The sequence below is a fragment of the Magnolia sinica genome, chromosome 7 (assembly GCF_029962835.1).
Source record: "Magnolia sinica isolate HGM2019 chromosome 7, MsV1, whole genome shotgun sequence".
In the NCBI taxonomy this organism is placed as follows: domain Eukaryota; kingdom Viridiplantae; phylum Streptophyta; class Magnoliopsida; order Magnoliales; family Magnoliaceae; genus Magnolia; species Magnolia sinica.
Genome location: NC_080579.1, coordinates 4,704,058 through 4,824,892, shown reverse-complemented (window position 1 = coordinate 4,824,892; position 120,835 = coordinate 4,704,058). Strand labels below are relative to the sequence as shown.

The 120,835-nt window shown below is 39.2% G+C and overlaps 1 protein-coding gene and 2 long non-coding RNA genes across 4 annotated transcripts; all 3 read right to left on the bottom strand.

The window, feature by feature from the left end:
- Nucleotides 1-3,563: 3,563 nt before the first annotated feature.
- Nucleotides 3,564-110,948, bottom strand: LOC131250906 (2-alkenal reductase (NADP(+)-dependent)-like). 2 transcript variants are annotated; one of them, XM_058251303.1, is made up of 6 exons: nucleotides 110,701-110,948; nucleotides 103,772-103,949; nucleotides 102,408-102,574; nucleotides 101,953-102,035; nucleotides 101,121-101,475; nucleotides 3,564-3,884 (listed from the first exon to the last, which is right to left on the bottom strand). In XM_058251303.1, the coding sequence occupies exons 1-6, from the start codon at nucleotides 110,926-110,928 to the stop codon at nucleotides 3,852-3,854; spliced, it is 1,044 nt and encodes a 347-aa protein (XP_058107286.1). In that variant the 5' UTR covers nucleotides 110,929-110,948; the 3' UTR covers nucleotides 3,564-3,851. The 2 variants fall into 2 exon arrangements, with proteins under 2 accessions (XP_058107286.1, XP_058107287.1); XM_058251304.1 differs by lacking the exon at nucleotides 3,564-3,884 and adding an exon at nucleotides 100,708-101,007 and having other exon boundaries at nucleotides 101,080-101,475; nucleotides 110,701-110,946.
- On the bottom strand, nucleotides 28,518-29,676 carry LOC131250916 (uncharacterized). The gene is made up of 3 exons (XR_009173495.1): nucleotides 29,591-29,676; nucleotides 28,890-29,120; nucleotides 28,518-28,606 (listed from the first exon to the last, which is right to left on the bottom strand). It is a non-coding gene; the product is annotated as an uncharacterized LOC131250916 (long non-coding RNA).
- On the bottom strand, nucleotides 38,148-38,576 carry LOC131250915 (uncharacterized). Its single transcript, XR_009173494.1, has 3 exons — nucleotides 38,494-38,576; nucleotides 38,286-38,390; nucleotides 38,148-38,188 (listed from the first exon to the last, which is right to left on the bottom strand). It is a non-coding gene; the product is annotated as an uncharacterized LOC131250915 (long non-coding RNA).
- Nucleotides 110,949-120,835: the final 9,887 nt, after the last annotated feature.

The following is a 120,835-nucleotide window of genomic DNA, read 5'->3' as shown; positions in this document are numbered from 1 at the left end:
TTACTATAGTCAAAGTATTGTATTGACTTGGGTGAAAACGTTTATTTGATTCGGAGTTGACACTAGCCAAATAAAGCTGAAAATTTATGTCCAACTAAAAACTGTGGAATCGCTTCAATTGACTCCTACAATTGGTCTAGTACCATAGATTCTCAGTAAAGGCCTTGATAACGGAAAAAGAAGAGATTAAGCACCATTTTTCTGCCCGCACAACATGCGGTCTCTACTTCACAAGATTTTACAATTTTTAACCCATAAGAGTCGAGTAAACGAAAATAAGAAAAAAGACTATCTAGCCTTATATCACAAAGCCAAGTGGCCCCAGTTTGGCAAATGAAGTACAAACGTAGTGAATAAAATAAATGTCAATCAGCCTTGCTTCGCAGGATTTAAGATCGTGGACAGACAAATAAAGTGAAAAATGAAATACGGAGAATAATGCAGAATGAGATATAAAGAAATATAGATATAGTTAATGCAATTGGAATGTGTTGAGTGGAATGCGAATTAAATAAATATGGATAAATTGTTAGAAAGAATGGAGAGATACCTTTCTATCTAGAAGTTGAATCTCTTATCTTTGGGAGGAAGGTTGAATATGATAAAAGCCTCCCTATCTAACTTACCTACGTACCTCTACTCCTTATTTCAATGTCTAAAGTTGGTTTTTCAAAAAAATTTACAAAATTCGGAGACAGTTCGTGTGGAATTCAGGGGAGGTTGGTGGTAAGTTTCTCCTTCTTAAATGGAGTGAGGTCTGTAATCCGTATTCTGAATGGGGTGCTAAAATCAGGAACATTGAGACAATGAATGTTGTTCTCCTTGGGTAATGAGTCTGCATAGTTTTAAAGTTGAGAAAGGATAGCCTCTGGAGGCAAATTGTTGCAGCCAAATATAGTATTTCTCCTCTAGTTTGCTGGACAAAGCAGTCCTCAATGTACCGTGCTCCCTATAGAAAGGAATAGCTAGGGCTGTCCCCATCATGTTTGATAGATGTCAGTTTTCTCTGGGTAATGGTATGAATAGAAGGTTCTAGTTGGATTAGTGGGACGGGAATTCCACGTTAAATGAATCTTTTCCTGCACTCTTTGCAGTGACCAATAACCAGAATATCTTGGTCAATGAGTGCTTTGTCAAACTCGAGGGAGTTCGGACATGAATTTCCCCTACCAAAAGAAACTTTTTCTGAAGTTCAACTGCAGGATTTAACCCAACTTATTTCTCAGTTATAGCTTCTTGCTCTCTCTCCAACAGCTGAAGATGGATTAAGATGGGCTCTTGCTGGATCAGGGCGTTTCTCGACCGAAGTCATTCTATACATCCCTTTTTTCACTTGAAGTCCCAGCTTCTTCTTCTCATATGGGCCCGACTTCTTCACCTGAAGACGCGCCATTCGGTTACTTCTATACATCCCCTTCTTCACCTAAAGTCACAGCCTCATTCACTGTCCTAGGAACTTAGATTCTTAGCAGTTTTCCATAACACACAGTCCATAAAACCAATATTATTTGAATAATTAATATTGTCCCATAAGCCCCTTGATTTGATTTATATCTGTGGTTTCAATTTTTTAGACTTCCAATCAGTGTTCAAATTATCTCTGATATTATCGAAATATCTCCGATATTATCTTTATCTCTAGCTCAGTGATACCGATAACACTGGTAGCAATTCCAATAATGCTGGTAGTACAAGAAATTTCAGGTATTAGCAATGTATCTCTAAGTATCGCCAATGTATCAATATTGCTAATGTAATCGCTAATATTTCCAACTATGTAAATTTTAGGTGTCACTTGTATTGCCAATGCATCAATATCGCCAATGTATCATCAATATTTTCAACTATGTAAATTCTAGGTAATGCTTGTATCATAAGTGTAACAATGATATTTCAATAATATCGTCCACGTATTGATATCATCAAAATTTTGTTTATTAGAAAAAAATTATTTCAAAATTTTTTCATGGGTACATGATTGTATGTACTGTTCAATTTGTCATTGATAATATTGATAATATCTCGATATTATTGATAACGCAATATGCATGATTTTGAGACCACAATCTTTCGTTTTCTTTACAATTGTTGATGATTTCTTGGTGAAATATCATGTGTTGTTAATATTTTGCAATATCAATGAATGTTTGGATGGAATGTTGGATGGTTAAATAGGCCGGATGGAATGGTTAGACTGATTTCTTGCAACAACACATGCTTTTGAGGCCCCATTAAATGGAAACTTGTTATGTATGCATTCTTTTTGTAATTTTTTTTTTAATTTCTAAATATGCAAATACGTACATCTTAACATCTCCTAAAGTTTCGCTGAAAATTCCACCGTTTTTCTCATGTTTCCCTGCATTTCTAGTTATCGGCGATATCGATATTGTTTCCGTATCCCTGGCCAGCGAAACTTGTAGCGATACGGATACGTTGAACACTGCAAACGCCATCCGAGATGAATGCAAATAACAAACATTAGCTTGATCCATAACTCCCGAAACTTTGGTCTGCCACAAGAAGGTTTTGATGATGGCATTCCCATCTGTGGCCCACTTGAGTTTTGGATTACCACCATATTTTGGATCTGGCACCAACTGATGGATGGAGTGGACATCACATAGACATCATAGTGATGAGCCTCTTAGAGCTTTTCATTGTATGGGATTATTCAAATCCAAACCCGGTGATAGCCCAAAATTCTTGTAGTTGCATCGAATTTGGATTTGATAATAATGCCCAAAACAGGACGTGCTAGAAACCACCCAACTGATTCCCCAGTATAAATGGGCCACCTAAAGTTTTCATGGTACTGATGTCTTGCACAAGTGGTATATGCCAGCAAAATTATCAACATGACACTGCAAGTTGTGGTCCATTGCCTGTAGGTGATCAGCTCTTGATGAGAAAGTCTGGATTACTGCACCGTGGGACTTGTACAAACATAAATACTGTCTATTGCCTTGATTCTATGATCCTTGCCTTGCAATAATATATAGAGCAATAATATATAGCAGCCTCTCATCTTGAAGGCCTACTTGTGGTAGTAATGAGAGGCCTGAGCTGCATGACGGAAATGTGAATGTGAGACAGATCAATGTAGGAACCCAACTCTGAGGCAAGTTCTCTTGAAGATGGGGATGTTGATGCACCTAAGGCCATAGTACATGCTTACAATAAAAGAGGTTCGGAAGTGGATCTTGTTGTTGTTGTCTTAAAATTTGAAAATCAATAGGTTTGTCAATCACAACACAATGCCATCGAGCTGACTTCGATGCCATCGGAAAATTCTGAAAATTCATGTTTTATTGTTGGAACATTTTGGTGTTTAGTTCAATGACATCGACAGTCTGTCGATGCCATCGAAGTGCCATCAAAAGTGCCATCGAACAATCACGCAGAGTTTTGCAAAGTTGCGTGAGGGATTTATTTCTGTTTATTTTATTTTTTTGTCCTTTTAGTTTATAGAAGAAAGTAAGATCTATGGCATAGACCTAGCCCGATGTTTATCCGGTGCAGGTTGACTCGAAGACTCAACCCAAACATTTAAGAATTCTAAATTTTAAAAAATTCAAGATAGGAGTAGATATTAGGTAATACCTATGATATTTTCCATGATATTTTCGTATTCCAGAGATGTGATACATAGTGACAATCTGATACATAAAACATTGTTCGAAATAGGACAACTTAAAAGTACCATGCACATGTGTAAAATCTAATCATGGATTATTTTATGACTAATTTAAGTTCATTTTTATGTCCTTTCTACTTCAATGTGCCTCAGAATCACTCATGGGAAACTACAACTACCTGTTTCCCGACATTGCGTCCAGTGAAGAGTCCTATTAAGGCTGCAGGAGCACTCTCGAGACCTTCGACTGTGTCTTCCACAGAAACAATCTTCCCTTCTTTGATATGTTGTCGAGTTACCTCGAGAAATTTAGGATATGATGATAAGTGGTCAAACACCTTGAACCCTTTCATCTGGATGCGCTTTGTGATGAGGTAGATTAAGTTGTGCACGCCTTCAGGTTTCTCAAGGTTGTACTGAGAGATCATACCACACACCACAATGCGACCATGGAGCCTCATGTTCGCTAGTACTGCATCAAGCATCGAGCCGCCTACGTTCTCAAAATAGATGTCGATGCCCTTGGGATAATACCTGACAATAGATTCCAAACATTTTTACAAACTAGGAAACAGAACATGTGGGGTCTTTAAGCATGACCCAGATGCCATTTTTCTTTGTTTTGAAAAACGAAATTGCCACCCAAACAGTGTAGAGCTTTGCTAAGCCCACGTTCACATGCAGCTGCCTCTTGAGGGGCAACTGGGCTATGTATCTGTTTGAGTAGATGATCTATCTGAATAATCAGGTTATCCAATCAACAGGCGGACATCACACAAGTAGAATGTTGGATTTTGGCTGGTTTTTCTAAAGCATCTTCAACCAGTGTTGCCTGCCTGTCAGGTGGGCCAACCTGATTAATGGGCCATGTCATTTACATTGCATGACCAAGCCAATGTGGTTGGTGTGTGGTTGTTTAGCCATGTGTAGGGGATTGTGGATGAACAAACAATGATGTTTTTTGAAGGAAACCAAATCGATGGTATTTGAGATTCTTATATGCTAACACTAACAGAGATACTTACCTTTTTAAAGCCACGTTCAAGTCAGGTTCTTCCTTATAGTTGAAAGCATTGTCAAACCCAAACTTACTCTTCAATAGATCAACCTGAGCCCACAAATTGATATTAGAAAATAATTTCTAGGTACAAGTGATAACAGAAACTCTTCACTTTCTAGAAGTTTGCACCTTAGGACTGCATGCCAACTGATGTAGAGCGGGTCACGGATACTTTCATGGCCAAGATGGACCAGAGAAGGCCCGATCAGAGGCAAAAGTGATCAGGACTGTCAGAACCTTAAAATAGTTGTATATCGCAAATTGAATGAGTTTTTTGATGTATAATATATGATTTTGGGGTAGGAGAAGCTACTTTAGCCAACCAACCCTGCTATGCCAGGTTGTCCACACCAGATTTGCAAGATTCCATCAGATCGATGGTTACAATAAATAGTAAGTTTTAATTCAATCATAACTCTTGATCCTTTTGAGTTGTATGAGTTGTGCCCAACATGAAAAGGGCTTAGAAAAACTAGGAGAATAGTGTGGTTAGGCCATATTGGACACTTAACTATTTTTGGCTGGAAACTATGCAGTCTAGTAGGAATTATTGATGGGAAGCGTAGAAGGTGAGCCCTCAAGATCTGACGGTCTACACGATGTTTGGAACCTTTACAAAGCAGAAGAACGGTGCTCCAACAGCCCACCTATCTACTACTGGAGCAGATGGAACTATTCACACCTCTGATCCTACGGTATATAGTGGTCCCGGATTGCGATCTATGGATCAGATCGTCCCAAGGACAAGCTAAGATGGACAGACTCTCGTGCATAATGTTTCTCTCTCCGTATACTCTCAGTATTTTGTATATCTTATATTTATACGAGAGAGAGCGCGTGATGATACTTGATCACGGACGTAATGATCACGGACGTAATGATACTTGATCTCAATGTGCTTAGATTTCTGGTGGTGTTTAGGGTCCTTTGCCAAGTCAATGGCAGAAGTATTGTCTATCTTCAGCGATATAGGCTGACGAACATTCGGTACAACACCCAGACTCAATAGAAATCTGCGAACCCATACACACTCCTGAACTACAGCACAACATGCAATGTACTCGGCCTCCATAGATGAAAGAGCTGTGGATGTCTGTTTCTTACTCGACCATGAGATAGCTCCTCCTTCGAGTAAGAATACATATCCTGAAGTAGACTTTCCCTCGTCGGCGTCATTACCCCAAGCAGCATCTGAATATCCTTTAAGCTCAAGGCTAGTGCCTTCATAACACAACAGTAGGTCTTTTGTTCCTCTGAGATAGCGGAATATACGTTTGACGGCTTGCCAATGAGATTGTCCCGGGTTACTCTGATAACGGCTGACTATGCCAACTGCATAGCTAATATCCGGTCTGGTGCAAAGCATAGCATACATTAAGCTCCCTACTGCATTTGCATAAGGTACTGAGGACATTGCCAATTTCTCGGCTTCAATTTGGGGACACAAATTCCTGTCTAGCTTGGTAGCTTTATCCATAGGGGTTTCAACAGCTTTTGAATTTTCCATCCTGAACCGCTCTAAGATCTTTTGTATATAGGTTGCTTGAGACAAGCCTAAAAATTTCTTAGGGCGATTCCTGATGATTTTTACCCCAAGAATAAAGTTGGCTTCACCGAGGTCTTTCATCTCAAAGTTTGAGAATAACCAATCTTTAGTCAATATTAACAATTGCATGTCATTACCAGCTAACAGGATATCGTCTACATATAGAGATAGTATCAGAAAAGATCTTCCAGACCGTTTTATATATACACAATGATCTTCTTCACTCATCGTGAATCCAAAAGTGGTGATGGCCAAGTGGAACCTCATGTACCACTGTCTTGAAGATTGCTTCAGCCCATAGATAGATTTTAGCAACTTGCAGACTTTCTTCGGATGCTTTTTGTCCACATAACCCATGGGTTGTTGCATGTATATCTCTTCTTCCAAGTCACCATTTAAGAATGCGGTCTTTACATCCATCTGATATAACTCTAAGTCTAAACTTGCGACAATGGACAAGATCATGCGGATTGAGGAGAACTTTGCAACAGGTGAAAAGGTCTCCTCGTAATCAATGCCTTCTTGCTGTGTAAAACCTTTAGCAACTAATCGTGCTTTATACTTGTCCACTGTACCATCTGCCTTTCTTTTGATCTTAAGTACCCATTTGTTACCTATCGCTTTGCGATTGGAAGGCAGATCAATAAGTTCCCAGACTTTATTCTTCTCCATGGAGGCGATCTCTTCGTCCATAGCATTTACCCAATCGGCCGAGTTAGAAGATAATAATGCATCCTGATATGAATCAGGTTCATCATCATCAACTGCAACGCAAGAGAATGTTTGCCCCTCAATATCGAAGTATCTTAGGGGAATCAATCCTCTTTCGCTTCGACGTCTTTCGCTTCGACGTAACTCAGGAGCCTGCTAAGATGTCCTCCCACTGTCCTGGTGAACTATAGGAGCATCTTCATCGTGAGAAGCAGAATTCCCACTCTCCTGAGATACAGCGGGTATTTCAAAAAGTGCTATTGGAACCTTTTGCTTTATTCGGCTTGGGTATCTATCTTCAACGAAGGTCACATCTCGGGATTCTATCTCAATCCATCGTCCATGGTCCTCATAAACTAGAATGTATCCCTTTGAATGCATAGGGTACCTAATGAACACGCATTCAATGGTTTTACTATCAAGTTTACCTCTATGTTGAGTAGGTAGTAAAACATATGCTAATGATCCCCAAGGGCATAGGTGGGCTAAAGAAGGAGTCCTCCCAGACCACATCTCATATGGAGTCTTAGGAATGGTTTTGGATGGGACTCTATTAAGGACGTAGACGGCTGTTAACAGTGCGTCTCTCCAAAATGTGGTAGAGAGATTAGCTTGTGCCATCATCGATCTTTCCATGTCCAATAGTGTCCTATTCCTTCTTTCTGCAACACCGTTTTGTTGTGGAGTGTATGCCATTGTGTATTGCCGAACAATTCCAACATTTTCACAATATGATTTAAACGTTTCAGATGTATACTCGCCACCTCTATCTGATCGAAGGGTTTTAATCTTTTTCTCAAGCTGATTTTTCACCTCAGCTTTATATATAAGAAAACAATCAAAAGCCTCAGATTTGTGTGAGATGAGATACACATATCCATAGTGCGAGTAATCGTCAATGAAAGTGACAAAGTATTGACATCCGTTTCTGGCATGTACATTAAATGGTCCACAGATATCTGAATGGATTATCTCAAGTGTGCCCTTAGACCTAGCCGCTTTGGGAAATGGTTTCTTCGATGTCTTCCCGGACACACAATGTTCACAAAATGGCAAATCAACTTTGGATAAGGAGTCTAACAGACCAGAACGTACTAGTCTTGTCATATGATCCTTTCCAATGTGACCTAACCTCGCGTGCCATTTTTGAGATTCAAATTCTACATTTTTATTCGACATAGCAGATAAAGCAATATGGGCATTATCACAATCTACGTCTAGAATAAATAAATCTGAAATTAAATTTTCCCATGCAAAGATGAGGTTATTTTGTCTCATAGAAACTCTAGTCCCAGAAAATCGAATATCGAAACCATCAAATAATAACCTAGAAACAGAAATTAAATTCCGACGCATCCCCGGTGCAAAAAGAGTATCACGAAGGATTATTGTTTGCCCTATGCGCGTACGGAGATGGAGAACGCCAATCCCTAGTACGTCTTCAACAACGTTATTGCCCATGTATAGCTTATAACTTCCTTTGGCTACAGGCTGAAATTCCTCGAGTCCTCGACGACTCTGTGTCACGTGCTTTGTTGCGCCTGAATCTAAAATCCACTCGTTAGATATAGTATCAACGGAAAGGATTTCAGAACAAACGCCTACATACAAAGTATCTTGTAACTGAGAAATTACCGTCTTTTTGTGGGCACACTGCCGAGCATAATGGTCGAAATTTCCACAGACAAAGCAGATTACATTTATCTTTTTCTGCTTCTTCTTTTCATTCCCCTTCTTGAGATTTGGAGCAGGTGTTGTGGTCTTCTGTTTTTTATTATTCTTCTTCGCCTTCTTGCGAGCTTTGGACCGTTTATTGTTAGCTTTTCGCTTATGGGTCTCTGTTATAAAGGCCTTGGCCGAACCTGGCTGAATTGCATTTATTTCAACCTCACGTACCAAGTGGCCACAAAAGTCTCTGAACGTAGTGATTGAATCAGTATGATTCAGAATTCTTTTGATTTGGGCCCAAGATTCAGGCAAGGAACGGTGCATGGCTATAATCTTCTGATTTTCAGTCAATTTGCACCCAACATTCCTAAGGGCACATATCATTTGCTCCATCTTACGAATATGATCTTTGATGGGACAGCCGACAGGCATCCTATACTCCTGGAATTCCAATTCCATTGCCCTAACTCTCGCATCTGACTTCTGCGCATAGGCATCTGTCAGTGCTTTCCAGATTCCCTTAGCGGTTTCATGCACTTCATACGTAGATATGAGTTCTTTGTGCATAGTGCTAAGAAGGACATTACGAGCTGAACGATTTTATTTTCGCCACTTATTATAGCGAGTCATCGCAACCCTATGTTCTTGTAAATTTCCGTTTTCAGCCAGGATGGGTTCCTCTTGAACTACATCGAGTGTGTGAGATATGTCGTCCTCGTCTAGAAGGCATCGCACTGCGTGGGACCAGTCTTCGTAGTTGTTGCCGTCGAAATGTTGTCCTTTTAGTTGTTCAACGATTAACGCTTTGGAGGCCATCTCTACATTGCATGAGTATCACTACTTAGCTATGATCTAAGGTATTGACACTAATCATCAGCATTTCTACGTGTTATATAAAATTTCAAAGTATAAAAGCAGTTAACACATCTTAATGAGATCTGAAAGTCCACATACCCGAATGGGCGGTGTAGAACAATCAAGTTCTCTAATTAAGATGAGATTTAATGCTTTTATAAGAATAAATTTATATAACGTGCAACCTTCCATTACATGGTTGCATGCATCATTTGGTATAGGAGAATAAACTCCCACTCAGGTTATGCACAACCTTTATTTGAGTATAGGGAGTATTTAAGTACTAAGTTTTTCTATATTTTCCAATGAAAAATAAGGGGGCTTAGATCTAAACACATCAAGCCGAATATTTTCATGTATATTAACATCATCATCAGAAAGAAAAAATTAAGTGCTTAGATACAAAGAGAGAACAATCTTCACCTGTGATCATGACTATTAGTGATGGATCCGATCATTACCGATAATGATCATTGTTGATGATGGATCCTTTCATCAACATTGATCATCATGGTTGATGATCGTTTCGTTCACTAATGAGCAATAGATCAACAGTGAAGAAGATATTATAAAGGAAACTATATTTTTGATATGAGTCTATCATGCTTCAACAGATCTACTCATGAAGAATTAGAAAAAATAAAAAAAATAAAAATAAAAATTGCTACGGATTGGCTGATATGTGTATACATGCTAACGTGTGTACAAAAGCCATGTGTACATAAGACAACACGTGTACACATGTGTATAGCAGATTCTATTAGACAAGTATGCAGTAGCTAACTTGTATGTGTATACTGTATACATTAGCTAATGCAGATTACAACACATGTACAGTAGGTAACACATGTATGGTAGGCAACACGTGTACACATGTACAGCAGCTAATGCACGTATAGCAGCTAACACATGCACAGTGGCTGACACAAGCATGGTAGCCAACACGTGTACACATGTATGTACATATGTAATCTACATTAGCTTACAATACGTGTACAACATGTATGTAATCTAACACATACAACGTGTACAACATGAATGTAATCTAGCCAAGACGCGTACACATGTATGTACGTATGTAATCTACATTAGCTTACAACACGTGTACAACATGTACAGCAGCTTATGCACGTACAGCAGCTTACACATGTACAGTGGCTAACACATGTATTGTACCAACACGTGTACACATGTACAGCATGTATAACACGTGTACAACTTGTACAGCACGTGTGAACTTGTATGTGTACAACACGTGTACAACATGTACAACACGTGTACAGGAGATAATTAACGTATACAACACATGTATGGTAGCTAAATAACACGTGTACAACATTAGCTAATGCAGATAAGCTATTGCAGATTAGCTTTTGCAGATTTGCTTCACACGGTACTTGCAGATTAGCTATTGCAGATCTGCTTCACACATATGTCAACACGTGTACAGATTAGCAATTGCATGTTTTATTGCATGTACAGCCAACATGCGTACCGTCTGTACAAAACAACACGTATATAGAATAACATGTGTATCTTTTGACCGTTTTGATACAACTTATACCATTTTATCCATTGGTCATGATGGACGGTTTGGATACAACTTATGTCATTGTCCATCACTGCAATACAAATGGATACTGCCAACACATGTATACAGCAGTGGTGTAGTTCAATACAAATGGATAAGCACAACAGCAGTGGTGTAGTTCAATGCAACATGGATAAACATAACAACAGTTGTGCAGTTCAATGCAACAGCAGTGTTGTAGTTCAATAAAACATGGATAAGCATATCAGCCTACGCGACAGTCATATATGACACATGGGCCTACTTGTACATCAGCCATATATAACACGTGTATAGCCATATATGTGTGCATGTACAATTCGTGTGCATGTACAGCTGCCAACACCAACACATGTATACAGCTGCCAACTCATGTGCATATATCCAGCAGCCAATTCATGTGCATGTACAGCTGCCAACACATGTATACATCATCCAACAATATCCAATTCGTGTAATCATGGGACTGATGTGTGAACACGTGTACACATGGGTCTGATGTGTACACGTGCACATCACTCAAGTATTTATGTTTACACGTATTTAAGTGGAGATATGTCACAAGCAATTCATGTATGCCATGTTATTTGTTTATGGAATGGTCCACATGTAGTACTCCATACGTGTATACAAGGTGTATGGAATCTTAAAGGTCTACATGATCACCTTGGTCCATCATTGTCGGGTTCACTTGAACATGGCATACGTGTATACAAAATTCAAATCTAATCCACCATACACATGGATTCCAATCCAAAAAAAAAGGATGGGGTACTTACCTTTTTAGATGAATTTAATCGGAGATCCGCCGTTAAATATGCTCTGATACCACTGATGGGAAGCGCAGAAGGTGAGCCCTCAAGATCTGACGGTCTACACGATGTTTGGAACCTTTACAAAGCAGAAGAACGGTGCTCCAACGGCCCGCCTATCTACTACTGGAGCAGATGGAACTATTCACACCTCTGATCCTACGGTATATAGTGGTCCCGGATTGCGATCTATGGATCAGATCGTCCTAAGGACAAGCTAAGATGGACAGACTCTCGTGCACAATGTTTCTCTCTCCGTATACTCTCAGTATTTTGTATATCTTATATTTATACGAGAGAGAGCGCGTGCCTTTTATAGGAAAGGAGGGGAGATTGGATGAGACCATATCATCCGGTCTTATCCCTATCTCCTATCATAAATCAAATTCAATTTTAAATTTGAAATATAACCGAAAAGGAGAAAGGCCGGAAGATGCCTAAACATGTGGGACCCACCCACTAGTGATTGCTCACCAGTGGGCCCCACCGGCCTACGTCCAACAATTATGACCATCTATAAATAATAAGTTTACTATTTATAATAAGTCGTGTTTTTAGGGATTTTAAGTTGGGAGTTTGGGTCTAAAACTTCTTCCTAGGTTTGAGTTCACTATTTAAAGGATTGTAAATTCGTTATTTATTTATTTTTATATCATCAATCAATTTATTTCGAATTATTAGAAATTATTCCTATTTTTATCCTTCGTAGATTCGAGGAATCTTTGTGAGGAGTCCAGAGAAGCTCCGTGGATTTGGAGTAGTTATTCCTGAGGAAGACGGTGATCGACCTCATCACATCCTTCCCTGCGTCACCAACATATCTATATTACTAGGAACTACTAGATATCCATCCTGACCGTTGGAATGATGGGCCCCAATGTGGATGAACCATGCATGATCTGAGAACCTCCTCAATAAAACAACCCAACCATTCAAATTTTGGCCTCAACATAATGTTTGAGAAGAGGAATACAGCAACAGTCCATATGCAACTGAAAAAAGACTAGGATTGGTGCTGGGATCTTCCAATCTGGGAGATATTTGACACATGGTCCATCTATGGATTGTTGCAACCATAGTTCAAATGCCCAAAACTAGACTCGAAGACTCAGAGAGGTCTTAAATCGACTCGACTGAATATTATAATATGTAGTTCAAGAATTGAAGTAATGTGAATAAAACTTTAAAATCATAATGTATAAAATTATCTAAAAAAATAAAACTTTGCTTGGGGAATGCTGGTAACTTGCTACACTTGCAAAGCACTGATGCAGGTTTGGTTCTCACTGGCTATCTTTCTTAATCACCAAAAGCCCCTGACTGGATTGTTGACTTTGTTTGAGTCACATCGAGTCATTTCAAGTCGGACGAGTTATCGAGCTGATCCTACAGGTCTTGTTGAGTTCAAAGTAAGTCAAGCTAGTGAAAAGTTTCTTACAGACCCAGTCGAAACTTCGTTGAATCGAGTTGATTCAGCGAAGTTTTGAGTTGAGTTGGCGAGTTACAAAACTATGCTTGCAACAGATCAATTGTCTGGATCACTGAACCAAGGTCCTACTCTTAGAAACTGAAAACCTAGCAAGTTGTGCAAAGCCTCTAGTTCAGGATCATATAATACTTGTTTTTACTAGATCTTATGCTTCTATGAACTAATATGTTGTGTGGTGATGTATCTTTCACTTAACAATGTGAAAATGTCACTTGTCATTGCTAACTAGTGACTAACCTTTTCACTAGAACCAGCACTTCCAACAACGTAGCAGCCCAACAACTTTGCGAATTGTCCTACTAGCTGACCCACGGCACCGGAAGCTGCTGACACAAAGACGTATTCGCCTTTCTTAGGAGTGCAGACCTCATAAAATCCAACATAAGCTGTAAGACCAGTCATACCTGCAGATCAAGCAATGCAGTTAGATGAGGTGTCAGACTTCATGGAAATGAGAATGCTAATCCATTATCTGAAATGAATGTGGTTGTCACACAAATTTCTAAAGTGGATTGATTGAACTCCATCTGATGGTTAAAATGAGACACTTCATAATTTTACTTGTTGGGCCTTTGGATTTAGTGCCTTACACAAATGGTTCAGGTAGCTGAAAGCAGCATATTAATTGGAATATAGCTCAGTGACCCATTTTACCAATCCATCATATGAAGGGGCATAAAAATTTTATTTTAAAAGAAAAATGGATGCATGTTGCCTTACAATTTAGGGCATTTATCTCCTTTCACTTCTTTATTGGCACCGCCTCATGCTTCCTTGTGTGTCACCCACATAGACATGTAGTGTTCAGGGAGCCTATGTAACAAAGGCTATGTGGGGCCCATCATGATGACAGTGGCATCCACTCTGTACATTTATTGTGTTGCTCATGTTAAGACGTGGGCCTAAAACTTAGGCAAATCTGAAAGTTGAGTGGGCAACCACACTACAAAGTGGAGATGAGCCTCCCAACATCCTCTCTCTCTCTCTCTCTCTCTCTCTCTCTCTCTCTCTCTCTCTCTCTCTCTCTCTCGCTCTCTCTCGCTCTCTCCCTCCCTCCCTCCCTCCCTCGCTCTCTCTCTCTCCCTCCCTCGCTCTCTCTCTCTCTACATATCTTACCCCTTTCATGAAATTATTGGTAAGATCCTTGGGCTTTACTACATATGTCAACATGCTTCATTCCGTTCATAGGGCAGGCGGGTCCATCGTGTTACGGCCATAGCCCAAACTTGCTTTAACTGGACGCATCCTAAATAAAATAATAGTTCCTAAATGGGTAGCTAGAAAAATATAACAATGGCCTCACTTCTAACAAGTGAAATGTCCTTTTATCAAACTGGTAGTATGGCTCGAGTGGGACTGATTTTCATGCCAAATGGCCAATTGACAATAGAGCCTGGATGAACAATAAGAAATTGTAAAATGACATATGAGTAGAACGTGTTAACAAATGCAGAGGTAGGTTGTACACACCTTTGCTCTTGTATGTATATTCTCTTCTTGGTCTTTCTCTTCTATCTTGTGCCGAATTATTTTAAAGAAACCTAGGGTTTCTTTGAGCTATTGCTTTTTATTTTTTGTAAAAAAAAAAAACAAAAAAAAAAACTAATTAGGAAAAACAACTTACCGAGAATACCAATATAATAAGAAAGAGGTACATCAGTATATTTAATCTTAAACAAGGTCTCAGGCTCTGATATAAGAGTGAACTCTTCCCATCCAGTTATCCCCCAAATCAAGTCGCCTTCCTTGAAGTTTGGATGTCCTGAGTTTAAAACTTTAGCCATTCCAAAGCCAGTAATGGGCTGCACAATAATGAGAAATTAACAAATGCAAGTTCAAGACTTAAAAATAGGAAGAAAAAGGTTTAAAAACTCAAATTTTAATTAGGTTTGTCCAATTAGCATGAAATAGTGTCAGTAGTCAATGAGTTCTTTTAGCTTCAAAAAAGTTCATGCTATAGTAACATAGAAAAGAAAGAAAAATGACTTCCCAACTTCATTTCTCATACTCGACCTTATTTTTCAACATTAATATAATAAGCTTGAGAGTTTTGTGCTTTTTAAGGGTTAATAGATCTGTCATCTTTGCAAGAAAGCGATTAACACATACAATTCTTTCTATATAAAGAAAAGCAAAGCACCCGATTTTATTTTTTTTTCACGAGGATAGAGATTAGTTTTTCCATAAAATAATGGATTTCTTTTTTTTTTTTTTTTAAACACACGCACACACCACCACACACTCACGCTATAGTGGGATTTCACCACCTATGGATACTCGAACCCTTGATCGGGTGTTGAACTTTATCCATCTTTCATGTGGCACATTGAGGCACCTGAAGATTGGTAGTGGCACATGTGATTGCTTAAACACGGATAGTTATGCATATAGAATATATAGCACATGCAATGCATATGCATAAAACATTATATTCCAGCAAGCATCAAATGAGACTTTTAGCATGTGTAAGTCTATCTAACCATTTTAGCAGAGTATAAATTATCATTGAGTAATGGTTTTATTGGCTGTACACGTCCATATTTTCTTCTTTCTTGTGCAAAAGGGTGCCAAATTGTGCTTATGCTATCCACGCACCATAGCATGTGATACATGGCTCTACTGCACCTAAACAGTCCTAAGGATCATTTCAATTATAGTTCTTGGGTCACAAAGTTCGAACGTATAAATAAGAATTAGGGTGCGTGACAGATTCCACAAGCAAGTGAACGGCCAATAAGTAATTGATGTATGGCTCAAATGAAGGGTGTGAGTTGCATCTGTAAGGAGACAGCGTTAGACGCAGGGGACAGAATTATACCAGGGTTGACCTTGGGATATGCATATACCAGGGGACAGAATTATACCAGTCGTTAAATAATGAGCTCAATAATGCTGGAGAGCAACGACGGAGTAAAAGTGGTAACGGTCCTATGATACTCAATTTTTCCAAGAAAGAAAATGGACTAATCTAAAAGTGTAAAAAATGTAATGTTCGGCCGTTTATAAGGGTGCTCTTATATTATCTGTGAGGTCCATTATCACATATGTATGGAATTCACTTCATCCAATGACTTCAAATTTTCATGAAATGTTATAGTTGGAGGCATGATCAACATCCACTAGTTACATTGACCACGTTACAAGAAAATGGTTCGTATCAAATAAATACCATTATAAGTTATCAGGTTCTGTGGGCCATATAAAGATTGTGTTAGTAAGAAGGTAGTATCTTCCCATGTAAATAAATGACTACAAAGAAAATAAATAAAGTTTGTTCGAGAAAACTTTTAAAACCATATCAGTTATGGGAGGCAGATTGGCCAGTGTACCACACCACCGATCTAACTGGTGTGTTGACATCACCAACTTTTGTAGGTCCCATCATGAGATATGTGTTATATCCAAACCATCCAACAATTTTGAAACCAAGTCATAAGGCTTGAACTGAAAAGTAAGATAGATTCAGAGATCAAGTGTACCACAATGTAAAAAACTAGTAGTTGAAACCATTTTAAGGGTCAGAGAAGTTTTGGATCAATATGATATTTGTTTTTTTCTCTTCATACATGTCTGTGTGACTTACGAACAGATTGGATGGAAAATAAATGTTATCGTGGGCCCTACGAATGTTTTAAAGGTGAGAATCATTGTCCCACTTATATTTCTAGTGTGGTCCACTTGAGACTTGGATATGACTCTTTTTTGGTCTCATGCTCTAAAATAATCTCAGAAAATGGATGAACGGTGTAGATATAGTAAATACATCATTGTGGGGCCATGTTACTTTATCTCCTTTGGACTGTTCGTACAACTCGGTACGGTCAAAATCGCAATCCTTTTGGCTGTGACACCTGTGTTTGAAATCTAAGCTGTTCATCATGCGGCCCCGTGCCACAAAAAGATCGATCCACAGTCCGCACCAACCCGTTCCATGAGCACATCCACCAAATTTTAGGCGACGGCCACGATCATGATGGGACCTGTTAATGGACGGTCTGATCTCACATGTATGCCAAACACCATTAGATAAGAGGAAACGGATTGGCTGATCTGCCACGCACCAGCTATATAGCTGGTGTATTGACGACAACAAGTTATGTGGATCCCATCATGAGGTATGTATTAATCCAAACCGTCCATCCATTTGGAGAGCTTGTCTCAAGGCTTGAGACTAAAAATAAGATAGATATAACGACCAAATGTACCACACTGCAAAAAGCAATAGGGGATTTAACTTCTACCACTGAAACCCTTTTGTGGGTGACAGAAGTTTTGGATCAATATGAATTTTGATTTTCCACTTCATTTGGGTCTTTTTGACCTTATGAACAGATTGGATGAAAAATAAATATTATGGTGGGCCCTATGAATGTTTTAACGTTTAAAATCATTCTCCCCGCTGCTATTTGTGGTGTGGTCCAGTTGAGCTTTGGAGATGACTTTTTTTTTTTTTTTATCATGCTCTAAAATGATATCGAAAAATTGATGAACGATATGGATATAATAAATACATCCTTTTGAGGCATGTAACTTTGATCTCCTTTGAACCGTTCGTACAACTCAGGAGCCCGAGGATCGTCAGCGCTCGTCTTCGCTCGACACGTACCTACACCAGCTATATAGCTGGTGTGTGGTACATCAGCTAATCCGCTTCCTAGATAAGATGAGATCCCTCGAATCGTACACGGATTTCCTGCGAAAAAGTTTCCTGCGCTATAAATCTAGGTGGGGCCCACTGTGATGTTATTTCAACCGTGTATGTTCAGCCCGTCCATTCCTTTTTTGAGCTCATTTTAGCTATGAGACCAAAAGTGAGCATATCCAAGACTCAAGTTGGCTGTAGGTGGTTAGGGTAATTCCTACCGTTGAAACTTTCACGGAATGGACAGTGATGTTTACATGGCATCCATACGGTTAATAACGTCATTCCTCCTTAGGATGAACTGAAAACAAACATATTAGCATGATTCAAAACCTCTATGACCCACAAATATTTCAACCGTGTATGTTCAATTCTCACGTTTTTGGCCGACTTGAGTATTGTATCCGGCTAATTTTTGTCGCCATCTCCTAAAATGAACTCACAAAACGGATGGACGGATTGGATTTCTCAAAAAATCACAGCCGACCCCACCTACGTTCCCAGTGCATAACTTCATGCCAAAGGCTTTTGCAGTAAATCCCGCGCACCCTCGAATCTAACAGAAAGAAACCAATACTAATAATAGTATAACGATGATAGAAAGAAATTACCGATCCTTTAATGAAAGGAGAAAATTCATCAGGACCGCCATTGGCCATCCGTAGACGCATGTAGGGATCGCAAGAAAGGTAGAGATTCTTGACGAGGATGGCCTTCGATCCTTCTGGCACCTTCAACCGTATCGCGCCCGTACTCAATACCATATCGCATTCTTTCGGAAATCCCGTTACGAAATCTCGGAAAAGGACTTGCTTGTTACTAACCTCTTCTGCCATTTTCCTTCTCTGTTCCAGAAAATTGGAAGCGTGCAAAATACAGAAGAGTTTACTTCATATATATATATATATATATATATATATATATATATATATATATATATATATATAGGGAAAAGGTATTATATGCATGACCGTATGTTACCTTCCACATGGTACGGTCCGATGTTAAAAATTCTAATCCAACGGTGAGATTTTAGACGATAAGTGAAGAAACAAAACCGATGAAACCGGTTATTAAAATATGGCTCAGAGTATTTCCTGCAAAAGCCTTTAGTATGAAGTAGTGCACTAGAATCCTAAGTGGGGCATACTGTGGGATTTTTTGAGAAATCCACCCTGGCCATCCGTTTTTCCATATCATCTAAGGGGTTGAGCCTAAAATTGAACCAAATCCAAGTCTCAAGTTGATCTTATCACAGGAAACAGTGAGAATAATGGTTTCAACCATTGAAATAATGTTAGGCCCCACATTGATGTTTATTTGTCATCCAATCTATTCATAAGATCATACAGGCATGGATGAAGAGAAAAAAACACATATAAGCTTGATCCAAACCTTTTGTGGGCCCCAAGAATTTTTTTAACAGTAGATGTTCAATTCTACTGTTTCATGTGGTGTGGTACATTTGAATATTTTATATGATTAATTTTTTGGCTCGAGCCCTAAAATTATATGGTAAAATGGATGGATGGAGTGGATCAGATACATAAATCATGGTAGACCTCGTAGTGTCTACTCAGTATGCTAAGGGTAGTGAGTTACTCCGCAATCTGCTTCCGTCGAACAGGAGCGCGGATTAGATAATGACATGCTGAGTAGTGAGACTCACTACTGAAGTGACATCACCAAGTTTCGTGGGCCCCATTATAATGTGTGTTTTGTATCCACTCCTTCCATCCACTTGGAGAGATCATTTTAGGGCAATATCCAAAGAACGAGTTAAATCCCAAACTCCAGTGGACCCCAGCATAGAAAACAGTGGGACAGTGACGCCCACCATTAAAAACTTCTAAATGCCAGAAAAGTTTTAGATCAAGCTGATATTTGTATTTTCCCTTCTTTCATGTCTTTTTTAACTTTTGAACAGGTTGGATTTCAAATAAACATTATGGTGGGCCTTAGGATAGTTTCAATTGTGGGAATCACTCTCCCCACTGTTTTCTGTGGTGAGGTCCACTATAGATTTTTATCTACCTCATTCTTAATTTGGCTCATGCCCTAAAATAATTTCTTAAAATGGATGGACGGTGCGGATATAACACATACATCATAGTGGGGCCTACAAAACTTAGTGACGTCACTTTAGTAGAGGAACCGCTGCTCAACCTTTCAGTATCTAACCCGCGTTCGTCAAACAGGCCCATTCCGGAAACGGATTGGCTACTCCCTGCCACTAGAAGCGGATTGCGGGGTGAGTGCGGATTGCGTGCTTGGCGTACTGAGTAAACTCTATGGGGTCCACTGTGATTTACTTATTATATCCACTCTGTCCATTCATTTTACAAAATAATTTCAGGGGTATAGCCTAAAAATGAAATATATAAAATGTTTAAATGGACCACACACCAGGAAATAGTTGAATTGAACATCTACAGTTGAAATTTCTTGGGGGCCATAGAAGTTTTGGATCAAGCTTATATTTATTTTTCCCATTCAGATATGTCTGTATGATCTTATGAACAAGTTATATCTTATAATCTTATGAACAAGTTAGCTAGCTATTCAGGAAAAGTGTTTTTATGGTTCGGTAACAATTTCCACTCAAAAATGTTCCTCCGCCACTCTATCCGTGCTGTATTTTTGTATGCTCAATTTCTGCAACTATGAACATTTTGATGTTTTCAGTTTAAGAGGAACTTTATTGCCATTTCTGTGGTTTTCTTGTTATCATGTGGATCTCAAGGGCCCGTTTGGATACCACCCAATGAGTAACTTTTTAACTTATATTAAGTTAATAATTTTTATTTATTATTTTTTTTAATTTTTTTAATTTTTAATTTTTTTTTTTCACTTATGAATAGGTTGGATGAAAATTAATCATCACTGTGGGGCCTAGCAAGGTTTCAACGGTGGAAATCATTATCTCCGCTGCTTCCTATGATATGGTCCACTTGATCTTTGGATATGCTTTAATTTTGGTCTCAACCCCTTAAATTAGATGGAAAAACGAATGGATGGTGTGGATAGATCACATACATTCAAGGTGGCCCAAGTAACTCAGTACACAATCCAATTTCAATGGTGGGTGGTTAGTGCTCTATGGGCCCCACAATGATGTATGTGTTTCATTCATGCCGTCCATCTATTTTTCTAGATCATTTTCGGGTATGAGACCAAAAATAAGGTATATCCCAATCTCAAGTGGACCACATATAGGAAACAGTGTTGATTGAACGTCGACCATTAAAAACTTTTTGGGATCCAAAATAGTTTTGGATCAAGATGATATTGGTTTTTTCACTTCATCTATGTCTGTATGACCTAATCAACAGATTAGATGTCAAATAAACAGTACAGTGGGCCTTAGGAGGATTTTAATGGTGGACATACAATCACTATTGTTTTCCTATGGTGTGGTCCACCTGAGATTTATATCCCTTTCATTTTTGAGATAAAGTCATAACATGATATGTAAAAATGAATAAACGACATGGATGAAACACATACATCATGGTGGGGCCCATAGAGTACCAACCATCACCACCTGGCTAGTGGCAGGGGAATAGCCAATTCGTTTCCGGCCGTTCTGCACTAACGCAAAAGAAAGAGGATAGGGATTGCGTCCAACCCGGTAATCTGTTCGGCAGGGCTCTGTGGGGTCAAACGTGATGTAATTGTTTTATCCACGTCATTCATTACTTTTCTCATATTATTTTAAGTTATGATCCTAAAAATGAAGTAGGTCCACAACTCTAATGGACCACACCAAATGAAGCTACAGTGATAATGACACCCACCATTGAAACCTTTTTAAGGGCCACCGTGATGTTTTTTTTTTACCATCCAACCTATTCAAAAGGTCATGTAGACTTGGATGAAGTGAAAACACAAATATCAGATTGATCTGAAAATTCTTCATCTCCTAAGAAGTTTTTAATGGTGGATGTTAAACCCCCAACTTGTGGTCCACTTGATCCGTGGACCTCACTTATTTTTTGGATCATAGCTTAAAATGATTCAAGAAAAACGGATGGGCGGAGTGGATTTCTCAAAAAACCCTACAGTAAGCCCTATCTAGGTTTCTAGGGCAGGACCTTCACGCGAAGGCTTCTCATAAGAAATATACGTGAGATAGAGAGCCAGTTTCACCGGTTTTGTTTCTCCACTCACCTATAAAATCTCACCTTTCTCCTTATAAAATTTCACCGTTCCTTTGAAACTTTCACCATCCGACTGCTAACTTAGTGCTAGCTCTCGACCATATGGAAGGTAACATACAGTCGAGTGTATAGTACCTTTTCCCAGATATATATATATATATATATATATATATATATATATATATTGGAATGGAAGTTGACTCGCCTCTGGTACGCCTGGCGAAAGCATTAATAATTTCGAATTGACACGTGTCACATTACGTACCACCTATTCTCTCAAACTTTCTCAAAGCTTACTGGATTTCGGATATATAATACAGTGGACCATTTAAAAATTAAAGGTTGGAGAAAATTCAAATATATGATACGTTGGGCCATTTAAAAATTAAAGGTTGGAGACATTTCACATATATGATACGGTGGGCCATTTATAAAATAAAGGTGTGAGACTTCCGTCATTAGTTGGATAATAAATTATTGGACCGCAAATGATTTACTGTCCATCCAAAAGATACATTCCAACCCTTCATATGAGTGCAACATTCAGCTGATCCAATATGGTTGGGTTTACCACTGTTATATTTTCTTGAAAAAATCAGTCACATTCATTTATTCACTGGAGGTCATTTGTATTTTGTTACTTATTAATGAAGAAAACTGTTCTCTATATAGTCTGGCCAACTCGATGATTAAATGAGGCTGATTTTTCATAGGTGATCCTTACGGTTGGGCTAACCTATTGGAAGGAATGTTAATTCGATCAATAGGTTGGAAGTCATCCATTGGGTGGACCATAGCTCACCATCCCAGGACTTAACACAATCTCTCTCCTTTTCTTTTCTTTTTTTCTTTTTCTCTTTTTAAAAGTTCCTAAGCCCCCATCCTTGCTTTTTTATGGCACCCACTAACACGTGTAGGTGAGATCCACTTTGACAATTAGATGTATAATCACGTGTTAATTCTAAGGATAAAAGAATTAAGTTGAGATGTGTTCAAGTGGGCCACACTGAAGGAAATATTTAGAAGAGAGATGTCCACCCTTTATTTTGACAGGAATTATGATGTAAGAGCACATATACATTCCTAGCATGGACGGACAAAGAAAAGGTCTAAACGGAAGCATAAGGAATCCATTAGATTTGGTCCAGTCCTATATAGGACATGACATAATTAGTCCCTAAGCACGTCTTATTCGAATAAATTCATTGAGGATAGGGAAAAATTATTATTCAAAGTGGGAATACCAAATCAATCATAACTTTTGATTAGCCTATCGTTAAAGTACATACAATCTATCAATCTTCAACATAATGGGCTATTGGAGTTAATCGAGCCACTTAGTGGATCGTGTCTAGATATTTCGTAAGAAAACGCATGCTTTCAGTTTATAATTGATATTTTAAGAAAATTTACTGTTTTTAGTCATTTCAATTTTTGGTGTGTCTCTTTATTTTTAGTGTTTTAGGATTTTTCTCTTTTTAAATCTGACTTGTAATTATACTTATTGGACTCGTCCAATAAAGCTTATTTGGACTTTGTATTTTTAAAAATTAGGCTTTAGAAGAATTTTACTGAACTTAGGGCTTTTATTAGAATTAAAATTTTATTATTTTGGATACTTCAAATTACCATTTTATTTTACTTACATGATAATTTGGAGGGAAAGATGGGCTTCATTTTAAGTTAGCGTGCAGCAGGATGTAGATGCTCAGTTCTTTTAGATTATAGAGCCAAAATTTAAGCTCGCATCTCCATTACTGAATGTGAATCACCAGCTTTTTTGTTGAATTGTCATCTCAAAGCTATTGATCAGACATGTAGGACCATCTAATCCATGTATATCAACGAGCGACTGGTCGTCCACATCTGCGGCAACATGATGTTGCAAAAATATTGATTTTAATAAAAATATTTTAATAATAAAATATAATATAATATAAAAAGTTGTTTTGAAAAACACTTTTCTACGGGTTTTTTGGGAATAGTCCCACATGGAAAAGAGAAGAGAAAAATCTGTGGTTTATATGAAGGATGTGGAGTATTATAATATTTACCTACCTAGTCCATGGACTATGGACCTTGCGCACTGGAACACCCGCGCTCGCGCTTGGGCTCGGGCTCGGGCACGGGCACGGGCTCAGTCTCGGACTCGGGCTCGGGCTCGGGCAAGGGCTCGGTGCGAGCGCGTGGGCATGTGAGGCAGTGTGGCTGTAGAGGCGCTAGTGGCGCACTTTGCACTTTGCACGTCCGCATCGTGTCACAGAGAGTCCAACAGCCAAAAATGGCTTAATGGAATTTAAGTCTCTGGACCATAACCCCCTAGCCACCATAGCCTATAAAAGGAGGACCTGGATGGGTTTCCAAACCATCTCAACTCACTCCAGCAAATCCATACGAACTGAGACAGCCAGCCCCTCTCCACTCATATATTCTAGTGTTTCCAGCAACATAGCAAGGCTTAAACCTTAGCTTGAAGAATAGACCAGCGGTGTGGTCTAGAACGGTTCAACTAAACTAGTAGTTGAAGATTTGAACTGGCCTGTGCAGAAGTTTTTCTCTTCTTTTCTTCTTCTTTTGGGATTTTTTCTTTTATATTGTAATACTGCCAGAAAGCGTATAATTGAGTTCCAATTGGTGGGCCTTCATGTTTGCTGAACGCAGACCCACACCAGGCTCGTCGTATCCTAGAAGTTATTTGCCTATAACCTACCAGCATACTCAATTCACTTGAGTATGGGCAAATAACGCTTTAAGGACAACGTTTCAGACGTGCTTCAGCCTGTCCTGATTTCTGATTATTTTACACTTTTCGGTTTCCACATTATACAGAAATACATTAATATGTATAATTTCCAATAATTTTAAATCGTTTTTTTTACTGATGGAAGTCGACAGTGTTTCATCCATCAAGTTGATGAATCAGGACTTGATACGTCTTGATCGGATCGATGGAACCAATTTTACAAGATGGCAAGACAAGCTGAAATTTCTCCGACGGCGCTGAGGATCTATTACATATTAGATCCAAATTTGCAAGCACTACCTGAAGCATCTGACAACGACACACCTGAACAAGTAGCTGCAGTAACAAAAGAGCCGAAGGTGAACTCTTGTGTCGAGGACACATTCTGAACGCTCTCTCCGACCGCCTGTACGATCTGTACCAACAGACGTCATCAGCAAAGGAGATCTGGGCCTCTTTGGAATTCAAATACAAGGCTGAAGAAGAAGGTACTAACAAGTTTCTCATCGCCAGGTATTTTGACTTCAGCATGGTAGATAATAAACCGCTGCTGCCTCAAATCCAAGAATTGTAGCTAATAGTAAACAAAATCAAAGCGATAAAAATGGATTTTCCTGAATCATTCCAAGTCGGGGCTATAATCGCCAAATTGCCACCAATGTAGAAAGACTATAGAAAGAAGTTGCTGCATAAAACTGAGGACTACACACTGGAACAAATCCAGAAACACCTCAGGATTGAGGAAGAATCCCATAACCGCGATAGAAAAAATGATAACGGGAATACCTCGTCCAAGATACATGCTGTATAAAACACTAATAACAAACATCCCGAGAAGGACGATTTTCTGAAACCTAATAAAGAAAAATTCAAGAAGAACACCCAAAAGAAGAACGGAAAGTTCAAGGGCCCATGCCATGTCCGTAGAAAAATCGGGCACTATGCTCGAGTATGCCTCTATCGCAAATCCAAAAAAGAGGCAAGTGCAGTAGAAGAAGGCGATATTGTGACTATGATCACTAAGGTGAATACTATCCAAGGCAAAGTTCCAGGTTGGTGGTATGATACTGTCGCTATTGTACATGTGTGCTACGACAAATCAGCCTTCAAAACCTATGAGGAATTGACCGATGGTCAAGAAGTCCAAATGGGTAATGAAGTCCGATCGAAGGTCGTCGGCAAAGGAACTGTCGAACTAATATTCACTTCTAGAAAGAAAGTGATTCTAACTAATGTACTGCACGTCCCAGACATGAGGCGAAACTTAGTTTCTGGGGATCTTCTGAGAAAACCAGGCATACGAGTGGTGTATGAGTCAGGTAAACTTATTCTGTCCAAAAATAAAAATTTTGTCAGAAAGGGATATGCTTGTAACGGAATGGTTAAGTTTTCTTTTAATGAAAGTAGCACTTCTGCGTATATGGTTGAATCCGCTGGACTGTGGCATGATAGACTAGCCCATATAGGGTATAGTACGTTGAAGTTCATGGCTAAAAATGGTTTAATCTCATACACAGATAATGAAACCGAAAAATGTGAAGTGTGCATAAGATCCAAAATGACAAAGAAACCTTTTCCAAGTGTTGAAAGATCGTCTCAAATATTGGATCTTGTGCACAGTGATATCTGTGAGTTAAACGGCATTCTTACTCGTGGAGGTAAACGGTACTTCATAACCTTTATAGATGATTGCTCTAGGTATGTGTATGTGTACCTATTAAAGAGCAAAGATGAAGCATTAAGCATGTTTAAAATATATAAAGCAGAAGTGGAGAATCAACTGAATAAGAAAATAAAAATTCTCCGTAGCGATAGAGGAGGAGAATACTTCTCCAATGAATTCGATAACTTCTGTGAAGAACATGGACTGATACATCAATGTACAGCGCCATATACACCTCAACAAAACGGAATAACTGAAAGGAAGAATAGAACATTAGTAGAAATGGTCAACTCAATGCTGATAAGAGCAAAGTTGCCACTAAGTCTATGGGGAGAGGCACTGCTTGCAGCATGCCATATAATAAACAGAATTCCATCTAAAAAAATATAAAATATCTCCATATGAAACATGGAGAGGTAGAAAACCTAACCTAGGATATCTAAAAGTGTGGGGGTGTCTTGCATATTGCAGAACCCCTGATCTAAAAAGAACTAAGTTAGGACCAAGAGCTATTAAGTGTGCCTTCGTAGGGTATGCAAAAAATAGTAAAGCTTATAGACTTCTAGACATAGAGTCTAATACAATAATAGAATCAAGAGATGTTGAGTTCTTTGAAAACTCACTATCCTTGGAGTCAAAGGATGATGAAATCCAAACTCCTAATAAAGAACCAGATAGCACAGCTCCACAGATGGTGGAAGCTCTTATTGAGCCTCGTAGGAGTCAAAGAACAAGAATAGAGAAGAGTCTTGGAGATGACTATATAGACTCACAACGTGTCATTTTTCATCTGGTAGAAGGAGATAGAGAAAATGTTATAAGAAAAATACCTATAGTAATGACTATAGAAGATGATCCTAAAACATATAAAGAGGTCATATCCTTTAGAGACTCAGCTTTCTGGAAAGAAGCTATAAATGATGAAATGGAATCCATACTATCAAATCAAACATGGGAACTAGTTAACTTACCTCCAGGTTCTAGACCCATAGGTTGTAAGTGTGTATTTAGAAAGAAATATCACACTGATGGGATTATCCAAACCTTTAAAGCTCGACTAGTAGCTAAGGGTTTTAGACAAAAAGAAGGGATAGATTACTTTGACACATACTTTCCTGTAGCTAGGATAACATCCATTGGGATATTATTTGCGCTAACTTCAATACATCATCTTCACATCCACCAAATGGATGTAAAGACTGCATTCCTGAATGGTGACCTCAACGAGGAGGTATACATGGAACAACCTGAAGGATTCGTTTTACCAAGAAATGAAAACAAAGTATGTAGATTCACTACCAGAAAACAGGGAAAAGGCTACGGATAAAAACCGTAGCTAAAAGCCTATAGCTATGGCTAAAATCCGTAGCACGACCGTAGCCATTGGTGCCATAGCCATAGGTCTAAAAGCTATGGCTACGGCTAAAATCCGTAGCTATATAGATAATAGATACGGATTACAGCCGTAGCTGTTGCTTTTGTAGCGGTCAAGGATTTACGGCTATGGATTATATCTGTAGCCAAAAGTTAGGCAAGAACTGTAGCAATAGGCTGAAATTAGCAACAACTTCGGTTAGTAGCCGTACCTAATGAAAGTATAGGTACGGAATAAAGCCGTAGCAATATTGTCTGTAGTTTAAAATTACATACAGCTACAAATTTTATCTGTAGCTAAAAGTAGAATGAGAACCGTAGCGAAAAGCTAATTTTAGCAAAAGCTATGGTTTCAACAAAGGGCTACGGTGAATAGCCGTAGCTAATGCTTGTTGTTAATAGAAAATTTAATTAGTAATGGCAGCTGTTACCATTGTAGTACACCCTGATAAATCATTCATTCATTCAATCAAACACAATCATTCATTTCCATTCACAAAAGTACAATGCCAACATAATAATAGTTATATGTCTATTTAAAGTTCTCATTAACAACAAGATCCAATCGGCATCGAAAGAAAAAAGAAAAAGATTCCTCCTTTTCACGCTTCTCCTGTTCAGCTGCTACCCTTTCTGCCTCTGCAGCAGCCAGTCGGGCTTCGAGATCTCGGCACATCTAGTATAAAATGCAAGATAAGGTTAGAGAAGAGGTGAGGTCTGAAAATCTTAATATCTTTCTATCAAAACAGTGGGTGGCATTTGAAACAATTGATACTATCAAACATAATAATTGCTGAAATTAAATATATTATTTAAAACATAATATCTTTATATCAAAACAGTGGGTGGCATTTGAAACACCAAGTGCATTCGCACTTTTGCCAATCCACATATGCTAGTTCTAGTAGAAAAATTATAACAGTTTAAAAAAATGGAAAAAAAAAAATGATAAAACTCACCTTGAAGCTATTGTTGTTTCTTCTTCCCAATCAGTTAGGATTGTCATATCAGTGAGATTTTTTGGAAATTCCCAATTCCAAAATGGGCCATCAGATCAACAGTCTAGATCACTACACCACGGGCCTACCCCACGTATAAAAACATATTCTCAGGTCTGAGGGCCATAGACACTTCTGTCTAACCTGAAAGCATTTGGCTGAAAACCGATCCAACAAATGTCCTTGGTTTTGCTGCAAATATATATAAGCCATCATTAGTGACAAGTTCTCAATTAGGTAGCTACACATTCCATAGAATTTCAAGTTTATAGGCTATGACAGATTCGTTTACAAACACTAATGCAAAGATTGGTGCCATGTCCTTTTCTTTTCTTTTCTTTTTTGTTTTTTGCCATTTTTGGTTTCATGAAAAACGGAACCCAGATTCAGATAGCAATGAACTGAACACAACATTATTCATGCAGTGCTCATACCAGGATCATGATATGATGATACCAATGCCAATCACTGTTCAAATTCACTGTTCAAACTAGATTAATGTTCAAATTCACTGTGCAAAACCTCATAATTTTATGGCGTGTTTGCATGGTCCGTGTCAAAGAATTCGATGACAGGCATGCATCCATTTTAAACCAATGCTTTGGAAATAAATAACCTACAATAGGTGGTTGTTTGATTAATTCAAACTAGGAGGAATTTACCAAGGCCTCTAATTGAATGCACAAATAACCTTCCTGACTGCTGCTGCTGGTGCCACCATCAAAGTCCCAAACAAGAACAGCTTGCATATCAGTGAGCTTCACTTCAAGTCATCATAATTTGAAAAAATTGAAACTGTTTAAATCAAATTCATTCATGGTTGAAAAGAGACGTCTACTTCTCACAAACTTTCCTAGGAGCCTTCTGTATGTATATCACGAACCTGACCTTTGGAGAGCATGTGGAGGCATGGATAGCTTACAGAGCACCATCACTTTTTGCCCTCTCTTGGTGGCTTATCTTCATCTTTCTTTTGCTCTGTTTGACCTTGGAGAGATGCCAGCAAATCCTTAACTGAAGGATCATTAGGGTTAACTCCAGGAAGCGAAGCAAGAATAGATGACACGAAAGATTGGTCTCCAAGCACCTTGCTCATGTCATTCTGGCTCTGACATATCTGTATCTCCCACAGACACATCACCAGATTGACTAGATCTAGGATCATCCATTGACATTGCTAGGACTTGCCCAAGCAAGGCAGTCTCATCCTCCGTGAGATCGGCTCTTTGAACACCCTGCCAATACAATTCATATAAGAATTCAATTAGATTTCTATGTTAAGAAAACAAAAACAAAATCTCTACTACCACCTGGAGCATGCAAAAAGAAAAAAGAAAAAGAAGATGAATATGCTAATTGGGTAGTAGTCGAAATCGCCATTTCGTTTCATTTAGGTGGGAAGCAGGCCCTTAATTTCAATCAAATTCAAAAAAGCATTCACATTGACAAAAAACGAGTAGCAACACGCTGCTAGAGGGGAAAAGGTCGAAACTGCAAATTCAGATGATTTTGAGTCTGAATTAAAATACATGATATGCATTGCCAACCTCATTCAAATTAGAATAATGATACCTGATTCAAGATTGTTTTTTTCCATTTTTCTTTGTTTCCTTTAGTTCAATTCAACTGAGCATGCCTTGCATCCAAACACGCCTTACATTTAATATAACAACCTCGCCAAAATTTGTGGCCCATAAGACATCTGCATTGAGATCCATAAATTGAGTTTGGCAGCTTGAATTTGAATCCTGTCAGATCCATAAATTGAGTTTGGCAAACTACATTATGACATTAGAATTATTCAAAAGAGCTTTTCTTTTCCAAACAAACACAAACCCATGTAACTTAAGTACATAATCAAGTCTAATCAACCATGTTTAGAAAACCAATAACTAGGCACTGAACATGCCCCACAAGTGTTATATGATTTTTAAATTTGTAGGGAAATGATAGTTGGGTCATTTGGTAAGATTTCACTGTTCTCACCTTTTGCACTCCATCCCTAGTCTCAATGTTGAAATAGAGTCTGTATCTGCTTCATTTGAATAGTTAAGGGTGTAAACTGGCCTTCCTCTAAAAGCTGGGCTGAGCAAATTAAAATTTCGAATAGTAATGGCCTAACAAGCCAGCCCCAAATAGTTCAAAATCCAGTCCCAAATCCTACATTTGGTGCTTCTGAGGATAAACAAATGAAGTGATCAATAAAGCATTAGATTGAAGCCTGAAGGCAAGAAGAATGAAGCATGTATCGATCTATAAATACTGTTAATTACATATATTGAAAATGTACAAGTAAAACATACCATTCAGAAGAAAAACATCATTGCAAGTGCTGCTAAAATGGATATTGTTGCACCTGATAATGATGCCTCTGTCAAATCTAGGAATTTTCATGTCAATGCGTGTGTACACACACACACACACACACAAGGACACACCATGTAGTAAAGAACTCCCCTGCCAAACTTTAAGTTTATATATGTTTGTAAAAATAAAATAAAATTTAGAGATCTAATGTCTGTAACTTGCAGTATGTCTGTAACAAGTTTATATTTCTTACTAATTGTGACAAGAAGGATGATACAAGTTAGAAATGCTAAAAACGTTTTTCTAATCGGCATTGCAAAACAGTCAAAGTAGCAGAACATAAATCTAATTGACTTTATTACTTCTAACAATAAACCGTTGCTGCTTTAAGAAGTGATGGTTTTTCAACATTCAGTTTCTAAAATTTCTGCACATGGATATTTTACCCTCTCCTGCTCCTACATCCAAGTAATGAGTTACATGCGTACACACACACAGAGCAAGATTTGGATTCAGATTCCCAAGGAAATTTAATAAACACCAAGAACAAGAGTAGAAACCACTGCAAGGCATGGAATGAATAAGTTCCTGAATTGAAGTAGGGGAAAAAAGGTCACAGCTGCGAAAGGAAAAAATAGGAATTTGGGGATTGTAGGGTGGATTTGTCAATGCATATGGCTAGGATCATATAATTCCTGTTTACATTAGATATGTTGGAGTCCTTGAGGAATTCTATTATGGTGAGTGAATGATTGAAGCAATATGCAGTTCCCTCATCACTGTACACATGAAAAACATGTATGGTAATTGGGACTGTCTGGCGGGAGTGGGTTAGAATTGACCTAAGATAAGTTTTGTTGTTTTTCTTGCTGTTTTTTGTATGTGGCTAATTTATTTTTATTTTTATTTTTTAAGTCTTAACTACTCTCTCCTGCGTGGCCCACTTGAGTTTTGGATCTACCTCATTTTTCATCCCATGTTTTAAAATGACCTCAAAAAACATATGGATATAAACTATGTGGGGCCCACTATGGATGTATGTCTTATCTACACTGTCCATCCATTTTTCCAGCTCATTTCAGGGCATGAGCGAAAAATTGAAGCATATCAAAGGCTTAACTAGACCACACCACAGGAAACAGCGAGGACAATTGCATCCAACTGTTCATATGGTCACATGGACATGGATGAAGGGAAAACGCAAATATCGGCTCGATCCAAGACTTCTTTAGACACTTACCAATTTTCAGCCATAGGCGTTACATTCATACAGTTTCCTTTGGTGTAGTCCAATTGCATCTTCATCTTGGATATGCTTCAATTTTCGGTTCAAGCCCTAAAAGGAGCTTCACGTATCGTATACCCCAACAAAAAAGATTTAAAAAAAAAAAAAAAAAACAATGCTACATGATAAACAGCTTGCATTGACTCAGAGACACATCCCCAAAGCAATACTGACAATTAACTTCCTTCTCAGCTGAGCATTGTGTCTGCTTCCCGAGAGTACACCCATCACAATCCAAAAATCGACTCTGAGCTTCCAAACAGAGCATGAAGACTGATCCTTGAACTAACTTGCTAACCAGAAAAGCAAGGCAATTCAAATTCTTTGCATAACAAAGATTCCCCATGCAACCCAACTTTTGTTAACATTTTCAGGTACACTTCCAAACAACTGATATGTTGCTGAGTTGCAGTTGCAAATTTCTTTTGGGTTGCGGGGCTAAGAAAAATGAGAATGGAGAGGTGGCATTCTCTTAGTGTGCTATTATTACTCTTAATGCAGGCATGAGAAAAATGAGAATGGAGAGCCATCCATTAATTTATGAGCTCATTTTAGACATGAAACAGAAAATGAGGCAATTCCAAAGCTCAAGTAGACAACACCACAGGAAGTAGTAGGGATAATGACACCCACCTTGAAACATTCGCAGGGCTACTATGATGGCTAATTGCCATCCAACTTGTTCATAAGGTCACAAAATTTGCTTACAGTCAAGCAGTCCAAAGTGGATCAGGGTCACTACCGATCCAGTTTTAAATGGATCATGGTTCTTTTTTCTTTAAGCCTGGTTTTCTTTTTACCCATTTAAAATTCAAGTTAGTCATAGGTCCACAATGTTAGACCTGATTTTGTTTTTTTTGTTTTTTTTTTTTTCAAGTTACTCATAGGTCCACAAAATTTGCGATTACTCTTCTACCTTTGTATAAGCTAACTACCTCACGTAGAGACACCCCAACAACAACTAGGATCTGAGAGATATCAATAGACAGACATTTGATACTCCAACACATTAAAAACCAGGCTTCTCAGGAGCATTCATCTCTTATCAAAGTAATCATAAAAACTCTTTAAGTTGCTCGGTCAGAAAATATGCAGGTTGAGTTGAATGGGGCCCAAGTACTAAAAAATTATGGAAAACAAACTATAACATATTCTTGTCACTAAGATCGTACCTGCAATAAGTTCAAAACCCAGTATGCTATCGAACAGGTTGCCGTGTAATGCTGCATCAAACAGGTCAAGCTACTGATCGGTTTGCTCATGTTCTAACAAACACAATACAGGAAAATCTACCGCACTTGAACATGAAAATGAGGCATAGTAGAGCTCTCACTTTGGCAATCTGTAGTGCAAGGAATGCAATCCAGACAGAGACAAAAAGGATGAGGTCATTCCAGTAAACATTCTTAAGAACTGGGACTTGGGATGGTTATAAGAAATTACTCTAACAGCTTAGATAGATGGGAATACAACTAACAACATAAACTCACCTCTGCATCTCCAGATGCCCTAGTCTCTTTTTTAGTACCATTTCTTAGACCACCAGGGAGAGGCTTGTACTCCACCTCTTCATTGCCAGTGCCTGTTTCAAAAGGGAAAAGGAATTGTAAGTCTCAAAGAAAAAAAAAATCCTATTTTCCATAGAATAAAATTCCAAACTCTGCTTACAGCTGGAAATACAGAGTTCTAAAGAGCTCTTTTTGCCTGAATCTCCTATAGTTAGGTTGGAAAAAACAAAGATTTTTAGCTACAAAACTTCAAAATAGAGAAATTCAAGAAAGTAATCTGATCTATGACTTCTCATTTCCCATTGCTGCATACAACCAAAAGAGTAAGACCAATATTAAAATCAATATAAAGAAGGCTAAGAAGCTGTCCTCATTGGTAGGCAGATTTGCGGCAATTAAAAAGCTCATAAGAAATGTAAGCTTGAGAAGTGTTCTGCATGCTTACTTTGAATAAATGCAACCTGTTCTGGAAGCCATGTGTCAAGTGTAGCAGATCGTACCTACAGCACATAGCCAATACTTTCATTTTTAGACCTAGCAGGGATACAAAGCTAACCAGTAAATAGCTGTGTACAAAAGGGATGTGTACACAACTTACCTTCATAGGCTTTCAATTTTGGAACAGTGATTTGTTTGGGGCTGCAAATTCCTGTAACCATATCAAATTTCAGGATCTTCGACAAACAGCGTAACTAGCAAAAAATAAAATCTCACGGGCCTGCCACACGTATAAAAACATATTCTTAGGTCTGAGGGCCATAGACACTTCTGTCTAACCTGAAAGCCATCATTAGTGACAGATTCGTTTTGCTGCAAATATATATAAGCCATCATTAGTGACAAGTTCTCAATCAGGTAGCTACACATTCCATAGAATTTCAAGTTTATAGGCTATGACAGATTCGTTTACAAACACTGATGCAGAGATTGGTGCCATGTCTTTTTCTTTTCTTTTCTTTTTTATTTTTTGCCATTTTTGGTTTCATGAAAACCGGAACCTAGATTCAGATAGCAATGAACTGAACACAACATTATTCATGCAGTGCTCATACCAGGATCATGATATGATGATACCAATGCCTTGAGAATATTACTAATATCCATGGCAATAATTACATAAAAGAAAAAAGAAAAAGGAAAAACACTCATTCCATGTATATGTATATGTGTGTCATCATCATAGCTGTCTCAGCTATTTCGGGTCAGCTTCTTAAGAATGCTGAGCTGCCCATTTGACACCAACCGTCCAAATTTACCTAGGCTTGGGACCTGTTAGTGTGTGTCACAAAGAACACACACATAAACACCCACACACAGAGGAAGGGAGGGAGTGAAGGGGAGAGAGAGAGAGAGAGAGAGAGAGAGAGAGAGAGAGAGAGAGAGAGAGAGAGAGAGATGACTCTTACGGGAGTTCAAATCTAGCATTTGCATGATCATGAATGTGATATTTACACCAGCCACAGCAAATGGATACTCCCAAGTAGCCCGCTTTCTACTGTGATTGTTCAATAGCCTCTGAAAAGATATCTAAGACAGTACAAAAGAAACAAGCATTTGTTCAGAAAGATAACTAAGACAGTACAAAAGAAACAAGCATTTGTTCAAACAGAAAGATAAATATTTTTTAAACTTAACAACATTTTTTAAGATTGGCAATGGAATGATTAAGTTGATTACCCCATCAGATTTAGAAATGATAGAATGCAGATTTGGTGTGGAGTCTTCACTTTCTATTTTAACAGTTACATGTATATCTGCACCACAGCCCGCAGACACTATATCTGCACCATAGTTACATGTATATTTCTTATTGTCATCTCTCAAAATTCTCCATCCACTAAAACAAAATCCTCAAACATTCCATGAAAATTGAAGATAGAAAGGGAAAATGAAAACACTAAACCTTAAGCGCCAACTCCTTGAGATCACAGGACGTTGCCTGGTTAACCATGATTTCCCTCATTTTTCTGCGAATCTGTCTGATTTGGCTTGACTGGGCATAACAGGTTTGCTTAACCTGGTTAGGGCGCCTCTTGGTGATTCCAATCCAAAACATTCTCAGGGTGTAGTTGTCTGTCGTCTTCACATGTACATGCGCCTCGATCAAGGTTTGCCACTTACGGACTAGCGATCTTAATTTGTCGGTTGTAAAATCCTGTAGGACTGATCCTCATCAGCCTGAAGGTCAGCCAAGGAACGCTCAAACACTCGGTGTTTGAGACCTTCATTCTGCAAGTTACAGACATTAAAATAAATGTGAGGCTTGTGACTTTAAACAGACATTAAAAATACTGTAATAATGTCTTCATACTGCACTTCTAATAGCAAATATTCAGCATACAATTTGCTCCTTAGATTTCCACCATTGGAAACTCATTTTCTAACTTTAAATAGTATCATTTTCAATACGGCCAAGCGTGTCAACACATTTAATAAGCTGTCCTTCATATTCCAGTAATTCGTAAATAATATGAAATTACTGTGCTCCATACTCAGAAAATGCTCCAGCTCCCTTAGATCACTATAAGTTACTGTGCTCCTAGTATAACCAAAGAAAAAGATCCAAATACAACTTCACCTTGAACTGCAGGGTACTGTTGATAGCATCACTTATCAGCTCCCAGTTTGGACCCATATCATGCATGAGGACAACAAGTGCCTGAAATAAGAAAATTTTAGTTAGGGAGTTCTTAATTGTCCTTGCAATTAGATTTCATATTTATTCTATTTACACGGGTTTCAATTTCTCAAAATCATTAAAATGACCAAACAGAATTTTCAAAAACAGAGTGTCTCCATAAACATCATAATCCACTGAATGTAAAATCATAAGATACAACATGAATGAACTTATAGGCCAATGATCCTGTTAAGTTCCATGCGTACCTCTAAGAATTGTAAGGCCATATGCCAACATATGCGAGCAAATCTGCCAGCCTGCAAGCAAAAATAAACTCAAAAATTATAACAGCTTCAAAAAATGAAAAAAAAATAATGATAAAACTCACCTTGAAGCCCTTCCCCCTCCTCCTTTACCCGGGCTTGGGACCGGCAATGCAAGGAGTTGCATTGGCGGAGTTAAAAAAGGGCTTAAGCTCCATTTGGTTTGAGATAAATTTACATTCATAAACACCAATGTGATGACCAAATGGAGCCTAAGACTATAAATATATTCAAATATATAGTGCAAAATTCAAGCAGACTATAAATATCGATGAACTATAGAGTACAAAAAAAAAAAAAACAAGCCAAACATCATGTAGAGTAACTACTTAGGCCAAACATCATATAGAGTAACAACTTAAGCCAAAAAACAGCATCATGTAAGCCCCAATCAAAACCCACTTAAGCCAAATTACTATATGTTCAATTATATAGTACTATATTTGTTCAAATTATAGGAATCTCATTGATTGCTTCCCCCATTGCACAAGTGATCCCGGACCGGCCTCTCCAAGTGTAGATGCGAATCCATCTTCTTTCCACAAAGGAGCATCAATGTGTATAATCTCAGTTAGGATAACAACAAAAGCTCCCTCTGCTAATGGCTCACAATGGACAACTGCATTTGGACTAACTTCGTGTACTTGACCACGAGCAACAACACTACGTAAGCCCCAACCAAGCAACTCGCATTTCTTACCAATATATATCGTATCCGACTACATGTACACATATAAAATGGCGTTAGTATTATTAGCATTTATAATATAATTGTAAGCTTATTACATTAGTGAAATTATAATTGCATACCGATGATCCCTGAGTAGATTTAGTCACTGGTGGTGATGGGAGGTTTTGACCAGACTGTGCCTCTTGATGCATACCCACCCAGGACTTTATATCAATCAATGATTTCTTTATCTCTAATATCTCCTGCGCTAGGCCTTCTCTTTCTTTTGCCATATTATGTAGCTTTGAACGGGCAGGGGTTGACTTCTTCAGTCCTGTTTTGCTTATCGAGCAACCCAGACCACGCATTTGTCCTCTACTATCAGAACCAACCAACTGTAAAATATTACAAATCAAGTTATTAGGAAATTCATAATTATCGTAAAACTTAAGTAATTTTAAAACTTTATTAGTACCTATGTAAGGGCATCGTCAACGCCGATCATCTTAGAAGCAGGATTGCTACTATAAAGCTCATCTAGTTTTTGCTGTGACAAAATTAATACAAATAAACGTAAAATAATTTAAAGTTATATAATGACATTTCATAATGGTACTAGTTAGTGGTAAGAGGGGTGCACTTACAACAAGGTCAGGATACTGGACGACTTTGTCCTTGCTCGTATGGGCTCTTAAGTAGACATCACCTCTACCTATCTCGGCATCAGAGGTAAGATTCCTCTCCATCGCCTTTGGCACATAACATATCGTTCAAATACACATCATTAATAGAGTTAATTAGATCAAAATTAAATTTAATTTTAAACTATAATACCTATCTTTATATACATACCATCTGATGGCGAGTAACAGCCATGCTACGCCTCCCAAGACATGCAGGTCCTTTTAGCTTTGCCTGATTGACTTTATTCCTTGCACTTACTCTCTTTAATTGCTCGGTGTTGTGTTGATCCACAAAGGTCCTCCAATCCTCCATAGGGACACCTGGGGGGGCAGGACTATCTCTAACAACTATAGGATCGTTGTTTTTTATATATTGTTTAGTCAACCTTTTCTTATAATTTCTCCATGTTTCATTGATGTGTTGTGTTATATACCAAACACCTGCATCCCAACTTTGACCCTCAAACTCATAAAACAGTGACAATGTTTCTATAACCTTTTGAATGTGTGCACAAGGCACCTGGCAAAAGTCCTCGTATATGATCGGGATATGAGCACGGGCTAGGACACCGATATGCGATGCAAAGTCTCTGTGATTGGGACTGTCCTCATTCGGTTGCCCGAATTCATTTGTCTTAAGGACTTTTTTCCTATTAGGTTGCACATGTAAAGAAGCACCCTTAGTAGGGCCTCTCTTTCTAGATGAAGAAGAAGCTGGCACATCTACATAAAAAAGAATAATAATTATATATAAACATCGTTGATTACCGCCAATATATAAGAAAAATGAAATCTACATATCTAATTAATGAGAACTATCTTGTTACCTTTGGTGTTGCTTGCATTTGCAACCAATGCCTCTGGCTGTGAGTCCATGTGCTTATTTATATGCTAATAGAAAAAAAAAAACCTAATGGTTAAGAAACAATTTAGATAACAGATAAAGCACAAACAATTCACTATATTATCCATACCTTCATTATATTTCCTTCGATATATATCATTTTGTTACATGGATTAAAAATACAAAGAATTCAATAGATTCTCCTTGATCGCTTTCTTTTCTTTGTTTTCTTAACTACAACGCTGACTTCTTCAGGTTCATTGAATATCAACTCATCGGCATTTGCTAAGGTGGTGAGATCAGGTCCTACATCAGCATTAGTTACAGCCTTCAATCGTTCTGATAGAAGGCATGTCTCCTCTTTGACAAAAATCTTTTTTGGAACCTCCAAGACCACGTGCCATTCAGGATTTTTATGATCTTTGGAGTAGAAAACTTGTACGGCATGCTCCGCGAGGATGAACGGCTCGTCACCCACTTTGTCTGAACTATAAAGACTAGATAAATTTACTAATCTCAGATTCGCTTCAACATCAACAGCAACACCATGATGTGTCACCTTCACCCAATCACACTTAAATAGGATGGGCTTATATCCTGTACGGTACTCTAATTGGATAATTCTATGAAGGACTCCATAGTAAGGTTGATTTTCATCCACTGTATTTATATCCTTAGCACTAGATCGGAAAGTGGTCATACCCTCTGTCATAACCCCACTATTTTGGTTCGTTTTATTCTCCTCATATTCCTTAGTGACAAAAAGGAAACCATTAATACAATACTTATTGTATTGCGTAGCAAAAGCTAGAGGTCCTCTCACTATATCTTTGAATTCTTCTTCGTTAGATTCGTTGAACTCTGTTTGTCTCTTCAACCAAGGTATGAATTCATCCTCGCTAGGCACCTTGTTAGTCCTCCTGTAGCATCGTTGCAAGAAATCTTTGTACTTCCTGTGGGTTATTCGATACCAATGTTATATTGAAATTGCATAAAGTAAAGAAGATATATATGAGCTAAAAGTACATACCCTTCCCACGCATCATAGCTGGGATGACTCTTCATGACCCAAGTACGAGCTTGTTCATATTCGATACCCATTAGGATAACACTTTGACTCGAACCTACTGGACCAACATTGTCATCATTAGAATCATCATCAATAATTTCTTGTAACTTTTGTGGTTTTGGAATGACTCCATCAAAACGTTTTTCCAGCTTTTCCAAGAGGCTTGTTTTATGTTTTCCTCTGTATTGGTTGCAGTATATAACCGTCTCCTCTTGGATGTATTGTTCTGCAATGCAACCCTCAGGTTGCGTCTTGTTATGGACATAAGCCTTGAATATCTTCATGAACCTGACAAAAATAATGATACATTACATATACATGCATCTTTAGACATTTCACCTATTTACTCTTACTAAGTTCATAGCGTACCTTTCGAATGGATACATCCATCGATAGTATACAGGACCACATATGCGAGCCTCGTAGGCCAAGTGGATGGTAAGATGCATCATCATGACAAATATCGATGGAGGGCATATAATCTCAAGCTGACATAACGTCCTAGCCATGCCCCTCTCGAGAGTAATGAGCGTTTGAAGGTCTATGGTTGACGAGCACAAGGCATTAAAGAAGGTGCAAAAGCTTATAATTATAGGACGAATGACCTTCCTATCCTTGAATGCATACTGGATAAGAACCGGGAGTAGATGTTGCATCAACACATGATAAGAATGAGACTTCATTCCCTTTAAATCCATGCAATCTTCTGTTACAATGGTCTTCCAGTTCACACTAAAACCAATAGGAACACGCAGATTATGTAAAGTTTGAATGAAAAGCTTTTTCTCTTCTTTTCTTAGACAGAAAGGACCTTGTTTCTGAATCGTCTTGCCATTACTCTTTTTCAGCCATAGACGCTTCTTAATTCTCAACCATTTCAGGTCCCTGCGCGCATTAACATCATCCTTGGTTTTGCCGGGCGTGTTCAACATCAAAGCGACAAGGATTTCACATATATTTTTCTCGACATGTATAACATCAAGGTTGTTGTAACGCCCCGATTTTTAGGACCCGAGTATATGACCCGTGTCCCAAAAACCCGAGTGTTAGCTTTAAAGGATGGTCAAATTCGAGTGTACTTTTTTTTTTCCTTTATCAGAGTAAGCAAATGAGCGTAGTGTGGACAAATCGACATAAAGGAAAATTTCATTATCATTCAAATTTACAAGAAGCTGCCCATAATGACTTATACAAACCATGAATTTAACAAGTACAAAATTTACAAGCATTTAATACATGAAGAATAGCGGTAAGCATATAAGCCGCAAGATCACGCAGCTCCTCCAGGTAAATACAGCCATGCATCCCTGGCAATCGTACTCTGCTCCTCATCAAGTCTGAACATACATATCACTAAAGCCACCTGTACTACCTGTACGGTTGTATATTTGATGGATGAGTGGCCAACTCAGTGTGAATTTTCCTCAAGATTACACACCGCCGCATTAGGTAAGAAATAGTATAAAACATCTAGACAACCAAAACAGAGTAAATGCAGTCTTATTAGGTGCATGGATGCATGAATGCAATCATCGACCCGGGTAAATCATCCGGACGGTCGGAGCCCCAGGAAAAACATCCAGACAGGCAATGGGGTCGTCACCCAAAGATGTGAGTGGTCATCAGCGCAACACGCAGCGTAATCGTATGGGCATGAGTGATCCAAGTCATCATCATAAATCGATCGGCTGGTCATTAGCGCAACTCGCAGCGTAATCGTATGGGCATAATGATCCAAGCCGTCGTAGTATGCTATGCATGCATGATTAGCCAAGTCATTATTAGTCCATTTACAACCAGCCAATTTAGATAAGCTCAAAGGTCACTACGGGGAGCACATGGCCCAGCGTAGGCCGACAGCTCGGGCATAGTGTCCCATTACCACCATCCCCGGCTCATGAGGCTACCATCTTAGGATGTTTAATGGAAGCCCGTCGACTAGCGGCCAATCATATTACAGTACATGGGGCTTACCATCGCATGGTTACACAGTATAAAACATCGAACCCATATCGGGAAAATAATAGAACAAAGCCACATAGGGCGATATCAAACGAGCCACATAGGGCAATTATCAAAATAGGCCTCATAGGGCGAGTGTCAAAACCATGCGATAAAAGACCATTCTTGAAAACCATTTGGACACAATAACCCTGGATGGTAGGCCCACATCAATGATCCATTTAGACCACTACTCAATAACCACTAAGTCGCAGGTCCATTTTAATCACAACCAGTCGGGTTACATCCCAAGTATGGGTGTACATGTATAGGTGGAGGTTTTCCACTAATGTACCAGTTTAAAGTCCATAAGCAATACACAAATAATTCACAAGCATGAACAAATATATAGGATGAACATTAAGCAGGCAATATAGCAATTCAATTTCCACCAGCTAATACATGTGATTATAAGAGAGAGATGTCAATTATAATTTTTAATAAAAAACTATAACTTAAGCTAATGAGAAGATGGAAAGCCCAAGGGGAAGAATCATCACCTCATGCATTGAATCGCCAATTGGCGTTGCTACGAAGCGCGTGCACCCTCAGGATTGAATCCTACCATGGATTGTGAAGTTGTATGTGAGATCAGGTTTCTACAAAGTACTTAAGGTCAAGGTTAATATGACCTAGGGTTTAGGTTACTTATGTTTAGAGTTTTATTCTAGAGTCTAGTCCCATACTTAGATTTTAGGATTTTAATGTAAAGTTTAGGGCTTCATCTTAGGATTTAGTTCTAAGTTTAGATTATGGAATTTAAACTCTATTTCGTGTGGCCATTAATGGTATTGTTAATGGGAGTAATGAATGGGTAAAATTAATAAATAAATTATTGTAAATTTTAAGAATATTACAACGGCTAATATTATATTAAATTACCTAACAACACACGAGTGGTGATACTAATAGTGACTCATGATAGTAATAACAACGGTAAAAGGGACATATAATGATATCTTAGAGAACAACTTATTAATTTGTACGATTAGGATCATAACTTATGGTTTAGGTTACTTAGACTCAGGATTTCATCCACTAACCTAACTTTAGGCTTTGGCTTAGAGTTTAGAAATCAAATTCATATAATTAATTCATATTAATTTTAGAATGAAGTAAAAGTAGATAATAATTTCCTATTAATGCTATCAATGTTAATCTTATTGTTAATAACCTACATTGATAAAAGGTATAGCATGATAAATGTTGTAACTAACACTAGCAGAATTAACAAATAGTTAGCCATATTTAATAATCGCAATAATTATAGCCACATTAATGATGGTAATAAATACTAAGATTTGATAATTACAGCCTTTGATTATAATAGCTAGTTATAGCATAAATAACTTACCAATGTTCTAATTAAAATTCCAATACGAGGTTTTTAGGGAAAACGCACCTGTAATTCATTTGACTTGAATCAACACAACTTGGCATTTGAGTTGACTCAGCTCAACTCTCTCAATCTCACCTTCTCCCTCTTCTTTCTTTTCTTTCTTTTCTCTTTCATTCCTCCATTCCTCTATCCCTTGCTAGGATGTCCAGCAATGGGTCTGGACAGACCAACCCAGCTCGACTCGCTCAGACTCGATGAGTTGACTCAGTTTGGGCCGGACAGCCCATCTTCTTCTCATTCATTTTCTCTCTTCTCTCTCTCTCTAGAATCTCTCTTTTCTATTTCTTTCTTCTTCTTTTCCTCTCTTGCTTTAGCTGGAAAACTCCAGCAAGGAGGCTGGCGAGACCCAACACAGGTGAGTCAAGTCAACTCGCTTGCCATGCAACCCACCAACCGATCTTGCTTTCTCTCTTTCTATTACATGCCCCTATACTCTCCCTGGTTTTTCACAGGGTCTGGGACAGACCAAACTCGCAGCTAGCTCGAGCTAACCCCAACTCCAATCGCCTAGCTCAACCCAGCGAGTCGAGCAGTCGCACCAGCGACTCGGTTGGGTTGAGCCAATGCCGCACACAAGCACACACACTCCACATTTCAATTGATGGAAGGGATGCTTGGCAGGCCTGAATCCTACCAGATATGCAACTCAGCTGGGTCAGCTCGACTCAATGAAGGCAGAAGATGCCGGCGAGTCGGGTCCCCTTGACTCGGCAGTGAGTGCAACAGTTGCACTTGCCCTCTCCCTCGCTCTCTCCCACTGTTTCTCTCTTTTTCTTCTCCCTGCTGGGACGTCCAGCAGTGAGACTAGATGAACCAAACCCAGCCCAACTCAGTCCAACCTCGGCTCGGTTTGAGTCAGCAACGTGGTGCAGGTGCAGCTGCACCACGTCAACCCTCTCTCTACTCTCTTTCCTTCTATTTCTTCCTCCATTTCTTTTCTTTCCGTTTCTTTCTTCTCTTTCCTCCTTACCTATTCATTCCCTTCACCCCAGCTGCATCAGAACACGGCCCGCAGCAAAACAGGAACCGTGGCTCGCCGAGGAAGAAGACCGGCCATTAATGGCAGATCTCGATGCGGGGCATTTTTCTCAGATCCGAATGCATTGGATGGTCTGATTTGGTGGGATAAAGCTAGGGGATGCTTCAAGTTGAAGCTCCAATGGAGTTTCATAGATGGGTTGGAAGGAAGAAGCTTTCGGATGGGTTTTCTCTCAGGCGGCTGCAAGAATGGGGAATGAGCTCCTGTTGCTTGATCCACGCCCTTTTTTTCCTTTACACTAACGTGTTAGAACCGTAGGATTGACAACAAACGGTCCAGATCGTCCTGGCTGAAACCGTCTCCAAATACGGTGGGCGAATCCAAAACTGCTTGTGGTTTTGTTTGCTAAGGGAGCCCTAAACCGCTCAGCTAAAATGGACGGCTGAGATTGCTTTGGATGGACGTCCGAGATCGTGCTAGACGCCCCTCACGCGGATCGCTGATGTGGAGTGGAAACAGTTTCCACTTTTGGAAACGTTGTGTTTCCGGGTCCTTGTTCCACCAGCTCACGAGTGCATGTGGGTGCACCTAGCAGGTGGAGGTTTCAGGGTTTTGGTCAGGGCTGAGGTTCGCACACGATGGACGGTTTGGATCTTTCGTCTGGGTAGTGTGGGTGGACCACGGATCAACCAAAACGGATGCTCGTCCGTCGGCTGCGCAACGAGAGGGAGAGAGAAAAACTCTCCATTTTTGGAGAAGCACGGGTCAGCCCGTGCTGACCGGTCTAACCAGCCTGGTGCACAGCGGGTGCATCCCCTGTGGTGCACATGCGACGCAGGTGTGGGGTCCACCGTGATGTTTTTGAGAAATCCACACCGTCTAAATGATTCTAGAGGTCATATTAGGTCACCTAACTAAAGATGAGGTGGATCCAAAGCCTAGGTGGGGCCCACAACTTGATTTGGGTCGTATTGGTGGATTCCTGCAATTCCAACGGTCGGATCATATCAAATTTGAATGACAACGGTTAAAAGGGCTAAGGGATCTATTCAGGCAACCGGGACCACCTACGCTATGAATTTAGAATATTAAATGCTATTATTAGAATAAGTTTTAATGTTTATTATTATTATTATTATTATTATTTTCCTTTATATATTTTGTTATATATAATTTATATTAATACAAATTGTTAATATATAAATTATATGAATATCAGTATGCAGAGATTAATAAATATGTATTATTATTTGTATGGTCATATATGTGTTAGGTTTTTAAATTTTATATAAGTCATTAGATTTTCTAGTATATTTTATTTTTATGTATTACAGATTCTATAGTTCGTAATTTATATTAATGAGGTTGTAAGTATATGCACATAACATGGATTATAGTTACATATCAATTTAACATGAAATTTTCCATCTTTACAAAGTACACACACTTCATAGTTTATATATTTAGGTTGCATTATTTATACATTTATATTAAATTAATTTATATGGTAACACTCGAGTATTGCAAAGTACGGGGTGTTACAGTTGTGGCACACGGGAATATCTTTCCAATACTCTAGATCAAATAATATAGACCGTTTGAAGAACCACGGTGATTCAACGTCATCGATTAGCTCTTGTCGGCCTCCATCAATACCTCTTCTATTCTTCTTCCCAGACTTCCCCCACCGCATATTGAGGTTCGCAGTTTGTCTTTCGACCTCAATCCCATCCAGACGGATCGGTTGTCATCGTATCTCCACTTTCTTATTGTAAGTGCCAGTACTTGTGTCCTTTCTAGCCTGGTCCAACATTGGCAACCACCGTCTATGGCCCATATAAACATGTTTCTTTCCATACTTGAGTCGCAAGGAATCTGTGTTGGGACCACATACAAGACAACCATATTTACCCTTCGTTCTACAACCGGAAACGTTGCCATATGCTGGAAAGTCATTGATTGTCCAGAGTAGAACTGCACGCATATTGAAATTGCTTTCATGGTATGCGTCGAACGTCATGACCCCTTTCTGCCATAAGTCTTGAAGTTCATCAATCAATGGTTGTAAGTAAACGTCAATATCCTTTCCCGGTTGTCACGGTCCCTCAATGAGTAAAGTCAATATAGTAAATTGAGGTTTCATACAAAGCTTAGGTGGAAGGTTGTACGTCACACACATAACGGGCCATGAACTATATGAAGCGCTATAAGTGCCGTATGGGTTAAACCCATCAGTAGCCAAACCCATTCGAACATTACGAGACTCAGCTGAAAAATCCGTATACTTGTCATCGAGATTCCTCCATGCAATAGAATCAGCTGGATGCTCCATCTTTTCATGTTGCAATTTCCTGGTTGAGTGCCAGGACATTTCTTTCGCCAACCATGGCACACTGAACATTCTTTGTAGCCTTGGTGTTAATGGAAAATACCTTAACACCTTGGCAGGTACTTGAAATTGTTTTCTGTCATCATCCATTTCTGTCTTGAGCCTAGAAGCGTTACAAGTTGGACAACTAGTTTTCATCTCATGCTCTCTCCAGTACAAGATGCAATCATTTGGACAAGCATGGATCTTCACATAATCAAGACCCAACTTTGTAATAATCTTCTTTGCTTGGTAGGTATTAGTTGGGGCCTTATTACCAGAAGGCAACACCTTCTTTAGTAGTTGAAGGAGCTCTGTAAAGATTTTTTCACTCCATCCATAGTTCACCTTTAATTTAAAAAGCTGTACAATGAAAGTCAGCACGGTGAAATCTTCTGCCCCAGGGTATAGCTCAGTCATTGCTTCTTGTAGATTTGCTTCAAAATTGTTACGTTCATTTTCCCTAAATTCGCCTTCGACTACAGGGGTCACGTTCGGCTCATCCTGGACAACTTTATCGAGGTTATTACCACCGAGTTCTTGAACGATCGTGTTGTGAACATCATTTAAGTTTGGGACACTATGGCATTGTTGGGAACTTGATGCACGTTCAGTGCACTCAGGTGATACATGCTCACCATGCATGTTCCAAACCCTATATTTTGGATCGAATCCATTTTTCATTAGATGTATTTCCAAATCATCATAAGAAATCGGTAAACGTGCACATCTGCAAGTGGTGCATGGACAAAAAATGGTTTCTCTACCAGGAAGGTGATCTCGCGCAAACTTTAAAAAACTTCTCATTCCAGAAATAAAACATGGGTCCGGAAAACTTAGTGTTATCCACTCCCTATCCATTACAGGTAAAACCCAATTAACCAAATGGTCCTTTTTGAACCTACACCTTACCAAAAAAATAATTAATAAGTATTTTTCACTCATTCACGAATATAATTCTAAACACATGCATCTATGATCTTGATTTGAAATCAACTAAAACACCAAAGAGTTTTGAAGTACTTAGCTAAAATGCTAGTCAGAAATGGTTCATTGTTGTTATCAATGCACAATGAAAAAAGATCATCTATTAGCATCCATACAAGCACAACAACTTACCCAAGGCAAAAGTTCCTTCGTTGCCATGAAAAGAGATCTTTGAAGACTTAAAACCCAGTGCGGCCACCACCATTGTTGTATTATTAGTTGAGGCTCCAAGTAAAATGATGGAAATGGTTAGACTGGAAGGTTCTATAAGGGATTTCAAGGAAAGGTTCTGAATATCCCTTTTAAGTATTTTCTATCAAGAATTCAACGGTGCATCAAACAATTCATTGATAAGAATGTTGTTTGTCAGATTGGCCAGATGAACGTCAACCAAATAGACCTTAATCTATTGGTAGGTCGTGCTTATCAAGAAATCTCTCAAGGCCAATGGATGGTACAACTTAAAGACCTACAGCACAATTAATTGGTTATGGCCGAAACAATTCTAGCAAGAAAGAATGCAGAAAAGATTCCAAAGATGTTCGACTCAAAATAAACTCAAAATGCTGCACTGTTGTGTTTTTCCTGAGTTGTAGGATCCTTCTCTCTCTCTCTCTCTCTCTCTCTCTCTCTCTCTCGCTTTAGACACAGTCACACAGCGTGCTGCTCCTGCTTCTTAGCTGTTTATACTTGACAACATTTTGAAACAGATGGTTCCCCGCTCCCACACCTACTTTGCTTATTTGGTTCCTTGTTTCTATTTTAAAGAAACTTAAAATCGTAGTTCCCTTTTCGTAGTTCCCTGTTCAAGCTATCTATTCTAATTGTGTAACTACTATATTGACGTAGCAAAGTTCTTTGAGTTGAATATATGTGATTTAATTACCAGAAATGAAAGAAAGCAGGAATTGCAACAAGAGGTAGTGGGACCATAAGTGGTTGAAGTGGGCTAGCACCTTAAAAGTAGGGATTCATGCGGCTACTATAAATTTATGCCATTCCTTTTGAGTTGAAAGAAAGCAATCAATTGCAGGTTATTGGATTAACCAGGGGAGTCGCTATTAACGCCTGTTCCAATTGATTTAGCTGCACCCTATTTTCAATTTTGGGTCTTGAAATATTACCACGAATGTACTCTTTAGAATGCCCAAAATGGAAAATGGAGGGTAAGCAAATCAATCAGGTTGGGTGTTGACATCAATACCCTTTACTAATATTTCAGCATCATCAAACAAAATAGTAGTCTGTTGTGAGTATCAAACAACAATATACCCTGAAAGTATATTCCATCAACGGATGGAGAGAGAATACAATCAAACTGAAAATATACTACTCCATAAAATCACATCTCATTGACATTTTAACAACCAACTCCCCTGCATGTTTTAACAACCAACTCCACAAAAATTTCATATTCATTGAAATCAAGTGATTGAAAACATTGATCTAGTAATTGAAATAAAGATAAATGCTATATAGAACACTTTATATGAGTTCTAGTAATTGAAATCATTGATCTGGTGTGCCACCCCATGAGTGTATATAGGCAAACAAATTCGGAAAACCCATCTGTGCAATTAAGATTCAGAAATAAAGGCTCCACAGGCAACAGGTAATCATACAAAGAACTTTCTATCCTTGCATGGCATTTGCTATGATTGAGGTTTGATTTTTTAACCCATCCCACTTTGAAATCCCACCATTGGATTTCTGATCATCCCATGACCACTCCCTAGGCTCTGTCTTCTACAGCCCGTCAACCAATGCTTCTTGTTTGAGTGAACAGTTCCTTTCTCATGCCATTGGTTGGATGACTACTACAGTCCAATAACTTATTGCAGCATTTCTCATCATCATCCAAGCCTCATCATCCAATAAATTGGGATGAGGCTTGATTTGCAATGAATCAAGGTGACGGAGATCAAGAGAGACAGAGAAAAGGGGCCGGAGATCGAGAGAGAGAGAAGAACGCATACCAAAATCCTCTCTGACGATGCAATCTAAGGAATGCCGATGATGATTTTTCTGTTTCAAACAATGGTGCGGGAGAGAGAGAGAGAGAGAGAGAGAGAGAGAGAGAGAGAGAGAGAGAGAAAGGGACAGGAACAATGGTGCCGGAGATCGAGAGAGACAGAGAAAAGAGAAGTGGGAGATTGAGAGTGAGAGAGAAAGGGACGGACGTGAGAGGGAGTGAGAAAGGGACGGACGTGAGAGCGAAATAAAAAAAATTTGAGAGAGGGGGGAAAGAAAAAGGAGCGCGGTTTTCCACATTTTGTACCTGCTACGGATTTACTACGGTCTAAAGCCGTAGCTAAAAATCCATAAAGCCGTAGCTATTATTCCGTCCGTAACCAGCCCTCGGCGTTCACACGTTTGATGGGATCTGGACGGACGAATTTTTTTTTCTATTTGGGGGGTCCATCTTGATGCATTTGACAAATCCACTCCATTCATTAATTTTGAAATTTTTTTATAGGAAATAAGCCCAACAAATCTACAAAATATTTTGTCCAATTGAACCACACCAACTTTCAATGATAGGTATTAATCTCCATTGTTTCCTAACGTGTGGTCCACCTGATCATTCGATCTACTTCATTTTTTGGATCCTACCCTAACATTATTTTTCAAAACGGATAGACGTATTAGATGGAGCATACGAATTTTAATGGGCCTCGTAGAGTCCCTCGAGGGGCTTGGACGGACGTGGGAAGGTGGTCACTTTTAGCTACGGTTTTGGACTTTTAGCTACGGATCTGAGCCGTAGCATATGAGCTACGGTTTATATCCGTAGCCAAAAACTAACATAGTCCGTAGCCGTTGATCATTTTTTTGGTAGTGATTAGTCAAATCATTGTATGGATTAAAACAAGCACCAAAACAGTGACATGAGAAGTTTGATTCCAAAATACTTTCTCATGGTTTCATGCATAATGTAGCTGACAAATGCATATATTCTAAAGTAGATGGTAGTTACATCGTTATTATTTGTCTGTATGTTGATGACATGTTAATAATAAGTAATAAAATGGAAGGTGTAACTGAAACAAAAAGATTTCTATCTTCCGTATTTAAAATGAAGGATCTTGGACAAGTTGATACCATTCTTGGTATCAAAATTAAAATACATTGTGGGGGTTATGCTTTGTGTCAATCTCATTATATTGAGAAGATACTAAACAAGTTTAACCATCTAAATATAAAAGAAGCAAAGACCTCATTTGATCCAAGTATCAAGCTAAAAGAAAATACTGGAAGAATCATTGCACAATTAGAATATGCGAGTGCTATAGGGAGTCTTATGTATGCTATGCAATGCACTAGACCTGATATCGCATATGCTGTGAGTAAACTTAGTAGGTTTACTAGTAACCCCAGTACTGAACACTGGAATGCAATAAGTAGAGTCCTTGGTTACTTAAAAGCAACCAAAGACTTAGGACTATTCTATTCAGAGTTTCCTGCCGTATTGGAAGGATATACCGATGCGAGTTGGATATCGAGTGTAGGGGACAACAAGTCTACTACAGGGTGAGTTTTCACCCTAGGAGGTGCAGCTGTATCTTGGGGATCCAAGAAACAGACTTGCAAAACGCATTCGACTATGGAGTCTGAATTTATAGCCCTGGCTGCAATAGACAAAGAGGCTGAGTGGCTAAGGAATCTTCTATTAGAAATTTCTTTCTGTGTAAAGCCTATATTGGCTGTGTCACTATATTGTGATAGTGAAGCCACATTAGCTAGAGCCTATAGCGGAACTTATAATGGTAAGTCTAGACATATTAGTCTTCGACATGATTATGTCAGACAATTAATTCGAGATGAAATCATTGATATTTCTTATGTGAAATCAAGCAATAACCTGGCAGATCCTTTCACTAAACCTCTACCGAGAGAGGTAGTAAAGGCTACATCTAGAGGGATGGGGTTGAAACTCTTCAACCAAAGTTCCACCAGTGATGGAAACTCAACCTAAAGTCAGAAAATCTCTAATTTTGGGTTTAATGGGTAAGAACAAGTCACTGATATGTGGAAAGTTTTTCAGCACTAAAATTATAAAACCTCATCCATAATAGATAAGTACTGAGCGTTACGATAGAAGGTTGAGTCTTAGAACTCTTAATGAAATCCAGTCTATAAGGACAAGTATCTTATAGTAACGGAGATACTGGAAGGATTTCACCTATATGAACGTAGAGATAGTGCCGTCTCTCATGAGAGTTAGGAGTTTTTCTCTCGGAATCGTTCATGAATTAGGATAAGCACATGGCCATTAATTATGCTGAGCAAGATTGTGGGAACTCTAATAAACACTTAACGAATATGTGTGTGGTATTTCCAATTCTGTTATCTAAGAATAACTGGTTCAAAGCTGCGGTTACTAGTCATTTCGACAGAGTTTTGAAATACTTACACTAAGGAAAGATTAAAATCGAAAGATATCTTTCTTTATGCATATAAGCAAATCATTCTGGCAATATTGTTTAACCGAGAAAATATTTTTATAAAAATCAAGTGGGGGATTGTTGTAAAAATATTGATTTTAATAAAATTATTTTAATAATAAAATATAATATAATATAAAAAGTTGTTTTGAAAAACACTTTTCTACGAGTTTTTTGGGAATAGTCCCACATGGAAAAGAGAAGAGAAAAATCTGTGGTTTATATGAAGGATGTGGAGTATTATAATATTTACCCACCTAGTCCGTGGACTATGGACCTTGCGTGTTCCAGTGCGTAGCACTGGAACACCCGCGGGCACGCTCGCGCTTGGGCTCATTGCGAGGGCGTGGGCATGTGAGGCAGTGTGGCTGTAGAGGTGTTAGTGGCACACTTTGCACTTCGCGGGCCGGTTAGTAGAGAGACTAAAGGACTAAGAGAGAAATCTCTCAGTATAAATAGAGGGACTGAAAAGAGCTGTTGCAGCAGAAACTATAACTACTACATGGCTAGCCCAACAGCTAGAAAACGGCTAACTGTTGTCTCACAACAGTCAGCATGCAGCAGCTTGATGGTCCATGCACAACAGTCAGAAAATGGCCATAAAACGGATAGTTTTCCAATAGCCAGAAATGGCTTAATGGAATTTAAGTCTCTAGACCATAACCCCCTAGCCACCATAGCCTATAAATGGAGGACCTGGATGGGTTTCCAAACCATCTTAACTCACTCCAGCAAACTCATACGAACTGAGACAGCCAGCCCCTCTCCACGCATATATTCTAGTGTTTCCAGTAACATAGCAAGGCTTAAACCTTAGCTTGAAGAACAGACCAGCGGTGTGGTCTAGAACGGTTCAACTGAACCAGTAGCTGAAGATTTGAACTGGCCTGTGCAGAAGTTTTTTTCTTCTTTTCTTCTTCTTTTGGAATTTTTTATTTTATATTGTAATATTACTAGAAAGCGTGTAATTGAGTTCCATTTGGTGGGCCTTCGTGTTTGTTGAACGTAGACCCACACCAGGCTCGTCTTATCCTAGAAGCTATTTGCCTGTAACCTACCAGCATACTCAATTCACTTGAGTAAGGGCAAATAACGCTTTAAGGACAGCGTTTCAGACGTGCTTCAGCCTGTCCTGATTTCTGATTATTTTACCCTTTTCGATTTCCACATTATACAGAAATACATTAATCTGTATAATTTCCAACACATGATGGACATTAGTGTGATATTGAAGAGCTGAATCTCGGCATGTGTATGCGAGATCTGAGCTGTGGCATAGGTGAGATCAAACCATGCACAAGGTGAGACTATGAGAACGTGCCTTGTATATATACTCATCTGGTGGGCCACACATCTACCTTAGCGGTTGGAGATTTTCTTTCTAACCATTCATATGAGTGTTACCCAGCCGGCGAATGAACTAGCCTGATTTATGGGCCAGCGCAGTAATTAATTGGTTGGCCCTAACAAGTGATTGCACTAGATCTGGGAAATGTCCCACATTGGCATGTGTGACGTGATTCACCCCTTCAATCACACCACATGTACTTTCTCCATTGCATTCATCAGTTTCTGAAATGGATATATGTGGTGGCACTCCTGCTCATAGCTCAGTGTCTATCGCACATGTTAGCATGACATGCACGTGAGAAATCTGCTACGTTGACCATGACCATCTGCCCATCATGGCTATGGCCACGTTTGCATGTTTACTGTGAATTTTTTTTCATCAAAATTTTCAACCAGATATTGAATGTTACTTGGGTGGTTGGCCCTCCCGAATGTGTATGTGTTGGTTTGCCGGGCCTCAGGGTGCTTTTTGTTAGCCTGAGTGCCCCCTTTCTCTGTATAGTCAGCTCTCAGCCATGAAAAGTTCTCTTTTTTGAAAAAAAAAAAATGTGTACTGTCCATTTAGGGGTTTATGGGATTAAGGAAATGAGAATGGGAATTTGGAAAAATCCATGAAGTTGTCAAATTCATGGACTTGCGTTGGATTTGAATTTGGCAATTCCAACGTCCAATCAAACTACATATCCATGAACTCGGGTAGCATTTATTATATATTTTTTTAAATGACTCATTTGAGGATTCGATACGTTGTTATTTTTTTAGGATTTGAATTTGTCTCAGCTTCCTGAATTAATGGAGATGTGGATCCCATAAATCCACAAATTTAGCAAATCCCTAATAAAAAGAGAGGAAGAGAGAGAGAGAGAGAGAGAGAGAGAGAGAGAGATTTGAATCCATTGATTTCATATATCATTGGTCACGGAGATAGAGAGAGAGAGAGATTTGAATCCATTGATTTCATATATCATTGGTCACGCCCGAAAATTCAGGTATGTAAATGGAGTATCCAATACCTAAATTCTAGACCTGTGATCTATGAAAAAGGTAAAGTATCATAAGGAAATATTTATTTCATTTCCTCCCACCATATTTGACGCAGGGATGAGCGTGATGAGGTCGAGCACCGTCTTCCTCAAGAGGATAACTATTCCGAATCCAGGGAATTTCTTTGGACTCCTCACAAAGGCTTCTCGAATCCACAAGAAGAAAGCAAGCAAAATAGAAAATAAATTCTATAAAATTCGAAATTGATTAATTAATGAAATAAACGAGTTCACAACGCTTTAAATAGGGGTACCAAGCAATGACAGAGAAATCAGAAGCAAACTACAACTAAAACTTCTAGAATTCGCAACTTACTATAAATAGTAAGCTTACTATTTATAGACGGTCATAATGTCTACAAGTGCACAAGTTTTTCGACCAAAAATAGTAAGTGTCCTATTTGGCTTCACCAAACTGTTCTCCTAATTATTTGACGCAGAGGAGGACGTGAGGTCGAGCACCGTCTTCCTCAAGAGGATAACTATTCCGAATCCACGGAACTTCTCTGGACTCCTCATAGAGACTTCTCGAATCCACGAGGAAAGAAAGCAGAAAATAGAAATAAATTCTAATAAATTCGAAATTGATTAATGAATGAGTAAAAACGAGTTCACAACCCTTTAAATAGGGGTACCAAGCAATGGGAAAGAAATCAGAATCAAACTACAACTAAAACTCCTAGAATTCGCGACTTACTATAAATAGTAAACTTACTATTTATAGACGGTCGTGATGTTTACTAGTGCGCAAGGTTTTTGGCCAAAAATAGTAAGTGTCCTATTTGGCTTCACCAAACCATTCTGCTAATTATTTTAATCTCTTTTCATGTTTTGCGCAACTCCTAAAGCCTGATGGATGAAGAGCTACAACTAAAACTCCTAGAATTCGCGACTTACTATAAATAGTAAACTTACTATTTATAGACGGTCGTGATGTCTATTAGTGTGCAAGGTTTTTGGCCAAAAATAGTAAGTGTCCCATTTGGCTTCACCAAACCATTCTCCTAATTATTCTAAGCTCTTTTCACGTTGGGCGCAACTCCTAAAGCCCGATGGATGAAGAGTTATAATCAAACTAAAACTTACTATTTAGAGTAAAAACGAAATTAAAACAGGGAAACGACTGTCGATCCAGGGGTTTTTCACAATTTCGGGCTGCGTAACCCGGCATAGCTGGGTTGGTTGGCTAAAGTAGCTCGTTCTACCCCAAAATCATATATTTTACATCAGATAACTCGTTCCGGATTGCGAGATACGCCCGATCTAAGGTCCGATGGTCTGGATCACTTCTGTCGTCGACCGGGCCTTTTCTGATCCATCTTGGCCATGAAACTGTCTGTGATCTGCTCTACATCAGTCCCCTCCACTTCAAAAGAACTCATCCTCAAGTTCTCATCCTGCGCTGGTTCATCATACTCGGTCAGGTCCGCAACGTTGAAAGTTCGAGAGATTGCCATGTCATCTGGAAGGTCAACAACATAAGCGTTGTCATTGATCTTTCGGATGATTGGTACCGGTCCAATCTTTTTATTCTTCAACTTGTTATACGTTCCGGATGGAAATCGTTCTTTGCGCAGATGGACCATTACTTGATCGCTCACCTCGAACACTTTTTGTCGTCGATGCTTGTCCACTTGCTCCTTGTACTTTTCGTTCAAGGCATGTAGCTTGGTTTGTACCTTCGCATGAATGCCCATGATCTTGTTAGCCATACGTTCCGCTGTAATGCTTATGCTTGGGAGCTTGGGTAGAGGGACCAAGTCTAGTGTGTGGCGAGGTATTCGTCCATAGATAACCTAGAACGGGGATTTTCCTATCGAGCAGTTCACCATGTTGTTGAATGCAAACTTCACTTGAGACAAGGTCAAATCCTACTGCTTCAGTTTTTCTCCTGAAATATATCGAAGGAGGTTTTTCAAAGTGCGATTCACAACCTCAGTTTGACCGTCAATCTATGGGTGGTAGGCGCTGCTGAACTGAAGTCGTGTATCGAATCGAGTCCACAAATTCCGCCAAAAGTGACTTATGAACTTCTTGTCATGGTCAGAAGTAATAGTCTTGGGAATCTCGTGTAGCCGTACAATTTATCTAATGAATAGATTCGCCACGTGTGTTGTATCGAGAGTCTTCTTACATGGAATAAAGTGCGCCATCTTGGACAAACGATCTACTACCACGAACACCGAATCCATGCCGCGTTGTGTTCGTGGGAGACCAAGCACGAAGTCCATAGATAAATCCTTCCAAGAACCGTCAAGCACAGGTAACGGAGTGTAGAGGCCCGTATTATGAGATAGCCCCTTAGAGGTCTGATAAATATAACAACGCTGGACTGCCTTTCCCACATCACGTACCAATTGCGGCCAGTAATACAGTTCTTCCACAAGAGCTCGCATCTTGTCTCACCCAAGGTGTCCACTAAGGCCACCTCCATGTAGCTCTTGGATTATCTGTTCCCTTAGCGAACTGTTTGGGATGCACAGTCGATTTTTCTTGAAAAGGAAACTGTCTTGCATATATAAGTCGTCGGGGTGACCTTCTTGGCATCTAACATATGCGTCCTTGAAGTCGTCGTCATCGGCATATATGTCTTTGAGGCGCTCGAACCTGACAACGTCATTGCTCATAGTGACTAACAAAGTTGCACGATGACTCAGTGCATCAGCTACTTTGTTCTGTTGCCTTGACTTATATTTTAGTACGAACATGAATTCCTGCAAAAACAAGATCCATTTAGCATGCACACGGTTAATGTTAGCTTAACTATTAATGAATTTGAGAGCTTGATGGTCCGTGTAAATATGAATTCCCTTTGAATCAAATAATTTCGCCAGTGCCGCAGTACCTGGACCACCGCGTATAACTCAATCTCATATGTAGACCACTTCTTGCGTGCATTACTAAGTTTCTCGCTATAAAAGGCTACCAGCGTACCTTCTTGAGACAAAACTCTCCCAATTCCGACATATAAGGCATCACATTCACTTCAAACAGTTTGTCGAAGTTGGGAAGTACAAGAACTGGGGTCGTGGATAATCTGCACTTGATTTCGGCAAAGCTCCTGTCGGCTTCGCCAGTCCACTGAAACTGTCATTTCTTCATGCAATCTGTGATTGGTGACACAATGGTATTGAATTTTTCACGAACCGACTATAGAATGTTACCAATCCATGAAAACTTCGCACTTCGTGAATATTTGTAGGAACCAACCATTCTCTGATTGCCTGCACCTTTTCCTCATCCACTCGAATGCCCGTGGATGTTACGACAAAACCCAGGAACAATAGGCTATCAGTCATGAAGCTGCACTTTTTTAAATTGAGGTACAATTTATTTTTAATGAGCACTTGAAGGACCTTCTTGAGGTGTTCCATATGGGTGGTTTCATCTTGACTGTATATCAAAATATCATCGAAGTAAACCACAACGAACCACCCAATGAAAGGTTTCAGAACTTGGTTCATCAATCTCATAAATGTGCTAGACGGATTCGAAAGATCGAAGGGTATGACGATCCATTCGTATAATCCTTCCTTGGTCTTAAAGGTCATTTTCCACTCATCACCCGACCTTATTCGAATTTGATGGTAGCCGCTCCTTAGGTCCAATTTAGAGAATATTTTTACACCATCTAGCATGTCCAGCATATCGTCCAACCGTGGTATAGGAAACCTGTATTTTATGGTGATTTTATTGATGGCTTGGCTGTCGACACACATGCGCCAACTCCCATCTTTCTTTGGTGTTAATAGAGCTGGTACAACACATGGACTCATGCTCTCTTGAATAAGACCCTTATGGATCAACTCCTCTACTTGTCCCTGCAGAATCTCGCACTCATTCGAACTCATTCGATAATGGAGACGATTAGGTAAACTGGACCAAGGGACAAAGTCGATATGGTGTTGGATATTCCGCATGGGGGGTAACCCATCGGGAAGGTCATCGGGCCAGATTTCTTTGAATTCATATAGCAGGGGCCTTAGTCTTTCGGGGATGTTGGTAGGCTCGAGTTCTTCTCTCTTTACAATTAATGCATAAGTTTGTCCTGTTTCCTTGGATTCTTCCACGAAGTCTCATATAGTTAAGAGAAAATGGCCATCCACTTTAGAAGTTTCAGGTGGTCCCTTTGGATCCATAGGGGCTAATATGGTATTCTGCCTGTCCTTGACGAAGATATATATACTATCTCGCCCTTTATGAGTGGCGTCACGGTCAGATTGTCAGGGCCGACCGAGTAGTATGTGACATGCTTCCATGTCAACTACATCGCATACTACTTCATCTTTATAATGTTTGCCAATTGAAAAGGATATGATGCACCGTTCAGTTATCTTTTTTTGCTGACCTTCTTAATCCAACCGATTGTATATGTTCTCATTGCTCCCACTGTCAATGATCACGTCACAAACTCTTCGATTCACCGTACACCTAGTGCGGAAGATGTTATGCCACTGTGGATGCACTTCTTTTCTTGGTGTATATAATAGTTGTCTCACGACGAGCGACTCGCCGTGATCTTGCTGAACCCAACCTAAATCATCTGCCTCGTCCTCGGTGGTATGCTCCTGTTCTTTAATATCTGGATCTTCATAAGCGTTATCAGCACTACCATCATTAATGGCGGGGTTTGCCACTTTTCACTAGAGACAAGTATTTGATAGGTGGCCCGATTGGCCACAACGATAGCAGTTATCGGGCCTTGACCGAGTATAGGGGTTCGGGATTCTACTTGGACCAGCAGTAGTTGATACGCTCCTTTGGGGTCTAGCTTGCCCACTTCCCTAATCTCGATTCTCAAACGTAAGAGGTTAAGTGTGTGCTTCTACGGGCTCCTTCCCCTTAGGCTGTGCAGTTCCCTGGGAAAGACCTGCCATAGGGATCCTTGCAGTAGGATAGGTCCCTGTGTTAGGACGTTCAAATTGCGCCTCTGCCCAAGTAGCCAATTTGATCACATCATTCATCGTCTAGACGGACTGCATCTGGACTCGATCCTAGATAGTCATACGTAATCCACCGTTGAATCGGGCGACTTGCGGCGATTCAGTTTCGACCAAATCGTTACGCGCCGCCAGGCGGTAAAATTCTTCTACGTATTCTCTCACCGACTGACTACCCTGTCGACAATTTTGGTATTGTTGGAATAATACCTGATCGTAATCGCTAGGGAGGAATCGAGCACGTAGTAGCTGCTTCATCCGCTGCCAGGAGCGGATTGGTGCTTTTGTCTGCCTAGTTCGCGTGAGTTGCAGTTGTTCCACCAAGCTGAAGCTCCTCCTTTCAACTTGTAGGCCACAAGCTTGACCTTTTTTGCTTCAGGGATGTCCATATAGTCAAAAAATCGCTCAACTTCAGAAAGTCAATCGAGAAAATCCTCAATGTGTAGTTGGCCATTGAAGCTAAGAATATCAACCCTCATCTTGAATTCTCGATCCATTCGATCTACTCGATCGCCGCCATGTCTGGAGTGTTAGAAGATTATACCGTTGATTTCCCCCTCACTGGAACCCTCTTCCTCAGGAATGACCCTTGGATGCATTGCCGGTACTATCTTGCGATCAGGGCGATTAATTGGGGGTGGAGGATTGCCACCAGGAACACGGAGTTGCCTTAGGTTTTTCGCCAAGAGATCCGCTATGCGGTCGATGGAAGTTTGGAACCCTTGCATGGCTTGTTGATTCTCTCGTTGCGCTACTTCAAAAGTTGTCGCCGTAAAAGGTAAATTTCCTGGAACACCGCCCATGGGATTGTTGCCCGACCCGTCGTTAGAAGTCATCAATCCGAGGAGAAACCTCGCTTTGATACCAAACTGAGCAGGGGAGGACGTGAGGTCGAGCACCGTCTTCCTCAAGAGGATAACTATTCCGAATCCACGGAACTTCTCTGGACTCCTCACAGAGACTTCTTAAATCCACGAGGAAAGAAAGCAGAAAATAGAAATAAATTCTAATAAATTCAAAATTGAGTAATGAATGAGTAAAAACGAGTTCACAACCCTTTAAATATGGGTACCAAGCAATGAGAAAGAAATAAGAATCAAACTACAACTAAAACTCCTAGAATTCGCAACTTACTATAAATAGTAAACTTACTATTTATAGACGGTCGTGATGTCTACTAGTGCGCAAGGTTTTTGGCCAAAAATAGTAAGTGTCTTATTTGGCTTCACCAAACCGTTCTCCTAATTATTCTAAGCTCTTTTCATGTTGGGCGCAACTCCTAAAGCCCGACGGATGAAGAGTTATAATCAAACTAAAACTTACTATTTATAGTAAAAACGAAATTAAAATAGGGAAACGACCGTCGATCCAGGGGTTTTTCGCAATTCCGGGCTGCATAACCTGGCATAGCCAGGTTGGTTGGCTAAAGTAGCTCGTTCTACCCCAAAATCATATATTTTATGTCAGATAACTCATTCTGGATTGCGATATACGCCCGATCTAAGGTCCGATGGTTCGGATCACTTCTGTCATCAACTGGGCCTTTTCTGATCCATCTTGGCCATGAAACTATCTACGACCCACTCTACATTATTATTCTAAGATCTTTTCACGTTGGGCGCAACTCTTAAAGCCTGACGGATGAAGAGTTATAATCAAAATAAAACTTACCATTTATAGTAAAAATGAAATTAAAATAAGGAAACGACTGTCGATCGAGGGGTATTTCACAAATCCTGCTTGCATAACCCGGCATAGTAGGTTTGGCTAGCTAAAGTAGCTCGTTCTACCCCAAAATCATATATTTTACGCTTGATAACTCATTCTAGATTGTGAGATACACCCGATCTAAGGTCCGACGGTCTGGATCACTTTTGTCATTGACCGAGCCTTTTTTGATCCATCTTGGCCATGAAACGGTCTATGACCCGCTCTACATCAGTCCCCTCCACTTCAAAAGAACTCGTCCTTATCTGTTTCATGATACTCGGTCAGGTCTGCGACGTTGAAAGTTCGTGAGATCATTATGTCATCTGAAAGATAAAAAAATATATGTGTTGTCATTGATCTTTTAGATGATTGATGCGAGTCCAATCTTCTTATTATTTAGTTTATTGTACGTCCCGATTGGAAATCTCTCTTTGTGCAGATGGACTATAACGCGGTCGCCCACCTCAAACACTTTTTGTCGCCGATGCTTGTCTGCTTGTTCTTTGTATTTCTCGTTCGAGGCATGTAGCTTGGTCTGCACCTCTGCATGGATGCCCATAATCCTGTTTTCCATATGTTCTACTATAATGCTCGTGCATGGGAGCTTGGGTAGAGGGACCAAGTCAAGTATGTGGCAAGTCACTCGTCCGTAGATAATCTGGAACGATGATTTTCCTATCGAGCGGTTCACCATGTTGTTGAATACGAACTCTGCTTGAGACAAGGTTAAATCCCACTGCTTCAATTTTTCTCCTGAAATACAACGAATGAGATTTCCCATGTGCGATTCACAACCTTGGTCTGCCCATCAATTTGTAGACGGTAGGCGTTACTGAATTGAAATCGTATATCGAATCGAGTCTACAAAGTCCACCAAAAATGGCTAATGAACTTCATGTCATGATCAAAAGTAATAGTCTTTGGGACTCCGTGTAATTGTACGACCTCCCTGAAGAATAGATTCGTCACGTGTGTTGCATCGAGAGTCTTCTTGCATGAGATAAAGTGCACCATCTTGGACAAATGATCTACTACCACGAACACCGAATCCATGCCGCATTATGTTCGTGGGAGACCAAGCACGAAGTCCATAGATAAATTGTCCAAAGGATCGTCATGCATAGGTAACGGGGTGTATAAGCCCATATTCTAATATTGCCCCTTAGAGGTCTAACAAATATGATAACGTTGTACAGCTTTTCCCACATTACGTACCAATTGCGGCCAGTAATACCGCTCTTCCACAAGAGCTCGCGTCTTGTCTCGTCCAAGATGTCTACCGAGGCCACTTCCATGTAACTCCTGAATAATCTGCTCTCTCAGAAAACTTTAGGGGATGCACAATCGATTCCCTTTGAAGAGTAAACTGTCTTGTATATGAAGGTCACTGGGGTGACCTTCTTGGCACTTCATCCAAAAATCTTTGAAGTCCTCATCCTCGGCATACAGCTCCTTAAGATAGTCAAAGCCAACCACCTCGTTGCTCATCGTAACAAGTAGTGATGTACGATAGCTAAGTGCATCAACCACCTCGTTCTGCTGCCCTGACTTGTGCTTCAGAACAAACCTGAATTCCTGTAAAAATGCATCTCATCTACTATGCACACAATTAACGTTAGTCTGGCTATTAATAAACTTTAATGCTTGATGGTCAGTGTACAAAACAAACTTTCTTTGAATCAGATAATGTCGCCAATGTCGCATCGCCTGAACAACTGCGTATAACTCAAGCTCATAAGTCGACCACTTCTTTTGGGCTTTGCTGAGCTTCTCGATGTAGAAAGCTACTGACCTGCCTTCCTATAATAATACTCATCCAATTCCGACGTATGAAGCGTCACACTCAATCTCAAACAGTTTGTCAAAATTAGGAAGCACCAAGACTGGTGTTGTGGACAAATAATGCTTGATCTCACGAAAGCTCTTGTCAGCTTCATCGGTCCACTGGAACAGTCTTTTTTTCATGTAATCTGTTATAAGCACGACCGTTGTTCTAAAATTTCGCATGAATCGACGATAGAAAGTTGTCAACCGGTAAAAACTACTCACCTTATGAATGTTTGTCGGGATCGGCTATTCCCTAATGGCTCGCACCTTTTCATCATCCACACGGATGCTTGTGGACACTACAACAAATCCTAAAAACAGCAGGCTGTCCGTTAAAAAACATCACTTCTTCAAGTTGAGGTACTACTTGTTAATTTGTAAGACCTGCAATACCTACCTGAAATGTTTCCTGTGCTCCATCTCATCCTGACTATATATCAATATGTCATCAAAATATACTATTACAAATCGACCAGCAAACAGTTTTAGAACTTGGTTCATAAAACGCATAAAAGTATTTGGTGCACTCGATAGGCCGAAGGGCATGACCAGTCACTCATACAACCCTTTTATAATCTTAAATGCCGTTTTTCACTCATCACTGGGTCGGATACGAATCTGATGATACTCGCTCTTTAAGTCTAATTTAGAGAATACCTTGGCCCCTTCTAACATATCGAGCATGTCGTCCAACCGTAGTATTGAGAACTGATATTTGATGGTAATTTTGTTGATTACCCGGCTGTCAACACACATGCGCCAGCTTTCATCTTTTTTGACGTTAATAATGCTGGTATGACACACGGGCTCATGCTCTCTCTCAAGATACTCTTACGGATCAATTCCTCCACTTGCCCCTGAAGTATCTCACACTCCTTCGGACTCATCCGATAATGAGGGCAATTGTGTAGGCTAACCCCAGAGACGAGGTCTATGTGATGTTAGATGTCCCTCATGGGGGGCAATCCATTAGGCAAATCTTCAAGGCATACTTCTTTAAATTCGTTTAACAATAGTCTTAAACTTGGAGGAATGTTCGAGGGTTCTCCTTCCTCACCCTTCACCAGTACGACGTATACTTCGCCAGTTTTCTTGGATTCCTCCATAAAATCCCGAGTGGTCAAGAGAGAACTCCCCTACTTTAGAGGCTTCAGGATGATTCTCTGGTGTCATAGGGGCAATGATTATTTTTCGACTATCATTGACGAATATATAAACATTATCTCATCCTCGATGGGTTGCATCACGGTCCGACTGCCAGGGTCGACCGAGTAACATATGGCATGCTTTCATGTTGATCACGTCACAAAGTATTTGATCCTTATAATTTTTACCAATTGAAAACGAGATAGTGCATTGTTTAGTTACATTAGTCTCATTCACCTTTTTTATCCAGCTAATTGAGTACGGGGAAGGATGTTTTGTCGTTTGTAGCTGTAACTTGTCCACCATCACTCTTGATACGATGTTCTCGCTACTACCATTGTCTATGATCACATCACAGACCTTTCCGTTGACAGTGCACCACGTACGGAATATATTATGTCGCTGTGGATGTAATTCCTTTCGTGGGGTATATAGTAATCGCCTCACAACTAGAGATTCGCCACGATCTTCACCGGTCAATTCTTCACCATCTACTACTTTTTCAGTGTCTTGCTCATGTTCATCAAAGCCAGGGTCTTCTTTTGTGGCCTCACATTCAATGCCCTCTTCATTTATAGTCAAGTGTACGGAGGGACGTTGAGGACAAGTGTTTGATAAGTGGCCCGATTAGCCACAGCGGTAACAATTATTAGACCTTGCCCGAGTATAAGGATTTAGAATCCTACTCAGGTCTGTCATTTTAGGTGTTGCACGTTGAACCCTGGATGAGCTGCCCCTTGTATCACGGCTTGCGGTTGTAGGAGGTTGAGGACGTTCTCATACTGGTTTTTTTCCTCGTGCCAGCACTGGATCCTGTGTGGGACCCGTCATAGGGAGTCAAGTTGAAGGATAGGGACAAGCAGGAACCCTCGTAAGTTGTGTTTCTACCCTACCTGCCAATTGAATTGCTTCATCCACGATCTTGACTGGGTACATCTATCGATCTTGAATTGTCAGTCGCAACCCACCTATAAATTGTACCACCTTCTGTGACTCAGATTCTGACAGATCATTTCATGTTGCCAACCGTTGGATTCTTCATTGTAATCCGTGACAGTTCGATTTCCTTGTCAACAATTCTGGTATTGTTGAAATAACATCTGCTCATAATCACTGGAGAGAAATCTTGATCGAAGTAGACGTCTCATCCGTGGTCATGATGAGATGGGCGTCTTGTTCTGGCGGGCTCGTGAGAGTTGTAATTGCTCCCACCATGCAGAAGCACCAAATTTTAATTTAAATGCTACCAATTTTACCTTCTTATGATCTGACACATCCATATAATTAAAATATCTCTCTACTTCGGCTAGCCAATCGAGGAAATCTTATATGTGTAATAAACCATTAAAACTAGGAAGTTCAGCCTTACCTCAATAGTTTCTTTCAGCACGATCTAGATGATCACCTCCATGGATTGGTTGTCAGGTAAAACCTTCATTATTATCCTCGTCGCTATAAATTGAATCATCTGGTATAGCCCTATGGTTTCCCACTGGTAGTGCTTTACGAAAATCGGGATTGTGTCGTGCAACAACCACAGGCAGTGGATCAACCATAGGTCGTGGAGCACCACCTAGGGCTCAGGGCGGAAGTAGCTCATCCACAAGACAGTCGAGGGTTGCCTGCAGCCCTTGCACAGTCAACTAACTCTCCTGGTGGAAAGCTTTCATTTTTTTTCGCAAAATCATGAATCCCTGTATCATCGTCCACAAGATTTTGTTCCATACCTTCATTGTTTGCTATCGGCTCAAGGGAAATCCTCGCTTTGAAACCAATTGACATAGGGATGAATGTGATGAGCTCGAGCACTGTCTGCCTCAAGAGGATAACTATTCCGAATCCGCAGAATTTCTCTAGACTCCTCACAGAGGCTTCTCGAATCCACGAGAAAGAAAGCAAGCAAAATAGAAAATAAATTTTATAAAATTTGAAATTGATTAATGAATGAAATAAATGAGTTCACAACCCATTAAATAGGGGTACCAAGCAATGGTAAAGAAATTAAAAGCAAACTACAACTGAAACTCCTAGAATTTACAACTTACTATAAATAGTAAACTTACTATTTATAGACGGTCGCGATGTCTACTAGTGCGCAAGGTTTTTGGCCAAAAATAGTAAGTGTCCTATTTGGCTTCACCAAACCGTTCTCCTAATTATTCTAAGCTCTTTTCACGTTGGGCGCAACTCCTAAAGCCCGACGGATGAAGAGTTATAATCAAACTAAAACTTACTATTTATAGTAAAAACGAAATTAAAATAGGGTTACGACTGTCGATCCAGGGGTATTTCACAAATCCAGCTTGCGCAACCTGGCATAGCGGGGTTGGTTGGCTAAAGTAGCTTGTTCTACCCCAAAATCATATATTTTACGCCTGATAACTCATTCTGGATTGTGAGATACGCCCGATCTAAGGTCCGACGGTCCGGATCACTTTTGTCGTTGACTGGGCCTTTTCTGATCCATCTTGGCCATGAAACTGTCCGCGACCCACTCTACATCAATATTCCACAAAATTAAAAATCCAAACCACATATTAAGATAAATAATTCTATAGTCAGTCACTACATTAATCCATAATTATTTAACTTAACTCAAGTAAAAGAATTATAAGTCAAGTTTTAGGCTTTATTACATTCATAATTCTAAAAGAAAATTAAACTAATTATATGCATAATGACATATCACATGCATCCAATCACATCCAATGCTCTCGGTACTAATAACAACATGTTGCATCTTTGAAATATTTATAACCTGAAATGGTTAAAACATAATGAGTTGATGACAACTAGATATGATCACGTCAATCCCGAGTTGAAAGCTTCACAAATGTTACCAAATATGAGTCCAACACATCAATCAAAATAAGGCAAGTTTGGATTTAAAATCACAGATCATTCATTATTCATGAATATAAAGGAATAAATTATTCTAACACAACTTTTTCTAAAATATTAAAAATAAGAGTGGACGAAATATCCGTCTGTGATGATCCTTTTAGGGGATGACCCACGTCAGAGCACCGGTGTTGATCCTTTCGGAGTATGACCCTTGGCAAAGCACCAATGTTGATCCTTTCCGGGTATGACCCTCAACAGAGCAACGGTACAAACTTTTAGTGATAAAAACCGAGTGCAAAGCACCCATGTGTACATATCTTTTAGGGAAACACCCCGGGTAGAGCAACTGTACCAATCCCTTTCGAGAATGATCGTGGGCAGAGCCCCCATATCATGTCGAATATTTTGGGAATGACCCTGGACAGGGCACTCGTGTCAATATATTGAACCATTTTTTTTTCATTTTCTCAATATTCACAACAACTTACTAACAAACAATGAAAGATATTTGCATGAATAATATGATTTTTAACAATTTAACCAAACCAATTCACACTATTACACTTGAAAGATTAACAACAAAATTCAAAAGTATATAATTCAAACGGTAGAGTTTATAGGATTGAATTTATATATTAAAGGTATAAAAATATACACCAATGACATACAATCTCAACAACCTCCCTCACTATTTTAGAATTCTATATCTATGATTCTCTAAACACCCATAACAACGATTTAAATTAGGAATTGGCAATGCAAATAAAAATTCAAAGTTAACATTTACACATGTACAATTACCAATGGAAATAATATATTCAACATTCACGCTCACAGTAATATGATCTAAATTCAAGACTACAAGTTCATGACATAGAATGAAAAGATAACACCTTGTGTAAATTACTATTTTGAATTTAGTTAAGAACATTTTAGCATCTGGACTTATAAAAGATAGAATTTGTAAAATTCTCAACTAGGGATGATCACCTACCTAGTTTGACATGCGAAGGCTTGATCACGTGAAGATGGTCTAACTCGGATCAAGTTAAACGTAATTCGTTGTACTTGTACTTAAGGCGATTCAATACTCTTTTCGATGCAATGGGAGAATTTCTACATAAAATCATATGTATAAATTATATATATCAAAATCTAGAGGTTCCGATATTATGAAGCTAACATAAAATAAAGCAACAAAGTTGACTCGATGAGTCAACTCAATATACTACATTGATTAAACTATCGTCACTAATCGATGAAACTTGAACCTTGTGTGCGGCTATCCTATAAACCGTTCGACTCTTTCTTTCTTTTTTTCAACTGAATTTCCATTAATGAGAAAATAGTTACAGATCCTACTTTCGGGATCCCCAGGAAAAAAAGACCTGGGGAACCTATCATATCAGGAAAAAACTCGGAGAACAACGCTGAGTGGACTACCAAACGAATGGAGATCGATTCCCCAAACCGTGCGAATCATCTCTGATTGCCCCCAGCCCCAGCTTGTCCAAGAAAAGAAACCCATGAAGGCGTTGAGGAAGCTTGGAATAGCTGCTAAATGAGAAAGATCTCTGAGCCTCACTCCCTAGGCGAGCCAGAGCATCCGCTGGAGCATTTCCTTCCCTGAAAACATGGGCAAACTCGACGGGACCGCTGCTCGCCAATCTCTTAATTCGGTCCAGCCAGTAGATCCACTTTCAACTCGGGAGGCTTAGCCCATTAAGCAGTTTTACAACCTACAAAGAATCTGAATCAACAATGATTTAATTGAAACCTTTCACAAGGCACATGAGCAGCCCATCAAAGACAGTGTGCAACTCCGCATAAGAATTTGATCCAGAGCCGTAACCTGAGGAGAAAGCACAAATGAAACGCCCTGAAGCATCCCTGCAAACTCCTCTGCCTCCCGCTAAACCCGGGTTACCTCTTGAGGATCCGTCAACATTGACTTTGACCCAACTATAGCAAGGCCTGATCCATCTGATGACTTTGACTGATCTTGTGCGCTTGGTCTGTCCTTTGAAGGGGAGGCCCGAGATGGCGAAATCCATAGCCGCAAAACTCTACTACAACAAACGAGCGGCAAATCTCCTGGCTTGTAGACACTATCCTGGGAGGCCTTGATGACAGACGCTCACCAGAACACACGTCTCATGATCACGTTCGCGAGATCTTCTTCCATTCAAATTGGGCAGCATTTCTGGCCTTCCATATCTCCCATAAAAGGCAACCCGGGATGAGCTTACACACCAGCGACGAGTGATGAAAGGATTTCATGGCTCCCCACCATTGCGACAATCTGGACTCAACAGAGGAGGCGGTGTGGATGCTGATCTGGAAGGCAGTCCCCAGATGGTTTCAGACCAGATTTGCCAAAACATTGTCTAGAAATAGGTGTTGGATTGATTCAACTATGTCGCCTGCTACTGATAGCTGCCCACAACACTCGTATCGAGATGCAAGATGGACGCCTCGTTTCTGAATAGAGACGTCCACCGGGATGGCTCTGTTTAGGATTTTCCACAAGAAAACTGCTATCTTGGGTGGCATTTTAGAGTGCCACACCCAGTTTGCCCACTCTTTCTTATCGCTGGATATTCTGCCAACTAACCAAGCTGAAGAGACAAAGAAAAAACTTGACGGGGAGAAAGGCCAGAACGGACTTAGGGTCCTCTGCGATGCAAAATCCCTGTTGAAAAATGTGGTCAATGGCATCCTATGGCAAGAACTGGAACATTACATGTCACGCCCCAAACTCGAAAACCGGTCTCACAAAATTCCTGATCACCGAATCCGGCGTCGACAGCCTCTATAGAACCCCATTCTCGGCTCCCAGTGCCCATTCGCTAGGTTTCGATCCTGGGATGCTACGAGGAAGATTTTTTCAACATCAGTTTAATTCGTAATAAGCATAACCAAAGGCATAACCCACAAACAACAACCAAAAACTCCATCACATTTCCACTATGATCAAAAACTTTATGAGTATAATGAGCATAAAGGGAAATACAATGATGATGAACAAAACTCCAAAATAATTTGCCACGTACTCAAGCCTCAGCGCTGCTGTGATCCAACGTCACCTGCACGCAACGGTCGTGCATAAGTTTATAGAAAGCTTAGAGGGTGGTGAAAGTGTGTGCTCAAGGTGGTAATGCAGTTATGCAGTATCAGAGTAATGCAGAACATGCTGATGAAAGCCAAGAATGTCATTAGCCGTACCAAGGCCATGCGGTGTAAAGCATGAATGATGTCGGCCATACCAAGACCATATAATGCGAAATGCAACTCAAGCATACAAATCCTCATTTAAGTCCACATATCAATACAGCTCAAAATCTGAAATATTACCGGGGTCTAGTACACTCTAAGCCAGATTGCCGCCCCATCGCGCGCAATAAGGTGAGTGGAAAAGACCTCACTATCCACCTGCCAATATCAGTCTCGGCTCGTCAATAGCAGACTCATTCCTCGAGCTGGTCAGACTCAGCCTAGCATTGCCCCCTACTCTTGGGCGGGTAAGGCCGCACCCCCTTCCAACCGACTACGACACAGTGGAAAGCGCAACCGCCTGGTAATCGGCACTCGGCGTTCATGCACCCACTCGGTCTAGACGTTGGAGCAACCTCTTGGTACCATAAGGGTTTAGGGACTTTCACCCAGGGATATTTATAGCACCCCATGTAGAACAAGATTTTCGGTATCTAATCCTGCCAACCATTATACGCCTATGGAGGCTACGGCCCTGAAGTCGCTAGGGCGTATGGTAACCGTGTCACATAATGCGAATGCATGAATCACACTATCCAGTCATGCAGCAATCCTGCGCATATCGTGCGCTCATGTAGGGCAACACCGCCTATCTGAGAGCCCCTAAACAATCTGCCCGAAGGCATATGCTATGACCAATCACTTCTCATATTAAGCATACATATGATGTGTATGATCATGAATCATGGAACTATACTAATCATGTTATGAAGTAATGCATTATCCTTACAATGCAGATGGCCTAGACGGCCTACACACAACGAGTACAGGCCAATTAATGGGCCCTAGGGAGAGTCATAATGTGGACGTTTAACCGACATTTAAACTTGCAATGTGGACATCAAACCAGCATTGTTCCCAAGGCACGACTGTCATAAACATCATTACATAAACCATGTTGGGATCACACATTGCAATGGACCTTAGGTACATCCCACTGGGCCTTAAATACATCAAATGGGCCAAATCACATGGGCCTTATATTCATCAAGTGGGCCACATCAATGGGCGCACCAATGGGCCTTATGTACGTTGCAATGGGCCATAACCCGTGGGCCTTAGAATGCATCAAATGGGCCTAATCTCATGGGTCTTATGTGCATCAAATGGGCCTCACCAATTGGGCCCCATATGTACATCAAATGGGCCTCAACCCATAGGCCCCCAATACATCTTAATGGGCCTTAACCCATGGGCCCATAATACATCAAATAGGCCTCAACCCATGGGCCTTAGATATATATCAAAGTGGGCCTCAACCATGGGCCACAAATACATCTAATGGCCTCATAACCTGCCAAGGTGGGGTCCACTTGGACTATGGGTCTGGCTCATTCTCTAAGCCCATGCCATAAAATGGGCTTTTAAGGTGGTTGGACGAATTGGGTGCAACCCATGCATCATGGTGGGTCCCACAGACCCTGCTGATGTCAACAGCAGTGGGACCCCCTGTCCCCGTGGAATGGGTGGACGGCCTGTCCAAAACACATGCCCCATAGTGGGTTCCACCGTCCCTGGGCGGTGGGAATAAAACACATCAATCAGGGGCGGTGGGAATAAAACACATCAATCATTGTGGGTCCCAAGTGGGGCCCACCACAATGTTTGTATGCCATCCAATCTGTCCATACGGTCACAGAGACTTGGACGAAGAGTAAAGACAAATTTCATATTTAAAAAAATCCTATGGCCCAGAAAAGGATTTTAAGGGTAGACATTTAATCACCGCTGCTTCTTGTGATGTGGGCCACTTAAGCGTTGGATGCGGCCGAAATTTGGAGGGGGCCCACTGCTGGGAGTGGCCCACCTCGTGAATGGGTTGGATGACAAATAAACATCAAGGTGGGGCCCATGGCTAGAGCCGTGGGTGCTATTCGCCCACCTATCCCTGTGCGCAGGCAGCGCCTGTTGCCTTCTGACACAGCAGCAGCGCTTACTGCTGCTGATGTTTATTTATTTATTATTTTTAAAAAAAAAAATGCATTTTGTTGCGGTTTTTCGGGTGTGCGGCCTGCATCATGTAAATCCACTCCAGCCATTGGTCTTTACTGCTCAAGACAGACCCAACGAGTCCAATATTCAATATATTTTTGGCACATCAAAACTTCAGGGTAGATTTTAATGGTAGATACACTGTTTGCTATGCTATGGTCCGCCAGCACCTCGGATTGGCTCCATTTTTTGGCTCAACGCCTAAAATGGTCTGGGGAAAAGGTTGGACGACTTAGATTAATGACATTCATCAAGGTGGGACCTACATGAGTGCGCCACCCCTAAGCTTGGAAATAAGATGATATTTTGCATTTTTCCCTTGTTTGTCCAGCGTTCAGGGACGCTGGACTGCTTGCATTACACATGCATTGAGGTGGGCCCTGCTTAAGTGGGCCACCAAATGATGGATGGTATGGGTACTACACATATAAGGTGGGCTCCACTTGAAGATGGTTTAGATAAAATACATGTTTCAGGGTGGGGTCCATCTAAGTGGGCCACACAACCCTGTTATGATCACATAAAAAAATGAAATAGAGAGGGAGAGAGAGAGAGAGATAGAGAGTGGGACACGCATGATGGAAGGACCCCGGCACTATGGGCCCTCCCTTGCAACCAAACATACATCAAGTGGGTTCCATTACACATGAGCCCATTAAATCAAAATCTAACGGTGGAGATCCCTTCTCCACTAAAATAGAAGGTCTAGATGACCCTAGGTATGCAAGGAAAATAAACATCATGATGGGGTCCATGGAGAATGGCCTCATCATGGAATGATCATGATGATTCAAGTGAGCCATCGGCCACATCTCAGGGTCCAAAGTGAGATCCAAACCATTGATCGGTTGGCCTCACTTGGCCCATCTTAAAACATTAAAACTACCCTATCAAAGCACCCACCGCTTGATCTTCTTGCTCCCTTGGCTTCCTTAGCTCCTTAGCTTCGATTCCAACGGAGGAGATGAGGTTTGGATGGTTGAGATGGGAGATGAAGGGGTAGGAAAGTGGGCCACCTTTGTTGCTTGGGAAAGTTTGGAGAGGCTCATACATATGGATTTTCTCTTGCTTGGGAAAGTTTGAAAATGAAAGAGAGACTTGTAAAGGGAGAGAGAGAGAGTGATGGGTGATAGAGTGATGGATGTGGTGAGTGATGGGTGTAAGAGACTTTTTGACTTTTGTAGCTAATGGTGTAAGAAAGGTATGGGCTTTGTAAGAACTTTTTGACTTTTGTGGTTGCTTGGGAATGGGTGAAAGGTGATGTGTACTTGACCCTTAATGGGATTGATTGATAGATTGAGGTAACGTGTTGTAGAGATTCTCTCAAATTTTGCAGCGCACGGCATTTTTCTTGCACTGAACGCTGGCCCACATCTCCTGACCAGGGTATCGCCTAGGCGCGCGAGTCACGGCATTGGAACTGCGGCGACGGCGCGGTCACTATGGTAAAGGTCTTGGGTTGAGTCGACTCGGGTTGATGGCGTGTGAATCAGGGTCGCGCACAAATACCGGTTAAGGGTTGAAGGTTGCCAGAATTCAACCGAGAAGACCGCGGAAGTCTATAGAATGGTACGGTCTAGGATACGGGGCTTACACTACAGAAGACAGGAGGGGGCCGTTAGTGCCCAAAAGCTGATGGAGTTGAAGAGACAACAAAGTGGGGGGGGGGGGGATAGTGCTTGGACTAAATTTTTGAGGGGCCCCAGCCCCGACCAATTGACATCCCAAACATTACAGTTTCCTGCTCCTATCTTCCACTGAGTAACAGACTCTAAAAAGGAGAAGAGGTTTCGAATTTTCTTCCACATTGGAGAGGCGACTGCGGGGTGCCTCGGCGCAGGTGCACCAAGTCCGAAGAATATTTTGAAGCCATAAAATTTCCCCACAGACTTGTACCGTGATGGAGAAAGATGGTCCATGCCATCTTCATGCGAAATGCTTTCATGGATTCTGACAGCGAACAGATACCCAAGCCGCCTTCTTTTTTGGGGCGGGCTATAGATTTCCAGCTACGCCAATGTAATTTATTTTTCCCATTAGCCTAGCCCTAAAGGAAGTCTGTAAAGTGCTTCTCGAGGGAGGAGATAACTTGGGTAGGGAGATGTGTGGCTGCCAACATGTGGATGAGAATACTTGCGAGAACGTGATTCAACAATATCAGCATGCCCGCCTGAGAAAGGCATCTGGACTGTCAGCCACAGATGCGGTTGCTAATCTTGTCAAGAAGAGTCTGGAAGAGGCCGATTCTCACCCTGCCCGATGCCATAGGAACCCCAAGGTAAGTGACATGGGAATGCGCTCTCGGAATCCCCAACACAAACTTCATAGTGTTGATTCTAGATTACGACATCTTACCTGAGACGAAGAAAGAACTCTTTTGCAAGCTTATGAGTTGGCCCGAGATAGCCTGATATTGAGGGTCAAATATTACATATCAGACCCCAATTATTACCGATTTTATGAACTTGATACTGTTTAACGCTCCATTTTAATCGTGTTTGTGCTGCAAGGTGAATTTAGGAGCTTGGACTGAAAAAGGGTGCTAAACGCGTGGATTTGACGCTCTAGAATTACCAAGGCAAGGGACGGACTCCAGGGGACCAAGATCGACAGATTTACATGCCAGAGATCCGAGAAAATCGAGAAACTGAAGCTCAAGTGGCCTGAAAGTCAGCCAGAATGCAAGATCACAGGGTTCCCACCATATGATCGGCTCCAAACTTCATACATGGCCTGAGGACCATAAATTAACTGTACAAGTAGAATTTCAGCCATTAGATCCCTCTAGAAGTATCCTAATGGACAGATCAGGTCATAAAACATTGATTTGGGCTCGCCTGATACCTGGATATGCTTCAAATTTAGTTGCAACGCGTTAAATGGGCTGAAAATACGAATGGATGGAGCAGATTTCTCCCAAACATCACCATGGGACCCACACATACAGTGCGCGTGCAAGGTGCACAAGTGCACCAGACGAATACCAAAAATCAAGAAGTCGGTTAGCGTGCGCTGACTGACTCTCCTTCTCAAAAATTCAAGAACGCCCAGCATTCTTGCGACGGATTGACGGTTCGTGATCGTGGGCCCCACACATCATCCCTTTGGCAGATCTAAACCATCCATTGCATCCAGAATGGGGGTTTAACCCACGCCTAGGTTTCCTTTTGGCATCATGCAAGTTTCTTCACGTTCCCAGTCGTTAAACACAGGATGGACGGCGGAGCAGAAAGATCGGTGGACCACACCTAATCCAAGCCAAACAAACCCTCTCCAAACAGTTTTTCGAGGGCATTTCAATGGACGGTGTGGATTTTCTTCCTGATGTCAGTCAGTGGGACACCTGCCATCACAGCGTCGACGTGCATCAACTCTGTTTAGCAACAGAGGTTGCATCCGTTCCTGTGGGCTACCATCATGGTCCATATGATGAATCTGGACCGCCCATTAGAATCCCACGGCCCATGTTACCATCGTCTAGGTGACGAAATTTCAAGAGGCAGCAGAGATATGTTTTTAACCGTTTAAATGCAAGATGGGCGGCGGAATGAAGATCTCATGGGCCACCACGGTTTGGATCTAAAACCGAGCAAGTCTGGATGGTTCTTCATCTTGAAGCCAATGGACGGTGTGGATTCTCTTCTTGCAATCAGCCAGTGGGCCACCGTATATTCAGAGTTGACGTGCATTGGCTCTGCTTCGCAATAGAGGCTGCGTGTGATCACTGTGGGCCCACTCATCATCCGTATAGTTAATCAGATCCTTCCATTCGAATTATAAGAGGATTTAGACCAAGATCTAATTGATCTTGGTTTGAAACATGATGGACCGAAGGTGAAAAATGGATGGACGATAGAACTATATTACATGATCAGCCAAGTGGGCCGCATCAAAGGAAGTCCAAAACCATCCATCTCCAACTGGTTTTGTGAGGAAAAACTAATGGACAGAGTAGATCTCTTCTTCGGCGTCAAGAATGGGTCTTACCAAGAATCAGTGTAAGTTGATTTACGCAGGACTGTGCGTATTCTGAAGTCTGGTTCTGCTGCGGACGAGCTGCGAGAGAACACTTTCTTCCATTGGCCTAACACTTTCTTCCATTGGCCTTCCTATTATTATAAAAGGCAAGGAGCTTAAGAACATAGGGGATCGAATCTTGGCTAAGAGTATCAGATCTGCTTGGAGCGTGGGAAGAAAGAGAGAGAGAGAGATAGGTGGTTTCTTTATTTTCTTTATGTTTAATTGAGATTAGCCTCATTATGTTTATGTGTGGCTAAACCTCTTAGCTAGGGCTAAGAGTTGAAGCTTGTAGCAAGATGGGAGACTCTATTTTATGCTTTTAATTTAATTTAAATTTATGAACTGAATTTGATTTTAGTTTGATTATTAAGGGAATGTTTTTTTTAATCTTTAATGGTCTGTTGTGACTGAAATTACAATGGGTCTGCAATGGCTTTGAGCGTGTTCCTTTCCCTTTTTATGTTTCTGACGTCAGGAAGCCCTATTGTTCACCATCGTCTCCTGGGCATGGTTGGATGACGGTACCCTTCTTAACCTTCATATCATGTTGATTGGTTGTTAATTAGTTTAATTCTATTATTTAATTTGTCTCCTAGGCATGGTTTGATGATGGAATCCATTCTAATTCATATACCTTTCATCTCTTGAAAACTATATCAAAGGAAGTTCAGCCTTGATTTCCATAGTTACACCCTTCAACTGGATGAAGATGGGACTCTAAGTCCAGTTGACTTCTTGAAATAAGCATAAGATCTCTCTAATCTCTACAAGTGGATCCTCTGAATCCCTAGTGTCCTTTCCCTGAATTCTTTAAGTTTTAAATAATTATTTCATCATTATTCCTCAATTTACACTCGATTTAGATTTCATCTTAGTCTAAGTTCTAGTTCTATTTAGTTTCAGATAACGTACAGGTATCAGTCCCTTGGGATTCGACCTCGGTCTCACCGAGTTTATTACTACATCACAACCCTATACTTGAGGAGTGAACAAGTTTTTGGTACCGTTGCCAGGGAATGACGGTTACGTTTTCTGAAATTAACTAGTTTTAGGATTAGTTTAAGATTAGAATTTTTCTAAGTTTAAGTATAGTTTTTTTCTGATATCTAGAAACTAACTTGTTTTCCTGTTTTGTAGGATTTTAAGATAGGTTTCTAAAGGAAAGTGGTCCTTCCTCGTGACGGTCTTCTTTTGGAGGCTGTTAAAATAGCATTGAAGTTCCCGCAGACCGCCCATGGGCCCTGCATGGAGTGAGAGGAGACTGCCAGGTCTTCCCACAGCTCTCTCCGAATGCTTCTTGAACAGATGGCGTAAACAATGGACAAATGAATGGATGTTTGAGTATTCTAAGCTCGAATTGCAAGAGTGATGAGTTGTTTAGTTGCTTTCACCATTGAATAATCAATCTGATCTTGGAAGAAGACCCAAATCTTACCGCCTATATTAAGATTAGAGCACGAATTATGGAATCCCAAGGACAGGCCAAACCTACTCTTCTCTCATCTGTAAGCATCGGCTCTAGAACTGCCAAAACCCACGGATTGTGCTCCCAAAGAATTCTCTTACATGTCCTGATAGTCCTCTGATTGCCTATTCCACGGACATTTCACACCAGAGCTTTATCCATCTGTAACATAACCCGAGTTGACAGCCCGTCTCTTAAGTCTGCGCAGTCTTGATTCCCAATCACCTTTAGAATATACTAATCTGGGTCTCCTTAGCTTTGAGGTTTCGATTTTTTCCTGCCAGATAAACATTGGAAGTTGTCTATCTAATTCTTCTGTTGGTGACTGTCTTGAAACCAATACTTCAACTCCTTGGAGAGACTATCTGAATGGGGCGTGGGCCTCTAGGTCAGCACTTCGGAATGTCTCTTCATGTCGCATCACAATTGGAGTAGTAGGGAGATCTCTAACTGAATCGTCTGCTTGCGAGCGTCTTGCAGCTAACACATCTTTTGCAGGAGTTAACTTTGATTGGGGAGCCAGAGCTAACGGATTTGCACCACCTGATTTGGGACGATCTCCATTTTGAACCATTGGAATGGCCAATTGGCATATAGCTGGGTTCGTGGGAATTTCCTCAACATTGCTTGTGGCAAGGAAATAAGGAGAGAGGTCGACTACCAGTCTAGTTCTCTGTAGCGGAGAGAACTGCTGAGTATGGACTACTTGTTCCATTTCATATACATCGAAGTTCATTTCCTCAACCAGGGAAAGTTGAGAAGGGAGCAACTCCAGGGCTCTGACGGGTTCTGGCTCTTGAGCCTGTCCTTCCACCTCTGCTGTGAATGCTGCAACCAGCTCTCTATTCCAAGGCTGTATTTATCTGTTATCTGACATTGAGATGGACTTTGAGTTGAGGTGAAGGTGTGGACTCTACTGACAGTGGGAGATTTCAGACCTTCCTGGACATCGCCATGTGGACCTGTGTCCGGAGGTTCCGGTTGAATATTCACGACATCGCCTTGTGGACCTATGTGTGGAGTTCTTGGTTGAATATTCATGACATCTTGTCTGCTAGGCATTGGGTGATTTGCCCCGTAATTTTCCTGGACCTTTTTACAAACATTTGATTGGCAATTTTCTTCTTGATTTTCCTGGGCAGTACTGCAGACTCAGGTTTGGGCATATTTACAAACACCTGTGTGGCATTGTGGAGAATGTGGGCTGGTCGGGATCTCTTTCCCAAATTTATGGAGAACCCATTCCTTTGTACCCTCCTGATGCACTTTCGCCACATGTCTGAGGGGTTCAACTTGCTGCTCTTGCTTGGTCTCGATCTCTTCCAACTTAACGTGAATGGGATAAGACTTATCTAGCACCTGTAGCTTTAAAATTTTTTGGAGATTAGTCCCTGGATGCAGATCGATTTTAACATGGGCGAAGACTTGAAAAAGCCGTAGCTACTGATGGGATCAATCTGTCAAATGCTGCCAAAGAAACTTGCCAGATCCAGAATCACCGATTCCATCCAGGCATGAGCTGGGATCCCGTAGATTTGAATCCAACGTCCATCCTCCCCTATCCACTACGTGAAAAATGAAAAAAAATGACGGATTTAGAGACGGTTCTGGACCGTCTCTAAAATTGCTTGGTTTAAAGACGCTTTAGAGACGGCCGTAAACTGTCTCTAAATTTTTAGACGGCCCTTGACCATCCTTATTATTGTCTTAAAAATTTGAACGTTGACAAATCATTTAAGACGGTCAAAAACCGTCGTTAACTGCAAATAAAAGATGGCCATTGACCGTCGGGAATAAGAGACGGTTTCTGACCGTCTTATATGGGAGAATTAGAGACGGTCAAAGACCATCCCTATTAGAGACGGTCATTGGCCGTCTCTTACTGGTAATTTGAGATTGTCAAGGACCGTCTCAATTAGAGACGGTCGTTGGCCATCTTTTCCTGTAATTTGGGACTGTCAAAGATAGTATATCTTAGGGACGGTTCTTAGCTGTCTCTGTTTAAGACTGTCAAGGACCGTCTCTATTAGAGACGATCATTGACCGTCTCATATTGGTAATCTGAGACTGTCATTGACCGTCTCAATTATAGACGGTCATCGGCCGTCTTTTACTAGTTTTGGAAGACAGTCAAAAATAGCCTGTATTAGGGACAGTCCTTAGCAGTCTCTATTTAAGACTGTCAATGATCGTCTCTATTAGAGACGGTCCTTAGCCGTCTTATTGTGGTTATTTAAGACTGTCAAGGACCGTCTGCATTAGAGACGGTCCTAAGCCGTCTCTAATGCTCAAGTATTAAGAATAAAAGAAATTATGAATTTCGAAAAAGAAAAGTTAAAAAAGTTAGAAAAATAACTAACAATGTTTAAGAAAAAAATTTAGATTTTGGAAAAAAAAAATGTAATTTTATAAAAATCTAGATTTTGAAATAAAAATTAAAAACTTTTAATAATGTTGATAATTTTGAAAAAAAAAAAATTCGATAAGTAAACGATATTTTGAAAAAGAAAATTTTAAAAATTAAACAAAATTGTAAAAAAATTGTCAAATTGTAAAAAAAATATATTTTTTAAAAAAGAAAACTAGATTTTGTATTTTGAAAAGAAAAATTAAAAAGTTGTATAACAAAAGTGATATTTAAAAAATGATATTTTGAAAAAGAAAATTAAAAAAATTTGTAAAAAAATTGTCAAATTTCAAAAAAAAATATATATTTTAAAAAAGAAAACTAGATTTTGTATTTTGAAAATAAAAATTAAAAAGTTGTATAACAAAAGTGATATTTAAAAAATGATATTTTGAAAAAGAAATTTTAAAAAATTAAGCAAAAATGTGAAAAAATTGAAAAATTGTAAAAAATATATATATTTTAAAAAAGAAAACTAGATTTTGTATTTTGAAAAGAAAAATTAAAAAGTTATATAACAAAAATGATATTTAAAAAATGATATTTTGAAAAAGAAAATTTAAAAAATTAAACAAAATTGTGAAAAAATTGACAAATTGTAAAAAAAATATATATTTTAAAAAAGAAAACTAGATTTTGTATTTTGACAAGAAAAATTAAAAAGTTATATAACAAAAGTGATATTTAAAAAAATGATATTTTGAAAAATAAAAATTAAAAAATTAAACAAAATTGTGAAAAAATTGACAATTGTAAATTATATATATATATATATATATATATATATATATATATATATATATAAAGAAAACTAGATTTTGTATTTTGACAAGAAAAATTGGAAAAAAAAAAAGGATCTATACCAAATTGAATAGATGTGGCCTACAATACACAAGGTAGAATTAAAAACATGTGAACGTGAAAAGAAAAAAGAAAAAGAAAATGAAGAAGAAGAGTGTTAACTCGATGTTAAAAAAAAATATACACGTTTAAGAAAGAGGAGTGCAAATCAAAGTTTCTCAATACCTTGGTAAAAAAGAAAATGGTCTAAATTCAACGGTAATATCAGATGGTTGAGATTATCCAATCATTGTGATATTAAAATAAGTGTCCTACCCAACAGAATAGATGTGCCCTTCAACACAAGTGCAGACCAAAGGAGATTGAAGCATATAGATGTTTAAAAAGAATAGTACAAGTCAATGTTCCTTAGGATAGTCAAAAAGAAAATGGTCCAAATTAATCCAACGGCAATTTTAGACAGTTAAGATCATCCAATCAGTGATAATTTTGAAAAAAAAAATCGATAAGAAAATGATATTTTGAAAAAGAAAATTTAAAAAATTAAACAAAATTGTAAAAAAATTGTCAAATTGCAAAAAAATATATATTTTAAAAAAGAAAACTAGATTTTGTATTTTGAAAAGAAAAATTAAAAAGTTGTATAACAAAAGTGATATTTAAAAAAATGATATTTTGAAAAAGAAAATTTAAAAAATTAAACAAAATTGTGAAAAAATTGACAAATTGTAAAAAATATATATTTTAAAAAAAAGAAAACTAGATTTTGTATTTTGAAAAGAAAAATTAAAAAGTTATATAACAAAAGTGATATTTTAAAAATGATATTTTGAAAAAGAAAATTTAAAAAATTAAACAAAATTGTGAAAAAATTGACAAATTGTAAAAAAATATATATTTTAAAGAAGAAAACTAAATTTTGTAAAAAAAAAAATGTTAAATTTATTTATAATAAAAATGATATTTAGTTAAAAGAGTAAAAACAAATATACATTTTGAAAAAAAAATGTTAAATTTATTTGTGAAAAATAAAATAACTAAATTATTAGGCACATCCACTAATTGAACCTTTAATCGTTACTGGACAATCTAATTAGTTCAAATTGAATAGTAAATAACTTCAGATGTTTAAATCAAATTTCACTGAATTGTTGATCAATATTGTATGCCCAATATCTTTCTCATATGTAGACATGTAAAATGAGCCAAATATTCTGGTTAAAATTGAGGCGAGTAACTAGTCAAATTGAGAGTATTGATAGTAAAATAGAGTGAATGGACTAGACATGTAAAATGGGCCAAATATTCTGGTTAAAATTGTGACCCAACTTACTAACCTCGTGAGAACCTAAGAATTGATGTTAGTAAGTTTTGTGGGCCCCATCATGATGTTTGTCAAACATCAACACTGTGGATTTGATGTGTCCCCTTTATGTTATGAGATATCTAAAAAATCATCGGTAAACGAAACTCAAGTGGGCCATACCATTTAAAACTATGTGAAGACATCCTAAAAAATATAAAAGCACTTGGTGGGGCTCACATGAGTTTTGGATGCAGTTGAAACTTAGTCTAACCCCTCATCCAAGTGGGATACACATAATGAGTGGGTTGGATATATGAATCACATTTAGGCAGGCCCAATATATGATTATGAATGTTTAAGGAAACCTTTCTCCACTACATTTAAGTGAGTTACTCGTTACCTTTACCAGAGTAAACTCTGTGGGGTTCACCATTATTTATTTATTTTATCCACTCCATTCATCCATGTTAGTAGATAATTTGAGGTCTAAAAAACAAAAAGGAAGCATATCCAAACTCAAGTGGACCACACCACAGGAAATAGTGTGATTGAAACTCTACCATTTAAAATTTCTTAGAGGCCATAGAAGTTTTGGATCAAGCCGATGTTTGTGTTTTCTATTAATTTATATATTTTTAATATTATGAACAACCTTTAACTGTTTTTAAACAATTTGATCAGTCCGGACTTGAAAAGTAAATAACTTCAGATGTTTAAATCAAAATTCACTTAAATTGTTGATCAATCTTGTTTGCCCAATATCTTTCTCATATGTAGTATGATCGAGGCGAGTAACTAGTCAAATTGAGGGTAATGATTAGTAAAATAGAGTGAATGGACGGTGTCGATATACATAAAATATATCAAGGTGGGCCCTACACGGTTAGAGTAACACCCATGAAGGAGTTACCTAAATAGTGAAATGGTACCATAAGGTCACCTCATAAGAACTTCCCATGAGGTTAATCTGCGTGCGCCCCACCATGATGCGTGTAGAACATCAACACTATGCATTTGATGTGTCCCCTTTAAGTCCAAAAATCAGTCATATATGAAACTCAGGTGGGCCATAGCATCTAAAACTATGCGAAGTCATCCCTAAAATATATAAAAGCAATTGGTGGGGCCCACATGAGTTTTGGATGTGTATGAAACTTGGTCTGACTCCTCATCCAAGTGGGACACACATTATGAATGGGCTGGATCTATGAACCACATCTAGGTGGGCCCAATAAATGATTATGAATGTTTTAATGGGAGAGTAACCCTCTCAACTATAGTATGTGTTGTGGCCCACCCAAGTCATTGATTGACTTTATTTTTAAGCTCGTGGCCCACCATGGAATGGTGCATCTGACTGACGGGGCAGATCCAAAGTTCAAGTGGATCCACCATAGAAAAGAGTGGGATAGTGAATAAATGAATAAATCATGGTGGGCCCCACAAGATTTACTCAGTGCACTTAGGGTATCGAGTTACTCTATACGCAATCTGCTTCCATCCAGAAACATACGTGGTTTGGCTAGTTACACTGCCACTAGCCAGGTTGCTAGTAGTCGATGCAATGTGGACCCCACCACAATGTATGTGTTTTATTCACGCTGTCCATCCATTTTAAAAGAGAATTTTATGACTTAATCCTGAAAATGAGATAGATATAAATCTCAGGTGGACCACACCATGGAATTTTTTTGATTGAATGTCCACTGTTAAAAACCTCCTAAGGCCCACTGTAATGGTTATTTGGCATCTTACCTATTGATATATTAGGTGTAAAAAATTGGATGAAGTGAAAAAATATATATCAGCTTGATCCAAAACTTTTGTGAGCACTACTATGATGTATATGTTTAATCCATGTCGTCTATCTATTTTTAAAGATCATCTTACGGTATGAAACCAAAAGTGAGATATATCCAAATCTTAAGTGGACCACATTCCGGGAAACAATGTTGAATGAGTGTCAACCATTAAAAACCATTTTGGGGCCATAAAAGTTTTGGATCAAACTGATTTTTGTTTTTCCCCTTCATCTGGCCTTGTATGACCTAATCAACATATTAGATGTTAAATAAACAGTATAGTGGGTCTTAGGAGGATTTTTATGTGGTTCACAAATCTAGCCCATCCATTATGTGTCATACTGGGATCAAATTGATTATTTCTATTTCATTTCAACATGCATTATTTGCATTTGATGTATTTTATTTATTAGATTGTTGAAATTTGTTGGGGTATTTTGTGAATCTGTTTAGATTATCTATATACATTAGCGTTTTTTTTTTTTGTGTATTTGTTGTTACATCTGGGTTTGCTTTGCATGTTATTGTTGCTGTTTACAATTACTGAGTGTTGGAGAATTTTCACTAACTGAATGCTGACAGTGGTTTCTAGATGGTTAGAGAAAAGATGATGGATGTTTCATATTCAGCGTGAACGTGTGGCCCACCTGATGAATGTATCAAACTGATTTTGGGGTATGATAGACATTATATGGTGATCTACATGAGTGGCCCAGAACTCACATGTGCCATCCTTGAATATCCTTATGTATGTGTTGAGTATAGACCATTGGGTCTCTTTTCTCCAAAATTATATGTTATAATGGATGGATGGAGTGGATAAAATGAATAAATCATGGTCGGTCCCACAGGATGTATAAAAATAGATGGGCGACATGAATAAATCATGGGAACGGATTGGCTACTCCCCTTGACACCAGCCATTGGCTGGTGGTTGGTGCTCTGTGGGGCCCACCATGATGTATGTGTATCATCCATGCCGTTCATCTATTTTTATATATCATTTTATTATATGACAAAAAAAATGATTATATCTCAATCTCAAGTGGACCACATTATAGGAAATAGTGTTGAATGAATTTTGACCATTAAAAACGTTTTGGGGGCCATGAAAGTTTTGGATCAAGTTGATATTTATTTTTTCCCTTCATCTGGGTCTTTATGACTAAATCAATAGATTGGATGTCAAATAAACAGTACAGTGGGCCTTAGGAGGATTTTAATTGTGAATATCCATTCATTATTTTTGTCCTGTGGTGTGGCCCACCTAGGATTTATATCGCTATCAATTTTTGTATCAAGCACTAAAATGATCTTTAAAAATGTATGAACGGAATGGATGAAACATGTACATCATGGTGGGGCCCACAATGCACCCAATCTCCCTCCCCCAAAATTGGGTGCGCGCTCAAAAGAAGCCGCGCCCAATCTCCCTCTCCCAAAAATCTGCCCTACCTCTGCCCTCTCTCTATCTCTCCCTCTGCCCTCGCCGTCATCCCTCTGCCCTCTCTCTATCTCTCCCTCTACCCTTGCCGCCATCCCTCTGCCCTCTCTCTATCTCTCCCTCTACCCTCGCCGCCATCCCTCTGCCCTCTCTCTCTCCATCTCTCTCTCTCTCGTCCCGGTCCCAGACACCCGCGTGACTCTGAGCTTCTTCCTACCCCTGACTCTCTCTCTCTCTCTCTCTCTCTCTCTCTCTCTCTCTCTTTCTCTCTCTTCCTGACTGGTGCGGCCAGCAGTCCCTCCCTCTCTCTCAACCTCTCTGCCACTCTCCGGAGGATTTCTTCCCCAAATCTGACGACGCATCTTTCCGGCGAGCATAAGCTTTCCAGCGAGCATCCCCTAAGTCAACCTCTCGACGTTGTTGGTATCTCTCTCTCAAACATTGAATGTTCAAGCCATAATATAAAGATTTTCATTTTTTTGTTATTTATTTATTTCCTCATCTGTAGATCTAGATATTATTATTTTTTCATATATTTTGGATTTTTATTTTTTTATCTGTTTGGGATTGGTTTATAGGTGGATGCCCTAAATCTCTTGGTGAATGGTATGATATGCCAAATCCATTTTTAATCCTTGGTTTTTATTGCTATATCTGTTTGAATTATTTTTGTTTGATTAGGAAGGCAATGGAAAATGCATTGTGGACATGCACACCCCCTGTTTGATGGTTGGTGTATGAGAGAGAAACGTGGGGACCAAGAAGGAGAGAGGGAAATCACCCATCTAAGCGGGTCTATCTAAGCAGTCCATGCTGAAGCAACTGATTGTATCTTTGGTGAATGCACTGAACTCTAATCCAACCTCAATTATTGAAAAAAAGATTGTTGGATTGGTAAGCATTTTATAACCTGAGGGAATAGAGAATCCTCATGTCAATTCTCTGAAAGGGCATTTTTCTCATCATTTATGCTTCTTTAGAATTGATTCTTAGTTACCATTGTATGTATTTCGTTTTTAATCGCACAATTAATGTCCACCAATTCAATGGTCAGATAATCAAAATAATCTTATTCTTTTTTCTGGTTAATGATACATCTGGACTGGAATATATTATTTGGATAGTTTAATTTGAATTTCTTGTATGGCAGGTATTCAATTTTAACATAAACTAAATCCACTAAATTCTTGTGAGGTTCTTTCTGTTTTTTGTGTGTTGTTGGGTTATGTTAACAGGGTTGCTTTTGCTTTCGTTTGCAAGTTATAACCAACTTGCTGCTTATCATTTGATTCATTTCTGCCTTCAAATATCCTCCTTAATCCTGGCCCCTTGAACCTAGCAGCAACCCTAGAGAAGAAGAAAAGGAACACATGAGTTTCTATGAACACCATGAATCTAATATCCAGAACTCCCGAGAAGCACCAGATGCCACCGTTTAATAAAAAGAGAAAGGACCTTCAACGTATGGTGGACTATACCATGAGAAACGTTGGATTTAATATTGCTCAAGTCATTAGGGTATAACCCATGTATAGAGGATTTCATGTTTCTATGCTTGGGCCACCAATCAAAAACAGAGTTCTCAACCTGTGGCTGGCCATGATGTGAGTTTTTTGTGTTATTTGGATGGCAAAGAACCATCAATTGAACAAAACAATTGTTAACATATGACCCAAACTGGTCTGCACATCTGGATTGGGTATTTCTCTCCATTTGTGTGGTTTAGGTTTTGTTTTTGCAGTGACATATGACCCAAACTGGTCCGCACATCTGGATTGGGCATATTGCCAGTTGGACTATTGCTTCAATTCTACTGTTTATTAGTAAAATTCAAAATGGGTTGTGGTGTTCGAGTACCATTTTATTTCATAGAGCAAAGACTACCAACTGTGCTATAGGCAAGTAGTTGCAGTCAGTTCCTATCATTTTATATGTTTAAACATGTCATGGTTGGACTGGAACAGACCATTGTTTGGATTTGGACCAAACTGCTGACAGAAAGGTTTGGTCTAGCAGCCCCTCAACATCTACAGTCCCCTTTTTCTGCAGGACAGGAAGCTAAATAGGACAAGATTTTAAAGCTCAGGCTGAAACAGGTGAAATCAAGGACATTACTTGAATGCTACTGCAGGTACATGCAAAGAAATGATCCAAAGGGCCATATTTGGCAAGGAATTGGGAGTTCCAACATGGCAGGAATCTGAAATTTAAGGCTATATCTGTTTCCTTTTGTTTGCAGCTTGATTTTGAGTTTTATGATCGATTTTCATAAAATGTGTATGAATTTCAATGTTAAGTGTATGTTTTTGAAATCTTTAACTGCACACGTAGTCCTAAAATTTGAATGATCCAAATGACTTTTAAGATGGATTTCCATGAAAATATATATGAATCTCGATGAAATGTATGCTTATAAAACAATGTTGAAATCCTAGGCTCTACTTGTTAGTATATATGTGCAACCTAATGGTCTTTAATAGAAATAATGTCACCTAATTCAGATTCAGAGACCAGATCATTCTAGAAGCTGTGCACCCTATGGTAAAAATCAGAGTTCCTAGATAACTTTTCTGGTTAAAGACGTATATTGCTGATTGTAACAAGAGAAAAATTTACAAAGAAAATCACATGACTTGGGAGTTATTTTTTAGAGATGTTCTTTTCAAATAAAAACAAATTCAAAACCATTAGCATCGAACATTTAGGCATTTTTCGGAAACTGAGTTATTTATTTTCTTCTTTTTGCAAGTTACAGTCTTTGTCTAGCATCAATGCAAATCAATAAAAAGGAAAGAAAGGGGAAAAAATCAATATTCCAATTAATCACATGACTAATATTCTTTCCCATCCTAGGATACTTGATGTTTCTTTGAATAAGAATCAAGAGAAAGCTTCTAGACCAAACCCTTCTATTGCTTATGCAAGCAGAGAAGCTAACAAGATTGCCAACACCCTAACTAAAGTTGTAACTTGTAAGATTCTCTTGGTGGAAGATTTTGACGGCTTTTGCATAAGAAATATTAGCTTTCTACATTTTAATCTAGTATTATGGGACAACATTTGATATATCGGCAGACTCTTTCTTAACAAAACTGCCCCCATTAGTCATTTTTAAAATCTGCATGCAAACTGTGTTCCTTATGTTGGTCAGTGGCATTTTTGTTCCAGTAAATGCATGCCTAAACCTAAACCTAAGACCCAAATGTAAACTCAATCTTGAACCTGAACCCGATTTCCTAAACTTAAACCTTAACGTATTCTCAAATCCCTAAACCTAAACCTACACCTAATCCTAATCTCAACTCCCTAACCTAAAACCTAAACTCAATTCCCTAAACCTTAACCTATAACCTAACCTAAACCTAAACATATAACTTAAACCTATAACTTTAACCTAAACATAAAACCTAAACCTAAACCTAAACCTATAACCTACACCTATAACCTAAACCTAAACTTATAACTTAAACTTATAACCTTAACCTAAACATAAAACCTAAACCTAAACCTATTCTTATAACCTAAACCTATTCTCAAATCCCAAAACCTAAAACCTAAACCTTAACCCGAACCCGAACCTGATTTCCTAAACCTAAACCTACACCTATTCTCAATTCCCTAAACCTCAACCTATAACCTAACCTAAACCTAAACCTATAACCTACACTTATAACCTAAACCTATAATCTTAACATAAACTTAAAACCTAACCTAAACCTTAACCTATAATCTATAACCTAAACCTAAACCTAAACCTTAACCTATAACCTAAACTTATAACCTTTACCCAAACTTGTAACCTTAACCTAAACCTATTCTCAAATCCCAACCAAAAACGATTTGAGACGACATTCAGTGATACTTTGTTAAATATAAAATTTATGACCTTTGGTAACTTAGTTAATTAAAAAGAACTACGTAGTGGCTTGATTCCAATTTGACTTTTTGGATACGTAGGCAGCCGTTCGTAATATACTAGAATATCGGTACAGCCACAAATCTTTTTTCTCCTTTAAATTATAATAGACTGTATCAGTTACATTTTTCTCTGTCATACAGGTTGTGGCTATCAAAGATATAATATCACCTCCTTATAGGGAAACATTTAATGATGTGTATAGGTAAATTCATTTTTTCTTATTCCTTATATTATTTTCCAGTTCTATTTGTGTTGGTTTCAGAGTACAGGTAGCAATAGAAAGTGTTGGTCGATTGTCGCTTATGGACAAAAGGATGAGTAACCAACAATATGAATATGGGAGGCCTTCCCCAGGTATCCAAATGCTTTTAGATATAATTATGTTGTTTTTAAATGTATTAGATCGAAATTGATGAAGCATACCCAGATGTGCGTCGGAGCTATCCGGATGTTGAGCGGGGGTCCCTGGAAGGTGGGAACCACTGTTATGACCATGATGAAGCTGTCCATTTCCTATGGACAGTATTGGAGTGGCCTGACCATTTGGACAGGCCATGTTTATGTATTAACTCGAAATTGATGGAGCAGACCCGGATGTGCGTCGGAGCTATCCGGATGTTAAGCGGTGGTCCCTGGAAGGTGGGAACCGCTGTTATGACCATGATGAAGCTGTCCATTTCCTATGGATAGCATTGGAGGGGCTGACCATTTGGACATGCCGTGTTTATGTATTTGATCGAAATTAATGGAGCAGACCTGGATGTGCGTCGGAGCTATTCGGAAGACCGGGGTTCCTTGGAAAGAGGGAACCGCTATTATGACCATGATGAAGCTGTCCATTTTTTATGGACAGCATTGGAAGGGCCTGGCCATTTGCGCTGGATGGCCGTGTTTATATCTGTATTTGCAGGGACCATACCCTTAAAACCTATGACCTAAAACCTTAACCTATAACCTAAACCTCAACCTTAACCTAAACCTAAACCTTAACCTAAATCCTAAAACCTAAACATAAACCTAAAACCTAAATGTATTCTCAAATCCCTAAACCTAAACCTACACTTAATCCTAATCTTAACTCCCTAACCTAAACCTATACCTAAACTTGAAAACCCAAACATAAACCCGAACCCGAACCTAAACCTTAACCTTAACCTATTCTCAATTCCCTAAACCTATATCTTATAACCTAAACCTAAACCTAAACCTAAACCTTAACCTATACCTATAACCTTAACCTAAACCTAAACCTTAACCTTAACCTAAACCTATAACCTTAACCTAAAACCTAAACTTATAACCTAAACCTAAATCAAAACATATAACTAAAACCAAAACCAAAACCAAAACCTATATCCTAAACCCGAACGCATTCTCAAATCCTATAACCCATAACCTAAACCTAAACCTATAACCTATAACCTATAACCTAAACCAAAACCAAAACCTATAGCCTAAACCCGAACTCATTCTCAAATCCAAAAACCTATAACATAAACCGTTAACTTATAACCTATAACCTAAACCAAACCTAAACCTAAAACTAAAACCTAAAACCAAAACTTATAATCTATAACCTAAATCAAAATATATAATCAAAACCAAATCCCAAAACCCAAACCTAAACCTAAACCTAAACCTAAAACCTAAACCTAAACCTATTACCTAAACTCAAATCCCTAAACCTAAACCTAAAACTAATCTTATAACCTAAACTCAAATTCCTAAATATTAACTTATAACCTAACCTAAACCTATACTTATAACTTAAAACTATTCTCAAATCCTAAAACCTATAACCTAAACCTAACCTTTCCCTAAACCTATAACCTAAACTCAATTCCTTAAACCTAAACCTAGACCTAAGCCTAAACCTATAGCCTAAACTCATATCCCTAAACCTTAACCTATAACCTAACCTAAACCTATACTTATAACCTAAAACTATTCTCAAATCCCAAAACCTATAACCTAAACCTAAGCTTTCCCTAAACCTATAATCTAAACTCAATTCCCTAAAGCTAAACCTACACCTAATCCTAATCTCAACTCCCTAACCTAAACCTAAACATAAACTTGAAAACTCAAACTTAAACCTAATCCTGAACCTGAACCCGATTTCCTAAACCTAAACCATAACCCATTCTCAAATTCAAAAACCTATAACCTAAACCTAAACCTAAACCAAAACCTATAACCTAAAACCGAACCCATTCTCAAATCCCAAAACCTATAACCTAAACCCGAACCCATTCTCAAATCTCAAAGCCTATAACCTAAACATAAACCTTAACCTAAACTTATAACCTATAACCAAAACCTATAACCTAAACTCGAACCCATTCTCAAATCCCAAAACCTATAACCTAAACCTATAACCTATAACCTATAACATAAATTAAAACTTAAACCTAAACCTAAAACCTAAACTTATAACCTAAAACCTAAACTTATAACATATAACCTAAATCAAAACCTATTACCTTTCCCTAAACCTTAACCTAAACCTATAACCTATAACCTAAATCAAAACCAAAACCAAACCTAAACCTAAACTTAAACCTATAACCTATAACCTAATGTATTCTCAAATCCCTAAACCTAAACCTACACCTAATCCTAATCTCAACTCCATAACCTAAACTTAAATTTAAACTTGAAAACCCAAACCTAAACCCGATCTTGAACCCGAACCCGATTTCCTAAACCTAAACCTTAACCTATAACCTAACCTAAACCTATACTTATAACCTAAACCTATTCTCAAATCCCAAAACCTATAACTATAACCTAAACCTTAACCAAAAATCTATAACCTAACCTAAACCTAAACATATAACCTTAACCTTAACCTAAACCTAAACCTAAACCTATAACCTTAACCTTAACATATAACTTTAACTAAAACATATAACCTAAATCTATTCTCAAATCCCGAACCCGATTTCCTAAACTTAAACCTTAACCTATTCTCAATTCGCTAAACCTATAGCTTATAACCTAAACCGAAACTTAAACCTATACCTATAACCTATAACCTAAACATAAACCTAAAACCTAAATGTATTCTCAAATCCCTAAACCTAAACCTACACCTAATCCTAATCTCAACTCCCTAACTTAAACCTAAACCTAAACTTGAAAACCCAAACCTAAACCTGATCCTGAACCCGAACCCGATTTCCTAAACCTAAACCTCAACCTATTCTCAATTCCCTAAACCTTAACCTATAACCTAACCTAAACCTAAATCTATAACCTAAACCTAAACCTATAACCTAAGTGTATTCTCAAATCCCTAAACCTAAACCTACACCTAATCCTAATCTCAACTCCCTAACCTAAACCTAAACCTAAACCTGAAAACCCAAACCTAAACCCGATCCTGAACCCGAACCCAATTTCTTAAACCTAAACCCGATCTTGAACCCGAACCTGATTTCTTAAACCTAAACCTTAACCTATTCTCAATTCCCTAAACCTATAGCTTATAATCTAAACCGAAGCCTAAACCTAAACCTAAACCTAAACCTATAACCTATAACTTAAACCTAAACCTAAAACCTAAATGTATTCTCAAATCCCTAAACCTAAACCTACACCTCATCCTAATCTCAACTCCCTAACCTAAACCTAAACCTAAACTTGAAACCCCAAACCTAAACCTAATCCTGAACCCGAACCCGATTTCCTAAACCTAAACCTCAACCTATTCTCAATTCCCTAAACCTTAACCTATAACCTAACCTAAACCTAAATCTATAACCTAAACCTAAACCTAAACCTATAACCTAAATGTATTCTCAAATCCTTAAACCTAAACCTGCACCTAATCCTAATCTCAACTCCTTAACCTAAACCTAAACCCGATCCCGATTTCCTAAACCTAAACATTAACCTATTCTCAATTCTCTAAACCCATATCTTATAACCTAAACCTAAACCTAAACCTATAACCTATAACCTTAACCTAAACCTAAACTTAGACCTATAACCTATAACCTAAACCTAAACCAAAAACCTAAATGCATTCTCAAATCCCTAAACTTAAACCTACACCTAATCCTAATCTCAACTCCCTAACCTAAACCTAAACCTAAACTTGAAAACCCAAACCTAAACCCGATCTCGAACCTGAACCCGATTTTCTAAACCTAAACCTTAACCTATAACCTAACATAAACCTAAACCTATTACCTGCACTTATAACCTAAACCTATAACCTAAACATAAGCCTAAAACCTAAACCTAAACCTAAAATCGAAATGTATTTTCAAATCCTTGAACCTAAACCTACACCTAATCCTAATCTCAGCTCCCTAACCTAAACTTAAACCTAAACTTGATAACCCAAACCTAAACCTGATCCCGAACTCGGACCCGATTTTCTAAACCTAAACCTTAACCTTAACCTATTCTCAATTCCCTAAAGCTATAACCTATATACTATAACCTATAACTAAAACCTAAACCTTAACTTAAACCTATAACCTAAGCCTAAACCTTAACCTAAACCTAAACCAAAACCTATAACCTAAACCTTAACCTATAACCTATAACCTAAACTTATAACCTAAAACCTAATCCTAAACCTAAACCTAAACCTAAAACCTAAAACCTAAACCTAAACCTATTTTAATGATCAATTTTATTTTTAAAACGTGCCCACTTTTTTGGAAGAAGTTTATGCAATTCTTCATGATTCCGAATTATAATGTTTTGTTGGTTTAATATTTATTTTTTCAGGTGAAAGACACAAAAAAATTGCTGCTGATTTTTTTCATTTTTTATTTATGATGTTAAACTTATTTGTATTTATGTGTGGATGAATGTAATGTGGATAAGATTGCTTGTGTTTGGATGGATGTAGTTTATGTTTGGATGAATGTAGTTTATGTTGGATTTACGTAGTTTGGGTTGTTTAGATGGATGTGAATGTGAATATGATGAAATATATTATATAACAGGTGTATATTAGGAAGAATACGATGAAATATATTGTAACAGGTGTATATTGACCCTCATAAAATGACAGTCCTTTTTAAGGACGGTCTATGGCCGTCCTTTGAAGGCCCATAAGAGATGGTCTATGACAGTCCTTTTTAAGGACGGTCCATGACCGTCCTTTTAAATGATGGTCTATGGCTGTCCTTTGAAGGTTTATCAGAGACGGTCTACGATAGTCCTTTTTAAGGACGGTCTATGGCCGACCTTTGAAGGCTTATCAGAGACGGTCTATGACAGTCTTTTTTAAGGACGGTCCATGACCGTCCTTTTAAAGGACAGTCGATGGCCTTCCTTTAAAGGCTTATAAGAGACGATCCGAGACCATCCTTTTTAAGGACGGTTCACGACCATCCTTTTTTAGGACAGTCCATGACCGTCTTTTTTTCGTCAATAAAAATGATGGTTTTCGACCGTCCTTTAAGTAATACGACACGTCAAAATTTGATGGCCCTTGCAACGGTCCATGACTGTCCTTTTTTGTCATTTGGGACAGTTTTGGACCGTCCCTTTTTTGCAATTTTGGCGTAGTGATCGCTTCCTCCATGGACCATTTTGACACTAAAATCAGGCCCATCTGCGTGTGGAGGATTGAGTCTTCTTAGAAATTCCTCAAGACGGTCTTTGATTTCATTGTCATGAGAAATTTACAGTGGGTAATCCTGACAATGTCTATCGCCTCATCACCGAATGATGATTTATTGATCTTTTCCATCAAATCCGTAATGGATGTTTGTGGTCCCTCAGTTGTACCCACGAGACCAAGCTGAAGATCCCTCAATCTGGTTTTCACTGCTTCTGGGTCTGCCACAGTCTGAATCTCATCGTCCTGAGCTCTGGGAAATAAGGTTGGAGGCTGTTTTTTCCACATAGCTACCACATATGAAAGGGGCGGACCTAGATCCAGGTTGATTTTGTCCTGATCCAGGTTGATTTTGCCCTGATTCTCCGGCCGTTTCTGAGGAGGCGGGGTGTATCTGGATTTCGCCCATCTCACGGAGACCACTCAATTGTCGATGCACCTTTCGTTGAGAATGTCCATTGCCGCCTTAACATCTTGCTCGTACCTGAATCTGACGAATGCATATCCTCTGGGTTTTTGCAAACCAGGAAGGGTTGGGATGTAAACATCCAACACCCTCCTGTACTTCTGGAAAATCTCGTGAATGTCTTTTGCACCGCAATCGAAAGGGATGTTTCTCACAAATAAACTGTAGCCGAGGTCTTTTGGGAACAGAGGGATTTGCCTCCTGTTGGCGATAGAGGGGCTCCTTGGAGAAGCCGGTGAGAGGGTTTCCCTGTCCGTAGTCACCTCCACCACCGAACGCTTCTGTTTTGTTACGCCCCTGTCCAGGGATCTACCTCTCCCCGACCTTTCCTCTCTCCGTGTGTCTAGCAACTGCAATCTTCGGATCTCTCGCTGGCTCTCTCGCCATTTACCTCTCACTCCCTGACTAATGAACCTGATCGTAAGGTAGAGCTAGATTGTATAAGCCCATAAGAAAGCCTACTGCACAGGATGAACACAGTGCTATAAACCATTCAACTCTTGATGATCCAATATGTTTATTAAGTACAACCTAGTTTAGATATTAGTTAATGGTCATATCAAGTTAACTCCTTCTGAAAGATGATATGAAACTAAAGTTGAGACTAATCAATATCGGAGTGGATTAGGTTGGTGAACTGGCCACACATTAAAGATAATTTATACACCTTGAAGCTATACACATAGAGTGGTTCTGCATGTAGATCATTCTCCTTAGCGATAGATTGAATTATCGGATGCAAGATCGAGTTTATAGGGTTCTATGAATTTATCTGGTATGTGGGGAATCAAATGCAACTGATCAAAAGCAGCAAAAACCCAAACAGATCAAGGACAAAAGAGCAACCTGTGTTAATGAATCCCTAGATGGTGAGGATTTAGGAGATCTAATCCTTTTAGGTGGTAAGGTGAGATATTAGGATGCTAGGAAAAGATACGTGATGAAAGCATTAATAGATATTTTTCCAATGGGTTGGGAGGACAGTGGTGTCGAGGTGGTGCGCATCGTTAACGCATGTTGCTGATTATTTTTTTTACGATAGTTGAGATGGCCATGAATACTTCAGATCAAAGAGTCATGCCCAAGAATAGAGGTTTGACGCCGAAGAGGGGTTTGGTTCTCTCGGCCAAACGAAAAAGGCATGGAGAGAGAAAATTGCGGATACATTTTCCTTTCAATTGGTAACGTGCGATAACACGTCACTAGCGTCATTTTTTTTTAATGATGGGTCAGAATGGTAGGACCTAGCTAGCTACCTCCTCAATGTTTGAATGGGGCTTAGGCCGACATTCCTGATGGTTTGGAAGGGATAGAAGGGTGCTATCAACGTGGAGAAAGAGATGGGAGAGAGAATCCGGAGGTAGGTTTGTTATAAGGTGACGCACGCAATCACGTCACTCTTGGCCTTTTTATATATATATAAAAAATTCACGATGGCCTTACGATAGTTTTGCAGCAAATCTATTCCGTTCATCAGTTTTTCTTATTGATATTAGGGCACGGGCCAAAAAATGGGGCTAATCTGATGCTAAAGTGGACCACACCAATTGAAACAGCGGGAGAGGTTCCCACCATTGAATTGAAAAGCAGGTTATTACATGACTGCTTCAAATCCCTCGCCCAAAACAGCCCTAAGGGGATTTATAATTATAGAAGATCTATTGACCTAAGATGAAGAGAAAGGTTAGTTTATTTATTTTATTTAGTTGTTCAACTAAACCAATGATTTATTATTGAAGAAGATATCAATGACCATTTTATCAGACTTGTCCGTTTTTTCTTTTCTTTTATTTAGTGGACCTTGATACATATTTCAACTATTTATGGTGATCTCATGAGTTAGTCAAGACTCCCATTACGGGTGGATTGGAAGGGATTGAATGGTATTAGGGTGGATGGCATGGATTTCAAGGTAATGATGGTGTTGTCAGTGGATTGTCTTAAGATCCATGGGATTGCTATATCCAGTCTGTTTGGCATGCCCGGCCAATCCCAAGATTAAACCTTCCCATCCCTTCCAATCCCACGAACCAAACACATCTCAGGCAAATTTGAACGGATTAGGGTGGATTGGATGGGATTTAAAGGTAATGATGGTGTTGTCAGTGGATTGTCTTAAGATCCATGGGATTGCTATATCCCAGGATCAAATCACCCAGTCTATTTGGCACGCCCGGCCAATCCCGAGATTTAACTTCCAATCCCTTCCAATACCATCCAATAGGGGTGCACACGGTACGGTTCAGTTCGGTCCGGTTCTGAGGTGAAACAGGAACCGAACCGTTCCTTACGATTCCAGGATTTTCGGAACCGGAACCGGACCGTTAGCAACTTAGAATCAAACTGAAACCGGACTATGAAAACTGGTTCGGTTCCGGATCAGTTCCACGGTTCTAGGCTTTTTATAATCCGGCCCAGTTGCATGTTCTATTTTATAATTTAGCCCATGTCCATTCGGGTTGTGATCCACTTGATGAATGGTTTAGATAATGTATATGGTGTGAAAAAAATACATTTATGAAAACAAGCAAAGGGTGCATTGTAAACTATAAATTATGAGTCAAATATACAACTAAAATATGTTATAAACTCACGATTCCAGGTTCGGTTCCACAGATCGGATCTACGGTTCGGATTCATGGTTCGAATCTACAGTTTGGTTCGGTTCTACATACTCCCAAACCAGAATCGAATTGAACTAAACGGTTCTTTAATTTTTGGAACCGGAACCGAAACCGGTGCACTCTAAAACCGGACCAAACCGGACCGTTTGGTCGGTTCCGATCCAATTCCACGGTTCTACCGGTTCGATGTGCACCCCTAGCATCCAATCCCTTCCAATCCACCCGTCCAAACGGGCCTAGCGTTCAGGTGCTTCTCAATGGGAAGCGGATTGTGTGGTGAGTAACTTGGTAGGCTAGGCGTACTGAGTAAACTCTGTGGGGTCCACTGTGATTTAGATATTTTATCAACTCCTTCCATCCATTTTACCAGATAACTTTAGTGCTTGAACCCAAAAATGAAGCATATCCAAAGCTCAAATGGGCCACACCATGGGAACAGTGTGAATTGAATTTCTACCGTTGAAAATTTGTTGAGGGCCGCTGAAGTTTTGGATAAATCTTATATTTGTGTTTTCTCTTCATCCATGTTTTTGTGATCTTATGAACAGGTTGGATGACAAATAAACATCACTGTTGGGTCTAGCATGGTTTCAATGGTGGAAATCATTATCCCCACTGTTTCCTGTGGTATGATTCTCTTGATCTTTGGATATGCTTCAATTTTGGATTCAACCCCTTAAATTAGATGGAAAAAAGGATAGACGGCATGGATAGACCACATACATTCAAGGTGGGCCCAACTGAGTTTACTCAGTACGTTAAGAGCACACAGGGTAACTCAGTACGCAATCCGATTTCGATACATAACCCCCGAAACTTTGGTCTGCCCGCAAAAGGTTTGAATGATGACATTCCCATCTGTGGCTCACTTGATTTTTGGATCTGCTCCACTTTTGGATCTGGCACCAACTGATCAAGGATGGAGTGGACACTTCATAGACATAATGGTGAGCTTTTCGTAATTGTATGGGATGATTCTGATCATCCAAACATGTTGATAGCCCAAAATTCTTCTTTTTTTTTTTTTACACACACTCACGCCATAGTGGGATTTTACCACCTATGGATACTCGAACCCTTGACCGGGTGTTGAAACTCCTAAGAGTCTACCACCCGGGCAACAATAAGGATCCATAGCCCAAAATTCATGTATTTGCATTGAATTTGGATTTGATCAAGACCGAAACAGCGCGTGCTACAAACACCCAACTGATTCCCCAGTATAAATGGGCCACCTAAAGTTTTCACATGGTCCTGATGTCTTACACAAGTGGTATATGCCGGAAAAATTATCAACATGACACCACAAGTTGTGGTACATTGCCCGTGGGTGATTAGTTCTCAATGAGAAAGGGTCCGGATCACTCCCACGGTGAGACTTGTACAAACGTAAATACCATCTGTTACCTTGCAATAACAGCAGCCTCTCATCTTGAAGGCGTACTTGTGGGTGTAATGAGAAGGCTGGGGTGTAATGAGAAGGCTGAGCTGCATGACCTAAATGCAAATGTGATGTTGGACATAGGCCCGTGGGCTCACTTGTGGGCACTCACTAGTGGGTGGGTTCCATGAAGCTTGAAATGTGGAATCATCACAAATAGAAAAGAAGTAATCCAACCGAGTTCTAGCTTTAAAAACAAAACCAAACAAAAAAAAATCATTTTTCCCTTATCTATCTAGTTTGTCCCTTAAACGATCCAAGTCGTAAATCATAATCCGATGGCATCTATATCGTATAATCAGAGAAGTGATTAGACTCATCTGCTTCAGTAGTGGTTAGGTGAACCGTTGAACTTGCACTATTCATTCTCAGTTTTGTGGATGTCTCATATCATGTAGACCATCAGATCCTGAAGGCCCACTATTCCTCAGAGAGTTTCATGTGAGTCATGGATCGATGCAATAACCAAACTCTGAAGTAAGTTGTCTTGAAGCTGGAGATGTTGATGCATCTAAGGCAACAATACAGGCTTACAATGGGAGAGGTTCGGGAGTGAACCCCACATGTGATAGAACCTCAGTCCAAGCCAAGATTGAATTTGATGCCCGATCAATGGTCCAATTAAACTTTGCGGCCCACAAAGATGGTTCTAAACATGAGCCAATTGGACTGTGGCGCCACAATTCCAATCGGAAATTTTTATTTTTTTATTTTATGTAGTTTTTTTTATCCTTTTGGTTTATAGCAGAAAGCATTGTCTATGGCGTATACCTAGCTCGATGTTCAGCCGGTCCAGGTTTACTTGAAGACTCAACCCAACTCGACATTTAAGAATTCAAAATAAAAAAATAAATAATAAATAAAATAAAATAAAAAAATCAAGATAAGAGTAGATATTAGGTAATACCTATGATATTTCCCACCATATTTTTGTATTCCATTGGTGTGACACATAGCGACACACTGATACATAGAACATTGTTTGAAATAGGAAAACTTAAAAGTACTATGCATGTGTAAAATCCAATTATAGACTATTCTATGACTATAGTAATAGCGACACCCATATCCATAGCTCAACTGGCAGACTGAGTGGAGATACCTCGTTTCAACACTTGAGGTCTTGGTATCGATCCCTAGTGGGGGTAGCTAACATGGAGTGTGTGTACTGACATGGGTGTGTACTAACAAGCTAAACAAAAAAGAAGAAGAAGAAGACGAAGAAGAAGAAGTTCATTTTCATGTCTTTTTTCTACTTCAACGTGCCTCAGAATCACTCATGGGAAACTGCAACTACCTGTTTCCCGACATTGCGTCCTGTGAAGAGTCCTACTAAGGCTGCCGGAGCACTCTCAAGACCTTCGACTATGTCTTCCACATAAATAATCTTCCCTTCCTTGATATATTGTCGAACCACCTCAAGAAATTGAGGATACAAAGAGTAGTAATTGAACGCCTCGAACCCTTCCATCTGGATGCGCTTTGTGACGACGTAGTGCAAGTTGTGCACACCTTCAGGTTTCTCAAGGTTATACTGAGAGATCATACCACAAACTGCAATGCGACCATGGAGCCTCATATTCGCTAGTACTGCATCAAGCATCAAACCGCCCACGTTTTCAAAGTAGATGTCGATGCCCTCGGGAAAATACCTAATAATGGATTCCAAACATTTTTACAAAACAGAAAACAAAATACATTTGAGTCTTCAAGCATGACTAGGATGCCATTTTTCATTAATTTGAAAATAGAAATTGTCACCCAGACAATGTAGAGCTTTGCTAAGCCTACATTCACATGTAGAGAGGCCTTTGTGTGGGGCAATTAGGCTAGGTGATCTATCTGAATAATCAGGTTGTCCAATCAACCAGTGGACATCACACAAGTAGAATGTTGATTTTGGCAAGTTTTTCTAAAGCATCTTCAACATGTGTCGCCTGCTTGTCACGCAGGCCAACCTGATTACTGGTCCAGTTCATTTACATTGCGCAAGTTGTGTGTCCAAGGCATGGTTGGTGTGTGTTTAATCATGTGTAGGGCTTGTGGATCAACGAACAATGATGTTTTGAAGGAAACCAAATCAATGGTTTTCGAGATTCTTATATGCTAACACTAACGCGGATACTCACCTTTTTAAAGCTGCGTTCAAGTCAGGTTCTTCCTTATAGTTGAAAGCATCGTCGAACCCAAACTTAATTTTCAATAGGTCAACCTGAGCCCACACAATGATATTAGAAAATGTTTTCTAGGTACTACTGAGAACAGAAACTCTCTGCTATCTAGAATTTTGCATTTTAGGACTGCATGCATGCCAATATATTAGATCTAGATTACTAAGAAGTACTACTCCATCCTGACCATTGGTATATATTATGATGTGCCACAATGCGGATGAACCATGATCCGAGAACCTCCTCAATAGAACAACCCAATCATTCAAATTCTTAATATTTGAGAAGAGGAATACAGCAACAGTCCACATGCAACTGAAAAAAGACTAGGATTGGTGCTGGGATCTTTCAATCTGGGAAATAACTTTCACTTACCAAGGTGAAAATGACACTCTTCATTGCTAGCGACTAACCTTTTCACTAGAACCAGCACTTCCAACAACGTAGCAGCCCATCAACTTTGCGAATTGTCCGACTAGTTGACCCACGGCACCAGAAGCTGCTGACAAAAAGACGTATTCACCTTTCTTAGGAGCGCAGATCTCATAAAATCCAACATAAGCTGTAAGACCAGGCATACCTGAAGATCAAGCAGTGTAGTTAGATGAGGTGTTAGACATTTCCATAAATGGAAATGAGAATGCTAATCCATTATCTGAAATGAATGTGGTTATCACACAAATGGGCAAAAGTGGATTGATTGAACTCCATCTGATGGTTAAACCAAGACACTTCATAATTTTATTTGCGGGGCCTTTGGAATTAGTGACTTACACAAATGGTTCAGGTAGCTAAAAGCAGCATATCAATTGGACTATAGCTCAGTGGCCCATTTTACCAATTAGTCATAGGAAGGGGCGTAAACTTTTTATTAAAAAAATAAAATAAAATGGAAACACGTGGCCTTTCAATCGAGCGCATATATGTCCTTTCACTTCTTTAATGGCACTAGCCCATGCCTTGCGTGTCACCTGTATAGACATGTAGTGTTCAGGACGCCTATGCCATTTAGGCCCACCATGATGAGTATGGTATCCACTATATACATTTATTGTACTGTTTCATGTTAGGATGTGAGCTTAAAACATACCAAAAACCTAATCTTGAGTGGGCAACACCACTACAAAGTGGAGATGAGCCTCCCAACATCCTCTCTCTCTCACCCCCCCCCCCCTGCCCAACATCTACATGTCCATTACACGTCTTACCCCCTGGTAGTAGAATAACAGGAGCAATAAACTCCACTAAACCCCTTTTATGAAATTAATTAGTGGTAAAATCCTTCAGTTTTACTGCATATATCAACAACAACACACACACACACACACACAGAAATAAAAAAATAAAAAAATAAATCCCGCATATATCAACATTCATACTTCATTATGTTCATCTAACATGTCCATCGTGGCAGGGCCATAGCCCAAACTTGCTCTAACTGGACACATCTTAAATAAAATGATGGTACATAAATGGACGGCTAGAAAAACAAAGCAATGGCACCACTTCCGACGGATGAAATGCCCTTTAATCAAATAGCTAGTATAGCCCAAGTGGGATTGATTTTCGTGCTAACGGCCAATCGACAATAGAGCCTAGATAAACAACCAGAATTTGCAAAATGACATGTGAGTGGACCCTGTTAACAAATGTGGAGGTAAGCTGTACACACCTCTGCTCTTCTATCTATATTCTCTTCTATCTTGTGTCGAATTTTTTGAAAGAAATTGTGCTCTTGCTTTTTATTTTTGTAAGAAAACTAAGAAAAACTACTTACCAAGAATGCTTGTATAGTAAGAAAGAGGTACATCAGTGTATTTAATTTTAAACAGGGTCTCAGGCTCTGATATGAGAGTGAACTCTTCCCATCCAGTCATCCCCCAAACCAAGTCATCTTCTTTGAAGTCCGGATGTCGTGAGTTTAAAACTTTAGCCACTCCAAAGCCGGTAACGGGCTGCACAATAATGAAAAATTAACAAATGCAAGTTCATGAATTGGAAACAGGAAGAAAAAAAGTTTTCAAACTCAAAATCTAATTGGGTTTGATTTGAGTTCAAGTTAGCATGAAATAGCATAGTAGTCAATGAGTTCTTTTAACTTAAAGAAAATAGAAGAAGAAAACAAGAAGAGAAGAGAAAAAAAATTGGCAAAGGTGATTGTTCGAGATGGAGTTCCCTTGGCCTTTATGGTAAGGGTAACTGATTGTGCTAGGATATTTTAGAGGGGTTCCCTTTACCTTTATAGAAATGATGATTGACTGCGATGAGATATTCGGGAGAAGATTTCTTGAAAGATTATACTCATAATGACTTATATTGCATACATAATTCATAAATCATGATATCATACTTGTCACGCCACGAAATTTGAGTACAGAGTGTGCACCCTCAGATCTGAGTTTTAAGTCGTAACTCGTACACAAAATGTACTAAATCAATTCCTTAATCAGTTTAATCAGAGGTGATAATTACAATTAGTCTAAGTTTCACCCCAACTCCAATCATACATACATAATACTTAGCACCAATCAACCAGGCATATATAAATCTTGACGACTCTTAAAACAATATAAATCTTAAAAATCATTCATCATACTATAAATATGTTTATTCCAGGCTGACATTGTTTCAATGAGATAAGTTTAAACAATTTCTTAAAATTTCAAAATCAATACCAATATTCATTATACGCTAATCAAACTATTCTAGCAAATAAATCACATAATCAGAAATGATCTAATGCTGTCACTTTATCTTCAAATAAGTATGGTCACGTTTCACATGGATCATGTGCAGATGCGGTAGATCTTTCCGGTTCTTGCACCACATCATCTACTAATGGTCATCTGTACGGTTTTTCCATCAATAAAAAGGTAAGCTGGACAGGCTTAGTGAAATAACCCAGCATGGTTCATAACCATAGTAATTAAAATAATATAAAAAATGTATGTACAATAATATAGATACAAATGGTGTATGAATGCATCAGATGGGATGATCGTTCATTTGCTTCGGTTAGAAGTCGTCAACCCGCATCCACCTGTTGGGTAGGCTTCCACCTTTCGATAGGTATGGGCATAGCGCACATCTGGTAATGCTCTACCATGATCGATATTTCTTCTAGAGAGGGCCCCTAGGATCGACCATGCATTATGTAAATCTAATGAATGATGGATAGTGTATGAATGTATCGTTTTCATAACTGTTATAGAAATTTGTTTCGATAAGATCATTCATATGCGAATTTAATGTACAATTATCATAGTCATGTAATTTGGTATAAATTAACAAGTGATTTACCATAGCATACAATATTGCAACAAAACACTCAAATCAATATATTAATCAATCAAACAATCACAAATAATTTATTTTAATTTCAATAAATTATGAGACACGTTGAGTTACTCACCCAAGTCTGATAGTGTAAAATCCACATGGTAATTGGGTTAGTTTGAATTCAAAGCTCCTATCAGTTATATCAACAACATTATTATTCATGTAGTTATATTATAAAGTGGGACCCACCTTTGTTACATCCTAGGTGGCCAAACCCCAAATTATCAGAGAATTAAAATTATATGTTTATTAAATTTAATTATCAAATTTTAGATTTTCTTTTTAAGATCTTGAAATTGAATGTCAAATTATTAATTGGGGTGGCCCACCAGATGATTGGATCATTCAGATTCTTGAAGTCTTGGCATATCTTGCCTCTACACATTGGATGAATGGTATGGATTTAACCACATATACACCAATAGTCCATCTCGACTTTCTACGCTAAATAATATCAATCAGTTGCGCAGAAATCTAAACTTTCCTTATTAAACATTTATAGATTTGACTAGTGTGGCCCATCAAATAGTCAGATCAATATAAAATTCAATGCACTGTTATCTTTTGATGCTTAGGATCAAATGACTCATTCAGATCTATCTTAACACAATCAGATTTCATCAATTTAATTTATTCCTAAAATATTACTAACCAGATTTGAAATCATAAAAGCATCACTTTATTAAAATTTTCTCTACACACCTATACAAAGATAGTGTGGATGAACCACACCATCTATTGTATATATTGGGAAAAAATTAATAACATAATAAAAAATTAAAAAGATGTAAGGGTTAGAACTTACATGACCAAGCCTTCTTAGAATCCCCTCTCCCTTTTTCTGATAAAAAAATTACTATTACTACAAGAATCGATCCCTAAACCTCTCTCTCAAATAAGAATGTCTCTACCAACTCAAATATTGACTTATTTTTATTTTTTATTTAAAAATAAAATATTTAAATATTTATTTTATTTTTTTAATGCACGAAAATTTAGGGTTGTTACAATACTTATCTTAAAAATCTTAAAACATGACATGAAATCTTGTTATATGTTTTACTTATGTCTATCATGTCTATTTCGAATTCATGACATTCTTGTATTTTTCTTTAAACTATACAAAGTTATATTTTACTTACCTCCATTGAGTATATATCAAACTTGTGGTGGATATAATTTCATTAGGCTTCTAGATCACTAAATCAACAATACTTGCAAGTTTACATGATAAGAGAGAAGCTAGAGACGAAGGATTCCTAGATGACCACTTTTATGAGAATTAGATTTTTTTTTATGTTTTATTTAAAAGGCTTGTCACGAATTAAAGTAAAATCAGTGATGAGATGGATTTAATAATGACTATAGATTTGGATTTTGAAATTTATGAAGTATAATTTAAAGTTACATTTATTCTATTACAATCTGAATGATTAGTTTTATGGTTTAGTTTGGAAGAATGACTATTTGTGTGTGTGTGTGTGTGTGTGTGTGTGTGTATTCTATTACAATATGAATGATTACACACACAGAGTCATGCTCACTTGTGCACCTTTCTACATGAGCCACTTTTGTACCCATGTTATGGGCACAAAATCTGAACCGTTCACGTGATTGTGAACGCCTTCCCCCACGCACGCACAAGCGTGGCGGTGGTGCCCTCACTTCTTTGGTTTTGGTGTTGATTTGTTACTGTAGCCAAAGTATGTTATTGACTCAGGTGAAAAAATGCATTTGATTCAGAGTCGTCACTAGCCAAATAAACTTAAAATCTACGGCTAGCTAGAAACTATGGAACCACTTTGAAGTCAGGGAATCTCACGATTTCCTAACTCAAATGACTCCTACAATTGGTATGCAATCGTAGATTCTGAATAAGGGCCTCGGTGACGGAAAAGGAATGGATTAACCGCCATTTTTCGGCCCAGGATTTAAGATCTTAGGTAGGCAAAAAAAGTAAAAAATGAAAGAGGGAGAATAATGTAGAATGAGATAAGGAAATGTAGATATAGGTAATGCAATTGGAATGCGTGGAGTGGAATGCAAATTAAATAAATGTGGATAAACTTTTAGTTTTAATGACTTCTTTGATGGCTGTTCTTATCTCCTATGTCAGGCAGCATGTCAGCATGTTGGAAATATTTAAGACACCGTGGGCAGCACTTACAGGTGAACTCCAACCTGCAGACCCATTCTGTAATTTTTTATCTCTCTTTCTACTCTCCGTTTTCTTCTCACTTTCACCATATGTTTCTTTCTCCTTCTGTTTCTCTATATATCTATATATTTATACGTGTATGTATTTTACGTGTCCCGAAGGGGTCTATTTATAAACCTTATAGCTACAATGGGAGTTGTAATTGTTTACAACTCGTATGGTCCTTAGCTAGGGTTTTTTTATATTAAATTAATATTTCTTTCATCTCTTAAGATATCATGCAGGTAATAACTTTATTTATTTATTTATTTTATATGCATGTAATTATTACTTATATATAATATATTTATATATACAGTAATGATTACATTTTATACACACACACACACACACACACACACACACACACACACACACACACACACACACACACACATAGAGTTATATATTGGATTTTATCCTTTTATGTAAATTATTTAAATATTTGTATCTTGTTCGTTGTTCATCCGTTTTCGGTAATCTTAGTATCGTTGGAAAGATAATTTGATAAGCTTTCTAATAAGACTAGAATCACTTTGATCGGATCTCGTTTGACCTTTCGAAAGTACGTCCGTCCAATATATGAAATTGGCTGTCTGCAATTTGACCGATGGTTTGTTTTTTATGATATTAGGATCATTGGAAACATCGCCTGGTAATCTTTTCAATGCAACTGAAATCACTTCAATCGGATCTCATTTGACTGATTTAAAGTGCAGCCAAGGTTTTTTTATTTTTATTCGCTCGGCAACGCATGGTTTTGACAAACGAGATGGATCTTCCTCATTATAATCCGGATTAGAAGAAACTTATATTTGTTAGAAATATTATTTAACCACTTTTCTAATGAATCATAAATCATCTTGATCGGTCAAAATTTGTCTTCAATAATACCATGGCCACTTTGTATACAATGATGATTGTACTTTCCTCGATTTTGAAGATATGACCTCTTCAATATTATTTGGGCAGACTAAGTAGTACAGAAAGCGATCCATGTTTAAAGAGGGTTCGTTTTAGCTTTTTTCGCACATCAGTTGTAACATACAGAGAATTTTCGAGGTTTCAAAGTCCGGATGCACGGCCATCACCAAACCGCTACTAGAATTGGTACTAACCGATCGGGTCCGTTATTTGTCTCCGGCACATGTGTAGTATGCTCCCAGTTTGATCCGTTTGGATTTTCAATGATTTCTAAGTTAGTAAGAGACAATTTATTGAAGTCGAGCTGAAGCTCTAAGAGTGGCTTGTCCTCGTTTTAAGTAGGGTGTCTATAGTGATGCAGGCTAAAAGTTGGGCCTTGGGGGTTTCATGGGGTGTTGCATCATATGGACGGTTTAGATTTTGTGCTATATGTATGTATATGTATACATATACATATATAGATGAATGCTCACCAGTGCACTAGTTCTCACTAAAACTCGTAAGAACTTTTTCAGAACTCATTACAAATCACGTGGACCTAAAATCTGAACCATCCATGTGATGCAGCACCCCATGAAACCCCTATGGCTCAACTTTCACCCTAATTCAAAACTTTGGTAGGCCATGGAAAAGGAGAGAGACAAATCAAGGAAGGAAGCAGTTTCCTTTTTCTATGGCCCACCAAAGTTTTGGGGCCTGTTTGATTTTTCATGATATAGGTAAATCCAGGTAGATAAGTAATTATTACTTTTTCGACTTGTTTGAAAATGTGTGAGTAATTCTGCCTCGAAAATCGATACAAAAGTGCTGACTTACATCTATGGACCCCACCGTAATGTATATGATATATCCGCACCGTCCATCTATTTTATTAGAACATTTTGGGGCATGAGCTGAAAAATGAGGCAGATCCAACACTCAAATGGCCCACACGAAAGGAAACAGTGGCCTTAATTCATCCACCGTTGAAAGTTGTTTCTTTCACTGGGCCCATGTTGAGGTTTTTTCATCATCAAACCCGTTCATAGGGTCACACAGGCATGGATAAGGTGAAAACACAAATATCAACTTGATTCTAAACTTTTAAGGGGCCCAAAAGGTTTTTAATGGTAGGCATTCAATTCACGTTGTTTCCTGTGGTGTGGTCCACTTGAGCTTTGGATCTGCCTCATTTTTGTGGTCATGCCCTAAATTCAACTGGCATAACAAATGAGCGATGTGGATAAGTCACATACATCATGATGGGCCCCACATTGATTTTATAAATTTCTCAATTTAAGTGTTAAAAAGGCAAACACATCAGCATTGAGAAAAATGTGGTAATTACCTAGGTAAATAATTATTACCCATTTACATAGTAATTACAGTTAAACCGGAAAATCAAATAGGCCCTTGGATTTTTGTGAAAGTCAAGGCCTGGGGTTTGTGGGGTGCTCCATCACATGAACGATTTAGATTTTGGGCCCTTGCCCCGTGTGATAGGTTCTAAAGAAGTTTTCACCGAAACTGGTGAGCAGGTGAGCATTCCTGTACATATATATTTCGGAAATGGAACTATGAGGTCCCACCATATTGTGTACTGAATATCTACCCCATTAGTCAGATGCACCATTCCATGGTGGGCCAAAAGCTTAAAAATCAAATCAATCCATGACTTGGGTAGGCCACACCACACACAACAGTTGAGAGGGGTTACCCTCCCATTAAAACATTCATAATCATTTTTCGGACACCCCAAGATGTGATTTACAAAATCCAACCCATTCATTGTGTGTCCCACTTGGATGAGAGGTCAAACCAAGTTTCATCCGCATCCAAAACTCAGGTAAGCCCCCACCAAGTGCTTTTATATGTTGTAGTCATGTCTTCACATAGTTTCAAATGGTAGGCCCACCCTAGTTTCATATACTGCTGATTTTTAGGATATACCATAACCTAAAGGGGACCCATCAAATATTGCACGGTGTTGATGTTCGACACACATTATAGTGGGCCCCACACAGCTCGACCTTGCAGTACCATTTCCCTGTGTAGACGAATCTATGAGATAATTAATTCATACCTTACAGCTCGGGATCATGTACACTTTAAATGTATTTTAAATTTCGAGGCATGACATGAATGCCGCAGTTTCATGAGCATACCCACCGAACTTTTATGAGAGGAAGCTAAGGTTATTCCGTCTTCGAACCAAACATAAAGAAAACCAAAACTAATAATAGTAAAACAATAATAAAAGAAATTACCGATCCTGGCATGAAAGAAGTAAATTCATCATCATCTTCGTTCTTGGCCATCCGGATACGCATGTATGGATCGCAAGAAAGGTAGAGATTCTTGACGAGGACAGCCTTCGATCCTTCCGGTACCTTCAACCGAATCGTGCCAGTGCTCAATACCATATCGGATTCTTTCGGAAATCCCGTTACGAAATCTCGGAAAAGAACCTGCTTGTTCGCAACCTCTTTTCTCATTTTTTATTTTTTTCTTCTTCTTCTTTACAAGAAAATTCGAAGGTCGTGAAGTGAATTATAGTTTAATACAGAAGCAAAATGCAAAAGAGTCAAAACCCTTGTATTTTCTTTCACATTCTCTCGCTGAAATTCATTCTATATATTTGGAATGGAAATCCTCGGCTGTGGTCCGTACTGGCGCAAGTAATGAACTTGCATTATCACGTGTAAAACTACATACCGATTTCCTGTGATACCTACCATGCACGAGGATTTCCTTCTTGGAAACGGATTGGCTGGTCGGTCACATGTGAGCCTCACCATGATGTATGTGTTTCATCCATTCCGTTCATCCATTTTTACAGATCATTTTAGGGATTTATACCTAAAATTAGAGGGATATAATTCTCAGTTGGACCACACCACATGAAAACAATAGTGATTGGATACTCACCGTTAAAATCTTCCTAAGGCCCACTGTACTGTTTATTTGACATCCAATCTGTTGATTAGGTCATAAAGACCTAGATGAAGGGGGAACAAAAAGATCAGCTTGACCCAAAGCTTTTATGTCCCCCAAAAAGTTTTTAATGGTCCACGTTCGTTTGACACTGTTTCCTGTAATGTGGTCCACTTGAGATTGGGTTATACCTCATTTTTTGTCTCATATCCTAAGATGATCTAGAAAAATAGATAGACGGCATGGATGAAGCACATAAATCATGGTGGGTCCGACGGAGCATCGACCAACAGCCATTGGCTGGAGGCAGGCGGAGTGGCCAATCCGTTTCCTTCTATGCCTACCATCGGACTTCGATTTCCTGTGAAAGGAAAGTTCCTACGCTGGGATGCTAGGTGGGCTCCAATATAATGTTTATGAGAGATCTACACCGTGTATCCGTTTTGAGAGATCATTTTAGGTCATGAGACCAAAAATGAGGTTGATAAAAAACTAAAGTGGGTCACAGGAGAGGAAACAGTGTGGATTTAGTGACCACCATTTGAAAGATTCATATGGTCACAGTGGTTATGTTTTTGGTGTTTTCACTTCATCCCAGTGGGAATTACGTTATAAAAGGTTTGGATGACATATAAACATCAAGGTAGATCCCGAGAAGGTTTCAATGGCAGGAAACTCATTCCCCAGTTTTCCCTCTACGTATGGCCCACTTGAGTTTTTGATCCACTTCATTTCCAATCATATAACCTAAAATGATCTCTCAAAAAACGGATGCACAGTGTGGATTTCTCATGAACATGACCCCACCTACCATCCCCTACTATTTATTCCCTCAAAAGGATCGCGTACAAGTAAACTCTTTGGGCCCACCGATGTTTGATTCTTATCCAATCCATCCGTTCCACGAGCACATTTTAAAATAATAATAAGGTGATCTATGAAATTGAACCATATCCAAAGCTCATGTGGACCATCTTAAAGTTTGAAAATTACTTATTGGACGGCAACAGTTTTTTTTTTTTTTTTTTTTTTTAAATAAAAATCAAAGCTAATATTCATGTTTTTATCTTCAACCATGTAATGATTACTTACAACGGCCTTAGCCACACCTTTAATCCTGAAACAAGGTTATCTTCACTCAATCTACCACCTGAGGTGTGTAGGTTTCACCAAGTAACAAACGGTCCTTAATGTGGGGCCACCTTGATGCATGTATTATGCATTCATGTAATCCATCCACTTTTCCAAAAAAATGAAGCAGATGCAATTACCAAGTAGACCATACTATAGAAAACAATAGTAATTGCTATTAATGGCTACAAAAGTTTTGGATCTAGCTAGTTTTTGTTTGTTTCTTTCATCAAGTCTTATCTAATCTTATCAATAGATTGGATGGCAGATAAACAATACGGAAATATTAAGGTGTGCCGTAAGAAGTTTTTAATGGTAGGGCATTCAATCACTACTATTTCCTATGGTATAGTTCACTTGGCAATAGTATTTGCTTCATTTTTGAGAAAATAAACTAAATTAATCTTAAAAAATGGATGGACGGTGTAAATACAGAATACATAAATCAGGTTGGGCCCAACGATAAGAGCTGTACCCTAGTGGGTCCTGGGCCTCACCTGATTCGCTCCAGGCAAGTTTAGTCTCACATAACTTACTTAGTACGCAATTGCTTTTCACGTGGATGAATCGATGATGTAGGCGGATTGGCCATTGAACCTGCCTGGCTGGTTTTTGATACTTTGTGGACCCACTATGATGTATGTGTTTCATCCATTCCGTCCACCCGTTCTTTCATATCATTTTATGATATGAGCCCAAAAATGAGGTTGATCCAAATTTCAAGTGGACCGCAAAGTGTTGATTGAATGCTCACCATTAAAAGTTTCTTAGTGGCATAAAAGTTCTAGATCAAGCTGATATATTTTTTCTCTTCATCCTAGTATGTACGACATAATCAAGAGGTTAGATGTCAAATAACCATTACAGGGGCCCTAGGAGGTTTTTAATTGTGGACATTCAATCACTACTGTTTTCCCATGGTGTGGTCCACCTGAGATTTATATATCTCATTTTTGGGACAAAGACCTAAAATTATCTTTCAAAATGGATGAACGGAGTGGATAAAACACATAATCATAGTGGACCATTAAAAACCTCTTGGGGCCATAAAAGTTTTGAATCAAGCTGATATTTGTTTTTTCCCTTCATCCAGGCCTTTATGACCTAATCAACGATTGGATGTCAAATAAACAGTACAGTGTACCTTAGGAGGATTTTAATGGTGGATATCCAATCACTATTGTTTTGTGGTGTGGTCCACCTGAGATTTATATACATCTAAATTTTTGCATAAAGCCCTAAAATGATCAGTAAAAATGGATGAACCGAATGGATGAAACACATAATCATGGTGGGGTCCATAGAGCACCGACCATCAGCCACTCCATTCCACATGGCTGGTGGCAGCGTCGCTAGCCAAACCGCATCCGTGGATGTGGGAGCGGATTTGGTGCGCCGGCCTCACCCAACACGGTGCAGTGTAGAGCCTATATATCAATTGATATATGTATTGTAAATCCACACCGTCCATGTATTTTTTCAGATATTTATAGTGAATGAGCCCAAAAATTAAATAGTTTCAGATCTCAAATGTAACACACGGTAGGAGAAAGTGCTGATTGACCATTAAAAACTTTTTGTGGGCCACAAGTTTTGGATCCAGCTGATATTTATTTTTTTTTGTGCTTCTTCAAGGTCTTTGTGACCAAATTCTGGATGAAAAATAATATTACGGTGGGCATTAAGGTGGGCCCTAGTAAGTTTCTAATGGTGATCGTTCAATCAGCAGTTTCATATATGTGGTCCACCTGATATTCGTATCTGCTTCATTTTTTTGGAATCATGCCCTAGAACGAGCTAAAAAACGAATGGAAGGCACGGATATACAATACATACATGAAGGTTGGCCTATTGTTAGGGCCACACCTAATCAGCTCCCTGTTGACGAATACCACAGCATACCGAACCCGACATTGACGAGAACGTTCACAAACGTGAATTGTGAGGGTCGCGGATTTCCTGTGAAAGCCTCTTCCAGGATTACTACGGAAGGATGCTGCGTGGGGCCACCACCATGTTTGTGGTAAATCTAATCCGTTCATCCGTTTGACGAGTTCATTTTAGGAATATGAGAGAAAATGAGGTGAATCCAAAACTCAAGTGGACCACACAAGAAGGAAAATTGGGGAAATAAATACTTACAGTGGAAAGGTCTTAAATCCACTCTACATTATTTTCTCCAACCCGATTATGTGAATCGAAAAATGAGGCACATCTACAAGCCAGGTAGACCACACTAGAGGTGGGCATTTCTTATCCGATTCGCCAGATCCGACCCGATCAGACCGGATCCGGCCCGTTCCGAACAAAACCGACGGCCAAGATCAGGCCTGATCGGGTTTGAATGTTCAGATCCGTTTGTTTTTCGGATCGGGTCGGATAGACCTCTGTCCGGACCGACCTAACCCGGATACCCGAACCGAAGGGACCCGACCCGAATAGAACAGACCCGACTCGAGCGGGTGAGCGGGCAATATAAATTAAAATTTTATTTTTTTTTAACCTTAACTTTTTCTTTCCCCTCTTTTCTTACCCTACCTGTTTTTACAGCGACTCTCCTTTTACCCTAACGGCTAACCCCACTCGAATGACGGACGATCGCTGCCTGGGTGTGAATACTAAAAATCCATGTTAGGGAACCTCAATCAGGTAAGCCTTGGAATTGCTTAGGTGTAATTCTTTGTTCTGAATATGTAATTAGAGAAGAATAAGATGGGTGCTAGAACCCGACACCTGTTTTGAATACTGAAAATCCATTGAAAAAGTCTCTTCTTTTTCTTTTTTTTTTTTCTTTTTTCTTTGGCGTCTCTTTGTATTCATAACATCCCTTGGAAAAACCTGATTTTCTAAGGTTTGATTTTTTTTTTTTTTAATAGTTGGAATTTTGTTTGTTGTTTCCTATACGCTTCTGCTTGTTTTAGTTAGCGCAATTTGAATCTAGTAATTTTTCTGATTTTGTGTATTTGCAATTTTCTGTTATCTTCTTTTTGTCATTTTTGTAGTTTCTGATACTTTTTTTCTTTTTTCTTTTTTCATTTTTACTTTCTTTTTTGAACAATTGAAAAATGAGCTCCATCAGTTTCCAAAACTTCGCAGTGTTGGATGTATCTAGAAAAGAAAACCATTAGTTCCTCTGTTGTTTTTTTTTTTTCCTTTCCCATTCCCATTCTATGCGAGAAACAGTGCTCTAGTTTGAACTTCAAAATCCTAGAATGATGTTTATTTCTGTCAATTTTCATGGGGTTCTTTTAAATGGGTGAAGTCCCTTTGTCTGGAGTTCAACGATCCATAGATTTAGGTCTGGAAATGTCTTGATTTCCTCTCTCTCTCTCTCTCTCTCTCTCTACCTATCTTTCTCTCTCATCTTTTGTCTGAATTGCTTGGGTGTGATCTTGTTTTTCCTTTTCTTCTCTGTGGGAAACCCGATCTAAACCTGGGTCAATCCGATCCGACTCGATTTTCCTGACCGAGTCTGACTCGGATCGGTCCAGGTCAGTAGGGTTTAGGATCAGATTGGGTCAGAGGACCCAGACTCGGTCCTGGTTCTGACCGATTCGGGTTAGGCCATGCAGAACTCGGACTTGGTCGAGTTGGGCCGAATCCGATTCGGCTCGGTCCGATGCCCAGCTCTAGACCACACAACAAAGAAACATCAGGTATTAGGTACTCCTAAGGTCCCAGGAATCTTAAATCAGGCTGATATGTGTCCCTTCATTCGGGTAGGGCTGTACATCGATTCGAGGTGGGTCAAGCTTAGTTTGGCTTGTCCATGCTCTTCTCAAGTTTGAGCTCGAGCTCGGCCTCGAGCTTACCATTGGAGCCTACCTTGTTTGCTAAATCTTTCAGGTCGAACTCGAGGTGAGCTAGTAGATCGAGTCAAAGCAAGCTTACCTCGAGTTGAGTCAAGTCTACTGCCAACCCGACCCAACCCGCACCTGAGTCAACCAAGCGACCCGACTCAACTGACCCAACCCCAAATCAAATATTCAATTAATAATGTGTGTGTATTAGATAGAGTCATAGAGGGTACCTTGTTGTTTGTGCAGAGAGAGAGAGAAAGAGAGAGAGAGAGAGAGAGAGAGAGAGAGAGAGTTCGGGTGAGTGCAAGCCATATGGCTGAGATAAGAGCGGATTTGGTGCGCCGGCCTGACCCAACACGGTGCAGTGTACAGCCCATATATCAATTGATATATGTATTGTAAATCCACACCGTCCATGTATTTTTTCAGATATTTATAGTGCATGAGCCCAAAAATTAAATAGTTTCAAATCTCAGATGTATCACACGGTAGGAGAAAGTGCTGATTGACCATTAAAAAATTTTTGTAGGCCACAAGTTTTGGACCCAGCTGATATTTATTTTTTTTGTCCTTCTTCAAGGTCTTTGTGACCAAATTCTGGATGAAAAATAATATTACGGTGGGTATTAAGGTGGGCCCTAGTAAGTTTCTAATGGTGATCGTTCAATCACCAGTTTCATATATGTGGTCCACCTGATATTCGTATCTGCTTCATTTTTTTGGAATCATGCCCCAGAACGAGCTAAAAAACGAATGGAAGGCACGGATATACAATACATACATGAAGGTTGGCCCACTGTTAGGGCCACACCTAATCAGCTCCCTGTTGATGAATACCACAGCATACCGAACACGACATTGAGGAGAACGTTCACAAACGTGAATTGTGAGGGTCGCGGATTTCCTGTGAAAGCCTCTTGCAGGATTACTACGGAAGGATGCTGCGTGGGGCCACCACCATGTTTGTGATAAATCTAATCCGTTCATCCGCTCGACGAGCTCATTTTAAGAATTTGAGAGAAAATGAGGTGAATCCAAAACTCAAGTGGGCCACACAAGAAGGAAAATTGGGGAAATAAATACTTACAGTTGAAAGGTCTTAAATCCACTCTACATTATTTTCTCCAACCCGATTATGTGAATCAAAAAATGAGGCACATCTAAAAGCCAGGTAGACCACACTAGAGGTGGGCATTTCTTACCCGATCCACCAGATCCGACCCGATCCGGCCCGTTCCGAATAGAACCGACGGCCAAGATCAGGCCTGATCGGGTTTGAATGTTCAGATCCGTTTGTTTTTCGAATCGGGTTGGATAGACCTCTGTCCGGACCGACCCGACCCGGATACCCGAACCGAAGGGACCCGACCCAAACAGAACAAACCCAACCCGAGCGGGTGAGCGGGCAGTATAAATTAAAATTTTATTTTTTTTTAACCTTAACTTTTTCTTTCCCCTCTTTTCTTACCCTACCTGTTTTTACAGCGACTCTCCTTTTACCCTAACGGCTAACCCCACTCGAATGACGGACGATCGCTGCCTGGGTGTGAATACTAAAAATCCATGTTAGGGAACCTCAATCAGGTAAGCCTTGGAATTGCTTAGGTGTAATTCTTTGTTCTGAATATGTAATTAGAGAAGAATAAGATGGGTGCTAGAACCCGACACCTGTTTTGAATACTGAAAATCCATTGAAAAAGTCTCTTCTTTTTCTTTTTTTTTTTTCTTTTTTCTTTGGCGTCTCTTTGTATTCATAACATCCCTTGGAAAAACCTGATTTTCTAAGGTTTGATTTTTAATTTTTTTTTAATAGTTGGAATTTTGTTTGTTGTTTCCTAGACGCTTCTGCTTGTTTCAGTTAGCACAATTTGAATCTAGTAATTTTTCTGACTTTGTGTATTTGCAATTTTCTGTTATCTTTTTTTTGTCATTTTTGTAGTTTCTAATACCTTTTTTTCTTTTTTCTTTTTTCATTTTTACTTTCTTTTTTGAACAATTGAAAAATGAGCTCCATCAGTTTTCAAAACTTCGCAGTGTTGGATGTATCTAGAAAAAAAAACCATTAGTTCCTCTGTTGTTTTTTTTTTTTTTCCTTTCCCATTCCCCATTCTATGCGAGAAACAGTGCTCTAGTTTGAACTTCAAAATCCTAGAATGATGTTTATTTCTGTCAATTTTCATGGGGTTCTTTTAAATGGGTGAAGTCCCTTTGTCTGGAGTTCAACGATCCATAGATTTAGGTCTGGAAATGTCTTGATTTCCTCTCTCTCTCTCTCTCTACCTATCTTTCTCTCTCATCTTTTGTCTGAATTGCTTAGTGTGATCTTGTTTTTCCTTTTCTTCTCTGTGGGAAACCCGATCCGAACCTGGGTCAATTCGATCCGACTCGGTTTTCCGAACCGAGTCTGACTCCGATCGGTCCAGGTCAGTAGGGTTTAGGATCGGATGAGGTCAGAGGACCCAGACTCGGTCCCGGTTCTGACCGAGTTCGGGTCAGGCCATGCAGAACTCGGACTTGGTCGAGTTGGGCCGAATCCGATTCGGCTCGGTCCAATGCCCAGCTCTAGACCACACAACAAAGAAACATCAGGTATTAGGTACTCCTAAGGTCCCAAGAATCTTAAATCAGGCTGATATGTGTCCCTTCATTCGGGTAGGGCTGTACATCGAGTCGAGGTGGGTCAAGCTTAGTTTAGCTTGTCCATGCTCTTCTCAAGTTTGAGCTCGAGCTCGGCCTCGAGCTTACCATTGGAGCTTACCTTGTTTGCTAAATCTTTCAAGTCGAGCTCGAGGCGAGCTAGTAGATCGAGTCAAAGCAAGCTTACCTCGAGTTGAGTCAAGTCTGCTGCCAACCCGACCCAACCCGCACCTGACTCAACCAAGCAACCCGACTCAACTGACCCAACCCCAAATCAAATATTCAATTAATAATGTGTGTGTGTATTAGATAGAGTCATAGAGGGTACCTTGTTGTTTGTGCAGAGAGAGAGAGAGAGAGAGAGAGAGAGAGTTCGGGTGAGTGCAAGCCATATGGCTGAGATAAGTCAAGCAGAAGCTTAATCAAGCTCGGGCGAGTGGCCGAGAGAGAGATCAGAGAGAGAGAGAGAGAGATGAGTTCAAGCGCGGCGAGTTAGGTAAGAAAGGAAAAGGGTAAGAAATAGACAGACGGATATGATATTATTTAAGTTTTAATTTTTTTAATTTTTAAATATAATATTATAATATAAAATATATTCAAGTCAAGCCGAGCCTGGTTTGAGTCGAGTCAAGCTCTACTACGTTCGAACTTCGCTTGTTTTCAAAATGAGTTGGGTCATATGAAGCTTGGCTTGCCTCGAGTTTTCGTTAGAGTCAAGTCAAGTCACATTGAGGTGGAAATCAGTTAAATGATATATAAACATCACATGCAAGAGCCCAAAAATAACAGTTTAATGATAGACGTCCGGCTTCCCAACCTGAGCCTTAGGTCTGCCTTATTTTTGTATTTTTGTGACCACACCTTAACATTGACATAAGAAATAGATGTACGGAGTGAATGTGACAAGCTCCGTACACCGTTTAGCTGGAGGCTTCGTTCAGGTGGGCCTCATCGTCAACCAGAATTATTGTGAGATTTTGACTAAAATGACCTTGTGGTATTTCCACACGCATTAAAAAGGCAATCTTTCCAAATATATCCTTTCCTTGGCCCTTCTCATGCCTATTCAAATTTTAAAAGGAACAAAACTGCAGGGCAGTGCAAGTGGATTATACATACTGGGTAAAACTCTGTGGGGCCCAATATGATGTTTGTGAGAAATCCATCCCATCCACATGTCTTGCCAAAATCATTTTATGACATGAGCCCAAAAATGGTGGAGATCCAAACCTTAAGTGAGCCACACAACGGGAAATAATGGATATTGTTAACCCGCGGTTGAAACATTTGTGGGGTTGCTGAAGCTTTGGATCAGTCTAATATTTTTGTTCTTTCAGTTTATCCCAGTGGTAATGATCTTATGAACATTTGAGCCACTTTTATGAACAGGTTGGATTGCATATAAACATCATGGTAGAGCCCATAAAAGTTTGAACGGTAGACAATCCCTTATTCACTGTTTCCAGTTGCATGGCTCACTTGAGTTTCGGATCTACCAGATTTTTTGTCTCATGTCTTAACATGGTATGAAAAAATGGATGGGCAGAATGGATTTCTCACAAACATCACCATGTGTCTAACATAGCTTTCGATGGCAGGAACTTCCTATGAAAGGCATTCATTAGAAATTTGCTCCTGTGGGCCCCACAATGTAATATGATCAATTTGGTCCAGATCTGTCAAACTTTAGCACGAAGGAGAATACCATCCCGCACCATCAATGTGGAATAGAAGGACTACGCAGTGAAAGTGCTGCACTGGTTGTTGATTCAGTTTCTGATAATGTTCTATGGTTCCTTTCAACTTGTTGTAGGGTAAAATGGGTTGTAGTTGATTTTGGGATTTTGTTTTGGGGGCGTAAAATGGAAGATAGGAGATGATGATGTAAAATGAAAGATAG

Bases quoted from the DNA above. Each gene is read 5' to 3' on its own strand.
- LOC131250906 (XM_058251303.1), bottom strand. From the start codon at position 110,928: ATGAGAAAAGAGGTTGCGAACAAGCAGGTTCTTTTCCGAGATTTCGTA. The intron at 102,036-102,407 runs GTTAGTCGCTAG...GTGTGGGCTCAG, and splicing joins GTGCTGGTTCTAGTGAAAAG to GTTGACCTATTGAAAATTAA. The intron at 3,885-101,120 runs GTAGTTGCAGTT...TGGAAGACACAG, and splicing joins GACGCAATGTCGGGAAACAG to TCGAAGGTCTCGAGAGTGCT.